We start from the raw sequence: 125,899 nt of genomic DNA on the forward strand, positions 1-125,899 counted from the left end.
TTTTTTTATTATACAAAAAAGATTATTTAGCAGCAAGAATGATTTTATCTATATTGAACTCTATGGACAATACAATCTTCAACTTTATGCAAAAAATGAAATCAAAACACATTCTTTCAAGCTTAAACTTTCATTCAATCATTTTCCAACTACATGAACTGTCTTTTAAATTTCAATACAAGACTTTTTTTTCTACATACAACTTTATGCCTAAACATATTTATGTTGAGCTAATGTTTTTTGTAAATCATTTATATACTAGATCTCAACGAAAGAAATGTGATGAACAAAATGTATCAGACTTGTTTTTAAATAATATTCTTAATAGTGTTTCATATCTTACTGAATTGATCCTGTAGAATTCATTGTAGTAAAAAAAAAGTCTCGTATTAAAATGGGATCCCTAGAGAAAAAATGGAATCGACCAAGTAACCAATATCATTACTCAATTTATTTTCTATTAAAAACACACAGGGCTTAGGCTATACTTGACCGATCCACCTCTCTGTAAAGTTGTCATACTTGCCAGATGGGGTGCAAGTGACACCCGTTAATATGTTTAAATAGACAAAAAGAAAGTTTAAAGAATACTAAAAATCAGTACTTTTTTTTTAATTCTGTTTCCCATCTCTAAAATTATCTTACAAGAAATCTTTTCTGCATTTATTTTGTTAAATTAAAGAAATTTAAAAAAATTCCACTGAAAAATGTTCAACCATGTACTTAGGTAAAAGGTACCTACGATTTGTTTTTAGCCGTAGGAGTGAATTATGATAAAATTTCATCTTCATAACATAGACAATTGTCAGCAATAAGTCCAATCAAAGAAACTTTACTTATAGCATTTTCACAATTTTTAGACCATCGTATTCTATCAACAATTCTTCATAATCAAAACCCACATTTTTTTAAAATCAGTGGATAATGAACAAAGTGATTAATTAATATCTGAATAAAGTTGTAGTAACATCAAAAATTTTCAGCAATAAGTCCAACAAAAGAAAATCTACTTACGGTATTTTTACAAATTCTATACCGCCGTATTCTATTAACAATTCTGCATAATTAAAACCCACATTTATTTATTTATGTTATTTAATGACGTTTCACGTCTTTGTTTAGCCACATCTTCACATTTGTATATTTTCGGTTAGACCTTCGCTTTATAATAAAAAAAAAATTGAAAAATAACACTGATAAACATAATTTTTGTTTCCTAACATGTGATACATGATTTTAATGTGTTTTTTGATGCTGAAAACAAATATGAATTCAGAATCTTTCTATCACCCACCATTTTTGAAAAGTTTAAAGGATTTTTTTCATTTTTCAGCATATAGTTGAAAATGCTAAGTTTAAAATGTTCAAAATGTTATGAATCATTTTAAAATCCTATATTGTATTTTGTTAGCTCATTTTTTACCTTGTTTTTTTGTGTTTTTACCTAGCTCAATTGTGTTAACCTTGTTAACACAATTTTTAAGCTATAAATAAACAATAGTAGACAAAGAATTAAATCATATTATAGTCACATATTATGACATCATATCTAATATTGAAGAGTGAGCCTTCTTGGACAAGATTAATATCTGTGCAGGTCAAAACATGTAGCACAGCCGTATTGTTTGTATTAAGCACTGGATTTAGGAATGAATTAATTTTGTTCAGTCTTATTGCTGTCTTAAGTTTATTTACAGTGCAGTGTCATAATGCCTTGAAATTGTGTAAATGCCTTTTGTTAATTATGTGCTGAGATTACCATAAAATTAAATAAAAAAACATTAAACCTTTTATTAAAAAAGCATATCATTTGTACTTTCAGTGTAAAATTGGTAATCAGGTTAAGACGTGGATTCCTCATATAGTATCCACTAATTGTTCTGTATATTTAAGAGGATGGCTGAAAGGTACTTAGAAAGCTTTGCCATTTGGTGTACCTATAGTTTGACGTAAACTAAAGGATCATGTAATTGATGTTACTTTTGTTTAACAAGTGTGTCTGGAATTTCTAAAAAATCTAAACATACTGTAAAATACCCTTCATTGCAATCTGCAATCAGGCCTGTACCTGAGTGAAATTGTTCCAGTTCTTGAGCCACCTGTGAATGTATATTTTGAAAGCAGCGATGAAGAATCAGGCAGTACTGAAGAAGACAACAATGATTTTGATTTTGAATTATCTGTTAAAAAGTCACATCTTATATCACAAGGTGAATGTAAGGTTAGGATTTAAATTTATCAAAAAATCAAGCAGAACTGTTAGGATCAAGACTGCAAGGTTGTAATTTACTTCAATAAAATACAAAAATTTTGAGCTTTCAAAGCCGACAAAAAGAACTTTCTCACTACTTTATTGATGAAAATAATTTGGTTTATTGCTCAAATATTGATGAGCTTATGTTGCACTTAGGACAAGTTCATAAACCAGAGGACTGGCACCTTTTCATAGATTCATCCAAGTATAGTTTAAAAGTGGTTCTACTACACAAACAGTAACAAATATCCTTTTTTACCAATCACTTACGATATTAATTTGAAAGAGACATACGATGTGGTAAAAGATGTTCTTGAAAAAATAAATGATAAGAAACATAGCTGGAACATATGTGGTGATTTGAAAGTTATAGCCATTTTGTTAGGCATGCAGTTAGGCTATACTAAGTACATGTGTTTTCTTTGTGAATGGGGCAGCCGAGCTAGGGATAAACATTATGATACCAAAGAGTGAAAGAAACAAGTTTCTTAACTCCACTTTGGAGTTTCTTAACTCCAAATGAGAAAAATATTATTCATGAGCCCTTAGTTGAACCCAAAAAAAATATTTTTACCCCCTCTCCATGCAAGCTAGGACTAATGAAAAATATTGTAAAAGTAATGAAGAAGGATAGTCCCGGTTTTTTATACATCAGGCAGAAATTTTTGAATGTAAGTGAAGGAAAAATTAAAGAAGGATTATTTGTTGGTCCTCAGATAAGAGAGTTGGTCTAAGATGATGTATTTGACTCATTGTTAAATAATGTAGAAAGTGCAGCTTGGGCTTCATTTAAAGACATTTGCAAAAACTTTCTCGGCAAACAAAAATCCAACAATTACCACGATATTGTTAATCAACTTCTTACTTCATGCAGAGCTATGGGATGTAATATATCTCTGAAAATACATTTTCTCCACTCACATCTGGAGTTTTTCCTGGAAAACCTCAGAGATGTAAGTGACGAACACAGTGAACGTTTCCACCAAGACACTTCGGTGATGGAAAGCTGCTAAGAAAGGAAATGAAATACTAACATGCTAGCCGATTACTGTTGGACATTAATTCAGGATGTGCCAAAGGCTATTTATAAAAGAAAAGCATCAGCGAAATCATTCTAACATAGGTATGGTCATGCAAAATTATAAATTTTACAGATTTTAACTATATTTTTCGTTAAATGTTTTTGTAGTACAATTTATTTAAAAATAAGGATGATAGAACAATTGTATTTACAGATATGTAATGTACACAAAAAAACAATTTAAGAAATGGTATCACACTTAAAGAAATATTAACAATCTCTTTTTGTCTATCAGTGTTATTTTCTTGCATGTTTCTTATTCCTCTTTCTAAAAAGACAAAAAAACAAGAATATGAGGAATGGCCATATAGATTGTAATAGAATCATTAACATATTCTTCTACATTCACTCATTTTATTATTAGTATATAGTGAAAGTGATTTATTTTTTGTTTGAATAGATTCCCAAATATTAATGTAAAATCATTTCATCTAGAAATGAGAGTCAAGAGCGAAACTTATACAAACGATAAATATAAGAAAACCGAGTCAGAATTTAAATTAAATACACTTTTTGCTTATATCAAGCAGTTAGAGGTTATGCATAGACATCTTTCAATGACGTCAATGATAAAGGTTACTAGTATTACAGAATGTTGTAGTTGAGTAAATCTTTAGTAAAATTTAAATAAACTAAATTCGAATACAATTTACTGGTAGATAATACTAATATTATGTTATACCTATGAAAATAAACTTTAAATAAATTTAACATTTTCAAACTTTAAAAAAATTTTAAAATAAACTTAAATAAATTTTTATGTTATGAAAATAAACAAGAAAAAAACAAAAGTAATGAAATGTAGTAGAAATAACAAAGATGGACCACTGAATGTGAAAATAGGAGGAGAAAAGATTATGGAGGTAGAAGAATTTTGTTATTTGTTTACATCAAAAATTAATTTAAATGTCAGGAAAACATTTTTGAAAGTATATGTTTGGAGTGTCGCTTTATATGGAAGTGAAGCTTGGACGATCGGAGTATCTGAGAAGAAAAGATTAGAAGCTTTTGAAATGCGGTGCTATAGGAGAATGTTAAAAATCAGACGGGTGGATAAAGTGACAAATGAAGAGGTATTGCGGCAAATAGATGAAGAAAGAAGCATTTGGAAAAATAGAGTTAAAAGAAGAGACAGACTTATAGGCCGCATACTAAGGCATCCTGGAATAGTCGCTTTAATATTGGAAGGACAGGTAGAAGGAAAAAATTGTGTAGGCAGGCCGCATTTGAAATATGTAAAAGAAATTGTTAGGGATGTAGGATGTAGGGGGTATGCTGAAATGAAACGACTAGGACTAGATAGGGAATCTTGGAGAGCTGCATCAAACCAGTCAAATGACTGAAGACAAAAAAAAAAATTTATACCTAAAATAAAATGTTAATTATTTATCAATTGCTGCAACAAACTTCTAGCTGTAATTTTTCATTGAAAGTACTGTACTTATTTTATTACTAATATCTACACAACATTTTGAGTAACTATACAGACATACCAACAATGGTGTATTAGAATGTACCTCTACACTAATACAACTTTAATATCAGTTAGTAAATTGAAAATTTTGAGATTTTTAAGGGTTTAATTTTATATCAACTTCATTTCCATAATTTTTGCAATTATAATTTTCACTGCTGGAAAGCTTTATTATTAGAAGTGGTAAGTTACATAGTGTTTAAAAAAATTATTTAAAAAATTGTTCCTGCTATTTCTAATTTACATTGCTTTTGTTAAAAAGTTTATAGGACAAACATGAAACATAAACTTTCAAGAATTTTTGTCCGATATATTTTTGAAATGTCAGCTGGTGCTCTACCTGTTTTCTGTTAAAAAAGAAGATTTATGCACTTTTTTTTATTTTGCATTCTGTCAAAGATATTAAAAAACAAAAATGAAATTTCACGCAATTAAAAATAAGTTTTGTCTAAAACACTTTTTGAAATGTCAACCCAGAGTTTAGTCTCATGTCTCAGAGTTCATCAGTCTCATGTTAAATAAAAGCTATTTCCTCACTTTTTGTGTGCTGTCAAAACCTTTATATAACAACAACAAATATATTTTTCAGCTGTCAAACATACTTATAAAATTTTGTGTAGGCACTCCATCTCCCTTAAGATGAAAATATTTTTGATTTCTTATTTATATTGAATTCCTATCAGATCAATACACCTAAGAATACAAAAAATACTCCTGAAAAAGAATTTGTCGACATCAATTTAAGTAGCCTGAACTAGTGCAGTGAAGTGCTGCTTAATTCTTTGTGGTTTTCTTCTAAAAGTAGCCATACATAACAAAATAAAATGTTTTTTTAAATTTATTTTATATTATTTAAATAATAAAAATAATAACTTAATTTTTTGTGTATATATATATTTTTTTTATCCCTACATCCCCGGGCCGGACATCTAATAAAGTATACTCGGCCCGGGGGCGTGTCCTTTAACTCAAAGGAGGCCTCCCTACCCACCAGCTAAAAGTCCGGCACGACAGGTCGGCCCCTCCCGGTTGGATCTTCTGTTGCCTGCCTCAAATCCCCAGCGGACGGTAACCAGGCCTGACTATGTCTTAGCCCACCCGCCAGAGACCGGGTCTCGGTCGTTAGCATTGACTTCCTCTAACCACGGGAAGGGGAAGAACCCGGCTCGGCTATGCCGTTCCCAGCACCCCCCCCCCCCCGCAGACGGGTCTCGAGTTTAACTTCTTCCCTACCTACTGGCCCCTGGAGTCCCCACCCGATCATTGTAGGCCGCATAACTAAGCATGCGACCACTCACGGATGGGGCTGTCCACCCTTCCCTACTCTGACATCATCTAGAACCGTCTTCTCTTCCCCTCTGCCACATTGGCGGTGAGTACTTCGGTCGCGAAGTTCTTAAACGACCAGTAAACATGATGTATTCGCATTTATGTACGGATAGATCCATACCATGATCACCCAACTATGTATAAACCGTTTGTAGGGCTTGATTTCCTTTTGCCTCCGATTACAAGAATGCAGAGATCGTCGGCATAAGCGATTAGTTCAGTTTCCGTCGGCATGGGAAGCCTCAAAACAAGAATCCAGAGGAAGGGGCCTAACACTGATCCCTGCGGAACTCCCCGGCCAAGACTACAGTTAATCGGACCATCCAGAGTCTCAATCCTCATTTCCCTGTCATACAAATATTCTCCGACTGCCTGCTGATGTAAGCACTGACCCCCCCCCCCCTATCTTTGAGAGCCGTCATGATGGCTTCCCACTTCACTGAGCCGAACGCGTTGCGAACGTCCAGTGACATCATGAACGGAATCTGCCGCGTTCGCCATGTCCCACTATTCCTGCTATGTACTTGCCATGTACGCTTCCTGCCCAGGAGACTACCCGCCTGAGCGCTTGTAAAGTGGAACGCCCTCGCCTGAAGCCATATTGATTAGTATGGAGTCCATGCTCAACCTGCCATCTACGAGCCTCTCCACCGCCTTGCCCATGTTGTTGATGAGACAGATAGGCCGGTAGGTTATCTCATCCATGCCACCAGGTTTCTTCGGGAGGAAAACAACCCAGGATTCCTTCCAACATCTTGGAAAAAACCTATTCTGTAGCCCGAAACAGGCGACGTTTCCCAAGTAACATTTACTTTTACTATTTACCGAGGGACATTTTTTATTTACTTATAAAAGGATTTTAAGTATTTAAAAAGAGTCATTAAAATTTTGTTATTCTATAAAATATTTTAGTTTTTATTTTCCAATTTGATAACATACAACTATAAGAAGGAAGTAAGCAATTTTTATTTGTATGTGTCATTTGATAAATGAGCAAAATGAGTAACGGCGATAAAACTGATATTTTTGAAGTGGATTTCAATCATTAAAAAATTTTTAAATGATTGTTTGATCAAAGGTGTGGTCTACGATAGATATATTATTTGTATGATACTTAGCTCGAATCACATTATAAGTATAAAGATAATGATACATATTCAGATAAGGATGTAAAGTATTATTTTTCAAAGTGACTTTAAATGTTCAGGTGTCAAGAAATGGATTTCGTAAGAACAACTATTTTGTTACTCTTTGCTTGCCTTGGTATGTGTTTATGAATGATTTCGTTATATTTTATTATTTTTAAATTAATAATTATAAAATATAATTTACATGTAGCAAATGAATTTAAAATTGTGTAGTTTCATTGACTATTCTTATGATAAAAGAAAATTATTGATTTATTTTTACTTCCTTGTACGAACTGAAGGAAGTATTGTGATCTCGCGAAATATTTCCGTTTTCAGATTTCAACGGAAATATCCATTTTGACCATCCCTGAATCCATTTTTTTCACTAGTTTCGGCGTGACTTCTGTACTTATATATGTATCTCGCGTAACTCAAAAACGATTACCCGTAGTATGTTGATATTATGGATTTAGGACTGTTGTAACATCTAGTTTTGCATCTCCCCTCTTGATTGCAATCGACTGAACCAAAAATCCAGATGTTTTTGGATTGTGGACTCTTTCTTAACTGTGGACTTCTACTTTTTTTAGTCACTATATATATGCAGAAGATCCAAATATTTCGTTAATTACCATTTTATCTGGCTATTACTCTGGAACCAATGAAAATAATTTCCACTTATGATATATCTTTAAAAAGCTCCAGTAGTAGTTATAATACGTACCTTCTAGCACAACAGCCAATCAGAGAGCAGCATTATTACTATACATTAAAGAAGGACCAATCAGAGAGCAGCAGGTGACAGTCCAATTCTAGAGAAAAGTTACATATATGCAGTATTTACAGGCAAAATTCACATATTTCGCACTCTTTTGCAAACACAATTTTCTCATTAATAATTATTTAATTAACTAATAATTAGTAGAGACGCCAATGGAGAATACACGATTACGTTACTATCTCATATATGAACATTTTATACCGCTTGCAATCAAATACAATATCGAACCGAGTTAGCAAAACAGCATTTACAGGCAAAATTCACATATTTCGCACTCTTTTGCAAACACAATTTTCTCATTAACAATTCTAATAATTATCTAATTAACTAATAATCATGCAGAATAACTAGCAGACTTAAAACTAAACTAACATGCAGAATTAACTATAATCAATGGAGAATACACGATTACGTTACCATCTCGTATATGAACATTTTATACCGCTTTCAATCAAATACAATATCGAAACGATTTAGCAAAACAGCATTTACAGGCAAAATTCACATATTTCACACTCTTTTGCAAACACAATTTTCTCATTAACGATTCTAATAATTATTATTATTAATCGACTCACTTAAGCCGCGCACACTCTATTTTTGGCAAAAGTTACATATCATGTAGCATTTACAAGCAAAATTCACATATTTCACACTCTTTTGCTATCACAATTTTCGCCAGTTTATTGTAAAATAAATAATTCAATGCAAATAATCTATTGAGGGAAAAAAATTATATATTTATTTATTGTATATGTCTCTTCAGATTTAAAAAAGAAACTGCAAAATATATTACATCTGTTGATGAAACAGCAGGTTTGATGATAAATGTATCTATATGTAAGTCACTCACACGAATTAAATAACATAGAGCGCGTGCAAGATATGATGGGGATTCTCTCGTCTGTAGCACTGACCTTTGTTCACACGTACGCAATAGCATATTTCATAATATAAATACAATATTATTTAGTACTTTATTCAGTTATTATATAGACGCTATGTATTGTAAATGTGTACGTTTAGACAATGATTGCGCAACCGCTAAAAAGCGAGCCAGATTAGCCGTCTGTGACGCGAATTCTTTCACAATTTTAGAAAATGCGTTTAAAGATAATTTAATCACATATTATTATAAAAATGGAGACGAAACAGATAAAGATATATATTTATTTTTAAACAGTAGAAGAAATTGCGTTCTCAACATCTTAAAATCACAGGTAACAACAGATGCTGTAAAATTTAATCTATTGTTAGAATGTACATATGAAAAAAGTCGGGGCGACCAAATCGATTCTCAAGACATTAATTTTAAAACTAAAAATACACCAATATATAATTGTTATGATTTAGATGAAGTTATAGACGAAGCGTTTGAAAACCTATTAGGCGAAGAATCCGAATTTCAAGGTAAAGGCAGCGGTTGGTCTTTAATCAGTATCGACGGTTTAATGTTGCGTATAAATAAATTTAAACCGTTACGTGGTTCTTCATATATAGATTTACCCGATAAAATAAAACAAAAAAAGGCTGTGTGTTAACAATAATGATGTTTACTGCTTTAAACGGGCTATTTTATCGAAACATGTAACCGGTAATAATCCGCAACGCTTAGATAAACGTTATACCGTTGATTTAAAAAGTAAATATGACTTTAGCATGTTAAAGTTTCCAGTCGGGATAAAAGATGTTAAAAAATTTGAATCCGCCAACAATGTTTCTATAAATGTATATACGCTGACAGTAAATTATGAAGTTAGACCTTTAAAAGTTTGCCAAACCATTGAAAAACCAAACCGTTTTGATTTATTGTATTTAAAGAAAGATGATGTTTCACACTATTGCTACATAAAAGATTTTTCACGACTGGTTAGGTCTCAATTAACGAAACACAGATCCAAAATATATGTATGCAAACGTTGTTTTACATTCTATTATAAAGATGAAAATAGTGAAGATAGAATGAAAGCTCATTTAAAACGTTGTATTCACAATGAACCGACACATATAAAGACACCAAAACCGGATGGAAATATAATGAAATTTAAAAGGTACGAAAATCAGTTTCCAATGCCTGTTGAGCATATGCCAATTTTGAATGCACACTGAATCCGACACCTTACCATCCAACGTTTACAAAATCATATAGTTATACAACCCATGTGCACGAACCGATGAGTTACTGTTTGTATTTCGTTTGTCACGAATCTGTTTTCGATAAAATAAAACAAGTCCTCCCACAAGAACCCGTGCTTTATAGAGGCGAAAAAGCGGCTGAAAATTTCATAAATGTTCTATCCGATCTCGCGAATCAAGTTGCCGATGAAATGATACACGTTGCAATGACGCCTCTTTCCGTCGATGAACGAAGAAAATTCGACAACGCTAAGCGATGTGAAATGTGTAATGCAGGATTCGGTTTAAATCGCAAAAAATTTCGCGATCATTGTCACTTAACCGGTCGTTATCGAGCCGCGTTATGCAATAGCTGCAATTTACGCAGACAAGAACGAAAATACGATACCGATATTCATTCACAATTTAACCGGTTACGATTCGCATTTCATTATAAGACAGCTGGATTACGATAAAGAGGATATAAACATCATACCTAAAACCACCGAAAAATATACAATGTTTACGAAACGGATATCTGACGTTTTAAGCGTAAAATTCGTAGACACTTTTCAGTTTTAGGCCTCGAGTTTCGAAAAATTAGCGTCCAATTTACCAAAACAATCATTTAATCACGTCCAACAACACTTTGCAGCTGACGATTTACCAACGGTCACGAAAAAGGATGTGTACCCTTACGAATATACCGATTCGTGGTCGAAATTGGATGAAACACAGCTGCCGTCGAAAGAAAACTTTTACAGCTCCCTTACCGATTCGCATATTACCGACGATGAATATGAACACGCGAAAATAGTACGGGACCATTTTAAATGTAAAACGTTGGGCGAATACAGCGATGTATATTTAAAATGCGATGTGCTATTGTTGGCTGACGTTTTCGAGAATTTCAGGTCGTATCGCCTTGATGCTGCGCACTATATTTCAGCACCCGGTTTAGCTTTCGACGCCATGCTATATAAAATCCGCGTTGAATTGGAACTGTTCACAGACGTCGACATGTACATGTTTATCGAATCGGGCATTAGAGGCGGCATTTCAACGTGTGTGCAAAAACATGCTGTAGCAAATAATAAATACCTCGAAAACTACAACCCCGACGCCCCCAGTAAATATATAGCTTACGTTGACGCCAATAACTTATACGGGTTCAGTATGAGTCAGCCTTTACCATACGGCAACTTTAAACGGGTGGATAAAGAGTATTTATATATAATTTTAGATTCTATAAAGAATCATCCTAACGATGCGGATACAGGCTACATATTCGAAGTCGATGTAACGTATCCGACAGACTTGCACGATCATCATAACGATTTGCCGTTTCTACCGGTGTCGGAAGCACCGCCCGGTTCAAACTGTAGAAAATTATCGACCACTCTAGACGATAAAACAAACTACGTCTGCCACTATGTAGTGCTCAAGCAGACTATAGCGAACAAGTGCGCAATATATTGTCCTTTGATCAGAAAGCGTGGCTCAAGAGCTATATAGATTTGAATACTGAAAACCGAAAAAGAGCCGCAAACGATTTCGAAAAAGACTTTTTCAAACTGATGAACAATTCTGTGTTCGGTAAAAGTATGGAAAACGTGAGAAACTACAAGAATTTTAAACTGTTGACCGACGAAATAAAACTGAGAAATTTAATCGCGAAATCCACCTTTATAGACAGGATAATATTCAAAGAGTCTTTAGTCGGCGTACAAATGGCCAAAGATTCGGTGCATTTAAATAAACCGATTTATGTTAGCTTTACGATATTGGATCACAGTAAAACCGTAATGTACGATTTTCATTACAACGTTATGAAGCCAAAATACGGATCGAAAATCTCTCTGCTGTACACGGATACGGATAGTTTCATCTACGACATTGAAACCGATGATTTTTACGCCGACATGCGAAGTGATGATCTGTTTCAACATTTCGATACGTCAGATTATCCGAAAGACCATCCGAATTATTCTGTGAAAAATAAAAAAGTACCGGGTAAATTTAAAGACGAAGTAAACGGAAATCAAATCGTTGAATTTAACGGATTGAGATCGAAAATGTACACATTTAAAACGGCAAACGATAAAATTACGAAAAAAGCAAAAGGTGTAAAAAAAAATATAGTCCAAAAAGTATTACGTTTGACGATTATAAAGCGTGTCTTGACGATTCAGATTTGGAAACTTACAAGACTATGACGCTCTTCAGAACGAGGAAACATATCATAAACACTATAGTTACGAATAAATTAGCGCTGTTGAACTACGATGACAAACGGGTGGCCGTAGATAACATCAATACGCTGGCTTGGGGTCATTACAATATGCCGTTAGAATTGAAGCGTTTATATGGAAAAAATAAAAACTAGTCTACGTCCATTTTATTATCGCAATCGATTTTGTTAATTAGTTTAGTTTTTTTAATATACGTTAATTTAGTTTCCTTACAAATACTGCAATTTGATCGTATTTTATTTTTTTCAACAACGACTAAATATGTGAATTTTGCCTGTAAATGCTGTTTTGCTAAATCGGTTCGATATTGTATTTGATTGCAAGCGGTATAAAATGTTCATATATGAGATGATAACGTAATCGTGTATTCTCCATTGGCGTCTCTACTAATTATTAGTTAATTAGATAATTAAATAATTAGAAAATTGTGTTTGCAAAAGAGTGCGAAATATGTGAATTTTGCCTGTAAATGCTGCATATATGTAACTTTTCTCTAGAATTGGACTAAGTCGCCTGCTGCTCTTTGATTGGTCGTTCTTTAATGTATAGTAATAATGCTGCTCTCTGATTGGCTGTTGTGCTAGAAGGAACGTATTATAACTACTCAGTGAAGCACGCTGTATGTTTAAGCCCTCATTGAGAGCTTTTCAACGATATATCATAAGTGGTTCTTATTTTATTGGTTCCAGAGTTATACCCAAATAAAATGTTAATTAATGAAATATTTGAACCTTAGAAGAGGAAGGCACGTCGGTTCGAATCAGACTTCATCTCTTTATTTTTTAATGTAAATATATTAATTTATTAATAATTATTAACCTCTGATTGTAAAAAAATTTACGATAAATAATAATTCAATAATAAAAATAATAATATGAAAAAATATCATAAGTTATTAATGAAATAAAGTCGTATGTACTTTTCATTTAAAAAAAAGTGCATTTGTAATCTAATAGACATAAAAGGAAGTCATGTAGTGTCCACATCAGATTTTTTGTAATTATATGAAGAGAAGGAAATAAGAATAATTTGACTGTTTTTTTTCTTACAACTATTTTTAGTAATGACATTAGTAAATATAGCTTCTAACAAATTATCTTTAATTTTTTTCACGAAAGCGTGCAGCATATCCAAACATAACAATAAGATGATTCTAATTTCATTTAAATTAGCCCAGTCCATATGTAAAAAAACACTTTTCTTTACTTTTAACATAAAAATGAAGTAAAAATAATTTATAATAATTTTTAAAATTTTAAATTTCTTTCTTAAAAATTTTAAGAAAGTAAGTTATTGCTAAATCAAAATTTCATTTAGTAAAACAGAAAAAAATATTCGTTACCTCAATGTTTCTTCAATACCCGATAAGCCGTTATCTGTTGAACTATTGACGTCGTTTTCCAAATTTATCACAGTATCTTCAGTAATATATCCACACTAACTGTCCCATGATTTTTTTTTGTTCTTTTATTACGTGTTGAATACAATTTTTCCAAGCATTTGCACCTACTCTATTACACCTACCAATAATCTTTTACATCTCTTAACTTAAATGTTGTGTTATTACTCCCAATGTAACCTTTGACTTATGGCTATATCAATTCTATCGATTAAAATTGTAAAGGTAAGAAGGAAGACGCAACATGACACAATTTTATAATTATGCAATGTTTTCCTACTTGATAATAAATTAGATAATAAGAAAGGGAGTACGACAACGATGTTCCTATCTACTTAATCTTAAATCCCGTTACTTTTTAATCTTTACATAGAACTGCAGTTGATGATTTTAAAGAACCATTTAGATCCGGAATAACAGTACAAGGTTAAAAGATAAAGATGCTACGATTTCCTGATGATATAGTAATTCTAGCCGAGAGTAAAAAGGATTTAGAAGAAACAATGAACGGCATGGATAAAGTCCTACGCAAGAACTACCGCATGAAAATAAACAAGAACAAAACAAAAGTAATGAAATGTAGTAGAAATAACGAAGATGGACCACTGAATGTGAAAATAGGACGAGAAAAGATGATGGAGGTAGAAGAATTTTGTTATTTGGGAAGTAGAATTACTAAAGATGGACGAAGCAGAAGCGATATAAAATGTCGAAAGCACAGGCGAAACGAGCTTTCAGTCAGAAATATAATTTGTCAACATCAAAAATTAATTTAAATGTCAGGAAAAGATTTTTGAAAGTATATGTTTGGAGGGTACGTACTTCCATACGGAAGTGAAACTTGGACGATCGAAGTCCCTGAGAAGAAAAGATTAGAAGCTTTTGAAATGCGATGCTATATGAGAATGTTAAAAATCAGATGGGCGAATAAAGTGACAAATGAAGAGGTGTTGCGGCAAATCGATGAAGAAAGAAGCATTTGGAAAAAATATAGTTAAAAGAAAAGACAGACTTATAGGGCACATATTAAGGAGGCATCGTGGAATAGTCGCTTTAATATTAGAGGGTCAGGTAGAAGGAAAAAAATTGTGCAGGCAGGCAACGTTTGGAATATGTAAAACAAATTGTTAGGGATGTATGGAGTATACCGAAATGAAACGACTAGCACTAGAAAGGGAATCTTGAACAGCTGCGTCAAACCAGTCAAATGACTGAAGACAAAAAAAATAAGTATATTTTTGTATAACTGATTTTACTATTTTTTTAATTTCTACTTTTATATATGCCTTCAGTGTACGCAATTTTAATCATTCGGCATTTTTCAATGTTCGGGTCTAAGCGTTTGGAATTTTTTCGGTTTTCAGGGAATGGCACGGAACATTATCCATTACTATGACGGATACTTCAGTAACAATTCGACAATTTTTTTAAACCATTAAAATTATCACACCATTCATTTTATCGTGATACTCTTAGGAAGTTTTGGAATACCCATAAATCATCGTTAAAAACCCCATTTTCATTTTCTACGTGCATTACTATTAATCGTTAACATTTTCCAGACGCGGTTTTCATCCCGGTTAACAAAACTTTCATAAAAGCGACTTTTGCGCTCTTTATTAATTTATTCACTCATATTTAAGCCGGACATTCCCCCTATTAACCCAAGTTTAATCTAGATAATAAATTATTTTACCCTCTTCACGAAATCGCTTAATTTCTCTTAATTATTTCCTACGCCATTAAATCTTTGTGATCAAGCAATAATGAATTCTTTTTTTCTGGACATGAAAAGAAAATTAATTGATTTTAAAAGACAACATAATATACTTGCAGAAAAATTCGGTAGTTCAGAAGCGGTATTCACGGTATTTATCATTTTGTACAAGTTAGGAAGCTCGTTATTGAAATAAAACGAATGAACTTTTTTTTTTAATTGCGGTTTTAGAAAATTCATTCAACTTTTCAATCGTTTTCAGACGCTTTCGAGTCTTTTTAGGGCTAACATGTTTACCATCAATTTTCTGTTTCTGTATTATATGTATTAAAAATTGTTCTTTTGCTAACGCCTGTTGCACCACTTGCTTTCCGAGCAATGTCTCTTACTGCAGCTTAAGAGTTACCTTGTTTTAACGTTATATAACCTTGCTGATTACTCTTTTATCGGAATTACATAAGGGTTTACCCGGTTCATGTTTCACGATAGAATCACTCATTGTAAAAACCCAATCGGCACAAAAACACAGGGTACATTAATGCAATGTAAAAAACATTAAATAAATTTGTTATAAAAAAGCACTTTAAAACTATCGATCGTACCGCAAAGAGTAACTCGATAACATAGACTGAAATACTTTCTTTCACTTAAATGAATAATGATGTGAAGCTTTATTATCGTTATTAAACATCAATAACAAAGATTTTTAAAAATTGTTTTCTAAAATTTAATGTCTACATCCACCTCGCTTAGCTATCTCAATAATTATAAATTCTACAAAGGGCGATTTTATTCAGCAGAGATCAGTTTTATGTTGACTTTTAAACATCTTTGACTAATTTTGTGACACAACGCATAGCATTTTTCTTATTTAAATCACCCCAGGCAGTACTTCCAAATACATTTTGCCCAGCGATTCATTTGTATTGCTAATTCAAACAATGAGGGAAATAAAGCTCGACTGGAGGGATAGAAAATTAATTCTAAATCTTTAATTAATAAAATTAATATAAAATGCAGAAAACGGAGATTGAAATCAACTGCTTAAAGAAAGAGGGCAAAATAAGAAGTAGAGTCAGGCAAGACCGTTTTTGTTTAATTTGTTTATTGAAAAAGCTATCGTAGAAATGAAAGAAAAAACAAAAGGAACCAGAATTAATGGAAAATCCGTACATTGTATCCCCTTTGCAGACGATATTGTGTTACTGGCGGAATCAGCAAGGGGAATGGAAATTCTGTTAGAAACACTAAAGTAATCACAGAACTTAAATGAAAATTAATAAGACAAAGTTTATGATTGTAGGAAAAACAAAGGAAGGTACAAAGGTACCTTTGTTTTTGACGGTTTTTTGCAATTTTGGAAGCACCGTCACTAGCGGTAATAAATGAGTCACAGAAGTAAAAAATAAGAATAGAGCTGGCAAAACGAACTTTCCAGGATAAAAAGAATATACTGACATAATCATATGAGTATGCAAATAAGGAAACAGTTCGTTAAAACTTATGTCTGGAGTGTTCTAACTTATAGATGTGAAACATGGACGCTTGGGGAAGCAGAAAGAAGACTGGAAGCAATGAAAATGTAGATTTGGAGGAGAATAATAAAAACAAGGTGGGTGGAAAGGAAAAGAAATGATCAAGTGTTAGCAGAAATGACTAAGAGGAGGTCTTTGCTAAATGTTATACGAAGAAGAGCGAATTGATAGGACATGTACTACGACATGACTAATTCTTGACGAATATATTTGAGGGCAAGGTTTTGGGTAAAAAACCTTGAGGTAGACCGGGACCAACCATCACCAATAATGTTAAAGAAGAGATGGTGCTTGGTTCATATAATGACTTGAAGAGAGAAGCGGAGATGAGAGTGACGTGGCTAAATCTACAAGCCATAGCCTTTAGTGAATGATGATCCATTTGTATCCTATGAATAAAATACAGGAGATTTTTTTTAAGGATCTTATGTAATACTGTATTATAATATTGGGTATACTATTACTCTTACTTTATTATTGCGTAATTTTATTTATCAAATTAATAATAAAAATAGTTTAGAATTCATTATATTGTTATATTTTACTAATGTTAATTAAATGTTTAATTAATATTGAATTACGTACACATTAAAATTACGAGTAATATATTCGTATATTTAAAGAAAAAATAGAAATAAATTGCATGCATCTATTTGTAATTTTATTACAAATATTTGATCAATTCACTTCTTTTCTATTCTTTATTTCTTTATCTATTGCTTACTGATAGTGAATACTGAATATTGATTTCAAAGTACTTTTGCTAAAAATGTTTATTTAAGTCGGTTATATTATGCGTACTTATATATTAACAGCAAAAATATTAGTCACAGTAACTACTAAGTTAACATAACTAAAAGACAGAACTGTTGAATTTGTATAATAATATTTTTTTTATATTCGCTGACTAATGTAAAAGGAATGTAATGGTATACGCATTTCCAACTTTATAAGAAAAAAACTCTTATTACAGGTTGGATTTATACTATTATAATTTTTCTTAAACCGCTCTTACATTTCTACGTACTTTTTTGTTTCAGTTTTCTGCAATGGGGATATACCTTGCAACAAGGTTAAAACAGAAAATGGATACATCTGCGTTTGCAATTCTACATACTGCGACACAATAAGTTCACCAAAAAAGCTACCGGCTGGGCAGTTTCATATTTATTATACTAGTGAAAACAAACCGGGTTTTAACCATGCAACTGGGTTTTTCAAAATGCAATCTCCCTCTGTTCACGGTAAGGTGAATTATTTAACAGATTTTAAGGGTTAAAATTTTCTTTTATATTCTTAAAATATGCATGTAATGAAACAAATGTATTTATTTCAAAAATAATTATTTTCTTTATACAATATAAAATTAATTTCTAATTAGTTAATTCTGTACTTAATCCAGTGATGTGTTGTTCAACTGGCCCTGCATTTGATTTTTGAACCATTACCTTGTGTGTTATGTGATTTAATTTCAACTTTGTAAAAATACATCAATTTATACGGTAGACTCACTGCCCGGTCCACATGAGCGTGAGGATTTTCAGAACCCCAGTAGACACAATTGTGGCAGTTCACAGTAATGTTAACTTTGAATTGCGCCTTGTCAGTCCACACAAACTTCCCTGCAAATTCCTCATCCTCGTCAACCGTGTGCTGTAACCATTCAGACTACTTCATCCTTCGATCTGGATTGTCATTCAACGCGTGTAGCAGTCTTGGAATATACACTTTCCACTTTGCACTCTTCAGAATGCGTCTTACACTTTACCGGCTCTCCTCACTTTCGCGGGCTCCCTGGTTCACTGATTTTTACGGTGATCGGATGAAATGTTGCAACACCGCAGCATTGAACCCCAGACTTGTAGCTGTTTGTGGTCGGCCGGATCTTTCCTTGTTCCAAACTCTCTCTGCCACTGCCGTTGTACCTCGTGAATGTTCTCGTATTTCCAGTACCACTTCAGTACAGACTTGCGTTTCACAAATGATAAACGAACCTCAACCATTGTTGCTGCTCGACTGTCTTCTGCTGCACTGGCTCGTTCCACCACCGCGTTTCATCCGCGCACGCGCGGTATAAATTGCCAGCTTCGCCTTTTCTTTTTCCTGTTTAGCCTCCGGTAACTACCGTTTAGATAATTCTTCAGAGGATGAATGAGGATGATATGTATGAGTGTAAATGAAGTGTAGTCTTGTACATTCTCAGTTCGACCGTTCCTGAGTTGTGTGGTTAATTGAAACCCGACCGCCAAAGAACACCGGTATCCACGATCTAGTATTCAAATCCGTGTAAAAATATCTGGCTTTACTAGGAGTTGAACGCTGTAACTCTCGACTTCGAAATCAGCTGATTTGGGAAGACGCGTTAACCACTAGACCAACCCGGTGGATTTGTTCGACATGTTGGTGGTAATTATTATTATATATATATATATATATATATATATATATATATATATATATATATATATAATATAATATAGATTTTGATAAAACTTATATTTATGAGATATAACAGATTGAAAAATAAACATGACGGCCACTTTGTAATTTGCGAAGGAATTTCTGACTTCGCAAATTTTCGTGCTAATTTAAAAATTTATTACAAAGACGCTTACCAAATATTAATGTGATTCGTCTATCCGAACTTGAGATATAAATTTTTATATTAAAAGAACATAATGGTGAACAGGGGGGAGGAGAAATTGCCGTTTTTCCTAAAGATATTTTATGTTTAGTTTTAAAAGTAGAATCCGAAACGTATATCCAGTCCACCATTTTAGAAACATTCTGTATGTATATATATATATTGTCTAAACTCAGTCCTTTTGAGAATCATATTCCTCTGTACTATTCAAATTATATTAATATATTAATACGATCAACCTAAGTATAGAATTAATAAAATAAAATAAAATAGGATGACACCTACCTTATTCCATAATTCAAGCAAGAGCGCTTTTACGAGTCCCTCGCATCATCAGTTGCTTTATATAACTTTTCAAATCACTTGTACCAAATTACACATTAAAATTTAAATTAAAAATCCTATACTACGCATAATATTTAAAATTTAAAATTAAAATTAAAAATTGCATATATATAAAAGAAATATGAAGTCATTTAATAAAATTAAATTAAAATTAATAATAATATTCTATTTCGTTTTTATTATTTTATTTTTATTATTGATTTTAATTTTGACTTTTAATTTAATCTCATTAAATAACTTTATGATTTTATATAAATGCAATTTTTAATTTTAATTTAAATTTTTTGAATTTAAAAATTTTTAGTTTTATTTCTGTTTTGATTTTAATTTGGAAAAGGATCTTTTAACAACTTTAAATTTTAAATCTTATGTATAATATTGGATTTTTAATTTCAATTTTAATGTGTAATTTGGTACGAGTGATTTTAAAAATTATATAGAGCAACTGAAGATACGAAGGACTCGCTTTATATATAAGTTAAGTTTCTTACTCAACAAGTTCTGTTGTTAAAATACGAACTTTATTTTTATACGATTAATATGCGTTTAATTGTTAATAATTAACTGTTAACTATTTAATATCGACTCAAATAGTTTTATATCATTATGCGTACATGCTAATGATTTATAGAGTAGGACGATGTGAATCGAACGAGTACCGTACATGGACTAAAGAAATTATTATTTGCTAAGACAAAGGGTGCAGCTGCAATGCATTCCAGAGCGTAGTGGTTTCCTGGAGATTACTGATATCAGGATACTCGTGGCAATTGGAGTGTAATGAATCAATTATTTATTGTACTATAACTCCTCCGTCCTCAAATAAAATGTCCAGGGATGTTGACTAACAACCTCAGGTGTTTGTCTTTTAAATATCTTATTATAAATTATTAAAAGTACATACAATATTATAATCCAAATAGTCAGTTCACCTGTTACAGAATTAGTTATTTTAATTATTTAAGTTAATATTTTCCAAATCTAAAATCTTTAAATTAATTGATAACTCTGTATGCTACGCCTTGTCAAAATTTAATTCATTAATATCTAAAAATTTCGTAAATTACCTGTAAATTTTACTCATACGCTGTAGCAGGCTATTCCTATATCAAATTTTACTATCATTTACATTTATTAAATATATGTCTTGTAACGTCTTAATTATCTTTTATTATAAATTTTTCTTAAATTATATTATAAATTTTTCATGCTCTAAATCTTTTTTCGTAGGAATTGATATTAATTTATACAAATTATAACTATTTTCTTCTACTAATGGCATTTCCAAAAAATATACAATATCATTATTAACAATCTTACAATTAACTTTTAATATACTTTCAAACTCTCTTACATTATTAAATGTTGGCTCTGTTGATAATTTATTCTTATAATATCTAGATATCTTTACTATTTCATTAAATAATTCTCTAGAAGACATTAATACTTGAATGCAAAGTTCTCAATTTGCAAAATGTTAGACTATTTTCAATATCTTGTACTAAACTTAAAACAATGTATTTAACTGATTGAGAAAGTCTCGTAGTTTTTCTAATTCAACAAAATCATGAAAATTCTTATTCGTAATTAACATCTTACCACTTAATTCGTTAAAATTATCTTCTATTATTTTAGTAGTTCTATTAAATACATTTATTACATCTACATTTACTGAATATTGATTATTAATTTCATCTATAATATCATTTTTGTTATATTTTATTTGATTTAATAATTTTTCATCTTTGGCATCTAAATTACCTGAAATTGAGTTTACAGTTGAACCTAAATCATTAATTATTCCTCTTTTACTTCTTACATGATTATTTGACAATAGTATTTCTAGTTTTTCATTAATTAACATTTTAGTGTGATTAATAAATTTGATATAATTACTAACATCTCTATACTTGGCACTTTCTGTTATAAAGTGTTCTTTGCTTTTAATATTATACAATTTATTATTATTATCCAAACCATTTAACACATTTATATAAATATTATTCAAATTATCCAAATTGCAAAACAACTTATTTAGATTATAATAATGTGCAAAAACATGGCATGACATTTCTAACTTAGCTAAATCTAAACCTATTGGTACAATTCCTGAATTAATGGTAATATTTCTAATTTCGGTTGCTTCTGCCATTGTGAAATACTTAGGATGGAATTCGATTAGGAACAGGATGTACCTAAAACAGGATTTAAATAGGATTATTTTCGTTGTCCTTTTTCTTTTAATTATTTAAGTATTTTCTCCATAAATTTATTTTATTTCTGCTTTATATCATTTTAATAAGTACAATTGCTGCTATTTTAATTGTATAGTTGTGCGTATTATTTATATCATTGTGTATACGTATTTACATATTTTATTTCATTGTACATTTTAAAATACTGCCCCAGTTAATCTATACTTAACATACAAGTGTAGTTACATTATCTCATAATACATTGTAACACAGACTTCGTAATATTATCACCTATCACCTCAAGTACCTTAGATAATCATTGTTGTATAGAACTGCGTTTGACCTAAACATAACTTCATCCATTCTTTTAATAATTATATTATATACCACATATTAAATATAACAATTTTTATTAAAAATTAGTAAATTTTACATTTTCTAATTTTAAGCGCCAGTTATACTGTCCTTTTCTAAATTTAAAGCACTTAAAATATATAACGGGAACCTTGACCTAGACCAATTCAGTGTCATCAATAATTATTACATGTGTTTTTCTTCATTTAAAGTTAATTATTTATGTGAGAATTCTTCTAAATAAATATAGTATTTTTCTTCACAAATAATATATAATATTTTATATTAAAACAGTTCCATACTAAATAATTTTAAACAATTCCTATATAGTAAAATATATTCATAATAACGTAATTTATTTTATATTTAAATAATTTGTATAATTTCTATAGTAAATTATTTTTAAAAAAATATATTTTCAAATAAAATAACGTTAAAAATAAAAATAAATAAATAAATAAAATAAAATAAAATAAACTTACCCTGGAGCAGACATTGATAGCGACCATAATTTGGTGATAATGAAATGTAAATTGGGATTTAAAAACCTGAAGAAATGGTGTCAGATGAATCGGTGGAATTTAGAGAAGCTTGAGGAAGAGGAGGTAAAGAAGATTTTTCAGGAGGACATAGCAAGAAGTCTGAGTAAAAAAGATAAGGTAGAAAATGTAGAAAAAGAATGGGAGAATGTTAAAAAGGAAATTATTAAATCAGAAGAAGCGAACTTAGGCGGAACAAAGAGAACTGGTAGAAAACCTTGGGTTTCAGACGATATATTGCAGCTGATGGATGAACGTAGAAAATATAAGAATGCTAGTGATGAAGAAAGTAAAAGGAACTACCGACAATTAAGAAATGCTATAAACAGGAAGTGCAAACTAGCGAAAGAAGAGTGGATTAAAGAAAAGTGTTCAGAAGTGGAAAGAGAAATGAACATTGGTAAAATAGACGGAGCATTTAGGAAAGTTAAGGAAAATTTTGGGGTACATAAATTAAAATCTAATAATGTGTTAAACAAAGATGGTACACCAATATGTAATACGAAAGGTAAAGTCGATAGATGGGTGGAATATATTGAAGAGTTATACAGAGGAAATGAATTAGAAAATGGTGTTATAGAGGAAGAAGAGGAAGTTGAGGAGGATGAAATGTGAGAAACAATACTGAGATCTGAATTTAAGAGAGCATTAAAAGATTTAAATGGCAGAAAGGCTCCTGGAATACACGGAATACCTGTAGAATTACTGCGCAGTGCAGGTGAGGAAGCGATTGATAGATTATACAAGCTGGTGTGTAATATTTATGAAAAAGGGGAAGTTACGTCAGACTTAAAAAAATTGTTATAGTCATGATACCAAAGAAAGCAGGGGCAGATAAATGTGAAGAATACAGAACAATTAGTTTAATTAGTCATGCATCAAAAATCTTAACTAGAATTCTATACAGAAGAATTGAGAGGAGAGTGGAAGAAGTGTTAGGAGAAGACCAATTTGGTTTCAGGAAAAGTATAGGGACAAGGGAAGCAATTTTAGGCATCAGATTAATAGTAGAAGAAAGATTAAAGAAAAACAAACCGACATACTTGGCGTTTATAGACCTAGAAAAGGCATTCGATAACATAGACTGGAATAAAATGTTCAGCATTTTTAAAAAATTAGGGTTCAAATACAGAGATAGAAGAACAATTGCTAACATGTACAGGAACCAAACAGCAACAATAATAATCGAAGAACATAAGAAAGAAGCCGTAATAAGAAAGGGAGTCCGACAAGGATGTTCCCTATCCCCGTTACTTTTTAATCTTTACATGGAACTAGCAGTTAATGATGTTAAAGAACAATTTAGATTCGGAGTAACAGTACAAGGTGAAAAGTTAAAGATGCTACAATTTGCTGATGATATAGTAATTCTAGCCAAGAGTAAAATGGATTTAGAAGAAACAATGAATGGCATAGATGAAGTCCTACGCAAGAACTATCGCATGAAAATAAACAAATACAAAACAAAAGTAATGAAATGTATTAGAAATAACAAAGATGGACCAATGAATGTGAAAATAGGAGGAGAAAAGATTATGGAGGTAGAAGTATTTTGTTATTTGGGAAGTAGAATTACTAAAGATGGACGAAGCAGGAGCGATATAAAATGCCGAATAGCACAAGCGAAACGAGCCTTCAGTCAGAAATATAATTTGTTAACATCAAAAATTAATTTAAATGTCAGGAAAAAATTTTTGAAAGTTTATGTTTGGAGTGTCGCTTTATATGGAAGTGAAGCTTGGACAATCGGAGTATCTGAGAAGAAAAGATTAGAAGCTTTTGAAATGTGGTGGTATAGGAGGATGTTAAAAATCAGACGGGTGGATAAAGCGACAAATGAAGAGGTATTGCGGCAAATAGATGAAGAAAGAAGCATTTGGAAAAATATAGTTAAAAGAAGAGACAGACTTATAGGGTACATACTAAGGCATCCTGGAATAGTCGCTTTGATATTGGAAGGACAGGTAGAAGGAAAAAATTATGTAGGCAGGCCACGCTTGGAATATGTAAAACAAATTGTTAGGGATGTAGGATGTAGAGGGTATACTGAAATGAAACGACTAGCACTAGATAGGGAATCTTGGAGAGCTGCATCAAACCAGTCAAATGGCTGAAGACAAAAACAAAAATAACGTTGACTACGTAAATAATATAATAATATATCTTCATATTATACGTAAATCATCCTGTATTAAAATATTTTCTAACATTTATTTGATTAAAAACCTTAACTAATTATTTAATTATTTTATAATTATTCGCCAGTTATTCTGAATACTTATTATTTTTATTTTTATAATTATATATAAAATATTTGTACGCCAATTAATTTTATTTCAATTATTCCCTCTTCATAATATATACGTTTTCATTTTTCAGTTAAAAATATTTATTTTTATTTTAATTATTTATTCGTTTTTCTTTTTAATTTGTTCTCATTCGATTTAATAACTCTTAACAAAAATTCAATTCTTTAATATTTATTTTATCCAAGTAATTATTTTAATTATTTCCTAAATACATGCAAATTCTTCTTAAAATATCTGTATATTATTTTAATAATTATAATTATAACAGGGGCGCAACCTCAGTTCTATTTTGCACCTTAACTTTAATTCATCCAAAGAGGTTTACTAGATATTGTATACTGAAGCTATCACTTACATTTTGCATCAAAACCTTTGTCACATTTGATGACTTTATGTAGATATTAAATATGAAAGCGCAGCCCACGCGTTTCATTGTGGTCTTGCCAAAATAGACAACCATACTGCACTCTCAATTAATGAGTGTCTGGAGAAGAAAATCATTCCTGTAGTCTCTCAACCACCTTATCATCTGACTTGAGTCCCTGAGACATTTTCCTGTTCCCGACTTTAAAAAAATACCTCAAAGGACACCATTTTCGAAAAGTAGAAAAAAATTTTAAAAATGTAGCTAACCATCTGAGGAATATTCCAGTTTCTGAGTTCCAACACTTCTATGAAGAGTGGGAAAACCATTTGAAGCACTGCTGGCTTCCCAAGGGAACTATTGGATTGTAAATAAAATGTTTTTCTGAACCATCATCATTACTTTATTTTCATTAGTTTTAATTCAACACATATCTCTGCAGTAATTAAACTAGATTTGTGATGTTTAAGATAAAATTATTAAAACATTCTATATCATGTTTAACTAATTCAACAAACCTTGGTCATTTTGTAAATCTTCAAATATTTTGTAATTTCTTCATCATATTCATTTAGTTTTTCTACTAACTTGTGAGCTTCCACAATATTTTCATGTTATGAGCACTTTGTAACATTTATTTCTTTTATAATTTTTAATAGTTTAGTTGTGTTTTTTTTTAAACAATTCTTAACACTATAATTTTTACTTAGCTTCCCTTGTGGCAGAAACTGATCTACTTCTCTTTAAGTTTTATACAAATATTAAGTACAATAATTTTTATTGTTGCTAAATTCAATATAGCATCAGTTTTATTTTTAATACCAATACTGATCTTGTTATTGAATAACTTTATACTTGTATTTTCAATATTATGAAGTTTATATTATTTCTCTACTGGATTGATCTACTCCCAAAGATACCATGTTATTCAAATTTATAAATATTTTCAGTAGTTATATCCCTGGTTCTCAGTTCTTCATTAACAAATTTGTAATTGTCCTAAGGTATCCTTTTAGTATCGAATTCAAGTAGTTTTGTAAAGGTTTTTTGTTATAATTTTGTTACTTTCAGTAATTTACATTGAGGAAATTAATTTCATAAGCATTAATTTATTAGTATAATTTAATTCATGCAATAGTTTCTCCAGTTGAATAAATATTCTATTGCGAATTTGAATATTTACAAAACTGAATCAATTGGCCTTTGTTCTCCCAATATCTTGGATTGGGACATCACAATCCTTACTTTACCTTATCCTTACTGTACTTGTCTTAATGAGATAGATGTTTAATGTAAGTTGTAACGCAGTAGATGCTGCTGTTAACGATTTTTTAATTATTCCTTGAGACCCACCAAAAGGGTTCAATTACTTCTTACACAATATAAAATTTTGTAAATCTGAATTCCTTCCTTTATTAATTTTTTTTTTAAATTGAAAATGACTTCTACTATTTGTTATGTACTGTATTAAAATAATGAAATTAAGCTGATGTTTAATTCTGTTTTTATTTATTTTTATATCATACTTTTTTCAGGTTTTAAATTTCAATTAAATACTAGCAAAACTTTCCAAACTATTAGAGGGTTTGGAGGATCATTTACAGATTCATTTGGACTGGTATTTAACTCACTTTCTACTGCGACACAAGATAATTTGCTTAAGTTAGTATTATTTTTAAGTAAAAACTAATTTTAGAATTGAAAATCACATTCTTTATGTATGTAAGAAATATCTACATGATCAAGTGAATTGAAATTATTAAAAAAGCTTCATTTTTATTTTGTTTATGACTTAACAAAATAATACCTTCTGTTTAAGTTATATCTAATAATAATAATAATAATGCAATCATTTATTATATATGATATAAACACAAATACATACATACATCTGCAGCTAAATCAGGCCTGGTAAACCGATAGTGGTAATTGCATTTGCCTATACATTCATACACACACACCCAGATCTAGCAATAGTTTGGAAACTGGTTAGAAAAAAACAAAACAAGCAAATACATTAAAAGCTGCAAAAGTTTTATTCTCCTTAAATCCACCAACTACCATCTATGATTGCTGTTGTATAGTTTCTTTTATTTATTTTATAAATAAATAAAACTTTTATTTTATAAATAAAGCTTTTATATTGGTTATGTGTTCTAAAGTTTCTACAAAGTCTACCCATTTTGATATATTATTTTTGTTAACTGCCTATATTTAATCTGATTCGCCAAGGTGTTATTTATGCAAAGGATCTGCACTATCAGAACCATTATTAATAAATCATTCTAAACTTCACGGTGTGTTGCTCATTCTTATAGTTGACATCTGGTCTTTAATACTTGCTTTTGATTTACCTTGTACCTTCATTACTACCTCCATCATGTTTTATGAATGTAGGAGAATATTTAGATCTTCACTTTTCCCTCCCATTTCATCAGAGCTTCTCATTTTTTAAAAAATTGTATCTTCACCTTGACCTTCTTCAAACATACTACAATCTTGAATCCCAATTCATAACTGCATAATGACTTTTAGTTCTTAAATTTTTCATTTTGGGTACTAGTAGAGCCCTTTTTACTAAGACATCTATGGGATTGTCCTCTTTTGGATATGTGGATATTTTTGGTCTTTTGAGAGTACTGAAATTTTTAAGAATATTGTATTTCTGCACAGGGTTGTTGGTTTCAGCACCATAAGTCTATCCTTTTCCACTAAAATTCTGCATTCTAAATAAATTATCGGTTTCTTCTGCATTTTGTGTTTAAATTCATTTTTCATTTAATAACAACTGCACTTTTAATGATCATCTATTTATTTGCTAATTCCCTCATTTATAGCATGTATTACCAACTTTTCCTTTTTCATTCCCTATTGCAGTAACTCAGCCTTTCCTCATGGTTATTTCAAGCATATTAGTCATTTCAAGCTTGACATTTATATTATTCATTTGATTCCTGATATTTTTTTCAATATTGTTACACATACCCTGTATTTCTTTCAGCAAAACCTCCATCTTAATTTCCATACCTTCTGCTACCCATCTAGTTAGGATTTTTTTGTAATTTCAAATTAATACATTCTAGTAACACAGTACAAATGGTTACAAAGTAGCTATGGGTACAACAGCATTAATAATATATTACGATTAATGAATGTATGCCATAAAGAAATGACACATGCTACTACTTTAAGAACAAATAATGGATTCCTATATTGCAGTAATTAAAAAAAAAAAAAAAAAAAAAAAAAAACAATTAATATATCTTTAATCTAAATGTATGATTTTAGAATTACAATGAATATTTTACTTGCATCTTTAAGAAAAAAGAAAATCTCTAGAAATTCATATAGTTAGGTATATTTGTTTATTAAGCATTTGGTATTAAATATTGTTCAGTTCTTCCAACCAATCATTTAGCATACATAATACTTTATATTTAATTATTTAAATATTAATCAATCATCATTGATTAATTATCAATGATTTTTCTTATTTTGATAATTTATTTTGTCTTATTTTGCAATTTATATTATAAACATTACAACGATTGCAATGATTACAATGATAATATTACCAATATTAATGTACTTTTATTGTAAACTGAAAACTTTTATTCTTGTCTTTAAATTACTGCATAAAAATAAGTCTCATAGTGCAATACATCTAATCCTTCTTGTCTTTATATTTAAAAAATATATATTTATTTAAATTTGATCAATTTAACGTATTAGTACCCTGATTTTATAGCTACACTATGGAATTATTTTTTTATCTGACATACAACTTGCATAAACACTATAAAAGTAACTACTATTAAACACAAAAAAAAGATATTGAAACATACTAAACAAATTACCGCACTACAGTCACATCCCCTTCCTATGATAATAATAGTTTCATTAAAAAAATTCTTTTTCTTACAGTTTACTTGCATATTGCAATTAGAAACAAATAAAATATGTGGACTTAATAATGACACAGTTTTTATATAATGCAGAAAAGAAGGAAACATTTAGTTAAAAATTTATATGCTACAGGGGAGTCCTCTGTAGAATCTACATACTACAGGATGCATGGGTAGAACATTCAGTCAAGGATAAAGTAACCAAGAATTTAAAGTAAGTAAGAGTTTAAAGTAAGTAGGGTGTAGTGTGTATATCACCTATTACATTTTCAGAATATGCATAAAACATATGCATATATATATATTGCTATATAATCATATATCTTAATTTATAGATCCCTTTTTTCGGAGGATGGTATTGAATATACAATGTGTCGTGTAGTGATTGGAAGTTCAGACTTCTCACTCAGAGTTTATACCTATGCACCTGACTATGATCCTTCCTTGAAATCATTCAATTTAACTGAGGATGATTACCTATACAAGGTATGTTTATTTTTATTTTTTTTAATAATTTTCATTTATCTACACTTTACAATTAATATGAATTTTCTTTATCAAAATCACTAAGAATTTTTACATAGAACAATAAAAAAGTAATGATTAAAAATTAACTCTGCATAAACATAAAAATTAAACTAATTATAAAATAACATTTTGTAAAATAATATTTTTTTTTGCCCTGAGGTAGATAATCCCCACGTCCGGAACACAACATCTATGTTCCACGTCCAGGGCGGCAACAGCTGTACTTACGTACATTACATATAGCTGGCTAACGGGGTTCCGAGTAAATTCCTCGGTTATGCTTTTTTAAGTTTGACCTGTTTCCAACTTCAGGTCACTAAACGGACAGGATTTTTCGGCTACCTGCAGGAAATGGAATAATAAACGATTTTGGAAATGGACTCATACCACTCTTAGAGCTGGCGATGTGGCGGCCAGGGTCAATGTTATTGCAGGTGTAATGGAGACCCTTCTGTTGTCCACATGCCCCCTGCGATGGCAAGCATGTAGCAATGGTGCCCATGTATGTCGGTGCATGGGAGCTCTTAAAGCTTCGGTGAGTAGGAGCCTGGAATCAGTGCAGAGACTGCGCATCCGCTCTCTGCCAGGACATATGCCGGTTCCACCGGAGTACCGGATCGGACCTCCAAGGTTAGTAGCCCTGGAGTGGGGGTGTACCCCGGAGGCTAACCTTGCTACAGAAGGGATCAACCGTTCATGAATATTGAACAATCAAACGTGGCAAAGGGTGCACGTAAACACCCTCGTTTAGAATCGTCCGATTCGCCACAAGCGAAGAGGAAAAAGATCAAAGAGTGTGACAAAATCAAGAAAGATGCTGATAGAATCAGTAAAGACTTACGTAAAAGCTTTTTTGGCTATAGTGTACCTAAGCCAAGATTTTAAGTTATTACAAAGGAGAATGGAAACTTCCAAAAAGTTAGTCCATTCTTAATCGCAAGAGAAATTACAAATTGTGCTGGTGGTCCCGTTAAAGAAATACGAAAGACTTTTAATGGATTGCACGTCGAAACTATCAACGACGTGCAAAGTCAGAAAGTCCATGCGTTGAAGAAGATCGGTGAATTTGCGGTTTCTGTCCAACCGCATTGAACTCATCCAGAGGAGTTGTTGTTTGTCGCGATCTTCTTAATTGTACAGAAGAAGAAATTGTACAAGAAATGTCGAGTCAGGGAGTGACTCAATGTCGCAGACTTACTATGAGAAGAAATGGTGAGATTCTTCCTTCGGCCTTGCATGTTTTAACATTTAATAGGCCGAATCTTCCTGAAAAGGTACGAGCTGGCATCCATCGGCTTGCTGTACGAGCTTTCATTCCGCAGCCGATGAGATGTTTTAAGTGTCAACGATTCGGACACACAGCAGCAAGATGTGAAGCGCAGGAAATATGTATATGTGGAGAGAAAACACATGAGGGGGGCCCATGTAAAGACCCTCCAACCTGCGTTAACTGTAAAGGGCATCACAATTGTCGTTCAAGAAACTGCCCTACATATAAATTAGAAACAGCGATTCAGGAAGTTAAAACGCTTCAGAAGGTCAGTTATCCTGAAGCGAAGAAAATAGTTAATCAGCGTACACCACGACCATCGACTTCTTACGCAGAAGCAGCGGCTGCCCCTTCCACATCTAAAGTTAATGTGGAGCAGTTGCTTAACACGATGGCTCCAAGTCTAGCGACGATGATTGAAAGAATCATTGATTCAAAGATTGAGTCGACTCATCGGATGGAACAAACTAAACATGAGAAGGCTCACAACGTCTGACGCCGTTGACATGAGAGACGCACCAGCACAGTTTAAATCACCAGCTAAACCTGCGATTACTAAGTTACCAACTGAAGTAACAATAAAAAATCTTGACTTATCTAGCAAAGAGAAACGGATCACTCCGTCGTCTAGTCACAAGCTTAAAGAAATTGTGACAAGAAAATCTGAATCTATGGAAATGGAGGTACAATTTATTATTGAGAAACCACCAGACGTAGATAATATAAAACCTGTACCAATAGAGCCTCCAAAAGCGCAAAGATCAGCTTCGGTGAGAGCATCTATTTCAGCTGGACCCAGTACTGCAGTAGAGATAGAGTCCGGCTCATCCGCCGCGGAGACATCATCGCTTATTAGTTTAGATTCCCTAGGAAAGATGCTAACAGCACCGACGAAATTTTCAACTGACGTCAGCCGCAGAACGTCACTGGCATCCGAAAGAGAGGAAGACGATGCCATGTCCGAGGCCTCAGATACGCTGTCATCAGAGGTTGAGGCTGTCAGAAGAATGGAGAAACGGTGCAAGAAAGGATGGCCGAAAGGAAAGCCAAGGAAGTAATTTTTTTTGGATATAAGTTATAGAAGAATGCAAATTTTGAACATTTCCGATTCATGAAAATGAATACTGAACCTTTTTTCTTTTTTTTTGAAGTGGGATGGGGCTAATGACCAAAGTAGTCGATGCCCCTAACAACCTCAAAAAAAAAAAAAAAAAAATTTCTTTAAAAAAAACACATTTAATATTAATAATTGATAGATTTTAATTCATCTCGAATTCCTCTTTTTTTTTAATCAGGCATGTGTATAAAAATGAAAAAAGAAAATATAAAATATAGTCTAATTCATTTGGGCATAATCTCTGACCTTAGTTTTTTCCTTTATTCTTATAACTTTTTTTATTCTTCTTTCACTGATAACAAAATATATAATATGCTTTAAAGGCTAACTGAGTAAATGACTTTTTTTTATTAAAATATACCAAGAAGAAATAAATTCAAGACTGAAAATATGTTTGGTAAAACTTAATACGTGAAAAAAATTCTTGAATTTTTAAAACTTAGATTTTGAAATAACTTATAATAGACTTTTATGTTGTAAATTCTTCAGGCAAAAAAAGTCATGTAAAACATTGCCTTCCTTCTATATATATGTGCAAAAATAGCTATACAGAAATTTGTTTTCTGCATGATTGTAATAAAACTATATTAGAGGTAATTGGTTTTTGCAATTATACATTACATGTATCTTATATTAATGAGTTTTGTATTCACATATTTTTGTCATTTCATCAACAATGTAACATTGGGTGGTAAATCTTAAACTTTAAGGATTACGATTTTTAAAGTTACCTGTGATGTTTTTCTAAGTACAAAAAGCTAAAAAAAAATTTCATGTATGAAAAAGTTGTTTGCTAAAAATGAGAAAGATTAGAAATCTGCATTTTGACAAAAAAAAGGAAAGGAAGGCAGTTAAATGAGATTGGTTTTGACAGCAGCTAAGGATTTCTGGAATACCAAAATATGTATTATTTTGTAACCCTAAATTTTCTTTCATTTTCATGCAAAAATAATTTAAATATCAAAATGTTAAAAAGTGTATAACACTGCACAATTCAATTCTAAACAATAATGATATAAAATAAATGAAAAGTACATTTAATATATGGACAATGATTTAATTTTAAAAACTTTCATCTACTCATAAGTTATAAAAGAAAAAATCAATGGCCCACCAAACAAACCTGCTTATAAAATAAGTAAAATCATAGAAACTAGTCAATTTTGTGAAAAAAATTTTCATATAAAAAGAAAAACAGATTCATGCAAAATGAGAAACTTCTCTTTCTCAGTATCAATTAAAAAATCAGTATCAAACTAAAAGATGAAAAACAATGTACAATCCACATAATTGTGTTACAATGTGATGAGTTCATCATTTTTAAAAAAGTCATTAATTCTTTATTTCTTTGTACTGCCAGCTTTACATTGTTTAATTTTCACAATTGATATTATTATTATTTAAACCACCATAACACTACCACTATTATGGTTTTAGTAAGAATCGTATATCAAGTTGTAATTTAAATCTTTATTTATTCTTTATTTTAGATTGGTACAATTAAGAGGGCATTAAGCATAACAAAAAGGAAAATAAATTTATTTGGTACCACATGGACAACACCTTCATGGATGAAATTAAATAATTCTACCAAAAATAATTATTTGAATCCAAAATTCCGACAGGTGTGGGCTAATTATCTTGTTAAGTAAGTTTGAGTCAGTTGTATTTAAATGAGTTTTAATTAAATTGTAATTCAATATTAATCAAACTTATTTATTCTGTAAGAGAATTCATAGAGAAACTTTAATCAAACAAACACATGTTCCACTTAAAATAAATTTAACCTAAATATATCAGATGCCTCCTACATATTTCCTTATTTACGGCTTTTTAATGATAATTAACTTCAAATTTTAGTTGCGTTATGATTTAATTTACTAATGTTATCAAAAAAAAATACTGAAAGAATTACAATTAAAAAGTAAAATGCACTGTCACTAAAACGTAATTATTAAGATTATATAATAAAACTAAGTGATAAAAACAAATGTTTTTTTACCCAGATAAGATGACATGACTACATGACTGGTGATCAGCTTTGAAAATCTGAGATTCCATAATAAATCAGGGAGATAGCAAAATTAAAATCCTGTTAAAAAGGGTCATGACTAATGGCAGCAAAATTCTTATGGGCGGTCTATATTAATTAAATTGGTTCAAATAACAAAAGTTAAATACAGTCAGTTGCTTTAGTCTGAAACCATAATAATTGATACAGTACCACTATTTATGATAGGATGAACAACAATGATGATGAAAGCAAGTAACTAGTTAGATAACAGCCAAAACCACTATTTAACAGTGTATAACAATGTAACAGTGTTTAACAGTGTATAACAGTACCACTATTTATGATAGGATGAACAACAATGATGATGAAAGCAAGTAACTAGTTAGATAACAGCCAAAACCACTATTTAACAGTGTATAACAGTGTAACAGTGTTTAACAGTGTATAACAGTACCACTATTTATGATAGGATGAACAACAATGATGATGAAAGCAAGTAACTAGTTAGATAACAGCCAAAATATTGTATTACAAGGTTCAGGACAAGAACATTTAAAACAAATGTTAATTTTTCATTATGAGTAACATGTTTTGATATTTCATATCCTGAAAATTAGTAGTGGTTGATAATGAAAATACATTTATTATTTTTTGTTTTCAGATTATCACTACTATATGAAATGCTATATCCAGTTTCTTTATGGATTTGTAACTGCCATTTATTAAAAAACTTTTTAAAAGATTTTCTCTGAAAATCACAGAAATCAAAGCAAAACTATCTAAAAAATAATATTTATAATTTGTGATTAACAATGAATAATAGCTCAAAATTATTAATTAAGCAAACCAAAAAACATATAAATAACCAACTAAAGAAAATATACTAAAAATTAGACTAGTTTATTTTACTTTTAGATGTTGGTTGGTGACAATTAAAAACAACTACCAACTTATTAGCCTTTAATCTGGCACTACTTTAAAAGAATAATGCAAAGAACAATGATGAACTTTTTATGAACTCTAATGTAAACAACGTACTGTTTATAGTACACAATACAATTTATGAGTGGTAGCATCTTGGCCTTTCATTTGGAGGTCCTGGCTTCGAATCCTGGTCAGGAATAGCATTTTCACACACTACAATTGTCATTCATCTCATCCTCTGAAGCAATGAAGCAAAACAGTGGTCCCAGAGGTAAAAAAAAATAAATAAATAGAATTTATTATACAGTTGATAGATCAATTTTTTTTCGCTAAATTTTAGCGCTTCATTCAAAATAAAAATGAATGTACATACAGAAACCAAACCAATGGACCATGCTTTTTTATTGGAAAGATTAAAATATGGAATTTTATCTTTAGCCTTACGGAATGTCATATCAGTTTTGTTAACGATTTAAGCGACAGCAAGCATTTTAAAAAATGATACCTGAGTTTTCAAATTTCATACCATATTATTTTTAATTGTAGTAAAAATGTCCATAATCAATATCCAAAAATACTTTTGTCTATAACATTTATCAAGAAACTCAAAAAGATTTTATTTTTTTATTTTTGCAAGGGGGATGGAACCAAGTACTGCATTAACTGTAGCTTGTTATTAGACACATAATAGACTTAAGGCAATATTCACGTATATTTGGAACAATAAGTATTTTGCTTTTAGAAATAAAACAATACATTATCTTTTACTAATCAGAATACAAACAAATTAAGATCCTTCTGACCTATGACAATAATACATATTTTTTAATGCTAAGAATTAAATCTAAGTGAAATCTTCTTTTCCAGGAATATGAAGCACAAAGTCTGTTACTTTTAAGGATTTCAAGTAGCTGTCTTCTGCACCCATCAACTTTAACATTTAGTAAAGAAATGTCTAAATGTTATATCAACATTTCCCTTTTTATATAGTCTAGTGCATTCTGCAACATATCTTAAAAATTTATATTAAAATGTATAAAATCTACCTATATTAATATAAAATATATATATATATCTGCAGTTAGAATTTATAGTATTTATTTGCATGCAAATTTCAAAGTTCATATAAATAATGTAAAGTTTTATATATATAATATTCTTTCAGCCTCCGCAAAGCACAGAATTAGATAAACACTCTTACCTTTTTTTTTACATTTTGTAAAAATTGTTTGTTTAAAATAAAAAACATTTAAAATAAATTTAGAACAAATATTTGTTCAGTCAAGAATTAAAAAAGTGTTTCTCTAATTCTGTGCTGTGCAGAGGCTACAAGAATATTATATTGTATATAAAGATATTTATCTACAGAGGAAAAATGGACTATAAAAACTTTTAACCTAAATAAATTAATTATATATATATATGTACGAGTATGTATGTGTATGTTTTTTGTGTATTATACATGATAGAGATATATTTTAATCTGTTTATTTTGTAACATCTATCCAGCAAATTTAGTACACACTGGTAATGTTCATATGAACTTTCCAGATTTTACGTAACCACTTCATGTGTTCTTTATTCTGTTATAAAGGTAATTTTTTTATTCAAATTTATATTGCCTCATACCCAGGTAAAAATCCATTAGAGTCGTTTGTAATTTGTCTGGTAAAGCTAGACAAAAGACTCAATCAGCAAAATCAGGTTGAATCTAAATCTGTATAACAGTTTATATCTATTTCAGATCACTGGATGCATTTAAAAAAGAAGGAATAGAATTCTGGGGTTTGACAACCGGCAATGAGCCAGTAACTTTAATCATGCTGAGAAATGCAATTGATACACTTATAATGTTTCCAGAGGAACAGAGAGAATGGATTATTAACAATTTAGGTCCAGCACTACGCAGTGCTAATTATTCTACAAAAATTATTACTTTGGATGACATGCGGTATTATTCAGTTTGGTGGGCAAAAGTGGTAATTGTTATTTATTATATATACTTTTTTTTAATGTAAAATCAGTAGTAAATCAGGTTTTAAATTTTCTCTCACATCATCTCCCCCTCCCCCTCTCACTCTATTTCTGATCCTTGTAAATTAGAATATATGCAATTCTTTTACATATATGATGGAGTCTATTCTACTAAGAAATCTGCTTTCTTTCATTGTTCCCATTTTCCAGACTCTTCCAGGACAGACCATTTACAATACATCAACACTTACCCCTCTACAAAAATAATTTCTCTTTCACAACTTTCTTTTTTAGGATTTTTTTCCAATCTTCTCCATTACAGTATGATACCACCTCCTCCTGAATTTCCTCTATATCTATTGCTTACATTTTAATACTTAAAAAAATACTTTTGTTAGGTTCCCATCCTGATTTTATTAAATACTCTGAGATGTCCATAGTATTTCAGTTTCTTTTTTCCAGTGCCATAAAGCATTCTATTCAGAACCACTCACACCCTTTATCCACATTTTCTGACTATTTCTCTTGTTGTTTCCACAATTAATATCTCATAAATATAATTTCTACCTCTTGCATTTTACTTCTTTTTGTCCCTTTAGTACCCAGCTTCTCATACTATATGTGATAATTGGCCAAGAATAATCTTTATAAAGTATTTTTCTGACTTTACCCCACAATTTCTAATATTATGGTAAAAATAGATGCTGCTGCCTGAATTCTTGCACAGACTGATAATAACTTAACATCTTGTGCAAATATTTCCTAAATATCTAAATTCCCTCACCTACTCCAGTTAAAAACAATTAATTACACAAACTCTCCTTGCACCATGATGTTATTTTACCAATAATTTACTATTTCACTGCTAATCTGCACAATCAATTCTTTTAGTATTTTCACAGCTTTATTTCACAGATACGATAATTAATAAATTCTACCTCCCTTATTCTGAAGCATCGTGTGAGAGTGCAGTGTAGGATTTTATGGAATACAATTATTTTAATACTCTTAAAATAAAGCTCAATTATACGCTGCTAACATTATTGAGGTATTAAAATTTTTGTTTGTAAAATAGACTTTTACTTATTTTATTCTTTTTTATTTTATCATATTTTCAGTATAAATGACTCTTAGAGTAAAGGGAATGTTAGTGAATAATATTAAATATTACTAGAAAAAGAAGAAATTCTAAAGATACCTTATTAGAGATCAAGGATGTTCAAGATAAAGGTATAGCAAATTGTATATCTGGGCTAGTTTATGTCAAAGTTTCTAGTCCCATCAAATATAATGCACAATCATGTTCTATTGTCTACAACGTTTGTTAGTGTTATTTCTCTTTTTTTTAATTAATTTTTTTGTCAAACTCTGCATTACATTAATAATGGCCAACATATTTATAACATAATAAGTAAATTAGATTTTTTAGTGAAATCATACATAGTATTTTTTTTTAATAGAAATTAAAAAAGAGGTATTATTTTTATTTATTTAGCTAATGCGAGACCCAAGAGCTAAGGAATATGTATTTGGTTTTGGATTGCACTGGTATGGAGACCATTTCAGAGATAGTACTATATTCTTGGATAACCTTAATGGTGGTTTTCCAGAGCAAGAAATTTTATATACAGAATCAAGCATTAATGTTATAATTAGTCAAAATGAAATAAAAAGCAGTACCTCTGATGGCAATACATTTGAGGATTATGGTAAGTAGAACAATTATTATTTACTTTATAAATATAAACTTCGACAATAATAAATTGCTCTTTTTAAAACTTTTTCTTGAAATACAACCACTATTTTGCATCCCCTAACAAAACAACAAAAAAGGTTTTTCTGTAACAAAAACTCTGAATAAATTTCCATATAACACTATTTAATATATGCAGCATTATTAGACAAACAGTAGAACATAGAAGAACGTGGATGTGATCAATCGGTGTAACCACAATGAAGAAAGAAACAAAAAGATTTCCTCTGCTGTGATTGATTTGCACACTGCTGTAATAGATAGTGAAGATATTATTAACAGTACTATTAAATTTCTAGTTAATGATTAATTAATTAGTATTATTTCAAAAATAATGCAATTAATTCTATCACTGCAGCAGAAAAAAATATAGAATTTGATGTCAAAGAAATGGATTGTTTTCATGATCATTTTAAATGGTAAGTCTGTTTGACAGCACTTAAAGCGATCTAAAAATTACTTGAATTTGCTAAGAGTTAATTAAATTAGTGAGTGTCTGGCTGGTCATCTGATGGACCAGTTTTTGGCTGGAAAAGTGGCTGAAAATTAGCAGCAAATAATGCTGCTCCATATGAGCAATTACTCCATCACAGATTTGAATGTTCTTTGGCCTAAAGGGCCAGAGCTGTTGCATTTTTGAGAAAAAAATAGAATGAGTATTCATAGCATTTGAATTTATTTTTCAAAAGTGAATAATGCCAATGTTATGTCTAGCAGACTTAGGTTCATTTTGTAACATAAGATTAAGTAGTAGTGCCACATGGTATATGATTGGTGTTAATTAATAAGGCTTCAGTAAAGAAATGAGCTGTGTGTATTGTGATTCAGGACAGAGAATGTTGCACTGCTGTAGAAATTGTTTGTATGACTTAGTACTTTGTATGTTATAATGTAGTAGTTGATAAAACTGATGCGTTTATGTAGAGCAGAAAGTGATATAATACATTATCCTTTAGGATAATGTATCCTCTAGTTCTTTACCAGAATGGTTTCAAAATAACAACGTTTTTTTTTTTTCATCACTAAACTAGATGCTGATATTGTGCAGAATAGAAATGTTATTTATGGACATTACATTCACCATAGTTTTAACATGGAATCTTGTGTTGTAAAACTATAGAACAACATTCCTTCTTGACAATGCGTTGTTCTTCATGATGATACTTCTTGATTTGTTTTTGGCATCTATGATCATGCATAGGACACAGAAATATAATCTTTTTTTTTTCTTTTTGTGAATTCTGTACTTTTTGCAGGGAAAAACATAATAAGAAACAATGACTGACACAGTCTGTAAAAATGATTACTTAGTTACCTTTCACAAATTACAACCAGTGCATTTTCTTTCATTGTTGTCTGATATTTAATATTGTTTAGATAGTTCATAAAGGTGCTTTTCAGATATTTAAAAAGTGTATAAGCATTTTTTTATAATGCAATATCAAGATTAAAAATTTCTAAGCTCTGGTTAATATTAGAGATTAATACCTTATAATGGATGTATTAATTTAACAGTTTAAAATAAACTTTGTAGTAAATGATAATAATTAATGTATGATGAAAATGTTCTAAAAATATTTTAACAAATATATGCTAAAACATGATGTAAGATCTGTAAGCCTAATTGGCTGATATACAGCAGTTCATTTTGCTTCCTGTAGGATGTGTATTGGTGTTGGTGAATGGGTAATGGTAGTACATAGAATGAGGATATGAAAGAACCATTATGTGATATAAGACGATGTTCAATCATGTCTATGTTGACATGATTAACAGTAACAGCTCTTTCAACAGTACAGCTCCCTCACCTATGTCTAAAATATTCTTTCCAACCTGCACAAAAACTACTCTTATAAAATTTAGTCTTATTGCACACACTTAATCACTCTGTGATGACGTAGGTTCATTTCATAAGCAATAAATTGTAGGCTTTATTTCACAGATATAGTAATTAATAAACTCTACCTCCCTTATTCTGAAGTGTGTAATCTTGTGAGAATGCAGTGTAGGATTTTGTGGAATACAAGTATTTTAATACTGATAAAATATAGCTCAATTATAAGCTGTTAAACTATTGAAGTATTAATTTTTTTTTTTTTGTAAAATAGACTATTATTTATTTTATACTTTTTTATTTTATCATATTTTCAGTATAAATTATTCTTAGAGTAAAGGAACTGTCAGTGAATAATATTAAATATTACTACAAAAAAGAAGAGATTGCAGCTGGACATTCTAAAGATACGTTATTGGAGATCAAGGATGTTCAAGATAAAGGTGTAGCAAATTGTATATCTCGGCTAAATACTGGCCTTGGTGTGGATGGAATTATGGTCAATTTATTGAAGATATATGGGATATTTAATGAAATTAATTAAGGATTTAAAAAACTGTCATAAATCAAGAATATTACTATAATATTAAAGAGGTCTCTTAAAATATAGCAGCTTAATGTGTGATTAGTTAAATATGTTTCTCATTGAATAATTCCTCGTAAAAAGGAAGAAAAAACAATTATGAAAAATTATTTTATGCTCTCCATTATAGTCAGAATAATAGAAAATATTTTTAAGAAACAAAAATTCTGAATATTAAAAACTCTTAATTTATGTGTATATCAAAAAATAAAAAAGATCAAACTTTGTATCTATTTTGAAAATTTACAACAGTTATAATAACATTAAGATTTGTAGTTTCATGGCGTTACAATAATAAAATACTTAGGAATTTCAATCGACAAAAATATTAAATGGATTAAGCACATTAAAATTTTAAATAGTAAACGTGGAAAAATGATGTTTATATTTATAGCATTATACAGCATTACAGAGGTCTTGTAATTTGAGAACATTGAAGCATTTACCGTTGCATATTATCTAAGTGCAGTCTCATCTTCAGAATTGCATTGCAATATTGGGTGCTGCTTTTAAAACTAATACCAGATCTGAGTAACAGAATTATTTCTGAGTAAAATTTAACCATTTTAATAACTTGTAGGAAAAGAAATCTGATTCATTAAAGCCTCATGAATATCATTACTCATTAGAACATCATGGTACCACAATATTTCATTACCTGTTCAAGTTATGAGGATAGATGATACTTATGAAATCATACTGAAAGATATTTTTTATTTAAATAGTAATAGTAATAATAATTGTAATAGAATTCAATATTATTTTAATAGATATTTTCATTTAAATACATTTTGTTTTTCTATTTTATCAGAAAATTTATTTTGAATTTAAACAAAATTTAACAGGAATTAATGTTTCTTTTCTTTTTCTTTTTTCTTTTTGAAACAAATAGATTCCCCTACGCTTGTATTTTTGTTGATGAACATTTACTTCTGTAGAATTATTGATATTACTGTATGTAGTATATATGTAATAGTAAATTATCCCTAATAGAAAAAAAAAAAAATTATTTTGATGGTTGTTATATCTAATCTGATACAAAGGATAACACATTTCATGAATGATGTGTTTTTATAATTTAATTTATTTAATAATTTAGTTAATAATAATGAAGTTATAAAATTCTTGTAATTTTTATTTATCTGTTTTTAGAGCAACTTGACAGCGTAACACCTCTTTTAGGGTCATGGCGAAGAGCTCAATTATATGCTGTTAACACTATTGAGGTATGAAAATTTTGCCTGTTTTTTAGTTTTGTCATATTTATTTTTTCTAAATTGTTACTGCTGTAGTAGCTGATACATTGATAGTTCTTGTTATAATATAGGAATTTTTTCATTTATATAGAAAGAAGTTCTGACCTGCTTTTATTTTATTTTATATTTTAGACAAGAAATAATTTCATTTTTAAGTACAAGTTTGTTTGTATCAATAGTGCTGAGATTTTTCCATATTTTGTTTTTATTATTGAGACAATATTCAGTAATTTTTACACAACTTGGGTATGCATTGATAATGCCATTTGCTTCCATTCTTATATTTTTTATAACTAAAAAAACGTAAATACTAAATACTGTTCGACTTGTTTTCATCGTTCACGTAACAAAAAAAAAAAATATCCATGATTCTTTGTGGAGTTAAAACTGATGAAAAATTTGAAATTCAGTAAGCTGATAAACAGTAAGATTTATCAACAAACAAACTGTGAAAACATACGGATATTATGTCACAAAAATTAATCAATAAATTCTATGGTTGAAAAGGAAAATTAATTGGCAAACATAACATTAACCATCCCATCTGAGATACAAAGAAACTTTTCCAAAGACCTAATCAAGAAATATTAATAATAATCTTTATCAAGTAATTCAATCCCTTTCAGACTGTAAAACATAAATAGACCAAGAAAAATATTAATTACATCATAAACTTACAGCTTGACATTGGCCAACCTTAAATTTTATTATTTTTTATAAATAATCTGTATTTTTATTTAGTAAAAGTACACAGTAAAAAATTATTCTTGCTTTTAAAGTTACAACGTACACAAAAAAAAGGTAAAAATAGGATGTAAATTTAATTTTAAACATATTTGAATTTCTTATCTAATTTTAAACAAATAATTATTTTATTGAAAAAAAATGTAAGACTAATTTTTTTTTGGATACATTATTCCTTTTCTTCTAAACATAATTTGTAGGCACCATTTTAACAAATGATATGTTAATGATACATTATCCTCTTACTATTAAAAACACCAAAAAGTTGTACTGAAATAATTTTTCAGCAATAATACAACCTTTTTATTTATTACTTTTTTAATGTGCATATTGTTAATTACAACTTTTATTAATAATACAAAAAGCAAAGATACAGTACACTTTTATTACAGAATTATAAATCAACCTACTATGCATTCATATATTACACAGAAACATTACAAATCCAATGATTTGTACTAGTTAAAATTAACTATTACATTGTAGAACATCAGTAAGTTATAAAATAAATATAAAACACCAACCTTTCCTAATTTATCTCTTTATGAGAGTCTTATCATCTACTATTCATTTTAAGGTCTCTTGATTTTAAGTCTTATTCTCCACTTACTTTTAAACTTTTCCCTGTCGTTTCACTTTTCTAGACCCCTCAGTATATTTTATTTCTCTGTACTTTCCCATTTTTAAGTTTTCTTAAAATATTAAGTATTTTGTTCCATTCTACATTATCAAACATACCTGTGTCCTCCTTAATTCTTCCTTCAATAATGTTTGACCAATTTGTAGACCTTTAGACTAATCTGTCTAAAGGCCAGATGTTCTCCCTTGTACCCATGCTCTTTTTGAGATATCCATCTAATACTCCTTTCACCATTCTGTCCAACCATTATTTCTATCATGTATAAGATATCCTAATAAATATTTGCAATCAATGAAATGTTAAAACTGATGTTGTTCTCACTATCAGTTATTGTTATATTTGATATTAATAATTAAATCTGTATACGATATACAAAAGGCATCAATCAGAGTCAGCGAAGAATTCATCTGATAAGTAATATGATTGTTTCTAAATATGTTTTGTTTTAATTAATTTTTTTAACTTTTCAATTATTATTATATTTGATGGCAGTAATTAAACATTTATTTTACTCACACATTGATGCACTTGCTATGTATTTTCTAGTAACATGCTGAAATAGCATTTCTCACATCTCACTTTGCTAATCCTACTCTTGACAGTCATAGATTAAGAATTTTCAATGCTTTGAAAACATAAAGCATTACCATAGACCATGGTATATAAGTAATTTTTTTTTCTTTTTCTTAATTTTCTTACAGAACTTGAACCACTATGTGACATCATACACAGACTGGAATATCGCTTTGGATTTAGAAGGCGGTCCTAATTTGGCTAATTTTACATGTGATGCTAGTATCATTGTAAATAAAACGGCTGATGAATTTTACAAACAACCCATCCATTATGTCTTAGGACATTTTTCAAAGTTTATTCTTCCTGGGTCTGTTGTCTTTGATATGCACTCTAACAAAGATGCTGCGTTTTCTCAGGATTCTTATGCTGCAAAAATAGATACTAGTAGTACTACTAAAGCACCTTACCATCCAACACTGCCACCACCTAGTCAAAACATACAACACATTGCAGCTAAAAATCCTGATGGTAGCCAAGCAATTGTATTTTATAACCCGTAAGTAAATAAAAACAGTTTATATACAAATTTAAAGAATTTGGGTAATAGAATTTTTGAAATTTTAATGAGTATTATTATTATCTTACGATTTTTAGAAACACCAAAATTTAAATTTTGATAATTGTGGATCTTATATGATACATGATTGATTATACACATAAATTTTTTATGTTTATATTCGTTCTCTGTATACAAACATGTATGTTTGTATACAAACTTCATGTATAATGACAACATACTTCTCTGTTGAAGCATAGATGAACAACATTCATCAGGTCTGTAAAGTTCAAAACAATACAAAGCTTGTTTTCATCAGCGTGATAACTAAATTAAGTGAGTAAACAGTGGTCTCATAATACCTCGTAAATATGTAAATGTTTTGGCCAGTTTTTGTTACTCGAGTGGTGAATTTGCTATAAAATCACATATAAAAAACATAACATCTTAATTAAAAAAAACCTTATAAAAATTTCAAATTGCAATTTGAAAAATCCGTGTTGTGACAAGACATGGGCTCCTTATATAATATGTAGTAACAATACAGTCAACATAAGATGATAGTTAAAAAGGCACACAAAGGTTTCGACATTTGGTGTCCCTATTGTTTGGCAAAAAGATCACTTAATCGATAGTTATTTCTAATTAACTATGTGTGACATTACAGCATAAGCTTCATTGCCATCTGTATACAGGCCTGTACCTCACAATGAATCTATTCCAGTTCCCAAGGTTCATTAGAATTTGTTTCTAATGAGTATGATTTAAAGCTTTTTGAGGAAAAGAATAGTTGAGTGTAAATCACAAGAAAGAGAAGTTGAATATGATTCAGGAATAATAATATCTTATTTGATTATCAGAAATTTTGAATGTTTACAAAAAATACTGAAGGGTAGACCAGGCCTATTTCATTTTGTGGAGTTACTTCATTCATCGTAAGTTACTTTGCCACTGAACATGGCATCCTATAGGTAATCATAAGGGTGTTTAAATAAATAAATCACACTTATTATTATTATTTTACCTAGAATTACTGTAATCTTATATTTTTAGCATAAGACTACATTTTCACTATGCAAATCTCCTTGATAATTTTAAGTCTAAGCTGGATGCTTATTCAGATATAAAAAATCCATTTTCAAGATATACTTCAAGGATTCTTCAATTGGAGCTACTGCTCTCTAACATCTTCAGTATTGTTTTCCAAGGTTGAGTAAACATTGCTATTATCCAATTATTCATGGGACATACATATCATTAAAAACTGATTATTCTACTGCGTTTAGTACAAAAGAAGAAAATGATTTTCCAATTAATTTGAAGGATTTAGCTGGAAGTGGATTTTTTGTACTACCACCAAAATGTCACATTACTTTTTTCATTTACAATTTTGAAAGGGTTAAATCATTCTTGAGTTAAGAAAATCTGCCAGAAAAAATTGTGGACAATTGGTTTTCAGGTTTTATTTGCTGCTTTTTATTATTTATATTTAATAAGAGCCATAATTTCCTTTTTCCTCTTCCTTGTCCTCGGCTTCAATGTCACTAATGATGTAATTTTATCCTATTCAGAATCACTTATACCTAAAATAAGATATATTCAAACAGAACATAGCATCAAAAGCATACATAGTGATTCTATTTTGTCTTAACAGGAACTGCAAATGAAATTTAAGACAAATTACAGAAAAAATGTTAAAAAAAAAATTTTTAGAAAGAAACTGCAGAGTAATAGTTCTTCGCTATGAACAATCAAATCTGACCTATAAATTGACTACTAATTCATATGTATTTCTCTAATTTATTTTATGTTAAAATAAATAAAGATTTTATGCAATAGCATTCTATAAGAAGAAAACATAAGTGTTCCTAAAATTCTTTATGCATGAAATCAGTAAGTAGAGGAGACTAGACAATCTATCAGACTGTGCTTGGAAGATAGGAGCTAGATATTGTATTATAAGCTTTATTTACATTTTTTTTTTATATTCCCAAATTGGATAAGGTCTAACGATTTTGGTATAAGATTTAGGTATTCTCTTTGTAGTACACAAGCTGCTAAAATATTATGGTACAATAAGAATAGAATGAAATTTTCATTTTTTTTTTTATAATAAATACTGTTTGTTAATATAACATATTTTTCTCCCAGTGCATAAATGATGAATAACTGGATTAATTATATTTTTACTGGTCCATTTTGCTATGTGTCACAACTATTTGTTATATGTGGTCTGACGATCACCAAGCCATCTTAGAAGAAGGTGCAGCCAAACCAAAAGTTGAAGTATGGGTTCCTCCTAACAATCATCTCACCAAAATTCCAGTCGTAGAATAAAAATATTTATTTGACATTGCCTATTTATTCATTAATAGTAAATACACTTAGAAGCAGTTTCATCTTGAATTATATGACTTGAATTATAAGTTTATGCAAAAAATATAGTAAATTTACATGTAATTTTGTTGTTTCAGAAAATCTACATTTGCTGAAGTTTCATTTCATGATCCTAGCAGAGGTTATGCTTTCATAAATTTAGAACCAAACTCTATTAGTACTGTAATATACTGGTAGTATAAACCATGGATATATTACACAAGAAAAATTCAGTTTCAAGAAATTTTGCTCTGTTTTTATAGAGCTACGAAAATTTGTAGAAGAAATTTATTTATAAAAAAATTAATGAGAATTAAAGTGAGAGAATGATTTTCATGGTTTCAAATCATTTGAAAAATAAGAAACCTCAATTTTAAATACTAGTATTGTTACAGATAAAACTTACCCCTAATTGCAATCTTTGTGAAATTATTTAATTCACATTACTGTTATTTATTATTTACAACTATCAATTGTATAACTTGAATACTTGTATTACTTGTATAAAAATAATGTACAAATTCATAAAATAGGTAATTTATTTAAGTACATTTTAATTACGACACATAAATTTTCTTTAATATTTTCTACACTATTTTATATCTCTTACATTAAATTATGTCCAGTTAAACAAATTTTTGTACTTAGTAATTTAGTAAACTACTCTACACATTTGTTCTTTTGATGTACTTTTTTGGGTACTACATTTCTTGGATTTATTAATTTACTTTTTTATAAATTTAGAGTATAAAAAATTAAATTTTTTTATGTATTTTCAATGATATACCTTAACATTCCAAAATTCATTTATTTTTTAACTAAATTTGTACTAATAGTTACTCAAAAATTATGAATAATTTTTTTTTTCTCCTCCTCATTCATCCCTTCAGTGAGCCCATATCGCTCTTAGCAGACAGAAAGGGTCAGGCAGCAGTAATGTTTGGGAAAATAATTTACACAACAGTTTAAAAATAACCTTTGTATACTGTATGTATCATGCAAATATAACTTAAAAATTATTCTAACATTAAAATCTAAACAGGAAAAAATCATCCTACAGCATCAAATAATCATACACATTGCTTTTTTTATTCAATAAGAGCTTGCCACATAATAAGTAACTAAGAAGGTATCAAAACAAAATAAAATGACTCCATAGCAAGCAGATTCTATGTATTTAAAAATCTCTTTATATTTTTTATAACTATTTATAAAAATCAATGACGCCTTGATATTTAATTGCAACACTTATGCATCTAGAAATAAGATTGATCATGTCTTTTCACGAATATGTAAAATTCTTATAATTTCTTAACTGACAACCTGAAATTTGAAGCTCAATTGATATTTTTTGACCATTCAGACTTTATAGTACACTATAAAAATGTAAATCATTCAGTGCATGTTATGATGGCGTTTTTGGAAGGTGTAAGAGCAACCTAACTCATTAATGTTAAACAAAGCTAGCTGATTTTTAATTTATTTCTTAGCCAGCGTAAAAATGTATTTTGTACCAGGAGCATATCCAACTTAAAAACAAAGAGGTGGCAGTTTTCTGAATTTACTTTTTTCATGGTGGAAGGGTAGTCCATGAGGGGGTGCTGTGCAATAATGCACATTAAAAAAGGAAGAATAAAATATTTATTTAAAAAAAAAAACTAATTTTGTAACAATAGTTTGCAAGGATTAGATGCAAATTATGTAACTACAACATCAACTAGTTGCTTCTTATTAGCAAAAACTCATTGTTGGTGAATGTTTAATGTAGCTAACCCATTTAACCTGTTTTCACCTTTGGTGCTTCTTAGCTATGTTTTAATTCGTGAAGGGAGCTAAATGAATGCTTGATAGTACTTTTTGTGCAGGGCTGTGAAAGCAATATCAGCAGAGTCTGACCTAAACTCTGACCATTAGGTCTGACCTCAATATCAGAGTCTTTCTAATGGTCAGGAAAAATGATTAACTCTTTTTTAAAACCTCAATTATGTCTGGCGCTTCCTGTACCTCACTCCACATTTTGAACCACTATTCCCTTTCTCATTCAATGCCTTCTAAATTTCAGAAAGTTGCACAAGATGAAGTGCTTTCATTCCATTCCTCTTAGAAACATGTCTCATGTTACTAGATTGGAAATTTATCAATGAAAAGGCAGGTGATTATCTGCAGAAAATCTGACTTCTAAAAATGATATGATGGAATGCAAGTAAGGAATTATTAGAGATCTCCAAAATTCAGATGGATTCTTGGCTTGATGAACACTTCTATGCTTCTGTAAGCAAGCAATGAGAGTCGCAGTTATATCAACATTCAAATGCACTGCAATGTCGCCTGGTTTTTTTTTAAAACAACAGTTGTGATGTTTTCCGCATCTTCCCGATGGACTTATAGCATGTCAAGAATAGCTTGAATGTGCTGGTTGGCTTTGACTACGTCAAGTGTCTTCAACTGAAGTGTATTTGCTATGGGTTCCAGTATAGCAGAATACTTAGCAATTAATGCTACTGACACAATTAATGAAGATCTGCATGCATTTGATAAGCATTTTTTTCTTGTTGCTGCATATCCCTCTTTAGCTTCAAACTTTACTCAAGATTGCCTGCACACCTCCTTCTTTCCCAGACATAGTGGAATATCTGTCGACGTCTAACCCTACACACTTATCAGGGTCTAGATTTAAGTTTGTTACAAAATCTTCAATGACTTTGGCAATACTCATGGCATTAAGTCCCTCAATCTCTGCAATACCTTCTTCGATTTCTTTGGCTTTTTCATCGAAGAAACATAATCCAATAGACAGCTATTCTTTGCCAGAAATAAACGCTGTTTTGTCAACCAAAATGCTGTATGCTGTAAACCCGAGCTTTTTCAACAGCTTGTGACAACGTGTTCCCTGGCTGTAGCACCACATAAATCAATTATTTCATTTTGGATGATAGATGATCAATATGATACGTTTTTCAGTCCATGCCCAAAATATTTAGTTGTGAATCATCTTCTTTGATGTGTAAATTGCATAAATTGATAAGTATGCCTTCATTCAGATTTTTGACTCTGGGAAGTTGATGTCCACTGGAACGCCCTCCATAAACAATTTTGCAAATTCCATTGCAGTCTGATGTCTCAAGGGCAGTACATCTACTTTTCAATAATCGAGCACGTCCTTGTACTTACTGAAAGGTCTGGTGGTAAAAGAACCCCAAACACCTCTCATCGTTCTCTCTGACGGCATGAACAAACCACAATATTCACAGAAAGCACCTTTGAGTCACCTTGAGTAAGCTAGCCATGGTGAATATGCGTCCAACCACTGGTGATTGAATTTCCTCCTGAAGTGTTTGTGTATGCCGCAAATTCGTAATTCTTGGAAAGTACCCAGACCCCAGACATTTCCAAGAGACGTTTTTTCTTATCAATCGGCATAGTGCTCGCCAACGAATTTTTCTGCATCATCTTTATAACAATCGTCGTCTTCAGTTTCACTTTCACTGTTGCACATTGGTTTGAATTGTAGAAGGCCCCGCAGTCGCAATATTTAAACCAGAGGATGATTGTACATCCTTGTCCGGGTCGACACGGACGCGGCATCTTGCTGCACTGGTTGACAAGGAAGGTTGTAAATGACATTTTTGCCAAATTGATTTTCATACGGTATATGAACTATACTAGTTGAGCTTATTTCGATAATATGGCTCTATCATTATAATATTAAAAATTTATTGTTGAATCATCAATGGAAAGTTTATCAGACATAGTCATTTTTTAAAAACCACTGTTTTGGACTCAGGGACCCTAAAATGGATATATCTATATCATAATCATATACTTGTCACAAGGTAGTTAAATGCTTTCCTTTCTTTACTAATGAATTCAAGATAAACGAGCCGATTTTTGGATATAAAAACCGAGCAATTGCCAAAAACAATGTTTGTAATTAGGCCACGTTTTGAATTATTTTTAACTGTTCATCAAAAGAATTGATTATTTAGAAGAACTTAAAAGGAATTGTAAACTTAAATACGAAACTCCATTTTATCTTGAAAAATTCAAAAGAAGTCCCTAATGGCATAACACTACAACAATAGAAAGATAACCAGAAAATGAAGAATAACGAATTTTAAGTTGCATGCTTTTAAAGCAATTGCCGAGAGCTTATGTAAATTTACGTTTCATATTTTTTAAGTTAAATAAAAGTCATGATAGGCTACTAACCAAAAAATGTTCTAATACCCATTCGTTATAATAACGTGGATGGCAAGTGGCTGGCACGAACAAACAGTAGTAAAAAATTACATACACAACTTACACTTTTTTTTTTTTTTGTTTAACCTCCGGATCCACCACCGTTAGGCATTCTTCAGAGGATGAGATGAATGATTTGTAGCGTGTGTGAAAATGCCATGTCTGACCGGGATTCAAACCCGGGACCTGTGGATGAAAGACCGAGACGCTACCACTCGCGCCACGGAGGCCGGCAGATGAAACACACTTGTGTGAAAGTAACTGCACCGACTCTAACCAAAAATGCGTGCACACTTTTTTTATACGTGCGCACTTTTATATTTTCTAAATAGCTTCTGGAATATTTTTGTCGAATCGTGAAATGTGACGAAAACTCTTTTTCTAGAAAACTCTTGTTGCCGCAAGAAAGATGGCGCCGGTGTGTAACAGTAGTTCTTAAATCTTCTCACAGATCGTGCGAGTGTCTATTTTGTAAATTAGTTTTTCAAAATGTAGTTTAATTTTAACTTTTTCAGAAATTTGTTATTTATATATTTTTTTGTTTTATTATTTTTTTCAATCTTGAAAGGGGGCAGCTGTCTCCTCTGGATAAGCCCATGTTCTGTACATCCTCAATACTGTCTTCAGTGCAAATTCTAATGCTATTCCAAATGACACTATTATATTCAATGTGAATGCGTGTATTAAAGGTAGAACAAGTGTTTACATCTTTAAACTCTTTTTACAAACCACTTTACAAGCTTAAGATTTCACTTTCCTTTAGCAACAACACTTTCAACATGTTTAATAAAATATAATCCTGAGTCAAAAACAACTCCAAGATCCTTCTCCAGTGACTCTTTGCATATACGATTACTTTCAATAACATATGGATAAATCGAAACATTAGTTTTCCTGGAATATGTAATCACCATAGTTTTCTTAAATTTGTAGCATTTCGGCACATTAATTTTTTTTTTTTTTTTTGGAAATAAAGATGGTCACCTGGTCTATGAATTTGCTGATATATTTTCAAATCATTAGCATAAATTCAAATGTTCAATTTAAAACCTTTTAAAATCATCATTAAATAGTAAAAAAAAAGTGGACCCAAAATTGAATTAGAGTACTCTTAAACCTGTTGTAAAAATTTCAGTTGAAGTTGTACCTCCATATTTAACAGAAAAACCTCTCTATAAAGTAAGAAGTTATCCGATTTGAAAAGTTAACACTAAAAGTTATGTTTAAAAAGTTATATGAAAAGTGATAGCTTCTTTTGATAGAACACAATCAGTATTTTGTCAAATACTTTATGAAAATTAAAGAAAATGACATCTATTTGACTCTGATTTTCAACAGCTGTTTAAACTATTGTCAAAAAAAAATTAATTAGTCTCCATATAGTGGCCTTTTAAAAAATCATGCTGATTAGAAGAAACAATATCTTCAAAGTACTTATATACAAATGAATTCCAACTTCCTCAACAATTGTAAAAGTAGTTCCAAGTACAGAAACTGGTTTAAAATTGTTTACAGGAGATGACTAGGTTTAGGAATTAGAGTAACCAATTTGTATTTCCGTAATATTGGAAAAACACCAGACTGAATAGTCCTATTGAAAATTGAAGTGAGAATAGAAGCACTGACAATGAATTGACGAATTCCTTTCACAATTAAAAGCCAGAATATTGTCCAGACAAACCTATTATTTAACTTATTTATTGGGTTACTTACATCTTCAAAATCAATCAAAGGAATACCAAACTCCTCACATCTAAATCTAATTTTTAACAATTTTATTGTTTTACTCCAGGATCATCTTGATAGACCGATGAAAACAGCTTTCCAAACTCTGTACTCATCATAGTTAGGTCAGTTATCACTTTTCCACCTATTAAAGTAGCTGGTAAGTAGCTGGAATTCATTCTACATTTGTCGATGTACTTCCAGAAATTTTTTGATTTTATTTCTAAGTCTTCATCACATCAGCTTATGTACAACATTATACATCTTTTTAATAAAGATAACTTCACTTTTCCTTTTGTATGGAAATTTATTTTGGAACCGAACAATCAATAATTCCAGGATATATTGGTGAGACTAAAATTACCCAAGATTATAATATCAAACTGAAATCCATTCATTTTTTCCATTAAAAAATCAAAATATGATTCTATATTGGATTAAGAAACAAAGAAGAGAAATGATGATTAAAAATCAATAAACTTTTCCCATTATGATGCAGGACTTAAATCAAAACAACTCTTGAGGTGCTAACTAAATTTTCTCTTATACATCTGACATCTTACTTTTTTATAGTAAGAAGCTAATTACCTCAAAGTTTAATAGATCAATTTTGTTGAGGTTCAAAAGTTCCAAAAATATACTTTCACAAAACAATATTAGTCGCAGAATATATAATTTTAATCGTAAATTAGTAGCAAAACGTTAATAAAATGTGTTTATAAAAATTCTCAAAAATGTAGATTGTAACAGATTATTTTCAAATATCCAATTATGTCATCTTCATCAACAAAATAATTTTTTTTCAATAATTTGAAAATGAGGCTCCCTATTCTCTTTTATACTTTGATCATTCTGACTGTATTCTTCTAAAACCAGAGATGGAACAAGCATGCGTGAACAATGTCATCAATTTAAGTAGTAGCAGCATTAATAATTGCAAGTTCAAAATCCAACATAATAAACAGTAGCACAGTAGCCACTATCCCCAAAGGATGCACTGATGACATAATAGCCTCGAATACTTTCAAGTATGCAACCGCTTCTTTATTTTCCAAATAAGTAGAAAAAAATCATCGTAGCTGTCTCGAACGTCCCATCAATGAACCAAATGTACTTTCAAAATAAAGCGCTTAAATTTTCTGAACCAGAAAATATCAGCTGTACCACATTATAGAGTATAATTTTCATCTTCATAAGAATCATACAGTAAAAATGTTTCTCCAACCATAGTTTTACGAAATAGAGTAGGAATTTCATGCAAATTCTAAATGTTATGTTCTGAAAAATAATAACGTCGGCAAAACGGCATTGAGAAATTAATAATTCTGTAATTTTCCATTGGAACGTTTGACCATGTATTATCCATTTATATATATATAAAATATAAATGTATATATGTATATATAAAATGTACGAGTACTGTCCAGAAAGTAACTTATGTTTGTGCCTAACATGGAAATGGGTGGTGATAAAGTAAATCTTGGCATCAAAACGTTTCTACACTTAGTACGCATCAAGCAGTCGTAGCGTGTGGCCTGTAATTTTTCTACTTTGTTCGTAGTGAATTATTAAAATGTGCGCTTCAATAGATAATCCCGCGAGTTGTAAGATGCGTTCAGCGATTAAATTTTTACTGAGAAAAAACCACAAACCAATTGAAAATCATCGGCAACTTTGTGAGGTGTACGGAGATGGTGGAGTGAGGCAGTGGTGCAATCAGTTTAAAAATGGTCGATCTAGCCTTGTGACTGATGAACGGACGATAAAATTGGTGAAAATAGCCGCATTACGATCACGGAACTCTCGCTTCATTAGTCCCAAATTTCACGAAGTTTACTGCATGAAATTGTTTCGGGGAAGCTTGGTCATCACAAGTTTTGTACAAGATAGGTGCTAAAAATCTAAGGCGGCAGATTTCTACAGAGAAGGAATCGAAAAGCTTGTGCATCCTTATTATAAAATGCCTCAATTTAAATGGCGACTATGTAGAAAAATAGTTTAAGATTGTCCCTTTCACATTTATACAATAAAAATTCTTTTTTTTATTTCAAAAAGTAAGTTATTTTCTTGACAGCCCTCGCATATATATGTAATATATATATATATATATATATATATATATATATATATATGCGAAATAAAATCAAAATTTTTATCCTGATCACCTAATCAAGTTTCTGGCAGTGCCTTTACATCATAATTAGAGTCAATAAGTGCAGAATAAAGTTTTTGGCGTTTTCAGTCCTCAGCCCTCTGACATTCTGATAAAAAATAAAAATATTTTTTAAACTATCTTATGGCGATGACTAGAGTTGCTTTAAAACCAAATTCCACTGATATTCCTTTTAAGTCAACCAAAATCAGGACGTTTTCTGGCCACACATCTGAATTATTTATTAAACTAAATCCAGATTCATATATTTCCACATGGAAGCAGTTATTAGTATTAAATTGTAATTCTTAATCTTGGAAAATTAATAAAGTCAAGATTCTTTTCAAAAAATTTGCCAATTTTATAACACTTGAGATTCTTATTTGCCAGAGCAGTAGAATCAGATTTATTTTTGCTTATTTTTTATGTTTCTTAACAACTGTATTCTACAGATTTTCTTCAGCACCATTATGACTCGCGTTAAATTTTTCAATATTAAAATCTCCCTTTATAGTAACAGTATCACTACACTGGGTGACTCAACAAATCTTTGTTAGCAATTTTAAAAAAATCTTTAGATATTTTTATCTATTTCAAAGTGACTAATCTGCACTGAATTCAAATTTTCTGACATTTTATTTATTTTTTTTATCTTTCATTTTAGAATCCTTGCCATCAATCAATACTGGTTTAGGATTTTTGGAGTGACATTACATCACTGTCTACTTTCCTAATGGGTGTACTTGAATTTTTCCCAGAAATAATCTCATCTACAATCATTTCTCTCATAACAGCTACTGAGAACCTCAATTTTGAATTTTCATTCCTCAAAAGAGACATCTGTTTTAATATGATAAAGTTCATTTTGAAGGGTACGAACTATCTCTAATACCTTGCCTCAACTATGTTCTGTATTAAATCTGCTGTTATCATAGTCTGATCGATTAGTGGTTAACAGTTAAAGTGAATTTCACTTTCAGAATTCATCTCATAGTCGGGGCATCCAGATTCACAGTGGCACCTCCTACAGGAGTATTATTGTCAATAAATTTTCTCCTTTTCATTCAACCTTCAAATTTAAAAGTGATTTCAGGTATAAAAGATAATCATTGTCATCTTACTATAGACTTTCCTGTTTGCTGTAGAACACATTTTGACGTACGAGACGCATCTGACATTTTACAAATCCTAACTGTCTAGCATGGTGGCTAACCAATAAACAAATAAACTAAAAATAAAAGAACCAAGAAAAAATATGTATCTTTTTAGTATCTGTTAATAATATAACATCAGCAATTGAAATAAAACATCCTCAATAGCCAACGAGGGAGGCAGGTTGATCGTGACTTGACTTACTAGAGGATTGTAAAAGAAATGCCTCACAACTAAATATTTTAACAGCATGGAATTAAACGTACGATGGATGTTTGCAAAGGGTTTTTATCACTCCTATGCCATTTACATCACGAATTCCAATTGACTGGCTGTGTAGTTATATTAAAGCACCAGTGGTAAAATATAAATATTAAATCACTCGCATTGCAACATCCAATACAGTACATGTCAAGACAAGACATTCTCATTCAAAATGAAGAATGGCTGATAAGAGCACTGCAAAATACCTTGCAAAGAAAAAAGCAATACCAAATTACAAAAGGTTTTTGCCGAGTAATATAGTATTAAATGACAAGATGAGGTGAGAGGCGATAAGCAATTGCAATAACTTAGTCTATATACACAATTTTAAATATATATGTTACTTTCATCTCTGCTAAAATGTTGATTAAAATGATTCTTGAAGCATTTTCAAGATCATGTTCTAATCTAGAACAGGATTCTTAAAGTATATTTAATTAATGTTCTGCTATGGTTAGAAGATAATATTCTTGCTGTCAACAGTATTTTCTCGCAATAATCCAAAACTGGATGAGTGGCAACTATAATTGTGAATAAGATGTTTTATGATGCATACCAAAATTTAGGAAAGAGCATGTGTCACTTTTATTCATTTGAATATTCATTTTTAATTGATTGTTAAGGTACTGCATAAATCTGAATCTTACACAGTATCAGAGACTTTTGGAAGCCAATATTCAATTAAATGCACCATCTGTGAGCTACGTTAACCCAAATCCAAAAGAATTGTACATCTGTAATTCCAACCTACTTCATATTGAATACACCTATTTTATATTGAAATAAAATATTAAAGAATGGTGGTCACAAACTGCATAAAAATATCAACTATATATTTACCTCTGTTATCATTAACAAAGGGGCAAATTGCCTGAACGTTAGAGTTCTTTAATGTTCCTCTCATCTTGTCACGAAATATAAACAATTATCTGGCTACTCACCTATTATGCTTAACTTTTCAGATATATTGTATCCAATTTATATTTTTCTTCATCTGTGCAACCTTAAGAATGAATCACTTTGCACTTGGTGCTAATATCTATTTAATGCATGACTGTAATGCACATATAAAAAAACTTAAATTCAGAAAGCTAAAATATTTTTTCATATAATGTTATCTCTAATTCTTTTTCAGTAAACTTGTTCTATACTAATTATGAACTGATTGTCCTCCATTTTTCTCAGTCATAAGTATCATTTTTTTAACTTTTCCTTCATTCATTTTCTTTTTTTTATTATTTTTTAACAATTTACTATTCCTCCTGCACTCTTTATTGTAGAATTATCATCAGTAAAGGATGTAACAGTCTAAATATCTACAGTCCTTTGATATATAAACTAAAATTTTTACTATTCTTTATCATTTATTAATTTATTCCCTTTTGGGTTCTCATTCATCATTCTTTCCGTTGATTTAATTTTCTCTATTCTTTTATAACTGATTTGTATTCACAAATCAGTTATTTCTTGTCATCAGCAACACTTTTTTCTTTTACAAAAGGCTTCTTTTTATACATATTCTAGTTTCTTCATAAAAATTCTACTCCTAATCATCAAACTTTTCAACCTACTTAGCTTTTACTTTTAGCTTACAACCTTTTACTTTTAAACTTTTAACCCTACTTTAGCTTTTTTTTTATAAAATTATTCATTCAATTTATTTTAATCATTCAGTTCAAATCCAGCAAATACAGTGATGAGAGGCTCACAGTTCATTAATCCACCCACTGGGTTGGTGTAGTTGCAGCATTCAAGTCCTAGTAAAGGGAGTTACTTTTAAATGGATTTGAATTATAATACAAAATACTTTATCCATTCATATGTTATCTATCCAAATTCAGTGGCAATACAAATGAAATGTTGTACTAGAGCTGGTTAAAATTAAATAAGCCCTCAAATTTCCAATCATTTTAACCCTGGAGAAATAATAAAATTTAATAAGTTAATACAAATTAGAATTATAAGAAAAAAAATACTAAACTGTACAATAAAGTTACACTTTTTATGTTGTACTGTAAAAGAAATTTAACATAAAGTTTAAAATTGTACTGTATTTAAGAAAATAATACATTGAAAAGCAGATATTTCTTTTTGTGATCAATAGGTAACTGAATCCAGAATATAAAATAATGTAATGCCAAGGCTTTATCTTGGCATTTTAACTATTTTAAATTTACTCATTATATTTATTTCATAACTTCATTTTTTTAAAATTAAAAAACACGACTGTTAAAAAAATTTTTTAAATAAATAAATTGAAAAAAAAGACAATAAATCGAACTAAAAAAAAGAAAACAAGGAATGCAAATAAAGATCTAAACTTCGTTATGCAGTATTTAATTAAATAAAACAATGGGTGACCAATCAATATAGAATAATTTCTATTCAGAGCTCTTTTATATATAGCAATTACTATTCAGAGCCCAGAACCCCTTTTGTTACCATTTCATGTTGATGATTGGCCTAGCCTCGCACGAGGTGCTTGACTCACCTCACCACTCTAGTCTTACACGCAGTTCGCACAGGAAGCCTATTATTATTAAACAGAAATTCTTTAAATTTATTTCATATTATTTTATTTTATTTAACGTAAATCTAATTCTATTATTGAAGTTATACTTCTTTTGGCGCGTTAATAGAAACTGATCAGTGCATTTTCAGCAAGTTGCGCGCGCCGATGTAACAAACTATGAAGATTTGCGCAGGTTCAAGTGGACGAATCTGCATGCATATGCGTGTAATTTATACTATAGTTGTACAATGTAATTAAGTGATAAGTATGTGTTGTAAAGATAACAGATATTGAGTAGTAATAAATATATATTTATATACATGGATTTCTGAAGACGGATGTTTTAAACTGTGAGTATTGTTGTTCATATTCATAAAACTTTATTTATATTGCAGCTTATATTTATCTATTTTTTTTTTGTGAAAATTGTCTATCAAGATTTGAGGTTATATTTATAAAAGTATTATTTTTTAAGGAATAAAATTATATTTTTTAATGACGCAGAAAATAGTACACATCGGATAAATTCTTCATTTTGCATAAATAATTTTAAAATTACCAAAAACAAAAGTTTTGATAAAATACACTTAAATAAAATTATTTGTATCATATTTTTGATATCATAAGCCGCTGATAACCTTCATGCCTATTTAAATGTCATCCGAAGAATTAATTGAACTAAACTAATCGAAATATATTCGATTAACTTTGTTTTCCCGGGGTCGAATTCCGATCAGGCATGGCATTTTCACTCGTTAAATTGTGATTCTTCTCATCCTCTGAAGCAATACCTAACATTGGTCCCGGTGGTTAAAAAAAAAGAAAAAGAAAAGTTCATTAATTCAGTTCATTAAAGTTTGTGCTTCAACCGGAAAATCTCCACTATTGCATAATAAATATATAAATAATATATTCATACATGAACTAGTCAATGTACATATGTAAGGAATATGAAGTGTTGGCAGAAATATTTCTTCTAATGGACTTTAACATTACTGCTTACTGATAACTATTATTATGAATTAATTACTTATTATGGGAGTTCCTTAAAACCCCTTATGTGGTTCTTATTAAATGATTTACTTATGGTTCCACTTCAGGAGCCGCTTGTAAGTATACTGGTTGTTGAACAAAAAAAAAATATATTTATTTATTTAGCCTATGACACTCCCAGTAATGTAGATTCCAATGCGGAGTCATACATCTAAATCAGTTTGGGTGTTGAACTGCTACACTAGAACACACATATACATACACCCTAAATACATTATACTCCTTTTTGGGCAGTCGTGTAAAAAGAAAGATCTCATTTTTTCTTTCATATATGTTCAAGACATCCTACACCAAATGCGTAGATCTTGAATTCTTCTTTTATATTGTTTATGGAGAACGTTCTTCCAGTGGTCTGATCAAGATTTTAAATGGAAAATTTGTTTAACTAAAAATTTATCAGTTACTTAGATGATACAAAGATATTTTTATTTATATTTTTCATTTATTATGCTTAATATAATTTAATACATGTACTCTGATTTCATTCAAATTTTCAAAGAATTTTTTTCATTAGAATTCAAGAGAATTAGTTGAAAAAAAATATTGCATAAACCCAAATTCCAGAGAGCATCAGCTCTTATTATGTCTCTTCACATTGTTTCTTTCCAATTGTTTTGAAGTGAAATTGGTCACTTCAAAATAAAACCCTTCTATTCTCATGGTGAAATATTTTACTATTGTCATTATTGACAATCTTCTGTTATAATCTTGACTTTTTAACTATCAATGATTAATGATTAATGTTGCATTTACTAAAAGGTAATTCGCATTTTACTTCAATCTTATAGGATGTTGGAAAGTCATATTTTTCATTCAGGCAGAATAAAGGACTGACAGTTATATATATTTTTTAAATTAGTAAATACTTTTGAAAATATCAGTTAACTTCAGAAATTAAACAACTAAAAATACTAATTACTCATGAAGAATATAAAGTAGAAAGAAATATTGTTGGAAGTAGTGACTGTAGTAGCATCTTTGTTATCATCTTGTTCTTCAACACTATTTTAGTGAATTCAGAGATCAATCCCAGCTAAATTTGTTTCTTTTAATTAGTTTTGAATCCTGTACCATTTGGCTGCTGTAACTTAGTAATTGATCCAACTGAATTACACTTCAATACTTTCTCATCAACAATCAACCTGAAAGTGGATATCAACTGGACAAAGTGTGGCAGAGCGTAAACCATATAGTGAAGCAGAATAATCTCAAAATAAAGACAGAATAATGAATCACTTCTGTATACTGATAGACGTTTTTTCTAAGCTCAGTGGATTGAACTATTGTGCTATTTTATTACATTAAGATAATTATTGCCTTGTTCATAATTAATCTATTTCATTAATTCGTTCAGCTTTCTTTACTGTTTCACTTTTCATTCCCTTACTAACTCCATTTTGTAGTAATCAATTTCTGCTCATTTTCTGATAAATGAGTAATTTTTTTTCTGTTCAAGGGATTTTCTTACTACTTCTGTTCATTAAATATTCTATCATCTATCTTACATTTTTCCAACTTCTTCGAAGAGATGGGTGGTTAAATCCACCTAAATCTATTTTGTACTGCCTAAATTTATTTATGTCATCAACATATTATAAAATGTAAATTGGTAGGTAACAATTTCAAAGTTACAGTTACTTCCATTTATAAATGATACTTGTACACAAACATAAAAACATGCTGTACTTGCTTATAAGTGAACATGAAACTTATTTCTCTGCTTTTCTTTACTCCATCTCTTTCTTACACTTTTCTTTTCTTCTAGAGATCAGCACATCCTTAGCTCTCTTTCATTTTTTGATAAAAATTATAAATTTATTTTTTGCATTATTTTCAGCTTACACCAGCCACATTGATTGCATAAATATTTCTAATTCCCTTTGTTTTATAAACAACTGCTGTTATATCATACATTTGTTGCAAATAGATTTTGTAACTTAAAAAGTTTGTTTTTTTAAAACTATATTCCAATGAATTTCTTCTTCGTTTACAACTCCTTTGAAAATTAAACAAATTGGATTAAATTTATGTTATTGACATGAGGATGACACTGAAAACTGTACGTAAAAAATTCTTATTGTTACTGGCAGCCTTAAAGTAATAATATAAATTTTATTTTTTTAATAAAAATGTCACGACACCATCACATATCTTATCTAACTTTAATTATACATTATTGGTGTCATTATATCATTAAGTTAACAAATCTGTAATCTGAATTCTTCATTAAGTATGATAAATTTTACGCAATGACAAAATATTAATTTTTTAAATGTTAAACAACTCATATTCAAATTAATGGAGTTCTATCTTCCAACAGTCTTATCAAATGAATTATCTACTCATTCCTCAGAAGACTATCTTACAGTATTGTTGTGAGTAATGGTCATCGTGAAAAGATAATGATTATTCAAGATCTTAAACAATTAAATTTATAAACATACAAAAACATCATATTAAATGAAACATGGATTGAATACATTATTTAATTACATACTTTAGGGGTTTATAATCTTTTTAAAGCTGTAGGAATTGATAATATTAACCTGAATTATTATGCTTTCTTAGGAAAGTAGCACTGAAATTGCTTTAGACACTGAAATCCAAAATTTATGAAACTGGAGAAATTTTAAGTGTAATTTTAACCATAACAAAGAAATCAGGAGTAGGTACATGTGAAGCAATCACAAATCAGCTTAATATTATTCATAAAAAATATTTATTAGGATAGTTCTCAATAAATAGAATATCTAGTAGGTCATTGGATGAGATCCATTCAGTTTCAAGAAAGGTCGGTTCATGTTTTTTTTTAACTTGTACAAAGGAGTAACACAGACATTGAAGGAAAAATTTAAAAGTGTAAGTTACCACAGTAGAAAAATAGAGATGACAAGATAGTCTGATAACAATTCTTTTGGCAGAAACAGTAAATGAATTCTGGATTGCAAAGAATTATTGTTAGGAAAAAATTTACCTTGTAAACATATAATACTAAGGCAAAGGTAATGAATAAAGGCCTTTGAAAAGTAGTGTTAGGAATATATTGAGAATTAGGTGAGTCTATAGGATTCAAAATAAAGAGGTATTCAATCATTGAGAAAGACAGAATCTTGTAAAGACAAAGTGTGTTGGTGGGCCATATATTAAGACATCCTGGTATAAACAGTTTGATAATAGAAAGTTGTGAAGAAAGTAAAAACTGTAGAGGAAGATAAGATTAAAATAGATAATTGAGAATGAGGTTTGTAGTAAATAAGTTGAAGTTAAAAGGTTAGCATAGAACAGAAAGAAATGGAGAATAGCATCAAACCCGACAACTGATAATTTCAAAGAAATATCTTAATGGCTAAAATGCTTTATATATAAAGATATTTTCTTCCACCAGTTTTTTATACACTAATATTGCTTTGTTGAATCTGATGCAGATGTTATATGCAATGTGAATACAAGTAGTAGAATTTTCCAAACTATACAAGGATTTGGAGGATCATTTTCAGACTCATTTGGTACATTTAATTCACTTTCTTAGCGCTCACAAGAAAATCTACTTAAGTAGGTATATCATGTAATATATTAGATATTATTTACTACAACTATTTATTCTGTCCTGTTGAGCTTGAGTTTTATGTTACTCTTTGAGTACTCATGGACAGTGTTATTTTCACTAGATCCACATGAGTGAACCATTGCCACTCCTACTACTAATTAATTTACTGGGATGATTTATTACAACAAAACTAGCATACATTACACTGATGTGTTGCAAACATATATATAAGTATTTATATATTCTCTTAATAGATTTTGGTTGTTACTGAAAACAAATAAGAGCATAAACTCTGTAGTAAAAAATGTAAATGCTACGTAATTTAATTTTAGTTTAGATTAGGTTTTTTAATAAGATTCTCAGTTTGATTAGAATATGATAATTATAATGTTATCAAAAGAAATAATTATAGAATTTGATTAGGTACGTAGCCCAAATAGAGATTTTAACAATGTCATGCTTCCTTTTTAATAGTAATTGAATTCCACAATAGATCGATCGAAATAACTCATTTAGAAAGGAAAAAAATTGTTACTAGATTTTTATAAATGAAAATGCTAAAGGGGCTTATAATAACCGTAAAAAAAAAATTAATGTTTGAGCGGGAGTGGTGGAGGATTGATTTGGGGGGGGGGGGGGGTTGAAAAGGAATGCAAAATGGTATTATTATGATTTCCGGTGAAAGTTGATGTCAAAAAAATTTGTGGTTATTTAAGACACAGAAAGATATATTTTCAACAAGTTTCGTCAAAATTAAATTATTTTTGTGGAAATGAAAAATAAAAAACAAAAAAATAAACGTAACCTCTGCAAAAGTTGTAGATTTTTGCATGATCTACAACTTTTGTATTGGAAAATTTTTTTTTCAACTCCCCAAATCACCCCTCCACCACCTCTGCTCAAGCATTTATTTTTTTTTTTACATCTGTTATTAGCCTCTTTATCATTTCCAGTTATGAAAGTCCAGGTAACAATTTTTTTTTGTAATTGTAAGTGTAATTTGGCTGGTCTAAAAGAGTTCAGTGATTTTAAGTGTCAGATGGACTGAATAAAGTGATGGATTAATTAATTAATAAAAAACATTTAAATACTTTACTATATAAAATGGTTTATTGGTGTTTTCTAATCTAAGGATCAGCTGCCCTTTGATTATATTATTGTTCTCAGGTAGAATTGCTGTCTAAATGATTCATGATTCTAAATAAAATTAATTATCTCTTCTTTAATTATTCTCTTTCTAAAATGATACTCAAAGCACAGTAATCATAAACTAAGCTTTACAGCAATGCTTTTTGGATGGTTACGTAAAATAAAGTCAAAACTGAGAAATCAGAACAGACTAGAAACCAGGATCAATTGAGTGAGAAGGTAACATGCTGACCACAAACCACTAATGTGTGTAAATTACATTCATTGTAAGAGCTGAACAATGAACATGTTAGTAACAGAGAAATATTGTTGGCTGTGTCATTGGGGCAATGTATAAAGGATGACTAAATGCACTTTTAATGTTTTATCCTCGAAAACTGTATTTACTAAAAAATATATAAAATTGTGCATTATGTTCTTTTATGTAATTACTCATCAATATCAGATGACTCATAACATTTCAGAAAACCTCTTTTGCCCCAAACAATTTAGTTCATAATGATATAGCTGCTGCTCTAAATGCTCTACAGCTTACTTAATTTTTCTCTAAAATACAATTTGAAGTATGAATGAATATGCTGCATCCTCAATTTGAAAGATAGAATAAAAAAGCTTCTGACAACCATAAGCAAGAATTAGGTCTTTAAATTTACTATTATACCAAATAGTTTTGAGAAAGACGGCTCAAGAAAGGTAAAGTGAATGTTTTTTTTATTTTTGAAAATACATTAACTGAAACTGTTTACAGTGATTTACTGAAGCCATGACTACTTTTGGACAGTCAAAATTGTTATGATGTCTTTCAGTGCAGACATTTATACATATCCATTTTATGATCAGGTTCTTGTTTAGCAATACTTTCTTCAACAGTAGATAAAGAAGTTCTACAACTTGACCTGTTTTACATTGTCTCATAATTATTTCCTTTTTAAGTTAAAGTATCATTTATACTTTAGAAGGTAAGAGTATATTCTATGTTCAGCAATTTCATTTACCAAGTTAAAAAAAAAAAAACAAATTTAGTTTGCAACTACCTATAGTTTAAATTGTTTAAACTGGTTCCACCCAGACAAAAGTTATCTTTAAAACATCAAGACTAGTTTAGGTTTAGGATCATTTAATTTTGAGATTAGCAACTAAGGAATAAAATGTGATTCTTTCTTCGTACAGAATCATGAACCTCAACATCCACTCCAGTTCGGAAAATTCTTCCATCTTTGTTTTTTTTTCATACTTAGCACTTTATTTTTTCTACTTCTAGGTATACATTGAGTTAATTTTTGTAAAAATTTAACATATTATGGGGTTTTTCTGTTGCTACAGTTTTTATTAATTTGAATATTCTACTTGTTAAAGAAACATGTTTAAATTTTTCCAAAAAGCGTGAAATATAGTTTTTCTCATATATTTAAAATTTTTTTTATAAATTTAATTATTTTCTAGATCACATTTTTAAGAAAATGGTTTAGAATATGCAGTGTGTCGAGTTGTGTAAGGAAGTTCAGATTTTTTAACAAAAGAATACACCTATTTGGCTGCTTTGATCCATACTTGAAAAAAATTAATTTAACTGAGGATGATTACATGAATAAGGTATGTTATTTTTTAAATGACTGGCTGAATTATCTGACACTGCTCAGACTATCTAAAGAGCACTATCATGAAACTTGCACAGCATTTTTATCAATAAAAATTTTAATTTATAATTTGTTTAACGAACTGTTATTTCATGTTTTTTTTTTTTTTTTTTACTTCATTGCTAGTGTACGTCAAATAACTTAATTTACTTTACTGAAACTGACTCTTATTCATATTTAAAGCATAACTAAATTAATTTTGGTCTTGCTCATTGTTATAGTTTTTTTGTAAGAAATTCTTTTTATGAATTTAAAAATGTGTGTTCAAAGTTACTTAATTATTATTTGCATGTCTTATAGATTTGTTTATCAAGTTTAACAGTAAATATTAGTATGTTTTTAAGTTTTGTTGCATTTAACCTCTTCCATTACATAACACAATGTAGAAGATCCAATATATATTTTTCAAATAACTTTTTCACAATATTTTTATCACAAATATTTAGGTCTGATAAAGCCTATTTGAAGAATATTGATGGATTGCTATATAGCAGTTTACAGTTAGTAGCACTTCATTGTTGTAGCTCTGACAAATAAAATCTCCTCTGCTGGATCACACTATTGGACATTCGTGATCAGTGTATGCTACCTATCACATCATGTTGCTGATGTTTTGTAATTTTTCAGATAACTGGCTTCAAGGAAGGTATGAACTGACATTAAAATCCATGTCAAATTATAAGTAAAATTTTTACTGAGATGCATAAAGTGATTAGTAATTAAATTATGCTCATTTCTATGAATAATTTAAAAGTGTTCAGGAATCGGTTGATGATAAATCTCATTTAAGATATCAATTGTCAATGCTTATGTAAAAAGGGATTTCAGTTATTGGTTGACTGCCTAAGAAATGAAAGAAAAACTTGGAATGCATCTTGTTCATATTACAACTGACAACATATTAGTAGAAAAACATTTGTGTTGCTAACCGTCTGGAACTCATAGATTATACAAGTTACAAAGTGTTCAGTAGCAGTAAAACAAGTTTTATGAATGTGATGTTAAGACCAAAGTCTAATCATCACATGGATAAGAAAATTTTCATTTAGCTAGCAAATACTCATAAGGTCTGGTCAAATGTCAAATTTATACTGAATATTTTAGCTTCAGGGATTTGACATTTTTCTGCAAATTTTTCCCAGGCAGACAAAAGACATAAATAATGTCAAAAACGTTTAATCCTTTACAGAAAGGATTTAATAGCTCAAAAAAAAAGATGATGAGAGTGATTGCCTAAAATGTGACAATTCAACAGGTCCTTCACAGTGACAATTTGCATCACTGCATATTTGCAATGAGGCTCATAATTTTTACACAGTTACAAAATAATTGTAATTTCTCAAAACAAAAGTTCATGTTAACAAAAAATTTTTTGTTAACATGAACTGCTAAAGAAATTTTGAATTATGAATCGCCCAAAAAAACCACACCTCACAAATTTTTCTAGAAGTGAGAGCACAGTTATGAAAAGGATGCCAATCAAGAAGAGTATTTTGAGAGAGATAAAGCTCAATAACTTATAAGAGAAAAAAGTTAAAATAAGCTAGGAACACTTTGAATAGACTTGGTACTGATGCTTTCTTGCCCATAATAATCTCTTTTCACTTCATTAATTATGAGTAATTAATAATGCCATCTCATAAAACTTTTTATCAAAGCAGGGTCAAAATTTAGTTTTCATTTCCTTTAGTAAATTATCTAGATGCTAAAATGTCTCTCTATGTTTTGTCCAGCCCTAAACTGTCTTACAAAAAGATAAAATTTATTGTTTTAGGGCATACTAGACAACTTGTAACACCTGACATGAACACAGTGTATGTAATTAAATCACACTAAAAATTTAACTCTAGGAAACAAAACCGAAGAAACAAATTTACCTAAATCAGTTCTTTTTAATCAAAACAATATTCGCTGAGGACATGATTGCTGTGGCAGTCTGGATAGTAAGAATTGCCAGTTTTCAATAGCTTCTTATTTTATCATCAGATACCGGCTCATAAATTTAAGACTTTAGTTCAAGATTCGGAAGAAACTTATGCACTACTAGAAAAGATCTTGCTCATAAAATTACTTCAATAATGACTAATTTATTACTACAAATTCGTTCTCCATTTGTACAGTTTTTCTTTACTGTTTTTTTTTTTTTTTTTTTTTACATAAATTTCTCTGATTATAAACGATCATTAAGTATTTCAAAAAAGAAAAAGAAACTTTTTTTCATGGTTGAGATAAAACAAACAGAACCGGAGGCTAAACAAAAAAAGACTGAGAGAAGCCTCTGAGTATGTCTGTATAAAGTTACATTTTCACAAAAAAGCAATGAAATGTTATCTTTCCTTTTTACTGACAACGTTTTAATTAATTTTTTATGTTATCTAAAAAAACAACATAATTCTGTCTTAAAATAATTTTTTTTTAACAAAATATAACTAAATTTCTGTTTCAAATAGATTATATTTTTATAAGCAAATTTCTACATTTAAGTAGACTTAACAGCTAAAAAGTGGTTTGAATGTAGGTGCATGTAGTGGTTTTTATCTGTATTAATTTAAAGGTTATTGATACCGATTGTGTAATTTCTGTAAAAGTAAATTTTAAGTGATAAATTGTTGATGTAATTAAACTGTAAATAAAGTGTGATAATAATGATGTTAATCAATATTCCTGATACAGAATTGCTTTTAAAAGGCACTTGACTAAAGTACCAAGAACATTTCATATTGTGATAGTGCATGATAAGTTTGAAATAAACTTTTACTAATTTGCTTTTATACACATTACACATCTGTGCGCATTAAATTTATATATTAATTAGAAATGTGTATCGTTAAAGGATTAATTGTTTTATCACTTATAGGTACGTGCTTGTTATTTATTTGTATTTAATATTAACATTTTTACATCATCACAATTAAAGCATATACCACTAAAGCTATATGATTTTCTTCTTACTGATGTCTATCTGTGTCAATTTAAGGGCATATTGATGAACTTTTTGCGTGATCTCCCATAGCATTATTTAAAAACTTCAGTGGTCTAGAGGAAAATCCTTTCATTGTCAAATTGTATAAAAAAAATAAATAAATAAAATATTTATTCAGATTATAATTTTAGATTACTTAGATTATGTTGGGAGTGGTATTCCGTGAGTAGAAAGCAATTGTTCAAACATTGGCCCAGAAGGTCAAAGTTTCTTAAGAGAAGAATTTTTTCAAAATAAATTTGTAGGAAGATCTTAGATTGTGATTATTAAAATTAGTTCTAATCTGATGTTTTAGAATTTATTAAAATCAGAAACTGTAGCGTAATAAAGTGCTTTCTTTTTTGAAGACCATTGAATTATGCTTTGTAATATGAAAATTCTTTTGTTTGTTTTTTTAAATGATTTTTTTTTCAATGGTTAAATATTCAAAAACACAAACAAGGAGCTTTAAAGATTGTTAATCTACTAAAAATAGCTCCACATTAATCCTGTATACCATCATCAGACAATGAAGATAGGCAATGAATCCTGAAAATTGTCTAATTATTATAGATAGGCTTATCCAGGATTAGCCCGAACAGCCCCGGTTTTTTAGTGCTGTCCAGGTTTGCAAAAAATATTCAGGGTTTGAGAATTTTATGACTGGCAAAATTTTTTTTTTAATTTTAGACCTATATGTTCAACATCACATTTTTAAACATTCTCTTACGGCCATGCATCTCTTAGCCGACCTTGGAGCAAAGCACTGACATTGATTTTGATGGAGGCGTGGCTACCGGACTCACCACAACATTTTACTTAGTCATTTGGCAAAACAACCGGGGCATTGTGTTCGTTCATGTTGTTTTCGTGTATGAAGTAACTCGTCTACATGTTTTTGATCATTTTATCTCTATTCGTTTTTAGTTTCATCGTTTAGCAATGGGCAAAAGAAAATGTGTATTTAATGTTAATCTGCAACAGGAATACAAAGTTTTGAAATTGTGTAATGACAGTAACAGTGAATGTGTTTATTGCACACTATGTACTGGAGAATTTTTTTGTTGCTCATAAAGGAAAGGGTGATATTGAAGACCACGTGGAAACAGCTAAACAAAGGAGTGCTATTAATGCTACTGCTTCACCAAACATAAGAGATTTTGTAAAGAAAAAGATAGGAATAACAATAACAGTGATCTGTAGTGTGCTGCTAAAGAAGCTACATTTTCATACCACACTGCTAGACACAAACTTAGATTGCACATCTAAACTGGTTAAAAAGTTATATAACTTTAAATTTTCATCTGCTAGAACCAAAACCAAGGCAGTTATTATTAATGTTATTTTGCCATTTATATTTGATAATGTGTTGCATTATTTGGAAAACATTAATTATATAACAGTAACGATGGATAGCTCAAACAAAAGTGAAGTAAAACTTGTTCCGATTGTTGTAAGATATTTCAGTCTGGAGGAGGAAATTCAAGTTAAACTTTTAAATTTTGATGAAGTGTCAGGTGAAACTGCTCAAATTTTGACCCAGTACCTTTTGCAGTGTGTGAAAAAATACAAACTTAAAAAGTTGGTTTGTTACACTGCTGATAACACTAACAGTAATTTTGGTGGTGTGAAGAGAAAGGGGAGTTCAAATGTGTTCAGAAAAGTTCAAAGTAATTTAGATAGACCTATTTTAGGAATTGGTTGTTCAGCCCACATTGTACACAATTCAGTACAAATAGCATGTGATTCTCTGCCGGTGGACATATATGTTATTGTTACAAAAATTTATAAATATTTTAGTTCTGTGTATTGTGGAAACAAACTACAAAAAAGTATTATCTCATAGCAGCACAAGGTTCCTTGGTTTTTTACCTGCAATAGAAAGAATTCTTTTCATTTTTGTTGACCTAAAATCATCCTTCTTATCTTGTAACTAATGTCCAAAATTATTATTTGATTTTTTTTTTTAAATCTAGAAAGTGAACTGTTTTTGAAATTTTTATATGGTACTCTACAGTTATTTAATAATATACTTCTGAAATTGGAAACTAATTCTACCGCAGCAACAGAAGCATTTCAGACATATTCTGAATTAATTTCTCAACTTTAGGAAAGAAAAATCCACAAATTTATATCATCTGCCAAAGAATTGCTATGCACTCTAAAAGAAAATAATTATCAGGAACAAAAATTCTTCTCAAGAGTAGGCAGTTTTTATAATTCTAGTATCCAATACTTAGAGTTATGGAGAACCAGTTTTGATAAAGTTAGTAAATTTCAGTGGATTAATTTACAAACTGAAATTGCCCAGTCTGATTTAGAAGAGCGTGCATAAGTTAATGAAATTATAAGTTTCCATAAATATTAATGAACGTACATTGTTGAACCATGTAATTCAAAACAAAGGGTAGGTTGCAGTTCAAATTATGAAAAGGTACCAGATACTATGGAAGAGAAATGGAAAGCAGTTTTTAAGGTGTTTTGAAAACTGATATTTCATGTTGCTATATTTCTAAAATGGTTGAGTTTCCAATGTCTTTGCCTAGGACATCTGCTCCAGTTGAGAGAGTTTTTTCTATTACAGGGAACATTTAGTCTGCAGAAAGGGCTAGACTTTCAGTATCTACTGTTAAACATCTACTAAATGTTAAATTAATTCAGAACTTTCTTGTTGTGAATTTTATGATGTAATTAAAACAAACAAACCATTTCTGAAAAAAATCATGTCTAGTGAAAAATACAACTTAATAAATAAGGTTTAATGTTTCACTAACTTTTAAATAATTTCAAAAATATGTCCTGGGTTGGACCCATAAAAATATGGTAAGCCTAATTATAGGACGTAACTTATTTTCCTGGGATCAGTTCAAAAATGTTTTATACTTTGAAATAACATTGAACAGTTTTTCTTTCAATAAGCTCTTCATGGCAGGTGACAACAGTTCTGATGATAATAAACCATTTTTACAGATTTCATATTATAGCATTTTACTTCTTTTTCAGTTTTATGCAGCAGCGATATTCCATGTAATAAAGTAAAGAAAAAGTATGGTTATGTTTGTGTATGCAATGCTACATATTGTGATAATATAAGCTCACCTAAAAAGCTTCTACCTGGAGAATTCCATTTCTACTCAACTAGTAACAAGAATCCTGGTTTTAATCATGTTACTGGTTCTTTTAAAATGCAAGCTTTCTCTCCTTATGGTAATTATATGTTATTAATAATATTAGGATATTTACTACTGTTTTATTCTATAAGTTCAATGTAACATTTTATTTACTTGCTGTACACTGTGTATATTTTTTAGTCATTCGATAATGTAAGTGTGTTGGACATTTTATGATTGTAACTCTGTTGAAAAAAGTATACTTTGTTCATTTTTATTTATGTGCAAACCAGCATATAGTAAAATGAAAAAAAAAATATTTTTACCAACTGGCCATATCCAAAGAAAGTATATTTGTATGCAATTAAAAGAATATGATATATAAATTTGTCACTGAATATATTTATAAATTCGAGTACACCACCAAGATCAATCAGGATGAAAAAGCATTTATTAAATTTAAGTAATTTTGTAGGATTTCAACATCAGGATAAAGAACTGTTCAAACAGCATATATTTGTTTAAAATATATTTATATAACATTATCTGTATTATTATCTTTCTTATCCTGAAAATAGCAAGTCAAACTACTTTTTTTCATGACCATAAACTCAATATCTATGTATTATACAGAGTGTTTCTAAAATGGTATGCTGGCTACACTTTTATGAATTCTACTTGTAAAACTAAATAAAACATACCTTTAAGAAAAATGGCAATTTTTTTCTTCATTCTCCCCCTGTCTGCCATTTTGTTATTTTTATATAAAAGTTTATATCTCAAGATCAGATAGATGAATTACATTAATATTCAGTAAGCGTCTTGGTTATTGAGTTTTAAAATTAGCAAAAAATCAGGATTTAAATACCTTTGCAAATTATAAAATGGCGGCCATGTTTATTTTTCAATTCGTTGTATCACCATAAATACTAGTTTTATCAAAATTTATGTTATTAGCTAAAATATTAGGCCTTTTGTTTTGAACAAAATGACTTTTTTTTAAATCAGTTAACAAATAACCAAGTTATGGAAGAAAATTGATGTTTCTTTTTCATGTCTTACACTTCACATTCAATTTGATGGTATATTAATTGTTTTTATTTATTCTTAATTTTAGTATTGTAAATTAGTAGACCTAATAATTATGACACAAAATTACAACATCAATTTTCTGCCGTAACTCGACTATTTGTTAACCGATTCCAAAAAATAAAATGTCATTTTGTTCAAAATAGAAGGCTTAATATTTTAGCAAATAACATCAATTTTGATAAAACTAATATTTATGGAGATATAACAGGTTGAAAACAAGGCCACCATTTTGTAATTTGCAAACGTATTTAAGTCCTAATTTTTTCAAATTGTAAAACTCTATTACCAAGATGCTTACCAAATATTAATGTGATTAGCCTATCCGAACCTGAGATATAAATTATTATATAAAAATAATAAAATGGTGGACAGGGGAAGAACAAAGAAGAAATTGCCGTTTTTCCTAAGGATATTTTTTGTTTAGTTTTACAAGCAGAATCCAAAAAACTATAGCCAGCTCACCATTTTAGAAACATTCTGTATATAAATATTCAGGTACTAAGTGCACATAAATCTATAAAAAAAATCCTTTTTTTAAATATTCTGATTTGTACTTTTGTAATTTGTTTTTTTTTTGCATTGCTTCTTGACTTACCAAGGGTGTGGTTTTGAATTAACTTATTTGTACACAATGTTTACTGTGTATTACCCGTAGCTAAGTCAGCCTAGGAATGTTTGGATAATTATATAGCAACAATAATCAGCTAGGTGCAGTTGTGCCCTTAAAACTAGTTGATAATGAGGTAATATACACAAATTATTCATATTGTAATAATATCCTGTGGATTTCCAAAGAAAAAAATTAGTGTGTGCGTATCTGGCTTTCATCCTCAGCTAAGGGTTCGAATCCCAATCAGGCGTAGCATTTTTCACATAGGTATTATAAAATTCATTATTATCCATCAGTAAATATTGGGCATCAGCTTATTGTTGTTATATAAATAAATGTGGCAAGAAATAAGATAAAAAATAACAGCACATGTAAAAGAATAACAATGAAACAAGTGCAAAAGTACTCTTTCTTTATTAAAAAAAAAAAAAAAAAAAAAAAAAAAAAAAACACCGGTTGGCTACAAATGAAATGGATATTTTGATGGTTTGTAAAATCTTAGGTTATTGAAATATTGGTTTCAGTTACCACTATGATGTGTATTTTCAGTGTAAAATAGTACAGCCTGATTTTGTTACAAACAAAATCAACTTGATCATCCCATAGAAAATGGAAACTATTGGTGCATTGTGTAGCAGTTAAGCTATCCATGATGATGGCTAAATGGGATAGGATACATGAATCAAACAGTATTTTATTCACAGTATTTTTAGTATTTAATGTAAATATCAGTATTTACGTATTAACGCCACCGCAGCTACAGATTTATTTAAAAACAAAGTAGTCAATCGGATTTTGGTGGAAATGGGCCGATATAGAGTTTAACAAAGTTTTAAAACAGTCTCTTTATTAATTTTAATAAATGGTTATTTATATTTATTTTATAGATATAATTTAATCAAACTTAACCTACGCTCGCTTCGCTCGCTAACCTTGACTAATTAACAGGAGTGTTTTGATTATTTAAATAATAAATAATTGCAATAATTACTGAATTTATTAAATAAATACTCAAAAAATTACGGTGTTAATTAGTCAAGGTTAGCGAGCGAAGCGAACGTAGGTTAAGTTTGGTTAAATTATATTTATAAAATAAATAAATATAAATAACCATTTATTAAAATTAATAAAGAGGCTGTTCATTTTCCACTGAAATCCGATTGACTACTTTGTTTTTAAATAAAGCTGTAGCTGCGGTGGCATTAATACGTAAGTACCTAAACATCTAAAAAAAATGTAAATACCACGTCATGCTTATTATAATGATTGCTACTAATTACACCTTTTGCTACTTTTTACACCTTATTCATCTTATTAGAATGAACATTCCAGTCTTTTTTTAAACATTCTAAACTAAAATAGCTATTCACAAATTTTGAGGGGACCATGAGAAAGATTATTTATCAAAAAAATTAAAAGATAGAATTTAAGAAATTTTTATGTTTCATTGAGCATAAAATTGTTAGGGTTAAAAGGTGTCAAAAAAATTTGTTTGTCGGGACCATGAGAAAGATTATTTATCAAAAAAATTAAAAGATAGAATTTAAGAAATTTTTATGTTTCATTGAGCATAAAATTGTTAGGGTTAAAAGGTGTCAAAAAAATTTGTTTGTCGGGACCATGAGAAAGATTATTTATCAAAAAAATTAAAAGATAGAATTTAAGAAATTTTTATGTTTCATTGAGCATAAAATTGTTAGGGTTAAAAGGTGTCAAAAAAATTTGTTTGTCAATTTGAGTAATGATATGAAATCGCATCGATTAACAAAAAGAAAATGAAGAATAAATTAAAATCATATGCAATTCTTTATAGTAACAAAACAAGATTTTAACTCATCAGGATGTCTAATACAAACTGCAGAATATAATATTTATCATAAGAGAACATTAATAAGAGTAAATAAAATATATAAAAATTAAATTATTTATGTATTGAGTATCTTAATATAATAATGAGTACAATACCAGTAAAGAGAATTTAAAATGATTAAGACAATTTTTTTGTCAACACAGTCAGTGAAGTGGTTTTTTTCTTTATTTAATCCCATGAAACTTCAAAATGTTCTCATGGCATACTTAAAAGTGCATTCATCTTTTACCTTTAAATAATTATTCCATCATTGATAATTTCAGATAAGGTATTAACAAGATGATAATTTTTTTTTTCAAATGGTCTGAATTGAAATAGTTAAATTTTAAAGTAAAATGAAAAAAAAGTTAAATTTGTTATTTAATTTAATTAAATTTTAATTTTAAAATGGACTAAAAATGTTATTAATTTTGTTTACAGTGAATTGTTTTACATATTTTTAATATTTCAGATATGAATATTGATTTGCAGCATAAATAACTGAACATATCTATTTACTCATACTTATTTTTTCTTCCTAGATTTATTTCAGAGTTTATCCTTCTGTTTTAATATATGACTTACTTTTAAAACCACTTTTTTTTATTTGACTAAAAAATTCATATGAACTTGTTCGAAATAAATTGCTCCATGATAAAAATGGATATTATGTTTTCTTAATATCTGTAACTTATACTGTCCATAGTAATATTTCTTATGACTGTGATACATTAAGACAGCTGCACCAGAGATCTAGTTAGAGTAACATTTTCTTGGTAATAATTACATTCAATATACTGACAATCCCTCTGAAGAACAGTGTAAAGGTGACATTTATTAGATTGAATACTCTGTGGATTTTTATGGGTTCAGCAAACTTATGTACTACAGTATAATTAACTCAGTAAAAAGGCAATGAAAAACCAATACACTTATCATTTGTCATAGTATCCCTGTCAGGAAAAGGCGTTTTTAAGAGGCATCAAATGTTACGTTCATTAATCATATTAAATAAGCTTGTTATTCTTGAGCATGTTTATGACATATTCAGGTTAAATAATACAACTAAATGCCTACAGTCATTATGGTTATGCCATCTAAAAGTCAAAATTGAATCATAATCTTTTTTCAGTTAGAAGTGTTACTGAAATACTTGTATGTTTCCTTTTCATTTCACCTGTTTTTCTGAAGTTAAATAGGAGTGATTTGACAAAGCTTTTACAGCGGTTGCTTTTCATGATATCCTTTACATATGTCATTATGCTTTACGTAATTATTACAAGGAATTATGAATAGACATTTTTAGCATGTGAAAAATGCTGATTTTAACTAAGATTTGAACTTGTAACCGTCACATGAATGACAATCATTACAACACTGCTTAGATGTTGTGTGTTACTAATAGGTTTTCAATAAAATGTATGATATGATAAATTAAGCAAAAATAGCTTGTTTTGGTTGGTATGACAGAACTATTAAACATTTTTCATCAAGTACTCTTAGTTTCATGTCCTTTTTTGCTTCCATACTGTAATTTTATTGAATTACAAAATTATAAAATGTTCCATCAAAAATAAATTTAGTAAAGTTTCTTTTTATTATAGATTTTACCATCCCAGGTTAAAATTCTACATCTAATTCATGAGAGAAGTGTTTTTTATGGAAAATTCCTACAAGATTTGTATGCAACCTATGAAATGAATTGTGACTGTTGGAAGGATGTCAAATCCAACCATAGAATCAAATCCTGGATACCAGTATGTACTCGGTGATCTATCAAGAACATAATAGTCAGTGGTGTATGTATACATCACACATTCTTAAAAAAAAAAGTATTAATACAAGTATATATTTTCCATTTTCTAGCATCACATCAAACCCTTCTTCCCTTACCTTGTTGTAAGAGTTTTGCTATTTTGTATTTATCTACTAAGGAACAGAATTCTTTTCTTTCTTTTACATGGTATGTCAAAGAAAGGATATTTCTGTTAAAAATGTTCAGAAAATAGTAAACAAAGCAATTCAGTCCACATAATTTCTTTATTTCTTATAATTAAAAATAGATTCTTTGAAATTGTTGCAGGAGAGAAGTATTTTGTAAATATAACTAAAAAATACCAGACAATAAGAGGATTTGGAGCAACATTCACCGATTCATTTGGTGTTACCTACAACAAACTTTCTTATGAAGCTCAGGAAAATTTGATGAAGTCAGTATGACTATTTATTAGAGTTTTCTAATCATAATTTTTATTTATTTATTTTTTGTAATCAAGTTTTATTGTGAAACAAGACTTTTTGTTGGTTTTTTTTACCTGAACATAATACTTTAAATAAAAACACATGTTACATCAAATTATGATGGTCAGAATTAATGAGATCCATCCATCTAATGAAGTTAAAAAGATTGGATTCATAGCCCATTTTTAAACTTTTTTTAATTAATTACAATTCTCGTATTAAAATTGATTCTCCATTTTCCTCTTGTTAGTGAGCAAAAAATTAATCAGTGTTTTCTATATTTGTTCAATAAGTTGACTCTAAGACCACTAATTCATGCAATTTATAAAAACAAAAAAAATCCTTCTTTAAAGATTTTTATGAATATTTTTAGTAAGCTAGTAAGTAAGTTGTCAAGTAAGTAAAGAAAAGCAAGACAAAATGATAGTACATTCAGAATTTTTTTTATAAATATGCAGACTTCATCTTTCATTTTATGCAACGTAATAATTTTGTATTTACTTCAGTGACATGTCCAAAAATTTACTGTACTCTATCATAAAAAGAACGTTCCATTATGATTGAGTGTTAACGCAAGAATGATTAAAGTTTCGAATAATATTTTTTATCTCAAAAAATTAACTTGTTTTATTTTCCAATTATTTTTATCTGAATGCAAGTTCCGAAAATAAAATTTATACAAAGAGTTGACTTTATAACCGCGAATAAATTATCGTATGCAGACTGTTTTATTTTCCAATTATTTTTATCTAAATGCAACTTCCGCTGATAACTTGTATAAAATTTTATTTATTTAATTTCGTTTATTTTAATAATTTTTTTTATTATTATGTGCAATAATTATTTCTTTATTATGAAATGCAGTATGTCTCTCTCTCTCTCTTGATGATAATAATTACATTTATTTGTTAGAAGAAGTTTTATCAAAACCGCATAGTTGTTAACGCTCACACTGCAGTTAAAATTGTATTTTAATAAAATTAATTTGTAACCGCGTACTTGTTATCGCTGACACTGCAATTAAAATCAGTACATAAACTAAATTGATAAGATTGTAGTTTACTTTCTTTTAGTAGTCTTTTTTAGTTTCTTTTTGTATATAGATATATATATATATATCATTCTGACTTCAACATTTTACATGTCAACATTACATATTGAAGAAGTGTTCACAATGGCATACTATACAGTACACCATGAGATAAATGAGTTGATGAGCGCCTTTCAAGACTTAATTGAGATTAAGGATCGCATATTGAGAAATATGTATAACCACAATGAAGTCAAACACGCGTCGAATGACTTGATGAATGGGATATTGAGGGCGAGACGACGGGCAATGAGATTAGTTGTTCGTTTCAACCACGATGCTCCACCACCACCATCATCCAGAGTTTCAACGGTATATTCTCCGAACAAGTCTTCCCACCCGGCTGGTCAGAAGCATTTATTATACCAGTACTAAAACCTGGTAAAGACCAAACCAACTCCTCAAGCTACCGCCCTATTTCATTAACAAGCGTTTTGTGTAAAATAATGGAGAGAATGGTAAACCGCAGACTTACATGGTACTTGGAGAAACATGGCTTTCTATCTCCAGAACAGTGTGGTTTTCGACAAGGACGATCTTCTATTGACCATTTAGTGGCACTAGAAACAGCCATACAAAACGCTTTCCTAAATCGCCAGCACCTCGTTGCTATCTTCTTCGATATAAAAAAGGCGTATGACACAGCCTGGTGACGTGGTATTCTTAACACTCTCAAAGAATGGGGAATCAAGGGCAATATGCTTGCTTTTATCCGGGGATTCTTAAATCACCGAACGGCTCGTGTTCGTGTGGATGATTCGCTCTCAGATAGTGTCATCTTGGAGAATGGAGTACCCCAAGGTAGTGTATTAAGTGCCACCTTATTTTCTGTAGCCATAAACGATATTACCAAATGTGTGCAGGCTCCTGTCTCATGTTCTCTATTTGCTGACGACTTTGCTATCTCCATTGCAAGCCGTTCAACACCTACAGCAGAGAGACTACTGCAGAACATTATATCTCACCTTGAAGCTTGGTCCAGGATTACTGGTTTCACATTATCATCCAAAAAAACAAAATGTGTAGTTTTTTCTCGGCTACAAAACCCTTCTATTCTTCTATTCTCCTCTCTATTCTACCAGACGCGGTTGTATATACTGATGGATCGAAACAAAACGATACAGTTGGCTGTGCATTTGTTGTCTATGAAAGAACTTATATGTTTGGTCTACCTGGTATTACGAGTGTGTTTACTGCTGAACTATACGCTATAAATAAGGCTCAAACAACTAACCCTAATCATTAACCCTAAATATAGAAAAGTTCTTATTTGCAGTGACTCGTGTAGTGCTCTCCAAGCCTTAAAAAACTTTTATTCCAATTATCCTATCGTCATTGAAATTTACAACGCAATCGCTGAGTTGAATAATCGCAACACAGAAGTACATTTTTGCTGGGTCCCTAGCCACGTAGGGATTCCAGGTAATGAACATGCAGATTCCGCTGCCAAAGAAGCATGTAACCAGCCTCCTTTCACCACCCGAATTGCTACTTCTTATTTTATTAACTATGTAAAACAATCACTTAGAGCAAGGTGACAAGATGACTGGACGGCTACAGTTGATAATAAACTCCGTCAGATTAATGATTCTGTGTTACCATGGGACTCCTCATACAGAAAACCCCGGCGTGAGGAAGTAGTTCTCTGTCGATTGCGGATAGGACACACGAGGGTCACACACGAGTACCTGTTTACAAGAGGACAAGCACCTCTATGCGTACGATGCAACTGCCGCTTGACTGTGCGCCACATACTCGTGGACTGCATATGTTATGCGGCATTGCATCGTAAATTTAAACTACCCAGAAACATCCGTGGAATCTTGTGTAATGATAAAGAGGTTTTAAACCGGATGTTTCTGTTTTTGCGTAGTATAGGGTTAATACAAAAAATTTAATTACTCTAGTCCTATGCATTGTTTTTGTTATCCGAGTAGCGAGCATTTTACACTCCCTATCGGAATTTTTTTTTTATATATATATTCATATTTTTTTTGTTTTTTTTATGTTTTTTTTATGTTTTTTTTAAATTCGTCTGTGATATTAGTTGTAAGACTTTAAACGTAATAGTTTTAAGTTTTATGTCCTTTTTTAGTTTTAAGTTTTATTTATTTTTAATATGATAGTTTTTAACGTAGTTTTAAGTTACATGTTAGTGTTTTGGTTATCCGAGAATGGGCCTTTTACACCCATTCCGGATTTTGTTTCCTGTGATAGTAGTTTTAAGTTTTAATTTTATGTAACAACCTTAATTACTTTTATTTTATTTATTTTCCGGGCGATGATAACGTCCAACCGTTTTTCGCACTAAAAAAAAAACCACCATCAATATCTAACCATCCAGAAGAAGAGGCAGAATCCGATGGGTCCGTAACGGATTTCAATCCGACTAACAACGACAACGACGACAACAACAGCAATAACAATCAACCACCACCAGACCATCGCCATTACCGGATAATGAATTGCAAATAATACACGAAATTATCGATGGTGATAATGGGCAGAGTAGTAGTAGTACCAATCATCGTGTTCGTCGTGGACATCAATGTTGACGTCGGCGTGTTCGGGTGTGTCGTCGTCCGGAGGTCACAGACGTGGCTGTTAGTTCGACACCACGTCGACCTCATTGTAGAACTCTAAATAGAATTCTACAACAGGTCGACGCTAATTCAAGCCAGTCTGTTGAGGTCATTGATGGAAACTCATCAACCGACAGATGTCCAATCTGTTTAACAGAATCGGTAACTGTCGAGTTGTTGTTTGCAGTCATCGATACTGCGAAGACTGTGTGCGTAAATTAGCAAGGTACAGCAGAATATGTTCCGTCTGTCGACGAGATGTATTGGGCTACCGCCACATTAGAGAGGGAGACGACAGTAATTGATGTAAGTAATTATAATTTTTTTAGTGTTTTTTTTTTTTTTTAAAGTCATTTATATTATTAGATATATACTTTATTTCATTTTTTTTACATATAATTTTTTTCACTTACAATAATTTATAACATAATGGTTTTATTTTAAATAAAAGAAAGGCAATATATATCCTCACGATAAAAAACATTAACAATAGTCATGGTCTTGAGCTACTAGGGTTTCGTTTACGGTTCTTGGACTATGTGCTCATAACCGTGGGCTATGAGCACTTCGTTTACGGTTCTTGGTCTCTTTTGCGGAGTGTTGTCATCATTGTTGGGTGGGATTTTACGTTTCTTTTTGTTTATACTGTGATGTCCGTATGGAACTGTGTTGATTTTTTTTTCTAATATGTAACGTTTATCGTCGTAAGGCGAAAGTGATTTCTTTGACTTGTTAATAGAAAATATATTGTGCAAAGTGCTTATGATTCCGTACGCGCTTGTGTACGTAACGGAATCATCAAAAAGACTTTTTTTGTACAGATCGTGTCTAAGATCCTTTGCAATGGATACTCTAGGAATACCCTTTGCTACATTCTTCTCTTTCTTATTAAAGTCGAGAATGCTATACATCTTAGCACGAAGACCGACAAATTCACGAATAGCTTTTCCAGTCATTTCGCCTTTGAATTTACCAAGTCGTTTCTTATTAGTATTACTAAAACATGCGTGATCGTGAGGGTAATCTGAAGTATCGAACCGATCGATATCGTGAAGAATATCGTTGTAAACGTTATCGGTCACGATATGATACATCAGACTATCCGTATCGGTCATTAGAAGATTTATATTATGACCGTACTTTTCCACCATGTAGTCATTTTGGAATTCCTACATGATCATTTTGCTAATGTCCAATACGGTAAATCCGATGTAGATCGGACGATTGAGGAATATCTCCGTTTTCTTCAGACTTACCCCGACGACATCCTTGTTATAGATGTACCAAGCCTTAACTCTCGGTTTTGCAATCACCTTATCCAATTTACGTTCGTTAGTGACCAGTTGGAAGTCTATTCTGTTTCGTACGTTTTCCAAGGACTTACCGTACACCGCGTTGTTCATCAACTTAAAAAAATCCTTTTCAAAACTGTTTCGTGCTTGTGCACGCTTTTCAGTATTGAAATCGATGTACGGTTTCAACCATGGCGATTGGGAGAATTCCAGAACTCTGTGAACGTTTTTCACTTTCAGTCCTAGTCGAGTATACAACTTTAGGTTTCTGTAATGTAAAACGTATTTTTGTTTGTCGTACAATGTTGTCATTAATTTCTTTACGGAACATCTCTTTATGTCCTTCAAATAGGGGGGACAACATATCGGTTGGTACTAATCGTTCTGGTGCGAGAGGGTAATCCTTGTGACGATCGTGCAATTCTTTCGGATACTCAAGATCCACTTCCAAGATGTAGCCCTTTTCACCACGATCGTCAACGCTGTTAATATCGATATTGTCAATCTCTTCAGTACTCAACCACCTAAAATTAGCGTGTGGTAAGGGCTCAACCATGGCTGTTTCGTAAAGGTTGTTGCAATCGTAATATTGAACCCAGGATATGGGTTCGGATGGGTCATACTGATCTGGAATGTTGGGATTGTTCGCCTTGGCGTACCTGTTTGAAATCATGGCTACACCGCCTCGTGTACCTTTTTCAACAAACAGATGCATATCTATGTCAGTCAACAGTTCCAATTTTTGTCGGGTAAATTTAACATGGCATTCCACGTGAAATGGAATGTGGAGTGGAGTAAAAGTGACAGGGGTCCAAACCGTAATATTGCATAGACGTACTTCGGAAATTTTCAAAGACGTCTGCCAACAATAATACGTCGCTAAGAAGATAAAGATCGTGGTAATCGCCTAACGTATTGCAGTCAAACGTTTCCCACACGTTTTGAGCGTGGACGTGATCATCGTCCGTTATGTTCTCTCTTCTTAGCGTACTGTAGAATGTCATCTGCGGTGGAAGTTGGGTTTCGAAAAAGTTGTTTATATGGGTCATGTACTCGTACGGGTAAACGCCTTTACGGATTAAACAATTTCTTTTCTCGGGTAGCGGGTAACAGTTCGTGAGACGTTTAAATACGGTGTCTTTGTCCTGACAATGTTTTACAAGATTTTTTACAAGTTTTTCGAGCGACGACGAAAGAAATTGTAAAGAGTCCAAGAATCTCAATGGACCGACGGACAGTGACTGTAATCGCTCGGACGTGTTGGCGATACAGTTTATTTTTACATTGTCCTTATATTTTCTCAAAGCTTGAACTATATGATGCCTATCGTAACCGCGGAGGTTATGAAAAAATACCGGAATATGCTCGGTGCACTTACAATTTAAATTGCACTCGTTATGGCATGCACCGAGAAACCGTCCTGTGGTATGCGAGTGATGGCGTACACGATCGTCGTCGTTCAACTCACAATGACAAAGAAAACACTCGGTAGCCCCTTTGAAATGTTTCAGTGTCTTCATCGGTTTTTCGGTAATCATAATTTTGTGCAATCTATCGGCGTGAGCGTACAAGTCATCCAGCATCTTTTCAACGATATTTTCACCATCGGTTCTCGCTCGGCAGACTACAGGGCCTTCACAAATCTGCCCTTCCTCGTCGAAGATTACATAGGCGTAACCGGACGGAAGATGATGGGCTACCTTATCGGTAAAACTAGTGTTTGGTTTAGGGATGGCAGTGTCCATCGGATGTACAAATGATTCAAAGTCTGCATACACCGTATACGGAACGCGTAGTGTGGCCGAGTAGTCCCTAAACTTCACGCATTTCTTTTATTTAGCGGGATCGGGTACTCTTATCCTTTGTGCACCGTGTCGCTTACACTCGATCAAATGTTGGTTTAGGTTTTGTGTAGCGACAAGTGGGTCTGATGAACTGAAACGGTGCAAACAGTAAGGGCAATATTGGCTGCTACCGCGATGTTTCGTAAGCACTGAAAGGAGACGAGATAGCCCATTTTTACCTGGTTTGGTATTTATAAGGCAATAGTGGAATTTATCTCTCCGTCTCCCCTGCAAGCAGCAATAGGTGTATGCAGTGGGTACGATCGCGGTTTTTGGTAACACGTACCGGGTACACACGATCGTTATCTTCCTCATAGCCGTAGACATTGATGCTCATTGTGGGGTTCAACACCTCGAAGCGATCAATGTCTTTTACCTTTACTGGATATGATATCCTGTTCATGTTAATTTCATGTTCGTACTTTGCATACCAAACCTGTCGTTGGATTTTGCCAGGTTGATTGTAGAGGTATGCTAGTACGGACCATAGGAAACATTTTTCATCATGCGGATTTTTTACATTAATTATTGCCTCTCTTACAAGTTTTTTTGGTGTTTTTATAAATTAACTAGAGGCGCTGTATAACGGACGGTAACGGATAATGTTTAAATCAATATAAATTATTTTACTCATTACCCACCCACTGCCGTTGTTGATGAATTTGGTTAGTGTCTCTATGGTCTTTTCTACAGATTCTATCCACGATTCTTCAACAACGTTGGTGTTATCGTCCAAATTTATCACCGTTCTAGTTTTTCCATGCAGGTACAAATTGGTAAATGTTGTTTCTACTCCGTCTTCGAGATGTGTCTGTTTCATCAATTCAACATTTACAGCAACGTGCCTGTAGAAACAGAATAATTTTAGTACATATTGACTACTTTTTTTAAAGATAAAAACAGTACATTTACAAAAAAATATTAACGTTTTTAATTAGCATTTGATGTTGCCATCAAAGCGTCCGCCTTCTTCCTTCAAACGATTCAGTTTGTTGGTCTGATACCGCAAAAGGGTTGAATGAAGGTATAATTCCTCAAAGTCAGACAGGTCCCATCGAAGACGGATGACGTTGTTATTTATTGCTTGGATAACTACCGGCGATACCATTTCTATTTTTTTGTAATATGTGAATCAAATTAAAATAACATATATCGTAACTTTGTTTTTTTGTGTGTTTCAGTGAGTAACAGAAGAAGAAGACATTTTTTTTCATTATATATATTATTTATTTTATTTGTTTAAAAGTATTTTTTATTGTATTTATTTTTTAAAATTTATAAAGTATTTTTTTATTGTATTTATTTTTTTAAATTTAATTAAATAATTTATTTTATTTGATTGAAAGTTATTTGATAATACCATACTGTCCCATTAGTATTTATTTTTTTAAATTTATAACGTATTCTTTTTATTGTATTTATTTAAACAAAATTTAATTAAAATAAAACTTACCTTGCTAATTAAGATGAAAATATAATGATCTCTCTGCGATCGATGTATTCATTCCCAATAACAGATTGCGAATGATGAAATCACACAGATGTTTTCACTTATATACTAACACAACTGGATTTAACCGGTTACAACAACTCGCACACTTTTGTATTAGTGACCCGACAATTATAAAAAAAAAAAAACATTTTCCTTATCGCATCCGCTCTTATTTGAAACGACGATCCAGTTCGCACGTACGCACTAACGGCTAGTGTTTTGTAGGCCTACTAGGGAGAGATTTCACTCTAAAAAAAAATTTCAACGCCCCACGGTTGCTACCTAGTGTGCATGTGCCGATTCGAATTCCAACGCTGCGATTGGTCAATCGGACAACTTTAGACCTCGTCGGTCCCACAATTCTTCAGTCGAGCGCCGCATCTCGCACGGTAAACACCTCTGCGTCATTCCGCTGACGCACGCACGCAAACACACGCGCAGCAGACACCGCCACCACCGCCTCCCGGAGCACAATCTACGACGAGAACTTCCCTCCTTCGCGGTGACGCCTCCCGACGCCATCGCCTGGACGACCAGGATCATCCTCGTGGTACGTCTAAATTTTTTTTTTATTCACTTGTTTGTATATATATATATATATATATATATATATGTATGTATGTGTGTGTATATACAGACTGATGTGACGTTAAAATTCACACCTTATGTAGAACATTTTTCACTCATTACATCAGGGAGTCAGCCGATTGGTTTAAGGCGTCAGTCGGTCGCGTTCCGTCATGACCGGGTTCGAGTCCTCTAGCCGACTGAATTTTTTTTCACTAATGTAACAATGTGGAATTAAAGATCCTAGTAGTATAGGATATTGTTATAATTTATTATTAAAATTAAGCCTTATTACTTTTATATCACTGTGTTAGATTAAGACTAATCATACTATAGCCACAAATCAAGACAAGGAGGGAAGAACATAGCTACGGTGCGGCCGATGTCCTGCACAATGATGGGAAAAATGATCTAGGCTGGAGGCACTGGATAAACAGGAATGCAGGTAAGGGGTATGGAACAGCATTGTTACCCTGCAGGTTGAATACAGAAAGAAATGAAAATTAATTTAATCCATTGTATCGTAAGAAATGTCATCAAACTATGTGTTAACAAATAACTCAACATTTTATTTTATTTATGTTCATGTCCATGTTTATGTTGATTTACGTGTATTAGGTTAATTCAGTTACTTATGTTATTGGGTATAGAAACAAATAGGGAATATTAAGGAAAAGGCCTATACAGTTGATGAAGAGGCAGTCACATGAGGGGGTAATTATAGCCCCAGGTAAAGATATCTGGATGTACTGCAGCAGCAAAGGATAGGCAGAATCAAAAAGTAGTTCCAAATGGAGGTGGACTCTGAATGTCTAAGGAAGGGTGAAGACACCTACCTGTGTTTTTCATTTTATATATAAAAAACAAGAGAAAAAAATGACAACAGGAAGAAACATGGCACCATGCTGGGCAAGGGAGGTAGCCCCTACGGCTTGGGTGTTCTGGCCATCCACACACAAGAGTGGGGAGTCAGGGCTCCCTGATGATGGCATAAGGGACCCTCAAGGTACGATGAAAACGTGTGGGGAGAGTGAAAAATATGCGCAAAGCACATCTGGTTCTGATGGGCTAAGGCCAGGAAGGGTACCCCTTCAGTGGAGGAACATGCCGGCAATCCGGAAGGGGAGGTCAGCGTGTTTCAATGAAGCGGGAAGGATCCCAACAGGTAAGCTCCTGGGAGAGGAGCAAGATTGAGTGGCCAGAGACTGCTGCCACGGCACTTAAGGTGATTGTGTTATGTATGCCTAACAGCAAAGACCAGTTGCCTTTGAGGTGCTAAAAAAATTCATGGAGGTTTGGGATGACTATGATGGAAGTGAAGAGGCGATCCTAAAAAAAAAAAAAAAAAATAGGAATTTTATCAAGAGTGATTTACATGGATAAATATAATTTTTGCAAGGGTCTTTTTAAAATCAAATATAATTATTTCTGTTTGCTATCTGTTAAACGTTTTTGTCAACTTTATTACACATGAAGCTTTACATAAGCTTAACTTTGCGATACATTCATCTGTGTTGTGACATTTTGTTTGTTTTGGCTTTCAGGTGATAATAACCCATCTGGTTGTTAAAAACAAGAAGTGTTTTATCATAAAAATTAGTAAAATTTAGAAGTATTGATTTAATTTTTTGAAAACGATTTTCAGATCTTTTTTTTCTGAGGATGGTATAGAGTACACTGTATGCCGTGTTGTATTTGCTGCTTCAGATTTTGCACTAAGAGTTTATACTTACACACCTAATTATGATCCTACTTTGAAGTCATTCAACTTAACCGAGGATGATTATCTTTATAAGGTAAAATAAATTTATTGTTTCTGTTAAAAAAAATATGTTAAATGTTAAAATTTATTGTTTCTGCATTTTTACTTAAAAAAATAGAATATGTATACTTGGTGTAGAAATTAAGACTGTTCTAGAGAGAGTTGAAGATGGAGTGTTTATATGTAGAGCTATTAACTGTTCACAGCAGCTTTATAAAAGTGAGTTTCAAATTTTCATTAAGCATCTTTTTTTGTTCTTAAAATTAATAAATAAATAATTTTTTCAAATTTTAGATTTTCTGAACATGTTCTTAAAAACTACATTTCAAAATGAATGTATGATTTTTTTAAATTAATTATTTATTAATTGTTAGTGTTTCTTTTTAGTTCTTATAAAACTGTTTTTACTATAAATGTACATAGTAGAAAGGAAAATTCATAATAATGCTGTAAATTGTAAACAAACTTAGTATCATAAATGTGTTAACAAATGATTCCCGAACTACACTGAACATCAATAACTGAGAAAGAAATGTTATAACTGTGGGATTTCTAAAAAAATGTAACTGAAACAGGGAATAGAATGTAGACAGTTTGTTAAGTGTCTACAAAACTGAGTAAGAATGAAACATGAAAAAAATACATTTGTTAATTACAGAGAGAAGAGACAGAACACTATATGTACACTCTAATATGTAGGAGTATGTGAGTGAAGGATAGTTGAGCTGCTCAGTTTTAATTTTAAGTCCAATTCATCATTATCTTGAGTTGAATTTGTTTTATTTAACTTAATCTCTCTGATTTCAGATACCTCAAATAAGAAAAGCATTAAACATTACAAAAAGACATATAAATCTCTTGGGATCTACATGGACTTCTCCAGAATGGATGAAAGTTAATAATAAAACCACATCTGAATATCTAAAAAAGCAGTTCCAGCAAGTATGGGCTGATTACCATATCAAGTAAGTCATTAATATTACTATTAAGAAATGAAGGCATTGCATTGAATTATCATAACTCAAATCCTAATTACAAACTCCCTTCAACTAAGTAAGCAACTACAGTATATTCAATTCAGATGAGCATTGTTAATTCCAGTCCTTAGATATTGTTAGTGTTATAATTAGGTATTTTTTACATTTCTTATTCGTTGTAAATAAATTTTAGTATTTTCCCTGTCTATCATTAATCTTATAATTAGAAAAAAACAATCTCTATTTCCATTTGGTTAATATATAAAATGACTTTTTATATATGTTAGATTCTTATCTTGGGGACAGCATTATAATTATTACTATCATTATAGAAAGTAGTGAATATAATACCCAAGACAGTTTCAGTATACTCCTGAAGAACAAATCTAGAATATCCAGTTCCACATCTCTAATTAATTCTAGCAGAATTTACCTTCTTCCTACTACTCAATGCTGTAATAGCAGCTGTGAGGGACTTTACTTCGTCAGATAATGCTTCTAGTAATTTGGTGAGTTCTTTACAAGATCCGTATTCATTCTCTTTTTGTATATTGTTTGAAGAGAGAGGCTGAACAAAACATACACCAGGTTGTACATGATTCCTCATGTTGAGGGATTTCTGTATTCCCATCAAGCCACAGAAAAGGGAACTTTCTGTTCAGTACAGATCTTCAAAATAGCTTTCTCTTCTTTGTAAATGGGGCATTCCTGCGATATTGCTGATCTTTTCCTATATATTTAAGGACTAGCAGTTTTCAGCATTGTTCCTCATTAGTTACTTCAATAAGCAGGGTGCTACTCCTGAGCTTTTTAAGTGATTTTGGATCTCCGCAAGCTGTTACAATTTCATTACAAGAAACCTTACTGAAGAAAATTTTACCCCCTCTGTAACTTTCTTTATCTCCTCATTACTGGCTAAGCCCTCAACCAATAACATCGGTCAAAGTCTTTCCAAACCCCCATTTTTGTTGGTTTTTCAAGTGGACCAACAACAGAAATTATGTTATTTAGAATTGCCATACGGTTCCCACGAGTACCAACGATATAAAGGACCACTCTAACACGGCACACACACGTACCAGAGCTAAAGCTAAATACAACTGGGTTTGCCCAGGTGCCCAGAGTACATCATTCAAGACTCATTACTACATTTTATCCACCCATCAGCATGATAGTTTCCACCTTTGGGTTACGATTGCGTTTCATAACCCATTTGCTAATGTCGCAACACCACCAAGTGCAAGAGTAAGAAGAAATAATGTTAGATGTGTTGTTGTATATGGGTATATGTTTTAATTTGTGTAGTTTTATTGGGGTAGTGTAAAGTATTCTACAGCACTATGTGTAGTGGGAAGAAAATCTGCAGAGGCTAGGGCCGTGGGGTCGCCAACCCCCAAAGTCTTAAACAATAAGACTCCCTGTCGAGGTCCTCATAAATGAATGTGTGTGTGTGTGTGTGTGTGTGTGTTTACATATATATTATTTATTTATTTGGAAGAGAGTTCATTTGTTGTGTATAAAAGTTTCTAAAATGATATATGAGTATAAGAAAAAAATTAGTTAGAAAACAATAAAGAAACACTTGTAATTGGTTGCAGTGTGCTTCTGGCTATCTCAAAAATGATGCAAGTGCAGAAGAAACTAGCATATAAGAGGTTTTGCAATCTCGTAATTTTATTGAAACTTAAGTTTCAACTGATTTCTAAAAGATGATGTATTATTAAGTTCAAAAATACTCATGCTTATTTTTCAAACATGATTGAACATTCAGTGATGTGAAATATTACTTGTTTCTTTTCTTTTTCTTACGCGATAAATACTGCTTTTCTATTTTTGTTAATAGTTCAACATATTATCAAAAAGTATCTGAAATTGTTGCATTCTGAATACTTTGTTTGATAAAGCATTCAAGTCAAGGAAACTATCATTTAAATTTTGCAGTACTGAGGACATAGTATAACCACCATCAAATTTTTGTTTGCTCTCTAACAGTAGCAACAATTGTCTATTGTGTAACACACGTGACTTCACTTCAATTTAAAATGCTTATCAGAAAAGTATAGAAATATAAAATCTTGCCACTTCAAAAATTGTCACAGAGAATAATGTAATAAAAATATTAATCCTTTCATACTATTAAAAAAAATATTAAATAACAACGAAAAACATAAGTTTATGGATAGCATTTCATGAAGATTGTGTTAGCTCTATTGATAATATTTGTATTGGGCATCCATCTATCAAGACAATTATGAAAACATACTTTGTCTATGTATGTTGAAGACTCTATTAAACAGCTACAGAAGTTATGATATCAACAGGATCCCTGTGCATCGCATAGGCAACTTCTTGGAAAATAAAGGTATTTTTAAGAACTTTTTGAAGCTGCTTTGCATACATTCAATATGCATGAAGTTTAATGTTTATTTATCATTACATTTTTTAAATTATTTCTTTGATATTACTATTTTGTTTGCTCTCTTTAATTAAATATACCACTACTTAATATATTCATTTCAGAGCATTGGGTGCATTCAAAAATGAAGGAATAGAATTCTGGGGTATAACAACAGGAAATGAACCAATAACTCTTTATCAAATTCATGCATTTATTCCCAATCTTGTTATGTTCCCTGAAGAACAAAGAGAATGGATTATAAATAACTTGGGTCCTCAATTGAAAGAACATAATTATACAACAAAAATAATTATCATGGATGATGAACGTATTTATGCATTATGGTGGATGGAAAGGGTGAGTGCTCTTTTACAGATTTATTATTAGATTATTTGACTGATAAATGAAATTGTTTATATATTATACTGTTCACTTAAAATTAAGAAAAATATATTACACTAACATAACACCTCATGAAATATTGACTACAGTCTAAATTATCTACTGTTGAAATTAAGAAAGGCAAACAAAATTTGTTTAATGATAAAAATGATAATTCAGGACAGTTATGAATTTTGTCAAACATTTTTTCGTGCAAGTAACAACACAGATATTTTATGTTTAAGTTTTTGTTTGTTTTTTTTTTACTCTTTACAAGTATTTAAACCTCTTAAGATTAGCTATACAGAAAATATCTAATTAGAAAACAGAAAGTGAAATTAGAATTACTGGTAAAGCTTTTTATAAAAAAAAGTTTTTTTATACATTCTATTATTCTTTGCAATATTCAGATTTTTTGGTAAGTTTTGCTATTACACGAATACCTTACTTAAAGTAAACTAGTTATAAAATTCCTTTTCAGAATAAAGGATTCCTAAGAGATTAAGTTAACTTTGAATATGATGAGAACTGATTTCAATGCAGATAAGCAACAGGAATATTTAAAACACCAAATTTTTTTAATAAAATTTATATATCTTCTGGCATAAGATACTAGATTTCATTTACATAATTTCGATAGAAATTAGAAATTGAGCTTACACAGTATATTTCCGAATGTGCCAATTTTATGTTTTAGGGTTTTTTTTTATTATCCTTCTGTCTCATTTTGAAAATAAATTGTACTGCAAATAAGTATGTACTTTTGTCAACAAATACTTGGTTTCGAAGTTCAGGATCGATTATCCTAAATCATGAAATTTGATGTGACAGTTTGCATATTGATCTACTAATGTATCTAAAACAATAGCCTTCCCTCTTGTATTGCATTTAATAAATTGAATTACTGTAGGAATAATTTAAATGAGGTAGAAAAAACATGCAACCACACTGATTAAAGACTGTCTATTTGCTGGGAGTAAACAAAGCAACATTTCAGTATCCTACCACTAACCTACAAAGTTGCCAACTGGAAGACAGTTAAAATACTAAACTATGGTAGAGAGTGGCAATTAATTATATGACAACATAAAAGTGTGATTTGCTGGTACTTTTTTTAAAGGTTGATATATAAATTACAAACAGAATACATAATAAAAATTATAATTCGGTCCATGTAACAAACATACACTGTCCACCAGTGTTGTCTTTCCAGAAGATAACTATACTCTAAACATTGCTTTGTTGTCTTTGATTGTTATTGTAGATTTTTTCATAGTTTTATAATTACCATTACCCTTTGTTATTATTATTTCATTTTTAAAGATATTATGATAGATCTAATTTTTCTTTTGTTTAAGTTTTTTTAAGTTTTAGGGGCATCTACCACTTTGGCCATTAGCCCGTCCACATCAAAAGAAAAAAAAAAATATATATATATATATATATATATATCTTTCCTTCCTTGATAAATCACTAGCAACATAGTCAGTAGACTTGTTTTGTCAAAAAAGATCATAAAAACAGGTTTGTCAAAAAGTTATTAAAACTCGAAAAGAAACACAAAAAGGCAATGGTGTAAAGGGCCATTGCTACTTAAAAACACTGATATTTCTGAAGAAATATTGTCGATTGTATCAAAACAATTTCTAAGTCATACAGTTATTAAAAATTCATCCTTTCATTAAATTCGTCATAATTTTGTAAAACTCTTTACATTCTTATTTCCTACTGCGTAGATTTGCTGTTAGGCCATCCTTTCTTTCTTCTTTTTTCCATTTTCCTGAAGGCCTCAATCCAAATTTCAAAATATCTGAAACCTCGGAAATGGAATCTTCTGATGTGTTGCAATCTTATTTTTCTTTCTTTGTTCCACTGTTTGAAGACTCATTGCTTGGTTGCATAGAATATTTTCTTTGGAAGCTTACCTTTTTTTGTTGTCGGTTTAGGACTACTTTTCCTGGATGGTCAACTCTTCAATTTGTCATTGATTATACGTTCCGCCATCTCAGCCAATGCTGGTACCAATTCTGAGAGCACTTCTTTAATTTAAAGGAAGCTGCAGGAGTGGAAGCAACTTGTGTGTGTGAAGCAATCTTTGGTCAAGCATAATTTTCCTTGTATTAAATAGCTGACTTTCTACATTGTCTTGATATCTTGTACAATTACTTCTTGTTTGTAAATAGGATAATTCCTAGATCTTGTAGAGTAGCGACCATGACAGTTGACAGACAGTAGGATCCCTGAATGGGTCATTAGGATGTAATGGTTTACCACATACATAGATTTTCTTTCTCGTACTGCGTGCAGCAGTGTGTCAGAATCTCTTGACATCCAAAGCAATGCAAATAAGTCAGGATAAACAGCCAACCTGTGAAATCCAGCTTTTATCTTCTCTGGACACTTTGGTTTACTGAAAGATAACACATTCAATGCAGAAGGTAGAACTTTTCCATTGTGTTGCGTGTTTAAGCAACAACACACAAGTAATTCTTGTTCCCAAAGTACATCTACAATTTCCTATTCTATGAATTTTAACTAATACCTGCTCATGACTACACACTTTAAAATATTCAGGATACTATGAGGAGCAACCTGAATGTCCAAGACTCCTATCTTCTTGACATTAGCCATAACAATTGAACATCATTGATAGTTTCTATAAACAGTCCCACAGCAGTTTTTCTTGTCTCTTTAACTGGTCCTCCAGCAGCTTCCATGATGTCAAGAGCTGTCACGAAAGAGCTAATCTTTGAAAAATCATCCTCTTTCTTTTTGATAACTAAATATTTTGGTATTGATCCATTATTCTTCGGTCAAAACTTAGTAGTTTCTTTCTTTTTTTTGAGATCTCTGCACTCTTACTTTTTGCTGAATTCTACACTCATCCTCCTCTTCACTTGCAAACACAGAGGCTCTCTACAATTAGGGTTTTACATGGACCTTCTGCCACGGAAGTTGTAGAAGTAGAAGATTGCATAAAAGCTATGTTCTATCAGTCAACATGTCACAAGGTGCGGGCAGAGAGACAGTTGGGCATGCCCCAGATCATTGATCCTGCCTGGGTGGGTTCCCCCAGTCAGCCGCTTTTGACATGGCCATGGAGTCAGGAATCTTAACCCAGGCTGTGGAGCAGGTACTCCTGATCCACGATATCGACATCCAAGGGCTCGCATGTAGCAGTAAGGGCTTCCCTTACCCATGGGACCATGGAACAATCCCTGCCAAGGGCCAAAGTGACTGACTCACACTAGGCGCAAGACTTCAGGAGAGCAAACTCGCAGCAGCCCACCTTCAACCCAGCTCCACAATCGTGACGAGGCATGGGCACTCCGTCCAGCATCAGCAAAAACAGATCACGTTCATGCCTCCCGCTCTCACTACAAGCAACGAAACCAAGAAGCACAACAACAACCAGCTTGAATAGCTCAGGACCCAATCCCATACTCTAGAGGGATCTCCTGAGCAAAACCATTGCCCTGACATAAGTGAAGGTACCAAAGTACACGCCTCAGACATGTGCGCAGATATTACCGCACAAACATGGAGTTGGATTTAATCTGGGGCATCATTATCATTACCATTATTATTCGGTTTTCTTTTACTGTTCTATGCACTTATTTTGCAGTACAGTAGGTCACTCAGCTTCCCTGTTAGTTAGGTTTTTTCAAGGAGATTGGGATGACTTTAAGGAGAGATGTGGAGGCCATCTAAAAAAAATTATTATTATTACATGGTTTTTCATCTCCAGTATTTAAAGCTTTAACTGATTGCCATGGCAAGGCTTAAAACAATTTTACTGCAACCATATTGGTGTGATATTTTGAAGACATGGGACAATAAGTTATCATGTGAAAAAATAGATGTTATACTATACTTAAACTCTGTGTTTGTGTTTGCGATTCCATGTCATCAACTGGCAAACTGTGAGGATCGGATGTTATCTACCTCCTTAAAATCTACATGTATCCAAGAGGAAGCCTTCTGCATTGGCAGGAAAACAAACATGCGGGATTATCAAGGAACTTTAATTCTGTATATGTAATGGAATCTCACCCATCACACCCAGCAGAACAAGAATAAAGTCGACCTGTTTCTGATCCAATTTTTCCTTTACTAAAACTACTGATTTGGTAGTAACGGCAGAGATTTTCTGCAGTTTGCTGAGAAATAGCAACATCTATAAACCAGCTGATTTTTTCCCGTTAGTCTGTCATTACACTATCAGGATGGTTATGTTCCACTTGTGGAAGTGGAATTTCCACAAGTAAGAATCATATTCTTAATAGTAAGAATCATATGATCATAAAAAACATAGTGTCTACATTTTCAAACATAGAATAGTATTACAGATGTGCAGAACAGAATCAAGTATTTTGAGGTCCCATACTTCTGAAGTGAGAACACTGTATTATGTATTTTGGGTACATTGTCGTGATGATTTGTATACTTTCTTGTGGTAAGAACCTGACAGCCACTAATTATGTGCTCAATGGATTCTTTGGTCTTTCTACAGAAACAATACAGGTCTGAGTACACCACAGGAACCTTCACTACAGGCTTCCTGTAACCAAATGTGTTGATGAAAAATACAAGGGCCTCAGTGTCACCAAACAGCCCTGCATCCTCTAGCCATTGAAATAAAGTATCATAGTCCACCTCATTATCATGAGATTTGCATTGAATTTACCAAAGATATCTCTTCTCCATCTGTCTCACATTTCATCAACTTTGGGGACCTTAGCCAAGTGTTGGAAAACATCCTTGTTAGGTGTAGTGGAGTTAAACTAATGTCATTTCCTATTACAATACCATGGAATAATCTAAGGACAATCTGTTCTTTGAAGTAATCCATGAGGTTATGTAGCTGTTTTTCCTGTACCTCAAGAAAATTGAAAGTAAATGGAACTGCTCTACCAACCTCCACAGAAGGTATGTACAGAACTCTATAAATATTGTGCACCTGATATGACATATCCCTTTAAGATCCATTTTTATCCACATCACAGTGCCAAAATTATGCATAATTATACAACTGTGCTTGTCATTTATTTTATTAGGACTGCACAACTGGGAACTCATAAGGATCTTAATTTGACTTTTGAATCCAGATGCAAATCCCTCTCTTGTGTTACCATGGTTTAATCTCGCATCCTGCAAAATACCAAGACATTTGTACATTTCACTGCATTCCATAGTTGCCATGAAACTAGAAGCATTCATCACAAGCATTTCATATCCCTCAACTTGCAGCCACTGACCCTCTTCAAAGAATTGACTCAACATTTGTCAAGACCAAAACGTATAGTTATGTTTACTCTGAACTATTCAAACAGATTAATAGAATACTTTAAACCTCGTGCAGTGCTATAATAAAGCTTAATATTATCTGTATACATGAGATGGCTGAAACTATACTGGCCTTACCGGAAACCCTTAACAAATCGTAACAGTGTGAATAAAAGGTTCAATATCAAAGAGAACTCAAAGCATCACTTTTAAAAATTCTTTGATTGATGTTACAGCATGAATATGACTGGAGTTTTATACAGAGTACATAGTTGAAAATAGATTTGCCATTTTCCTATAATCCTTTCCAAAAACTTAATGATGATAATAATCAGATGGACCTTATATAGCACTGTTCCTCTAAAAGCCAGGTGTGTAGCACTGAATCTAAAGCCTTGCATGATGTATACAGAGACTTTTCTTTGTCATACCAGAAATGATGCCATGAAAAACTATTCCTTACATCCCTTACCAATCTGGTAACAGCTTTTTGCTCCTTTCTTATCACCTGGTATCTTTCCAGATCTTTCCTGACCTTGGCTTACAGGATAGATGTTATTATCTTATAAATGGCAGGTCAATAGGCAAACAGGTAATAAACTTGTATTTATTTAGATGTTGTAGGAACAGTCTTTGGGATTCATTAGGTCATCCCTTTCATGAAAATTTCTGGCGTTAGATTTGTATCCAAAAGTATCTGTCCGTAAGACTCTGCAATTCTTGGGTGCACAGATGGTACCTGAACTTCTAAACATTGCAATACTTGGTGCCCTTCTATTATCACACTTACTGACAATATGACATAATCAATAGTTGTGATCACACTTATCAGAAATCGGTTAGTTCTCCTCTTTTCGTTAAGATCCATTTCATCCTAATGTGGTGTAAAGAAGAATCCAACCATATCATTTCCCAATAATTCAGTTGGCTTTTTAGCTAGGAGCCAGATTCTCCTGGGGCCTCTGGTGGGACAGAATTTACAACCTCTTGCAAAGTTTAGCATGATTAGAAATGAACAAATAGTTCTATTCTCACTTAAGATTACTAAGCTTGAAGCTATATAATCTTACAGATAGTACAATAAAATGTTCCTTTTTAAAGGTTTCAGAATCAGTTCTATTCCCTGTACTCCTGTTTGATTGAATTATAATTATTATTAAGCAAGAAATAATTAATAATAACACTACTAAATAATTACTTATACTACAAGTAATATTAATTAATTATTAATACTTATATTGATAATTAATAATTGATTTTTTTTTGTTTGTTGGTGTTGTTATCATAATTGATGTTTACCATTACCATACTTTAGTTGCTATTTTTAGAATTTTGTTTTTGCCATTTTGTAAGTAAATGGTAGACTCTTTTCTTCACCCATAATTCCCATATATCCTACCATGATTCCATGTTATAGAGTTGGACTGGACTCCTTAACAGCTCTACTTTTGCATTTTGTATACTTAATTGCATTTACATTTACAAACCTAGAAATGATAAATATTCAAGGTTTTTGCCAAAAAAATGAAATTGATGTGATAAAAATAGATTTACAGGTTCTTTGAAGCTAAAAATTATTTTTATTATTTCTATTATTACATAGATGATTTTTTTTCAGTGATTGTGAATTTTTTTAGGTTATGCGAGATCCATTGGCCAAACAGTATGTGCAAGGTATCGGGATACACTGGTATTTTGATAGTATGTGTTCACCAACAATAATGGATGAATTAAATAAAAAGTTTCCTGATAAAGAGATTTTATATACAGAATCTAGCATCAATCCTGCTGTTAAATCTAAATTAAAACTTACAAATGATTTATTAGGCATATCTCAAACAAAAGGTATGAAAATGAATTTTTTTTCTATTCTTACCTTTAATTTATTAAAATAATACATAAATGAATGACTATGATTTTTAATGAACCAATTTGTAGAGATTGATTCAAACATCAGATCTAACACTTATCAATTTCTATGATGTATAAAGATAAATTTATTATTACAACAGTGAATCATTTATTTTACAATAGTCTATTTATGAAAATAAATAACAAAGATTCAACAGATAGAAGGAATATCGTATAATATTTTAATAAATTCTGTGTAATGTTAATCTATATTTTTATAATAATTATTTTAACATAGAAAATAGTTGTTATAGTAAAACCTCTGCATACAAATACTTAAGTTTCATTGAAATTTTAATAATATCTTAGTCTAATAATATCTTAATAATACTAATAGTTTTGAAGAAACCTTATTAATCACAGTCTAGTTATTTATAACCTATTAATCTAAACCAAAATACAATTAATGGCTATCCAAATTGAATACAGATCATAAATACAGGATAAAATGCTTCATTTATTTTGTCCTGTATTTAATGTGTTTCTTTTACAGGAAAAAAATCAAAAATACACCCATTGATAGAAAATACTTAACATTAACATCAGCCACCAGATTTACAACATTTTTATGAAAAAAGATTCACCCACAGATCAAAGGAACACACATACATACAAATACATTAACCAAGCCATGAGAATTTTATACAGAATATATTAATTGAAATCTCAGCACTCTTGATAAGGATTAAATTTATGAACACAGTAAAATTGACAAAAAAATATTAAACAAACACTACACAATTTTAATATTTATTTATTAACCTAAGGAAGTTTCTTAATCTTTTTAACATGGCCGTAATTAACAACAGTGCTATTAGAAACTGCTATGAAGAAAGCACTGATAATTAACTCCAAAAGACCCTTAAAAATACTAAGATTATAATGAACAAATTATTCCACAAGCAGCAATGAGTGAAAACATAAAATGTTTGATTTTGATTAGGTAATAAAATATTTTTAATATTGTAACCCAGTACTTCTAAGGATGATTCGTATGTCTTGAATTGTATCACACAGATTAGATGTTACTTATTACTTATCCTCTCTAGTACCTAGTGTTTAATTCTAAATAAAGAAATATTTTATATATATATATATATATATATATATATATAATGCACTCATATGTCATATTTGTCGTTGCATATATAATAAATAACAGTCTGATATAAACTAATCACCTAAAGTTACTGTAGTCTCATTATTATGATAATGTAAAGCTAGTATTAAAAAAATTGTGAAAAGTTTTTGTACAGTTCACAATTAATTCATTATTTCAAGGAAAAACCATAAAATTTTTTACAGCATTTTTACAATTGATTTACTTACAAATCAGCATTAATATTGTATGTAATTAACTTTAAAAACTATATAATTTATTTACATATTTGTTATACCAATCCAATTTTTTATTCTTATAAGTGTTGTTATCTTTGGTATAACTGAATAAAGTAGAGTAACAGAGATAAAAAAATAAAATTTAAAATCACATGAATAAGAATATATTATTTTTATATTTAACACCAAAATTTGTTAATCACTTGGGTGGAAAATTCTACCTGGGATACAATATTTCTGTCATTTCATTTCAATTTCACTTTCAATCTCCTGGTATGCTAGTTAATTGATGCCAACTTAAGTTCTTAAATTCAACTTCGTTGGATATACAGTCTTCAACTGCTGACCACTGGCAGCAATCATGGGTAGAATGTTATCAGACTCTGGGACATCCAGATCCTGATAACATTATATAGGCTTTGTGCTCAGGTCCAGGAGGAGCTGGGTTGTGGTAGAGCGCATGATCACAGACATCATCAACGGTAAACTGGCGGATGTGTAGTGGGTGACAGCGACTCTCCAGGAGTGGGTAGCAGGGGCCTCACAACCAGGCCCAGTTCCTATGGGAAGAACGTGGAGGTTTTTTACTCAGAGAGGCCGACACTATCGTCTATTGTGGGCGGATGGTGGCTGACAGAGCTTTTTCCTCCTCCTACAAGAAACAAGAAAAAAAACTAAGGTTCTTAGTTTTAAAAAACATTTCATTGCTGCATATAATATATAGCTTTTGATAAGCAATTTTTGTTCTACACCTACTTTTATAATAATCTTTTCCTTGATTATTTCATACTTCTTTTGGCTCCTTTTTTCTGTACTAATAACATCAGCAGCAGTTGTTCCAGCAAAATGGTTTCTTTCTTGGAGAGCACCAAGAATCACTTTCTAGTGAATTTACTATTGCTTTACATTAAATAAATAAATCTTTATTCTGATCAGTATAATCAGATTTATCAATATAAGATAAATTATAAATATAAAACAGATTATACCATAAAATATGTCTTTAAAGTCCATAATAATTATTTATACATACATTAAATTGTAAAGGTAAATTAACTATAAAAAATTATATTAAATACAAGAATAAATTCTGTTACATTAGATATAAAAAATTACTACAAAATAGTTCACAATTCAGAAGCCACTATTGAAAAGTATTTTAAGCACATATTTATGTACACATTGAGTATAAATGTAAACATTTATTCAAATTGGTTGTTAAGAATGTTAACATTGACATCAATGATCCAGACCTGTAATTAGATTAACAGGAATATAACATGAAGTTCTGTTCTTATTACTAATATATAATTTAAAAAAAAAAAAACAATAATTAATAGTTTAAGTAAATAAACAAGTTTATGCAAAATGAGATTCTACATAAACTTTTTGTACATTAATCAATTATAAACATAACCCAAAATCATGATTTTCTCATTGTTTAATTTCTATATTTATTATGCAGAATAATTAAAAAACACTCAAATATTTGTACGTACATGAAAACATAGAATATATACATTTATGTACATATATTTGTACGTGCATTAATAGTATTTATACTGTTTGTATAATAGTGTAATATAATGTGTACATATATTATATGTACATTAATAAGTGCTTAATGTAAATATAATGCACCCTCCACAAGCAAAAGTTAAAGTAATATTTGTGTGCAAATTTTGTTAAAGTTACAAATATTGTAAAAATTTAGCTTAACCTACTTCTAATTTTATTTTTTATGGTTTTAGGTGAACAAGTTGGTTTTGATCCTTCACCACCTCAGTTAGGATCATGGCATCGAGCTACTCTTTACCTTGCAAATATTATTGAGGTTTGGAAAATGTTATTTCTATCTACTCTTAACAGTTTTTTCTCAATATAATTTCTTAGTACTTCTCTGCATTTAGTGTAAGCTTTTAACTACTTCTGGAAGAAACTTTTTGGTTTGGTGATCAGTTTTGCAGGTCTTCATAAGAGCAAAAATGTTTTCCTCAACAGTTCTTTCAGTAGCCCAAAAAGTGAAATTCACTAGAAGCCAGATTAGGATTGTATGTTGCGTGTCAATTCAGATCTCAAAACTGAGATCTTGAAAGAAAATGATATTTTTTTTAGGCTCTAAGAGGTGCAGCATTGTGCTGAATCAAAATCATATTTTTTCAGTTTACTACACCTTTTGGATCCGATTTTTTCCTTCAGTGATCACAGTAGATCACAGCATTTTTAACTACCCACTATTTCACATTTACACGTGAAGTTAATGAAAACTCAACCTTTCATATCCTACAATTTTATTAACTTTCTTGCAGACCTATCAGTTATGAATTTTTTCCTGTAGATGAAGGATATTTCGTAACTAAACTGTGTCTCTTATTCTCGGGACCTGAATATTGGACACATGTCTCATTGTGATTATTATCCACTTCAGAAATGATTTTAAATTAATTATCTTCATCGTAATAATTTAAAAAGCTGGGAAATTTTCAAACAGTTCTCTTTATGGATGTTTGTTAATTGATGTGACTCTATGAACAGTTTTTCAAAATTGAAGATGTTTGAAAATACTAAGCTACAACTTAAATCCAATTTATTTGCACTTTCATTATCATTAATTCATCAATTATTGTGAACCATTTATTTAACCAGATGTAGTAATTTTTCTATGAAATGCCTACCTTTCTGTTGTATCATGAAGAAAAATTCCACCTTTTTTTTTTAAATTACCAATCTATTCATACAGCTTGGTTCCACTCAAACAACTTATTGCATATTGCTGCTACATTGTATGAATAACCTCTTATCCCCTTCTGAATTACTATTAAATTGTATCACTATGAACATTTCTCCCTTGGTGCAATCAGAAAAAGCCGCTCACATTTTATTGACTTAAAATATAACCACATACAGATAACAATGAAATAATATTCCCAATGTACAGAGGATATGAGGTTACAATTTGTAGCAGAATAATCAGTAATGTGAGATTATACATCTAACTTTACTTGTTGTCTTTCCCTCATATATGGGATTACAGACAAAATTATTGATCTTTTTTTGTTTAAAATAAAATGACAAAGCTATTTTTTTAACTATACTGTGATAATTGATAATTGCTTTTATTTTATTTACATTAATCACTATCAAAATAAATTAATAAACTGAATTAATGAATTGAATTTTGATTTAATAAATTTAATCAAAATTTTGCAACTTTTGATTTATCATGTTTCCCTATCATCATATTTATTCCATTATTATCCTTCTTTTTGTCACTTTCATTACCTTTGTTTTAATTGTAATTAACTATAATAAAGATATTCATTTATCCTTGATTGACTGTAAATCAGTGCCACAGCTAATACAGATAACAATACGTACAGATAACAATGAAATAATATTCCCAATGTACAGAGGATATGAGGTTACAATTTGTAGCAGAATAATCAGTAATGTGAGATTTTACATCTAACTTTACTTGTTGTCTTTCCCTCATATATGGGATTACAGACAAAATTATTGATCTTTTTTTGTTTAAAATAAAATGACAAAGCTATTTTTTTAACTATACTGTGATAATTGATAATTGCTTTTATTTTATTTACATTTATCACTATAAAATTAAATCAAAATAAATTAATAAACTGAATTAATGAATTGAATTTTGATTTAATAAATTTAATCAAAATTTTGCAACTTTTGATTTATCATGTTTCCCTATCATCATATTTATTCCATTATTATCCTTCTTTTTGTCACTTTCATTACCTTTGTTTTAATTGTAATTAACTATAATAAAGATATTCATTTATCCTTGATTGACTGTAAATCAGTGCCACAGCTAAAGAATTGAAATAGTAGTAGGCAAGACAGAACGAATAGTTCACCTTCCAGTGGCTATCTGGCCACAAATTTATCATTTGCTTGGATACTGCCTCATGCCATATAATTCTGAAAATGGGCAACTGTTTTGCTGGAGAAGCCAGAGTCTGTTCTCCGGTAATATTTTAGCTACCTTTCAAATACTTCTTCAGTTTGCTTTTCCTAAAATATTAATTTGTGACAGCTAGTATTTGAGCTCCTCAATGTAAAACAGACTCATAAATCTGCTGCTCATGTCTTGATTAAACATATCTTGATCTCGAGGACAATGGTAAGCGTGGATGGGAATATCTACACCAGAAGGGAGCTTGAAGCACTGCTAATCGGGTTTTTGTTTTATTTCATGGTTCCTCAGTAAGTAGATTGTCTCTTTTTACTTTTCATCTCTCATAACCTTAGTAAACTAAAGATCAGGATTCATGAAAAGATTTGAAATCGTTCCAATTGAAATATTCATGCAAGTTACAACAATTTAAAAAGTACATCCATAAATTCAAAAGTACATATTTTTAATAGTAGTGTTTTCATAGTATTAAAAATTATTTATCTAAAATGCATGACGAGTGGCTTAGTCTCCCCCCTTCATCAGCTTTGTAAGTATGAAAATAAAAATAAGTTTAAATTTCATTACATGTTTATTTAAATTATTACCCACATATCTCAACCTCGTAGCTTTTGGCTGGACATCCAGTGTATTATTACCTGTGTGAGCAGCTGTAGATATTCTGTTTCCTAGGTATTTATTTGGTTTGGGTTGGTTGAGGGTATACCTGTAGAATTTTCCATAAAGTTTGTTTTCTATCTGGTAGCTCAACTAAAAGCTCAATCTGTGGCTGAAGTGCTTATCATATAAAATTGGGCCTTCTAATTTTTATTAGTATATACAACATAAATGTATGCATGCAAAATGATTTAACCAGTGTTAACATTTCTTTGAATTTAAGCAGTATTTAACATACACTGAATAAACAAGTAGTAAAGCTGGTAGAATTTTTAAAAGATGTCTATTTCTTTAATACCTGTTTGGTTTACTACATCATCATATTTTAGATGTGTCAGACTGAATAGCCAACGAAAGTTTCAGACAAGCTGTCTCATAAATAACGTGTAAGAGTCAAATTATCTCAATCTTCTTATCACGGGCCTCAGACAGATCAAAATAAATACAGAAACCTTAACATATAAGTGTTTTATGAACCTGTCAATACAAAGACGCACATTAATTTTTTTAATCAAAAAATTTATATTCAAACAATATATAAATATATAGGTATTATTATTTATGAAGTCAGAAGTGAAAATATAACAAAATGATCTAAAGCTATTGCTTTTTATTGACGAACCAACAAACTTAAATAAGATTATGCTTTAACAAAAACTTTTCAGTTGTTTTTTTGCCACCTTTTGTGATTAGAATTTCCATTTTTCCACTCTGGCATCAGATTTTTTTATAGTTGTTTATATAGCATTACTCTGCCTTTATACAAAATGTAGTGTCATCAACATATTTATATTAATTAGTATACTTGTAAGATGTGTGCTGTGAGTTGCAAAATAATCATTGTAGAAAACTGGAATAATACAGCAGCCCATAAGAAGATTCTTTGTAATATATATATATAAGTTATATTACAGTAATATAACTGATGCATTGCATTCCATAAGCCACATGTGTAGCCTAACTCTAGTTTCTAGGAAAAGCTACCGTGATAAAGAATGTAATGCAGCTGTGCAACCTTTGTCTTCTTTATTCTAATTGTAAAAATAATAATTTAGTCTAAGTCTGGATCTGTACAATGCACATTGTTCTATTAAAGTCTTAGACTCATTCGATATTACATCGTCCTATTTTATAACACATTATCATGTATGCATAATGATGATAACAGTTAATTATTTACGATTACATGTATACTAATTGTAATTAAAAAAACTTTTTTTTTAAACATAACTCGTCGAGTTTTAAATTTAACTTATATTTATTTATTTTTTTTTAATAAAAAGTAATTTTATACTATAATAATGTTCAGTATGTTTATAATCTCTGAGGTGTATTCTTCTGATACTTTATTTTGCTTGAATTTGTTTATAAGACTGAAGAGTGTTTCTGTTATTGGAATGTAAATGTACAAGTTTATTTTTTGTTATGTTTAATAACTTGTTATAGGATATGTTAAATTTTTTATCTTTATGAAGTTGTGTTGTTTTTAATGAATGTTTATGTATTATTCTGATAATACTGACTATATGTATTATAAAGTTTGTATTCAGGATAATTTTGATGATTTATCACAAATTGCATAGGAATTTTGATGTTTGTGTATATTTGGAAAGCACTGGACAGAGTTTTGGGGTGGATTTGTTTCAAGAAATACTTTTCTGCGTTTTATGTTATGTATTTAGATTTATTAATGATATCTAAATATTGATCTTTTGTTGATTAGATCCTGGTTCAGTAATGTTTGTGTGATTTGACTCTGTCTGATTTGACTAAAGTGATACTGTTTACTTTTTTATTTTAACTGTTTAGATGTATAATTTTTACAGTTTTATCTATTTACATGTGTAGAATTTTTTCCCCACGACATATGTTGTCGTCTTGTATTTTTTATGGATGTTTCTATTGTGATTTTCATAAAGGTTGATTTATTTGTTTTTTAAATAAATCTGATTTACTTATATTAAAATCACTTAGTTTTCTGTAATGTTAACCAATATTTGGTTATAGACTACAAGCTAACTTCCCAATCAAAATTATAAATAAAAGATGAACTTTGTAGCTTTAAAAGAATGCCTAGCCCAACTGGGAATCAAACCCAAAAACCTTCCATAACATAAACATTACATAGAAGATATAGAGAAATTACCTTTAATTCACAAAAGTGAACTATTATATTTTGAAATATAATGAAGCATGAAAAAAAGTATGCAAAGAAATTACATAAATACTTTAATATAAATTTAATTTTTTTTTTAATTACCATAAATAAAAAAACTTAATTAAAATTACTAAAATAATTTATGATCATTGTCTTTTTACTGACATTGTAATTTTATTGAACTAATTCAATTTTGGAACTTGAGGAGTACTAAGTTTTATTCTTTGTTTCAGAATTTTAATCACTGGGTGACCACTTACATTGATTGGAACTTAGCATTAAATTTAAATGGTGGCCCCAATGCATGGAATTTCTCTTGCGATGCATCAGTAATTATTAATGAAACAGCAAATGAATTTTACAAACAGCCTTTGTTTTATGCAATGGGTCACTTTTCTAAATTCATGCCACCAGGATCAGTTGTAATAGATGTACACAAAGTGAATGAATTTTTGCATGATCATGGACAATCCCTTCCACAAATACCATCAGGATCAGCTTCTTCAGAATTTTCTTCTCCTTATCCTCCATTTACAGGTAGTACCGGTGGATGGCCTTTACCAACAGCAGCACCTGATAATAGTATCCAAAAACTTGGAGTTCTTAATCAAGATGGCAGTCGTACTATCATCTATTTCAACCCGTAAGTCATTCTATTTGTATTCAAAACTGGTTATGTAATCATCAATTTTAAAATAATTGTCATAATAATTTTTATCTTAACAAATGAACCACTGCATATAACTCTAATCAATAGGTTATTTACGGCGAAAATGGAATTATTATTCTTGTCATTTCTTTGCCCTCAGATCTTGATTCCCTACTGCTAACTCATGTTATGCAATATTTTCTATCAAAGTTTAGAGAGACAAAAACAACTTATAATTTGCATTAAGTTGCAGTATGACCCACAAGAGATTTATATATATATATATATATATATATATATATATATATATATATATATATGTGTGTTTGTGAGTTACAGAAATCAAATCACACAACATATATAGCATTATAGCAATACTAAAAAAAAATATATATATATATATATTTATACAGAGTGATTTTTTAGTCCTGTTACCCAATTTTAAATGTAATTTAAGAAAGGGAAATTTAGGTGGAATAAAAAATGTATTTGTTACTTACAAGAGAGATTTAATAAAAAGCTATTACTTACATAATTGTTAAAAAATATGCTCAAAATGCCCACCCCTTGCGGTTATACACACACGGACTCTTTTCAGCATATTAACAGAAACCTTTTTAAGAGTTGCATTGGAAATATTCGTGATTAAGTCTGTAATATTGACTTTAAGTTCATCAATAGTGTGAGGATTGTTTTTGAAGGCCTTGGACATAATATAGCCCCACAAAATGTAGTCAGGAAATGTGAGGTCTGGGGACCTTGGAGACCATAAACCCTTGCTTATTATTCGATCATCAAAGAATTCTTGCAGAAAATCCATGGTTTCTCCGAGACGTGTGGCATGCAGTGCCGTCTTGCTGAAACCAGCAATACTGTTCTTGAGGTTCTAGGAGGGACACAAATTGGCGCACAATATTCCTGTATAATTCACCATTTACTGTCTGTTCAAAGAATACGGGTCCGACTATACGATGACGAGATATCACATACCACACACCAATTTTTTCAGGATGCAAAGATTTGTCTTTTAAAGCATCAGGATTTTCAGCCACCCAAATTCGACGGTTTTGACTGTTCACATAACCATCAAGATGGATCCAAGCTTCATCACTAAAAAACACTGTGTTTAAAAATTTGATTCCGTTATCATTTACGAGAGACCTAAACCAACGGCAATATTGCAATCGCTTGTTTAAATCTGGAGGCTGAAGGACTAATCATATGCGATACGGATACAATTTAAATTTTTTAGCAGCTTTCTGAACACTCGAATATGACAAACCAACTTGCGTGGAAAGTTTTCGTAAACTTTTCCGTAGAGAACTGAGCAATCTTGTTTTTGCATTCTCTAAAACATCATCTGTCAAGCGAGTTGGTCAACCACTACGTTTTCTGTCGCAAACACTACCTGTCTCTCGAAATTGGTTTGCTAGCCTAGAAATTGACATTTTTTCTGGCGGAGGAATACCAACAAATTTAATTTGAAATGATTATTTCACACTCGCGTACGATTTCGTAGCAACAATATTGTTCAAGAATGAAAACTCGTTCTATGGTAAAAGACATTCTGTTTGTAACACGACCGGAAACAGCACAAAAGTTCACACACCTCAAGGAGAATCAACTCACACTGCCGTATCTATTCCGGTTGAGTAGTGCTATCAACTTCATGTCACAGAACAAAATTTCCCTTTCTTAGAAAAAAATTACCAGACATTAACAACTGGGTAACAGGACTAAAAATCACTGTATATATAAAAATAAAACCATAATTTCATAGAAATTTAAAGTTCTAAATTAAAATAAAATGTCAGTAGCCAAGTTCATATACAACAAAACATTTTTTCTAGATTACCAAAATTTACATTGATCAAATAGCAAAACAAGTGGCTCTGCAGCTTCAATTCTTGCTTTTAGCATTTGAAATGGCTAATAACGATTACAACTGAAGCCATTTAAAAGATTTTAAATAAGCTTCTCTTTCCAGTGAAAAAGGAATTATCCTGTTTTTTCTGGAAAGATCAAGAAAATGTGTGAAAAACCTTGATCAGAGCAGCAAGGTTTGAATTAACGAAGTCAATTAATGAATAAATGAATATTTAAGTATAAGTAAATGAAAAATCTTGCAATAACTACATTTGAAATAATAGTGAGCTATAAATTATTAAAAAATTGACAGCCACCAGTTTGAAATTTATAAATTTATTTACACAGCAATCTTGTATTTATTTGAGGAAATTGTTGTAATGTGTATCAATTATTATGATTCCTGAAGCTGATCTTGAGGTATAGATTTTTCTTTAAAAAACACAAAGTGATGGACAGATGAAAATAAAGGCAAAACAATTTTTTTTTTTGTAAAACATTGTTTATTCAGTTTGATATATAAAATCCAAAAATCAATAACAAAATTCACTTTTTGTTAATTCTGTATTTCTCTCTTTAGACATATATACAGCAAAGTATCATAAAGAAACAAAGGAATGTCGTCAGCATACATTCTAGTAAATGAAAATAAAAAAAAACAAAACATTCATACAAACATGTGACTAAAAATGCTTTGTTTCATGTTTTAAGCATCAAAAATATTTAGCCCTGATTTCTGCAACGAATGGTAAAATGAAGCTGAAATTCTTGGAACTCACGTTAAGAAATAAATTTGATGGTTTCATATTATTTTTTACCAAAAAGAATTGAATAAAACAAGTCTGAGAATTTTATCTCCAGTAATTTTTTTTAGAAATCTATTATAAAACAGAAAATTGGTGTTGGAAAACATATCTTTTTAAATTTTCCAAGCAGCCATGCAATATTTTTGTTAAATTGTAAGTAAACAAATAAAATTTTGCAACAAAATTTGTGGAGGATTCAATTCTGAGAAAACCTGTGTCAAAAATTATTATTTTAATTAGCATCAGCTGAACATGAAAAGAAGTAAAAGAAATTTGGCTTTTATTAAAAACAAAATATGGCAGAAAAATACACATTTCACTTTTTTAACCTTTTTCTTTATTTTCACCTGAAGAATGTGTTGTAAAATTCTTTCTCTTTTTTGTGAGATTGTGTATACTACATATTCTAAATGATATCTTTCATTCATTTCAGTAAAATATATTTTAATAATTTTTTACCAATTCATACACTGAATTCACTTATGTTATCATTTGCCAGTGGTGTAGTGGTTCTTATATTTCCTCTTCTGTTAACATTTATTATTATTGTTTGGGTTTAAATTAATCAAAATAAAACATTAAAAAAATCAACTCTGCTATGAGTTTATTTTTTTTAAGGAAAAAAAATCCATTTCCATGGACATCTGTCAAACTATGAAGAAAAAGATTCATTTTTATGGGTATTTTGCTTCCTAGTTTGCTTCATAGCATCTCATGACTGATTTCAGAAAATCAAGTTTACAAATCCAGTATTTATAAATTAAATTTTGATGTAATTTGGATTTATTTCAAAGAAATGTTTTACCAATATCTTTAATTTTTTTTTAAATTTGAAAAGTGACGAGAAAAACTGGAATTTTGTAAATTCTATTTAACTCTACTATTTTAACCCAAAACTTGAATATTTTAAAATTATTTTTCTCTCACTCTGGAATTATCAGAGAGGGAATAGTTTTTACTCTTTATTAGGGGTTAGGGGTAGTATATCTTGCATTCAAAAAATCTATAAATATTTCTAACTCTTTATTGTTTCAAACAAAGATTTTTTTTCTAATTGAGATGTTCTTACATGAAAATAATTTTAGTTAAAGGGAAATATTTCATTTTTGTTTTTATATTAATTTTTTATTCAAATAACCAAAAATATTATCTTTCAAGATGTTTTTAAAACTACATTGTCTTACACATTGGAGTACAGTCCCTTAGTACTTGATTGAAAGATCATATAATTTGAAGAAGAATAATCTGTAAATTTAAAATGGTCCAGTCAGTTCAACACTGGAGAAATTGTTAAATTTTAAGTTCTATTCAAATAATAAGAAAATTCAGCGATATTACTGTCATATTTTATTTTTTTCAGTTGACTAATAAATTACTTTATTTTGTTTGTATTCTATTTATATGAATGATAACACTGTGATTTCATTTCTTGAATTGATTTTTTTCATACATTACAGATCTGTAAATAAAATTTTTCTATCACCCGTAGTTTTAAATAAATTACACTACAAAAAAAATTAAGGGAAATATAGTTAAAATCTGTAAAATTTATAATTCTGCATGGCCATATCTGTTTTAGAATGATTTCACTGATTCTTTTCTTTTATAGATAGTCTCAGGTACATCTCGAATTAATGTCCAACAGTAATCGGCTAGCATGTTAGTATTCCATTTCCCTTTATAGCGGCTTTCCGTCACCGAAATGTCTTGGTGGAAACAGTCACCATGTTCATCACTTATGTCTCCAAGATTGTCCAGGAAAAAATCCAGATGCGAGTGAAAGAAATGTATTTTCAAAAATATATTACATCCCATAGCTCTGTATGAAGTAATAAGTTGATTAACAATATCATGGTAATTGTTTGATTTTTGTTTTCTGAGAAAAGTTTTGCAAACGTCTTTAAATGAAGCCCAAGCTGCACTTTCTACATTATTTAACATTGAGTTAATACATCATCTTTGACCAACTCTCTTATTTGAGGACCAACATATCCCTTCTTTAATTTTTCCTTCACTTGCATTCGGAAATTTCTGCCTGATGTACAAAAATCCAGGACTATCCTTCATTGCTTTTACAAAATTTTTATTAGTCCTAGCTTGAAATGAAGAGGGGGTAAAAATATTTTTTTTGTTTCAACTAAGGGCTCATGAATATTAGTATTCCCATTTGGAGTTGTCTTGTTTCATCCACTCTTTGGTAACATAATGTTTATCTCTAGCTCGACTGTCCCATTCACAAAGAAAACAAATGTACTCAATGGAGCTTAACTGCATGTCTAACAAAATAGCTATAACTTTCAAATCACCACATATTTCCAGCTATATTTTTTATAATTTATTTTTCCAAGAACATCTTTCATCACATCATTTGTCACTTTCAAATTAATACCATAAGCGATTGGTATTGAAGGATATTTGTTACAATTGTGTAGTAGAATAGAACCGCTTTTAAAATATACTTGATTGAATCTATGAAAAATTGCCAGTCCTGAGGTTTATGAACTTGTTCTAAGTGCAACATAAGCTCATAAATATTTGTGCAATAAACCAAATTATTTTCATCAATAAAGTACTGAGAAAGTTCTTTTTGTCGGCTTTGAAAGCTCAAAATGTTTGCCTTTTTTTAAAGTAAATTTCAACCTTGCAGTCTTGATCCTAACAGTTCAGCTTGATTTTTTGATAAATTTAAATCCCTAACCAAGTCATTTAATTCACCTTGTGATATAAGATGGGCTTTTTAAAAGATAACTCAAAATCAAAATCATTGTTCTCTTCTTCAGTACTGCCAATTCTTCATCGCTACTTTCGAAACATACATTCACAGGTAGCTCAGGAACTGGAATAATTTCACTGTGAGGTAAAGGCCTGGTTGCAGATTGCAATGAAGGATATTTTATAGTATGTTTAGATTTTGTTAGAAATTCCAGACACACTTGTTACACAAAAACAACAATCGGTTACATGATCCTTTGGTTCACGTCAAACCATAGGTATATGTGTCATAACATGTGACTATGATATGATTTAATTCTTTGTCTAGTATTGTTTATTTATAGCTTACAAATTATGTTAACAAATTTAAACAGTAAAAAATAAGCTAACAAAATACAATATAGGAGCTTAAAATTCTAACTATACGTTGAAAAATGAAAAAAATCCTTTAATTAAAATTTAAAAATTTTAAAAATGGTGGGTGATAGAAATATTCTGAGTTCATATTCATTTTCAGCATCAAAAAACAGATTAAAATCATGTATTGCATGATATGAAATAAAAATTGTGTGTATCAGTATAATTTAAATAATTATTAGTCTGTATCTAGGATTTTGATATGCTCTAACACTTTTTATTGATTTTTAATAAATAGAATTAGTTTTTATTTTGTTGTTCAAGTTCTTTATATTTTAATGAATTTGATTTTTTTTTCAGAAATTCTTCACCTGTAGAAATAGTCACCCATGATCCAGATAGGGGTTATGCTTTCTTTGTCTTAGAACCTCAATCTGTTAGTACTCTAATCTATTGGTGATAATTGATGGCTACATTGGTTTTACTAATATTTAGAATATTGTAAAATAATTGTATAATATATTAATTACAAAAAAAAATATTATTAAACTTATAAAAACTGTTATTCAATAATAAACTATTATTTTTGATTTTATTATGAAATGCATTTAAAACTTCATTTATTTAGCATTTGTACAAGTATATTACAAACAGTTTGCTGTTTTTACTTGTTATTACTGCTTGTTTCTTTTTAAGTAACTCAAAAAAAAAAAATTTATGTCTATCCATCTCATATTGGGTTATACATTTCACAACTCTAATCATTTGCCTTGCTATCTTTTAAGTTACCCGTTCTCCTCTTTTGTCCTTCCTGTCTTCTCAGCTAAATATAAGTTCTTATGCTCATGATAATTTCTGAGGAATAATTCTAAATTTTCCTCTACTAAGCTCTTAAAATAGTAATGCAATATTAATAAATACATTATTAACTTTGTACTAATTAAATTAATTACATTATTAACTTTATCATAATTAAATTAATTATATGTTGACATGTTTCAGGTACAATTCCATTTTCCAAACTGAGTTTACTGGCTATGAATTGTGGTCAGTACAATGAGTTTTGAAAATGTAAAAACTTTCATAATCTATTCTACGTGTGAAAATAATTGAAAAAGTTCATAAAAATATGTCCTAAATTGCTTTGTATGAGAGTTAACGGTTAGTGAAAGATTTTGCTCGGATTTCAGCTACCCCAGTGAAATGAGGTCTTTTTCTGTTTAGCCTCTGGAACTACTGTAAGGTATTAAGTTCTGAGGATGAATGAGTATGATATATATGAATGTAAATGAAGTTTAGTCTTCTACTGCCTCAGGTCGACCATTCCGGAATTGTGTGGTTAATTGAAACCCAACCACCAAAGAACATTGGTATCCACGATCTAGTATTCAAATCTGCGTAAAAGTTACTAGGATTTGAACCTTAGAATTCTCAACTTCAAAATCAGTTGATTTGCGATGACGAGTTAACCACTAGGCCTGGTGTGCTTAGTGAAATGAGGTGTTACTGAAATTTTTAGGACATTACGTAAGGGGCACAATTAGTTATTTCTTATGGTTTTTGATCTGGAAAATTGAATAAAATAGGTCCTAGAACCATATCTGCAGTAGATGTGGGGAAATCTGTGGTGAAAACCAATAAATTAGTTTGACGTACCAATTTTTTATGATTGACATACAGTAAATGTTAAACATATTAATAAATACATTATTGACTGTTTACTAGAATAAGTATCTAATAGTTTTTCTATTGATTACAATTATCTACCTTTCTTAGTTTCGTCATAATTAAATCATATGTTGACGCATTTTGGAAACACTCACTCCATTCTCAAAACTCATACTGACCACTACTCACTGCCAGTTGTGAGTTTCGAAAATGTATATTCAAAACGAGTCAACATATGATTTAATTATGGCGAAGCTAAGAAAGGTAGATAATTGTACTCGATATAAAAATTATGATGGTCTTAACAGAATATATATATGTACGGTAGAATCAAACATCACATTTTTCAAAAATGTAATTTTTCAGAAATCATCAAAAATAATAATTTAGGTTCTTCCTAAAGAAAATTAAAAATAAAATAAAAATTTAATAAATTTATGTCCTAACATGCTTCATTTGCTAGTTACGGTTAGTGAAAGATTTGCCTCAGATTTCAGCTACCCCGGTGAAATGAGGTCGTACTAAAACTTTTAGGACGTTAACTAAGGGGTACAGTTATTTCTTATGATTTTTGAACTGAAAAATCAAATAAAATAAGCCCCAGAACTATATCTGCAGTAGTTTTTGAGAAATCTTGGGTGAAAACCAATCAATTTGGGGTAAAAAATGGTGTTTTTACGTTTGACATCCAATAGTTTTTTAAATGTGTAATAAACACATAAAACTTTTAGATAATTTAATTCGGAATAAAACAGTGTAAAATAAATTGAATAAAATAAAGAAAAGTTAGAAAGTCAGATTTTATTTAGAAACAGTACATTACTACATTTTTCAAAAAAGTACTAATTTAATGTAAACAAAAACCAAATCTGTTCTTGGTGATGTGAAAAATTTGTAAAAACAAAATCTACTGTTAAAAATTGTTGTTACAAAATATAAAAAACTGTAAGTTAAATAAAAATTATTATTTCTAAGTTGGCAATGAAATAGCAACAGCGGATCATCAAATAGCCGGAAACTTTACACGTTAACAATAATAAAATCATTTTATGAGAAAAATAATTATTTATTATAAATATTTTACTTGCATTTATAAGTACACATGGAAAGAAAATAAATTAATGGGATGATAGTGTTTGTTTTTAATTTAAAAGTTTCTCCGCACGTGGGTCTATGTTAGAAACACACAAAAACTAAATTTTCCATATTAATTTCGTTGAGCTACCCAGAATGTATCTAAATATTCAGTTGTGAATTGTAATGTTTTATCAGCACACATTCCGGTGAGCTGGTTGTGAGTCTCAACCAGTAACTTAGCAGCTGTAACAACGTTCTCACTAAATGGTTTTGGTACCTATCGAGAATTCATTTTTATCTTACGGGAAATACTCCGCCAATTAAATTTTTAGCTGACGCAAATGCATCATTCATGCTGTCCAAACTGATGAATAATAGTGTTGTCTTCATCCAAATTTTTCTGAATATAATTAGAAGTGACTGGAAACATAGAATTTTTGCTTTGAAGGTGAGTAATCCAGGTATCAAGCTTCCTAATGAAAGCGTGAACTTTGTCTGACATTAATAAATGCTTTTATCGCATCCTTGTAAATTCACATTCAAGCCGTTTAAATACAAAAATATATCAGCTAAGTAAGCCAACAACATATACTCATTATTCTGTAAAACCATTGAGAATGGCATTTATTTATCCTGGAAAAATATTAATTCATTTCACAACTCTAATAATTGCTCTTGATACAAGGGCGGAATAAAACCTTGGTGGATTTTTTTTCAGAAATCCACCATTCTTTTCTGTTATTGCCTTCGCACCATCATGTCCAATCTGTTATAAGTTTTAATAACTTCATAAAAAAAAAATCAAAAAGACATTGTACTGATTTGCAAATCAACATATTTTCTTTGATTGATCTGTCCCTATTCCATTTATACTTCATGAAACATAAAAACTGAGAAATATTTGCTACATGTGTTGATTCATCAAATTGCACGCTAAAAAATTCACTGGAACTCATTTGCTGAATTATCTGATCTTGAACATCGGCAGCCTTGATATTGTGTCGTTAGAAGGCGGAACTTTTTTTCAATTATTTTGCTTTTTCCACACCTATTAAAACACTGACCACATCAACTGCAGCAGTCAATATGAGGTTTTTTGCGATTGTATGGGGTCTGGATATATTGGCTACTCTTAATGCTATGAGATATGGTTCAAGTGTATTTTTTATAAGTATGGCTTGATTTCTCAAAGTATGTAATTTTCTTTTGAAAAAATACAAGGGTTTCCTTTCATGATCTGGATGTTTAGTTTCAAAGTGTCAAATTAATTTTGATGGCTTCATCCGAGAGGACTTAAAAGCAAATAATGTACTGTAGCTTTCCATCCAATTAAGTAAAACCATAATTTAAATAACTGTCATTATATAATTTTGTCTTTTTCCAATCGATAGATGGCTCACTTTGTTTTTTCACGTATTTATCCATTTTTCATAAGAATTGAAAAAAAAAACAGTTTGACCACACACTAAAACCTAACCTCAATTATTATTATTTTCAATGAAATTACGTTTTTAAAACTTAAAGGCACCAGATACACTTCACATTCGAAACTAAATTCATGTTCTGCAATCCCGTACACCTCTCTTATAGTGCTGAGACATGATGTATTCAAATAAATTATACATATGTTCAAACATGACATTGAAAGCAAATATTATGCAAGCAGACCAAATTACAATGAGCACATACACATCAAGTTGGAACCTGTAAATTGCTCATGTTTGTATACTTCACACGTGTATGTTCATACCTGTCACTATCAACACAGCTAAATATTTTTAACTAGGTTTCATTGGGTTGTGGTTGGGGGGTTGTGAAGTATTCATTATATAATTTTTTTACTTTTTGGGGTTGTGGAGCTAAAAAGGTTGAGAATCACTAGTCTAGAGTTTATAATCTTTTGTTACTACTCATCTGCAATGGCTGATAAATCTGAACAATGGTTCTGCATAAAATGTTTTGGATGAAATGCTGTAAATTTATTACTGAGATTTTCAAAATCCTTTTAGGCTTTTAATTAAAATGCATTAGCTTAAACACAGAATTTTTTAACAAAATGCTAGTTTCAAAGCCAGCAGAATGTCACAGAAGTCATTGGTTGAAAATTGTTAATATGGACCTATCAAGAAATTTTTATTAAAAATTTTAATTAGTGTTACTGCTCCAGAGTTTATTTCAGCACTTGTCAGTTGATTAAACCAATGCCATGTTGATGTGTGTTGTAAGCTGCTTCATGATATGACTTAACAATAATTCTACTTTCATCTCTAGAGTCAACTAGCTCACACATAATATTCACTTTTTCAGTGTTGTATTTTTTATTTTTTGTGCCTAGTACATAGATATTTCATCATACAATTGATTTCAATACATAATGCGAAATGAAATGTCAAAAGAATTGATTGAAGTATTTGACTTTGTATCAACATAATTGCTAGAGTGCACACTTTTTTTAAATCACTTTATCTTTATATTCTATTGTGCTCACTTACCTGATAAAGTAGTTGTAAACTATGAGTGTTCATAGAGCAAAACAGAAAATAAATATAAATGTAAACTTTCTTATATTAATAAATACATAAATATTACTTAAGTAATATACCATATACATTACTGTAAATTTTATGTATGTATTCCTGTACAATTATTTAGTGTATGTTGACTTAAGTAGTCAGACTTTAATTGCAGCAATGAATTGCAAATAAAATGAAAGACTTATTTTTACAGTTTTTTTTTGTACAAATGTTCAATCAGAGCACCTTTTGTTATGCAGCACATATCTAACCAGCAGTAGAGTTCATCCCATATTTTAACCAGCATGTCTGGAGTAATGGAACTGACAGTTGCTTCAATCCTTTGCTTCAAATCTGATAGATCAGTAGATAGCGGATACGTAGCACATACATTAGATCCTTTATAAAACTCCAAAGGAAAAAATCAGATGACATAAACTTGAAGGGCATTACAAACAATATCTCTCATTGGGTCCATTTCAACCACCCATCCATGGTGGTTGGGGAAAACACCATTCAACCGATCCCATAAAGTGTTATGTTGTTGACGAGATGCTCAATCTTGTTGCTGAATAAAATTTTTTGGTCCATTTGCAGTTTTAAAAGAGTACACAGTGTACCCGAATGAACAACTTCTGTTATGTTTGCTTCTACAATAAGGAACGGTCCTTAAACTTGAAGTCGAAATATCATATAGAAAATGTTTAATTTTGAGGATCTCTTCACATTGCCATTGTTCACAGGAATTTTCTGACACCCATAATGTGCATTATGCATGTGAACTTTTTCACTAAGATGATATGTTGACTCATCATTAAACACAATGCGATTAAGAAACTCATCATTTTCATTCTCAACATTTCGATCGCAAAGTCTGCACACAGTAGTTGCATAATCGTTAGACTTCAAAGTCTATATAGCTATAAATGATATTGATGCATATGTAAACATTTCCTTAAAAAATGCCATAGTGACATCATCACCTTACTAACAGATTTTTTAGGATTGCGCAGGAAAAACGTACTGACACATTCAACTTTTTCTTCAGTTACCCTTGGTCATCCCGTACACAGACATCCCGGTTGTTTCAAACTGATTATGCCATTGGCGAATGTTATTGTCATTTGGAGAATCACATTTAAACTTTCTACAAATTGCATGTTGAACTGCAGCTATAGATTCACATTTACCAAACTGCAAACATAGAAGGCTTTCTGTTCAGTAATCTCCATTCTACTCTTTCAAGCGTAAAGATAGGAAATCAATCCACAGCCATACACACAACTAAGACTTTCCTTTTTGCTCCTTGATTCTAAGCCTTAATCATTATTGTACGCTTCATCCAAGAGATATTATAACAAATTAAAACTCCAAAATTCTTTTTTATACATCCAGTACATCATATGTATTATATGATCAATCATTCACCTAAAGTTAATCCTTATTTAATATTATCATCAACTTCTATCAAAAAATGTAATAATGAAAAGGTGCCCTTGGTCAAGAATTATGTGGTAATTGTGGTTAACTTCATCATTTTTTATGAGGAGATCACAAAAACAATTTTACATATTTTTTATAAACTATGAACTATAACACAAAGCACAAACAAGCATCCACTGGACACTGTTGAACTCCAGACATGTTTTTACAAAAAAAGTGTCAAACAAGTAATAAAATTAATATTTTTTCAGGACCAGTACTTAGAATAAAATCTAATTAAAAGTAGGATTTACAGCATACAAAGGAAACTTTTTATGTGCTTATGCTCATTAAATAAATATGATGTAATGTGCATTCAAAAGACTCAGAGATTTTGTTGGCTTTGAGCCTTAAATTATTGGATTGAATTTCCAAAAAACAATTGTATACCTTTTTTTATGCAATGCTTCTTGTAATTTTCGGTTTTTGAATTCGGGAAAAGAATGCATTATAAATAAATAATAATCATGGAAATATATGAAGGTAATAAAAAAAAGATAAAATCAATATATAACTGCTTTGAACTGTAAAGTGAAATATTTCAGCACATAAAGGATGGGTAAAATGAGCAATTTCAGAAACTGGATTGAGCCAGTTACATAGAAAAATGGGAGAATTGGAAATCATTAAATTATCCCACTCTAGCATATAATTGCAATACAGATATGGAGTGTTAAACAGCATGTCTTTGCGGTAAAAGTATATTATAAAAATAATGAAAGTTCTGTTCTTGCTCAACCTACTTTTCGTACGCCTTTTTACATTTATTGTAATTGTCTAGTTCTGACAGCCCATGGAGTTAAATCCTCGATTACGAATCTGGAAGAATTAGGCACAACATTTAAAGAAAAGAGGTGTTATTACTGTGGTTACTCCAATAAACAGTGGCCAAGTGAAAGAACAATAGGAATTCCTTGCAGATCAGCTTGTTGATACTTAGGTTTTCAGTCTCTGAAAACCTAACCTAATCCAATGTGCATTGGATTCTAAACCAAGATCTTCATTACTGTAATTATAAAATTCATCTTTTTCATGCTCTGAGGGAAGGGAACAATGAATTTGAAAACAAGCTGCTCAAATTCCATTAAGAATGGTTCAGAATGCAATAAATAATCTCCACGCAAGGCTTATTGAGTATTTGTAGCAAGATAAAGTTCTTCACACTAAATCATTTTCAGTAAATAAAATAAAATGCATCTTTATGTGCTTTCTTATGGTACCATTAATTTGTTTGAAAAAATCCATTGTTAATTATTTAGGGTCTCTTTAAAATGATACAGCTTTATTATAAATTATGACTATAAGAATGTGTAAACATTCTCCTGCATTATTTTACTAAACTTTCAACAGTTGAATGTTTTGAACAATTCTTTTACTGATAATATTTACTTTATACTTGCATGTTATATTTTCTAAACTATCTGCTTCATATATTTTACCAACATACATTAAAAAAATTTTATGGAATAACTTTTAAAAAACTCTGATGTGTACATCGTATGACTTCCTTGTATGCCTATTAAATTACATATACACATTTTTTTTAAATGAGAAGTACATAAAATAGTTTATTAATAACTTGTGATATATTTTTTTTTTGTTATTATTGAATTAGTATTTATTGTAAAATCTTTTTTACAATCAGAGGTTAATAATTAATAAATCAATATATCCAAATTAAAAAAAAAGTTGAAAAAATGAAGTTGTATTTGAACTGATTTGCCTTCCCTTTATAAGATCAAAATATTTCATTAATTCAAACTTTATTTGGCTATAACTCTGGAACCAATGAAAATAAGTACCATTTATGATATGACGAAAACCTCTCAATGGGGCTTATTACTGCAGTTAAGAAAAAATCCAGTTATTTTGGTCCAGTCGATTGCAATCAAAATGGGAGGTGCATAACTGAATGTTACAAATATCTAGACCAAAATTGGCCCAGTTAAGTTATTTAGAACGCTTATGCATATTTCGTACAAAAAACGCTGTTGTACGTCGTTTTACATGCTTCCAATATCAATTTTTTTACAGTATCTTTAATATTTTTAGGAAGGCACCAAGTTTTACGAAACTTGTCTATTCTCCCACTCACATTTTTTCTAAACTTCTGCTTTTAAAATATAAAAAACTTCCACTTAACGTATATTTCGTCCACCTGTTTCAGACCAGTATGTATTTGCTTTATATGCGTAGGTCTATATTGAGTACATAATATTTATTTTTCATACAGTAGTATTTGTGTAATTCAACTTGGTTTTTTATAATAATTATATTATATAGTTAATAGTAAGTGTTGCAATAATATAGTGAAAAAGGCTTTGCTGGATTGCTGCAGGTATGCTCTCTGCTCAGACAATCAAATTAATTATAAATAAGGAAGTTATAGCATTTTCCGTCGCGGATTCAGCCACGAAATACATAATCAGAATTTCAACATGAATATATAAAAAAAAATTACTCAACACCAACATTATTTTTTATTTTTTGGAATACAGCAAAAATACAATTAACTCAAAAACAAATGTGCACAAATAGTACGAAATGTGCATGAGTTGAAAAAAAGATAGAAAGGTTAGCCAGTTAGGGCTCGCTGAGCTCACTCTTCTCGTGCGAGTGGGTGTCAATGGATCCCCACATCTTTCATTTTTTGACCTAATTTGACTGTGCTAATTGTTATCTGAAACCTTTTTGTTTTTTTTTTATTATAACATAATAATTATCTGTATTTTTTTCCGATTCATCATTTAAAATAGTTTAATTAAGAAGGATGAAAATAACATTTGTTTTATTTGTAAGGACGTAGGCTCTGAATACAAGAGTTGTTTCAAGACAAGAAGCAAGACGAAAAAATAAAAAAAGATAGCATTGAAATAGGTGATGGTAAACACCAAGATTTAGATGACGATTCTGATATTGTTGTTCGTAAAAATTATCAAGCAAAATACATGCATCCAAAATAAATAAAAACTGTCAAAAGAAAACATGAAGAAAGTACAAAAGCAAAATTAACTTTATCACTTAAAAAATTAAGATTTGCAAATGTTATTGAATTTAAAAATAATTTTTTCTTTTGCTTCTTCATTTCATTAGTTAAAGGCAAAGGTAATATTGTTTTAAATCAAATTTACTAATTTAAAAACTATGCAGGATAAAGAATTAACAAAACAAGATTACTAGGTCGACAAGTATCTGATTGTCTTGTAAATTGTAATAACTTAATAGCAGTAGATGATGTTAATCACCGAAAATGATACAGCGATTTTTGGAGAAGTAGATCAAGTTCAACTCCTGGCTGACTTGTTTCTGCAGAGACAACTGCTGCATTGAATATTATTTTTAGATATTTAGAAGAAAGTGATGATTATCTATTTTTCATGAAAGAATTAAGTAATTTAGTCAAGGATTATTCATTGGGATGATAATACTATTGCATATTAAAAAAAGAATATTGTTACAATTTGCATCAAAAATATAGGATATAAAATTTTGAGCAATAATTGGTATCAACAGAAACAATAGGTAAGTTGGAAAAAAAGAAAGACTTTGTATCATTAAAAAAGCAGCTGAGATTATAAGCGATGATATTGAAGTATAATTGAAGATGTAATTTTTTTTTTAATTTTATTTTTTTTATGGTTTTTTATGATTTTTATTAAAAATTGGGATGGGAAGAAAACATAAAAAATAATCAGTTTTGTTTTAAGAAAATAATCAAAACTGATTATTTTTTACATAATTAATCTTGTAATTTTTTATACTTGTCAAGTACCTGTAACTTCTATGATGAGTGAACTGTTAATTAAATGTTGTAAAATTCCAAGAATCAGAAATGTAAGGTAAATAAAAACATGATAAATATAGTGGATAAATTTTTTGAACTTAGTAAAGCTTCAATTTATAAAAAAAGTATTACTTCCAAGAAGTCTTCCAGATAAAACTTTGCATGAATTTTCTGTATTATTAATTTATTATCTTATTTGCAAACTA

General features: G+C 30.4%; 1 protein-coding gene across 1 annotated transcript; it reads left to right on the forward strand.

Moving 5' to 3' along the window:
• Window positions 1–7,255: 7,255 nt before the first annotated feature.
• Window positions 7,256–115,772, forward strand: LOC142319835 (uncharacterized). The gene is made up of 20 exons (XM_075357508.1): window positions 7,256–7,401; window positions 18,108–18,311; window positions 27,353–27,479; window positions 30,058–30,208; window positions 34,128–34,285; window positions 37,320–37,554; window positions 39,045–39,258; window positions 42,872–42,945; window positions 45,061–45,431; window positions 47,906–48,001; window positions 57,963–58,075; window positions 73,203–73,406; window positions 78,944–79,070; window positions 89,614–89,764; window positions 90,538–90,695; window positions 93,228–93,462; window positions 100,410–100,617; window positions 103,773–103,855; window positions 109,013–109,422; window positions 115,530–115,772. The coding sequence occupies exons 1-20, from the start codon at window positions 7,338–7,340 to the stop codon at window positions 115,627–115,629; spliced, it is 3,483 nt and encodes a 1,160-aa protein (XP_075213623.1). The 5' UTR covers window positions 7,256–7,337; the 3' UTR covers window positions 115,630–115,772.
• Window positions 115,773–125,899: the final 10,127 nt, after the last annotated feature.

This window comes from Lycorma delicatula, chromosome 2 (genome assembly GCF_047948215.1).
Source record: "Lycorma delicatula isolate Av1 chromosome 2, ASM4794821v1, whole genome shotgun sequence".
Lineage (NCBI taxonomy): Eukaryota > Metazoa > Arthropoda > Insecta > Hemiptera > Fulgoridae > Lycorma > Lycorma delicatula.

What these genes read in the sequence shown, in the direction of transcription:
- LOC142319835 (XM_075357508.1), top strand. Translation starts at nt 7,338, where the DNA reads ATGTTCAGGTGTCAAGAAATGGATTTCGTAAGAACAACTATTTTGTTA. An exon ending in CAGTTTGGTGGGCAAAAGTG is followed by an intron (nt 37,555 to 39,044) that starts GTAATTGTTATT and finishes TTATTTATTTAG; the next exon opens with CTAATGCGAGACCCAAGAGC. An exon ending in CATTATGGTGGATGGAAAGG is followed by an intron (nt 93,463 to 100,409) that starts GTGAGTGCTCTT and finishes GAATTTTTTTAG; the next exon opens with GTTATGCGAGATCCATTGGC.